At 60.8% G+C, this 118,682-nt stretch overlaps 5 protein-coding genes and 1 long non-coding RNA gene across 15 annotated transcripts; 4 read left to right on the top strand and 2 right to left on the bottom strand.

Moving 5' to 3' along the window:
* Positions 1 to 4,282: 4,282 nt before the first annotated feature.
* Positions 4,283 to 11,159, top strand: LOC130858414 (coiled-coil domain-containing protein 74A-like). Its single transcript, XM_057744808.1, has 10 exons — positions 4,283 to 4,481; positions 4,901 to 5,021; positions 6,757 to 7,202; positions 7,475 to 7,519; positions 8,399 to 8,455; positions 9,386 to 9,530; positions 10,277 to 10,466; positions 10,539 to 10,618; positions 10,697 to 10,771; positions 10,850 to 11,159. Exons 1-10 carry the CDS (start codon positions 4,283 to 4,285, stop codon positions 10,986 to 10,988), a joined length of 1,497 nt encoding a protein of 498 aa, XP_057600791.1. The 3' UTR covers positions 10,989 to 11,159.
* A 658-nt stretch (positions 11,160 to 11,817) lies between these two features.
* MED15 (mediator complex subunit 15) lies at positions 11,818 to 60,366 on the bottom strand. 7 transcript variants are annotated; one of them, XM_057745418.1, is made up of 17 exons: positions 60,189 to 60,366; positions 43,206 to 43,293; positions 31,332 to 31,383; positions 29,858 to 29,887; positions 28,340 to 28,552; positions 23,084 to 23,292; positions 22,231 to 22,548; positions 21,161 to 21,268; positions 15,944 to 16,080; positions 15,708 to 15,835; positions 15,476 to 15,610; positions 15,318 to 15,381; positions 14,453 to 14,519; positions 13,929 to 14,089; positions 13,681 to 13,847; positions 13,201 to 13,299; positions 11,818 to 12,751 (listed from the first exon to the last, which is right to left on the bottom strand). In XM_057745418.1, the coding sequence occupies exons 1-17, from the start codon at positions 60,254 to 60,256 to the stop codon at positions 12,615 to 12,617; spliced, it is 2,181 nt and encodes a 726-aa protein (XP_057601401.1). In that variant the 5' UTR covers positions 60,257 to 60,366; the 3' UTR covers positions 11,818 to 12,614. The 7 variants fall into 7 exon arrangements, with proteins under 7 accessions (XP_057601401.1, XP_057601399.1, XP_057601398.1 ...); XM_057745416.1 differs by adding an exon at positions 51,896 to 52,790 and having other exon boundaries at positions 13,681 to 14,089; positions 60,189 to 60,322; XM_057745415.1 differs by adding an exon at positions 51,905 to 52,790 and having other exon boundaries at positions 13,681 to 14,089; positions 60,189 to 60,322.
* A 103-nt stretch (positions 60,367 to 60,469) lies between these two features.
* Positions 60,470 to 62,708, top strand: LOC130858624 (uncharacterized). Its single transcript, XM_057745428.1, has 3 exons — positions 60,470 to 60,865; positions 61,745 to 61,887; positions 62,155 to 62,708. Exons 1-3 carry the CDS (start codon positions 60,480 to 60,482, stop codon positions 62,292 to 62,294), a joined length of 669 nt encoding a protein of 222 aa, XP_057601411.1. The 5' UTR covers positions 60,470 to 60,479; the 3' UTR covers positions 62,295 to 62,708.
* Positions 62,709 to 69,332: 6,624 nt separating this feature from the next.
* KLHL22 (kelch like family member 22) lies at positions 69,333 to 99,976 on the top strand. 3 transcript variants are annotated; one of them, XM_057746179.1, is made up of 7 exons: positions 69,333 to 69,361; positions 72,379 to 72,643; positions 77,733 to 77,898; positions 79,921 to 80,639; positions 90,240 to 90,432; positions 97,293 to 97,526; positions 99,493 to 99,976. In XM_057746179.1, the coding sequence occupies exons 2-7, from the start codon at positions 72,417 to 72,419 to the stop codon at positions 99,856 to 99,858; spliced, it is 1,905 nt and encodes a 634-aa protein (XP_057602162.1). In that variant the 5' UTR covers positions 69,333 to 69,361; positions 72,379 to 72,416; the 3' UTR covers positions 99,859 to 99,976. The 3 variants fall into 3 exon arrangements, with proteins under 3 accessions (XP_057602162.1, XP_057602164.1, XP_057602163.1); XM_057746181.1 differs by lacking the exon at positions 69,333 to 69,361 and adding an exon at positions 70,127 to 72,223; XM_057746180.1 differs by lacking the exon at positions 69,333 to 69,361 and adding an exon at positions 70,127 to 72,245.
* Positions 93,981 to 111,120, bottom strand: LOC130858984 (uncharacterized). Its single transcript, XR_009055149.1, has 3 exons — positions 111,044 to 111,120; positions 101,890 to 101,976; positions 93,981 to 96,210 (listed from the first exon to the last, which is right to left on the bottom strand). It is a non-coding gene; the product is annotated as an uncharacterized LOC130858984 (long non-coding RNA).
* On the top strand, positions 103,820 to 114,856 carry SCARF2 (scavenger receptor class F member 2). 2 transcript variants are annotated; one of them, XM_057746178.1, is made up of 11 exons: positions 103,820 to 103,995; positions 108,702 to 108,760; positions 108,857 to 108,958; positions 109,168 to 109,687; positions 109,801 to 110,019; positions 110,126 to 110,254; positions 110,862 to 110,965; positions 111,036 to 111,153; positions 111,367 to 111,482; positions 112,339 to 112,491; positions 113,225 to 114,856. In XM_057746178.1, the coding sequence occupies exons 1-11, from the start codon at positions 103,820 to 103,822 to the stop codon at positions 114,088 to 114,090; spliced, it is 2,562 nt and encodes an 853-aa protein (XP_057602161.1). In that variant the 3' UTR covers positions 114,091 to 114,856. The 2 variants fall into 2 exon arrangements, with proteins under 2 accessions (XP_057602161.1, XP_057602160.1); XM_057746177.1 differs by having other exon boundaries at positions 111,352 to 111,482.
* The last annotated feature ends 3,826 nt before the right edge of the window (positions 114,857 to 118,682 follow it).

Below are 118,682 nucleotides of genomic sequence, written 5' to 3'. Positions count from 1 at the left end.
CAGCAACGAAGACCCAACACAGGCAATACATTAAAAAACCAAATTCTGTGAAAATAGGAAGTAAGAGTTCTACAAGTTCACCAGGACAGCATACCGGCTTTTGTTGACAAACTGAGACGGTGGCCTGGTCTGCCGTCCACGGCACAGGTTCCTGAGGACACCTCTCTGCGGCTTCGCTGACGCACGTCTGCCTGCCTGTGACGGTGGGGACCCCCGCCCGCCCCCCCAGGGCTCTGCGTGCCCTGAAGCCTCGCTTCATCCATAGACCTGTGAACTGGAACAGCCACCTACTTTGTGCCACCCTCAGTTGTGCCGGGCCACGTCAGGGACCTCGTGGGGCAGAGTGCGGAAGTCAGAGGTCGAAGTGGGACCTCCCTGGCGGTCCAGTGGTTAAAACTTCGCTTTCCAAGGCAGGAGGTGCGCATTCGGTCCCTGGTCGGGGAGCTGAGATCCCACGTGCCTCACAGCCAAAAAAGCAAAACATGAAACAGAAGCGATATTGTAACAAATTCAATAAAAGACTTTAAAAAATTGTGCACAAAAAAAAACCCAAACCCTTGTGACCCGGCAATCCCGCTGCTGGGCATATACCCAGAGAACACCATAACCCAAAAAGACACATGCCCCCGTGTTCACTGCAGCACTATTTACAACAGCCAGGACATGGAAGCAACCTAAATGCCCATCAATGGATGAATGGATGGAGAAGACGGGGCACATATATACAATGGAATATTACTCAGCTGTAAAAAGGAATGAAATTGAGTTATTCGTAGTGAGGTGGATGGACCTAGAGTCTGTCATGCAGAGTGAAGTGAGCCAGAAAGAAGGACAAACACCATATATTGACACATATATATGGAATCTAAAAAAATACTGATGAACCCAGTGGCAGGGCAGGAATAAAGACGTGGACGTAGACAACAGACTTGAGGACGTGGGGAGAGGGGAGGCTGGGACGTGGGGAGAGAGTAGCACTGACACACACACACGACCAAATACGAAATAGATGGCTAGTGGGAAGCGGCTGCGTTAAAACAGATCAACTGGATGCTTGGTGACGACCTAGAGGGGGGGGACAGGGGGAGGGAGGCTCACGAGGGAGGGGATGTGGGGACATGACTGTATGTGTGGCTGAGCCACTTTGTTGTACAGCAGAAACTAACACAACATTGTAAAGCAATTATACTCCAATAAAGATGGTAAAAAAAAAAGGTCGAAGCAGATACTGAGGTCAAGGAGGGGCCAGGGTGCCAGTGGCCAGGCCTGGGGGGTTGTCCTGGGGAGGACGGGCCGGGGCCCATGGTGCTCAGCGGCTCGCGCCCAGGGAGCCAAGCGGGTGAGAGCGTGGGGGACCTTCCCGACGACCCCGTGTTCGCTTGCGGGGCTCTGGCTGCAGCGCTGAGAAGGGCCTGGACAGAGCAGAGGCAGACGTGTCACTGGGCCAGACGCCGAGGTCCACAGCAGAGAGAGGAGGCCCCCCCACACCCCCCCAAGTGCCAGGGCCGGGGGTGTTTACAGGATGCGGCTGAGGCGTCGGAGGTGGGGCGAGGGTGCTGCAAAGAAAACGGTGAGGCGGTCGTTCCGCGAGGGATGCGGGCCGTGAGGGGCAGCACCCGGCCCAACAGCACAGGTGGAAACCGCGTCCCTGACTCGTTTACACGTAAACCCTGGTTCCCCTCCGTCCCGGCCACACCGCTCCGTCTGGCCTGCCCCATCGGGCCGGGTGCCTGCACCACGGCTCCCAACGGGCACGTGTTTACGTGCCGTCCCGAGTCACCTTCCGGGGCACGAGGGCCTGTAGAGGTCACGGAGACACAGGCCCCCGTCACGGATGGTCGACGCGATGAACCCCGGCCCCTTCAGAAACCACTACCTCCGGGGCCACGCCGCGGTGGGTCCAGGCGTGCCCCCCACTCCCTTGCTCCACGCCCTGCCGACAGCACCCTTCCTTTGCTGCAAAGCCCACGTCAGAGGCTGGCTTTCTGCCCACGGGCACGCGAGCCCGCTGCTCGGTTTCAGCCCGAGGGCCGGCGGCCCTCACCACGCACAGCTCAGCTCGAACCGCACACGCCTGATGCCAAGTTCCTGAAGCAACAACTCTGGCAAACATCTTACTGTTTAGACGCTGCTGCTCGGAGGACACACCAGTTTTTATAAAAACAACTGAAGCGAGCTTGTGGGGAAAGGCAGGTCACAGCGGAGCGGGTCTAGCTCGGCGGTCCCCAGCGTTTTTGGCACCTGGGACCCAGTTTCCCGGAAGACAATTTTTCCACGGTGCGGGGGCGGGTGGGTAGGGATCAGGTGGTAGCGCCAGCGACGGGGAGCGAGGGGCGGCCGATGAAGTTCCACTCACTCGCCGTGCACCCCGTTCCTAACAGGCCGCCGGCCGTCCGGGGTCCGCGGCCCGGGGCTCGGGGGCCCCGATGTAGCTGCTGCCGGCCCTCGGGGGCCCTCGGTGTCAGAGCTGCAGCAGGGGCCGGTGCTGGGGGACGGGGCACCTCGAGGGGGAGACACCCCGGAGGAGAGGGTGCTGGCCCGGCTCCTGCACACGGGGCTGGAGCCGGGGGTTCTCTGCTGCGTCCCCCTCCCTCCCCACAGCCTCGCGCGGTGCAGGCCAGCGGCCCACCCCCTGACGTCACCGTCCGGCCACCACCCTAACCGCTGCCAAGGGGCCAGACCCGGCTGCCTCTCAGGGACCCCCGCCTCCTGGTGGCGCCTCCCAGCCCCGAGGCCCATGCTGGGGCTTCGCAAGTGACCTGTTTCCGAGGCGTCCAGTAACATCCAAGCATCTGTGTCCCACCGAATGTTCTCGGGAAAGGTCAGAGTTCGTAGACCTGAAACCTCCTCCAACAAGACCCAAGCTGGGGGCAGCTGCTCAAGTGGAGGCCGCCGGCTCCACGGGCGGAACTAACCGTCTGGAACTGGCCTCCTCCGCCCTCCCGTCTGGGAGCCCAGGGGCTTCTGCTGGGCTCTTGGGTGGTCTCTGAAGGTCTGCGCCCACTGCCTCCCCACCAGGGGACCTCCACCCCCCTCAGCCCTCCCGTCTCTCCACCTCCTGGGCTGGATGAAGGCCTCCTCTGGACGCACCCCCCTGGTCCACAAATAAAAGCAAACAGGGACTTCTTTTCACGTGCGTGGTACTGGGCACTTCAAGACGCTGAATGAATACTTGTGACTGACTCTCCGATGAGTATGTTTGCTCCCTGCGGACAAGTACTGCACTTTTTCTCTCCAGCACTGAGCAAGCACACAGGTACTGCCCAGTACATTTATGTGACAAGTGACTTACTGCCCCTGTTATACACACACCAGCTCCTCACATCTCAGGAATCAGGACGTGCACCACGGATAAGTGAACGTGTCCACGTGTGGGAAAGAATGAGGATAGGGACAGGGGCTCTTCAGTCCAGCTGGACAAAAATCACTGGGGAAACACGTGGTCACTGCGTTGGAGGGACCTGTCCAACATTCAGATCACAGACCAACACATAAGAAAGAGCTAAAACTAGAACCGCTAGGAGAAAACACGGGAGTGACTCTTCATGACCGTGCAGTTCTCAATGGTTCTTCAGACAGGACTCCAAAAGTGCAAGTGACAAAAGAAAAATTCAGAGAATTGAAAATATGCACAATATGTATGTTTCCCCATCAGATTACTTTTTTAAAAAACCCTTATTTTTCTGCACATTGCCTTTCCCTGTTCAGTACCCTGAATATGTAATAACACTCGCCTTGACCAGCTTATTTCAAGGATGAAACAACATAACGCACAGGACTCTAGGCTCTTATGTGACTGCAAGGGAGTGGGGGACAAGAAAGCAGCCTGCCTCCACGTTGCAGCCCTCAGCCCTCAGCCGCAGCTGAAACGATACTGATCGTTTCCCATTTGACATTCATTTACTTAAATCAGCAGGCGGGCTTCCCTGGTGGCGCAGTGGTTGAGAATCTGCCCGCCAATGCAGGGGACACGGGTTCGATCCCTGGTCCAGGAAGATCCCACATGCTGCAGAGCAACGAAGCCCGTGCACTACAACTACGGAGCCTGCACTCTAGAGCCCGCGAGCCACAACTATTGAGCCCACGCACTGCAACTACTGAAGCCCGTGTGCCTAGAGCCCGTGCTCCACAGCGAGAGAAGCCACTGCAATGAGAAGCCTGCGCACCGCAATGAAGAGTAGCCCCCACTCACCGTAACCAGAGAAAAGCCTGCACGCAGCAACAAAGGACCCCCCCGCCCCAAAAAAATCAGCTGGTAACTCCAGTTCTAAAAATAGTCCCCATGAGAGTCAACAGGACAATAAATCGAAGGAAAGTCCGCTTCCTTGGTTGGCCCTGTGAAAACGTTTTCTCCCCGCGGATCGAAGCTCATCTCACGGTGCTGACCCCTGACGTGGCAGCAGGAGCCTCCGCCTGGCTGGCACACACCCAGCCTTACTGCCACCGGAACAGCCAGCCTGTCCTTGACTTTGCCCAGGAGGGTTAGAATGGCCCAGGAGAGCAGAAGTAGGAAGAGCCCAGAGAACCCTGTGTAGCAATAAAAAAACAAAGGCGGGAACTCATGAACTGCCTGGAATGTTCCCTAAGGCCTGCTGTTAAAACATAAACCAAGTTGCAAAGCAATATGTCGGCCATGATCCCGTGACACAAAACCAGCTCAAAGCCACAGCAGACAAGTGAGCCCGCCCCTAAGTGTGTGAGTGTCGGTATGTAAACACGGAGGAGGCTCAGGTCATGTCCATGCCTCGCTCAAGACGGCGGGTGGGGCGGACTTGGATTTACCCATATTTGTGAATCCTGTCTACCGGAGAAGGAGGTACGTCTGTCCCGGCCGATGGGTCGATGCCTGGAAGCCTGACCGGGTGCCCTTGGCCCACCTGTGCCCATTCTTCTCTGGAAGAACCTGACAGGACGACTCGGGGCCCCTTAAGATTGGACACCCCCGTGAAGTTTTTAACTCTCCAACTTGTCCACACGGAGCCGGATTTCCCGCTCCGGGACTGGGTCCCGTGCAGCCTCTGGTACTGTGGTTCTTGGTACCAACCTGTCTCTCCAGTTTCGGGGGCTGCAGTTTGCCCTGTGACCTCGATGCTCTGATGGATCTAAGACGAGTTCGTGATTTTCAGCTCCTTCTGTGTTGGTGGGAACGATGACGTCCAAGTTCCTTGCGTCTGGACCAGGAAACCAGAAGTCCAGACATGGCTGTAGTTCTAGGATTTCCTTTTTAAAATATATATATTCTTTCCCAATTGTTTCTAAAATTCTCCGTGGTTTCCATCACCATAGCCATCTTTTCCTGCAGATTTTTAACGTAATTATTTTAAAGCACTTTTCTGTTAATTCTATTACGTAGAAGTATCTGTGAATCTGTTCTGTCGACTGAATCTGAAATTCTCCTCTTGACTCCATTGCATTTGCCTGTTTCTCTGCACGTCTGGTGTTTACTCGTGTAATTCAGACCTTGTGGGTGACGTGTCATTGAGACTCTGGGTTCTGTTATCATTCTCCAAAGTGTTGAATTTTGTTCTTTAGGCAGTTGAATTACTGGAAGATCGCCACGGACTTGTGGAGACTGGGCTTTAAATTTTATTAGGGCAAGTAAATGTATTTTGATTTTTTCTTTAGTCTTAGTGCAAACCCTTATTTCTAGAACACAGTCTTTAGTCTTGAGCTGTGGCCCTTCTGGGGTTTAAATGGAAAACTGAGGCGTTAACCAAGCTTCTCTGTCAGTTTCCGAACTCGGTCTCTCCTGGAGTTGGCTACTTTGGCCTCCAGCTCCGTCTTGCTCTGGGACCTTGGGAATCTTAGCCCCACGTGCGCATTTCAGGCCAGCCACGGACGTGAAGGGGGGTTATCACCCAAACTTCCCAGCACCCCTCAGTTTGCATTCTTCACCCTCTCCAGCCGGTGAGACTGTGGCTTCCTGTTCCTGTCTGGCTGATCAGAAGCCCTCAGGAGAAAACAATTCGCTTTTAAGAGCTGCCTTCCACCAGTTTCTGCCTGCTTTTTGTTCTTCTCCAGCGCCTTCAGACAGCTGTTTGATGTACTTTGTCCACATTTCACAAAGCATGAGGCTTCTGTGATTATTGGAAGTGGAAATTCTGCCTTTTGATTTTTGAATCAAAATCGTATCATCTATGTCATCCTGGGACTTCCCTGGTGGCGCCGTGGTTAAGACTCCGAGCTCCCAATTGCAGGTGCCTGGGTTTGATGATCTCACTTGCATGCCACAACTAAGAGTTTGCTTGCTGCAACGAAGGAGCCAGTGTGCCGCAACTATGACCCAGCACAACCAAATTAATAAATAAGCACTAAAAAAACGAAAAACAAAAACCCACAACCATAGAACAAAATGAAATATTAAGGGACTTCCCTATGGCACAGTGGTTAAGAATCCGCCTGCCAACTCAGGGGACACGGGTTCGAGCCCTGGTCCGGGAAGATCCCACGTGCCGTGGAGCAACGAAGCCTGTGCGCCACAACCACTGAGCCTTGAGAGCCACAACGACTGCAGCCTGTGCACCTAGAGCCCGTGCTCTGGAACAAGAGAAGCCACTGCAATGAGAACCCCCTGCTTGCCACAACTAGCGAAAGCCTGTGCACAGCAATGAAGACCCAATGCAGCTAAAAAAACACACAAACATACATACATTTCTTTAAAAAAAACACACAAAAAATCCCCCAAAACTAAACAGTGAGACCTGCGAAGGGGGCCGATTCTCCGCGGTTCAAGTCTGAGGACGACACCCCTTTCAGCCCGGCCCATCAGCAGGCCCCGCCCCGCCTCAGCCCCGCCCCCACGTGCCCGCCGCACACCAAGCCCCGCCCCGGACGCCCCGCCCGCGAGCGCCCGAGCCCCGCCCCGCCCCGCCCCGCCGCAGCCCGTTTCCACGGCGACGCGGTGCGCAGTGGCGGCAGCAGGGCCGCAGAGCTGGCGGGCAGCGGCGGCGGCGTGAGCACGGCGGGGGTGGCGGCCGGGCAGCGGCCCCCCAGCGCGGGGGTCTCGGGCCCCCGGGGCGCGTGGCGCGCGCGCCCGCACCCGCCCGCGGTGCCCCCGCACGCCGGCGCGGGGCCGGGGCTGGGCGAGGCGCAGAGGCGGGCGCTGGAGCTGGAGAAGAGCCTGCAGTTCCTGCAGCGGCAGCACTCGGAGACGCTGCTGCAGCTCCACGAGGAGGTGGAGCGCCTGAAGCGGGAGAACAAGGGTGAGGGCGCGGGCCGGCCTGCCCCCCGCACCCCCGCCGCACGCGTGCCGCCCTCGGCGCACACCCAGGCCGGGGCCCCGCGAGGCTCCCCGACACCCGGGCGTCCTGGCCCGCCCGTTCCCCCGCAGCCCAGGCCCCGCACACGCCCCGGGGGGATGGATGGGCTGGGGGGCCCTCACACGGGGCCTCTGGCAGCCCCGTCCCGAGGGCCCGGCAGGGAGCAGCGGGCGGGGGCGCCCCACGCTTCCCTCAGAGCCTGCGCTTGCTTTCAGATCTCCACTACAGGCTCATCATGAAGCAGGAGCCACAGAAGAAAGGTGAGACGGGCCCACAGGTGCCTGATGGGGAGCTACTGCCCTCAAAAGCGGCCCCCCGGACTGCCTGTGCCCCCGCCAGCCATCCCAGTGGGGAGGGGGCCCGGACAGACAGACCGCTCCCGGTCATGGTCTGCGTGACCTCATGCACCCGAGCACCGCAGCTGCCACCCCTGGGGACCCCAGAGCCTGAGGTCTGGGCAGCCCGGGCAGTGGACAGAGCAGCTGGGGGTTCCCAGGCCCCCCCCCCAGCACCCCCCGCCCCCGGCCTCACTCTCCTGGTGGGCTCTTTCACTGGGACTGCTACCTGCAGCCTCCCAGGTCCCTTGGGCTTTGGGGCAGGAAGCTCTGGGCGCAGTCCTTCCAGGGTCCTCCCCGTCGAGGCACAGCGACCACGGGGGCAGGTCCTCACCTGGGGCCCCTCACCTTGCCTGTCCCCAAGCCCAGCCCGGGGAAGCCCAGGGCGAGTCTTGGGCTCCCCTCCCCTCTTACTTTTGGGGCCAGGTCTGACATCGGGAGGTAGTCTGTGTGGTGAGTGGTGCCCGCCTGGCACGCCTGTCTGGGGTGTGCCCAGGCCCTCTTCCTGGGAGACAAGCAGAGGATGGGGCGGTGGGGGCCCTGGTCTGGCGGGGCGGCACAGCGCGAGGGCTGACGTGGGCGCGTCGTGCCGGGGTCCCCCAAGGGACCTCGGAAGAGGGCGTGCTCCCACTCAGGGCCCGCTGGTGCGTCTGTCCCCAGCCCCGTGGCCTTCGCTCCCTCTGGCCCTGGTGGGGTCTGGCGCCTGCAGGCGGGCACAGGTGGCAGCGTGCAGAGGCCCTGGGACCTGCAGGGGTGGGCGCCTCGCTGCCGCCACCTTGTGGTGACACTGTGTGGCCCTCACAGGCAGCATCTCCAGTTCCAGCTTTCAGTCCAAGTCCATCTCCAATACGACAGTTTCGGGTGAGCACGCCAGTACCTCTGTGCTCAGGGTTGGGGAAGAGCAGGTGCAGACCTCGGGGGGCCCTGGGCCTAAAACGGCGAGCGGGGTGCTGAGCCGAATGCTAAAAGCCCACAGTGGTCCTCTGGGGGCAGACCCGGGGGGGGGGTGCCTCTGCCAGGCCCCATGGACTTGGGGGTAAGGGGTAGCTGAGGGGACCAACGAGGGTCCCCAGGTGCCCTGTGAGCTGAAATCTCCAGGAGGGAGCTGAGACCAGGGGACCGGTCACTGGGCCAGCTGGAGGGAGGCCTGAGTCCAAGCCACAAAAGCAGGACAGGCCTGGCTACTGAGGCCAGTCGGTCAGTGCGGGGCAGAGTCAGGCAGAGCGCGTGACAGACGAGCCCCGAGGGGTCTCCGGTCCTGCTCCCCACGTCCCCAGCGCAGGCAGGACGCGGAGAGGCTGGCCCTGCCTACAGAGCCTGGGTTTTGGCCTCTTTGCTGAGTGAGGGGTGTCGAGAGCCTCCCTTCCCTACTCTGTCTCTGAGGCCCCAGGCGGCAAGGGGCTCGTCCCGGGAGAGCAGACCTGAGCAGGCTGGGCCCAGTCCTCCCCTTCCGTGTCATTTTGCCCGAAATGGGGTCCAGAGCCAGAGAGCAGCGGCAGCTGACCCCAGCCTGGCCTTTACCGGGGCCCGCGAGACCACCCCGCGGGGGGTGCGGGGCTCTCCCTGCTGCACCTGCTCGGGGAGCTGCCTCCACCACTCTGGCCGCTTTGGAACACACAGGCACCCCTGGGCTTCACCCCACTCCCGCGTCTGTGCCTCCCAGCAGCCGGCGGAGGGAGGCCGTTAACATCTCCCCTTTACAAGGAGGAAACGGATGCAGGGGCGCGGCCCCCTGGGTGCACTCGGCCAGCCGACGCTCGGTGACTGGCCCCGTCTGGGTCTGACCCGCAGCCAACTCTCAAGGCAAGGCCAGGCGCCAGGCCATCTCCTCTAAGAAGCAAGACTCGAAGGCGGACCTGGAGGAGAGGCCGTTGGCTGCTGCCCTGCTTCACGGCAGCAGGGTGGACAGAGCCCTGGGAGCGCAGGGGCTGCCCAAGTAAGGCTCCCCGTGGCCCGCGGGGCAGGGGTGGGTTCAGCAGGCTCCCGCCCGGAACCAGCCCACTGCTCTGCCCTCCCAGGCAGGTCGCTGGCAGGAAGCAAGCTCGTGAAAGCCAGGCTCACCCACGTGGGGGGGTCCTGGCGGGTCCCTGCACTGACCTGAGGCCGCACGTGGGGCTGGCAGCGGCCCCTCAAGCATTCTCTCAAAGAACAAAGTATCTTGGCCTCCACGTTAGCTTGCTTTTCACCAAGAGAACCCTGAGTCAGGTGTGGGCTCTGCCCTGGCAGCTGTGCTGGCCTCTGCAAGGCGCAGGGCCGGCCCCCGGTGACACCCGCGTTCCTGGGACTCCCTGGGAAGCAGTGAGCCTGGACTTTGCACCAGAAGAAGGGACGCTATTGTCCCCTGGGCAGTGCCACCAGCAGTCCAGGCGCCTGTCCTCTGCAGTCTTTAGGTCTCCTCCACCGGCTGCCCAGGCTGGGGGTCGGGGCCGAGGGCAGACAGGAGCTCAAACCACACCCGACTCCTCAGTGTACCCTGAGGGGAGAGGGAGGGACAGGCCCAGGTCACGGCCGGCCCGAAGACCACCCCCCCCCACCTGGTGCCTGGCGCACCCTGGTCAGCAGAAGGGAGCCAGGCCGTGGAGACGCCCCGCTTCCTCGCGCTGGAGCCGGTGCTGGCCCGAGAGGGGTGTGAGAGCCCACGCCCAGCAGGCCGCCTCTGGGCCGCTCTAACAACTGTTTCAGAGACGACAAAGTGGACAGCTCTCTTCCAGCGGCCCCCGCGGCGGCCGGCAGCCCGCACAGGAGCAAACAGGTGCCGGGGGCGCCCCCCTCGACCAACCTGCCCCCGCCGCCGCACAGGCCCACCACGCTCCAGCAGTGCGAAGTGCTCATCCGCCAGCTGTGGAACGCCAACCTCCTGCAGGCCCAAGAGGTGAGGCCCGGCCGCGGGGCGCCCCGGGCCCCCGCAGCCCCGTCCGCCACGCCTCCTCTCCCTGCCTTCCAGCTGCAGCACCTCAAGGCCCTCCTGGAAAGGAGCCAGAGGCCCAGGGCTGCCCCCGAGGAGGCCGGGCCCAGTTCTCCCAAGTAAGTGCCCCGCACGGCCCGCCAGGTCTCAGCAGGGCCTGCCCGTCAGGGGCTCACGGCGGACTCTTCCTTCCCCAGGGACCAGGAGGCGCCCCTGCTCCCAGGGCCCACGCAGCTCCCCAAGGTCACCACCAAGGGCGTTTCTAAGAAATGGTGAGTCCTAGTGGCACAGGAGGTGGGCGGCCTCCGGGCCTGGGGAGGACGCCTGCCGTGACCCCGCTCCGTCCCCAGCCTGGTGCTGAGCCCGGCGCCCGCGGCGGAGCGGGCCGTGCTGCCCGCGCTGAAGCAGAGCCTCAGGAGCAACCTGGCCGAGCGGCAGCGGCGGCTGCAGGCGGTGCAGAGCCAGCGGCTGCACCGCTCCGTGCCCTGAGAGCCAGGCCCCGACCGCTCACCCTCTAGGCAGCACTTCCCGAGCATCCTCATCCACGTGAGCCAAGCTACCTTCCAGATCCGCAGACCCAGGGCCGATAAAGCACGTGGCCGCGGCGGGAGCGGTGTGTTCTCCCGCTCGGTATTTTGCTCTCCTGCACGTACCTGCGCTGCGACGTAAGCACGAGCCTACCTGTCGGAGACTGGAAATAAAGCTCGCGTCTCCCGGTCGTGCGTCTTGTCCCTCACTGGCCATCAGGCCCCGCTGCCCAGAGCGCCCCGAGCTCTGCTCCCTGCCGCGGGCGCTCACCCTGCTTGCCAGGGCCTGGCGGCTGCCCTGGAAGAAAACAAGCTCCGGCACGGCCTGCACGCTCCTCCCGGCGCGCAGGGGGCTGTCTCCCCAGCACGTGGGCAAGGCACTGTCCTGCGTCCACCCACAACCACCGCTGGCGAGCAGCCCCCCCGGCCCGCCTTCCTCCATGGAGGGCCAGGGCCACGGCCACGGGAGGAGGTCCTGTCCAGGTCCCCGCCCTGCGATGGCCTCACGCCACCCCCTCAATTGCCAGAACGGCAGCGTCAACACAGACCCTCGCCTGGCAGGACAGTCCTCCCGGCCCCATGGGCCACGTCCTGAGCGCTGATCCCTGCTACTTCCTGCTCTGGGGAGCAGGGAACCTGGGGGTGACCCAGGACGAGGCACGTCTGGGCATCTTCGAGGTGGGGGCCTGCCTCAGCTCCAAGAGTGCCCCACACGGGACCAAGGGCCCCTGACTCGCGGCAGCAGGGGGAGGGTGGGGGGTGGGACGGGACACAGTGACAAATTCATGACAAACACAGGAATAATAAATTTATTATAAGAACCACAGAAGACACGGTAATGCACATACAAAAGGGGGAGCCTCTTGCAGCCGGAGGGCCGGCTGGCCGGCACCCCGTCAGGAGCCCTCAGCCCCTGGAGGGCTCTCGAGGCCCTGGGTCCCGAGGACGGCATCCTGACCTGAGTGGGCCTGGGTGCCTGACCCGCGGGCCCGGAGCCCCTGCCCCAGGGGCCCCGGTGCCGAGCAGCTCCAGGACTAGGAGGGGAAGGGTCATGAGGTATGCGGCCCAGGTGCTGGCCGGGGCCCCGCAGCCACAGGCCGACCCCCCCCCGTCGAGCTGCAGCCAGCGCCCCTGCCACGGGCCCCAATGTCAACGGTGCCACGACCGGAACCCAGAACCGTGATCAAGGAACCCTGCATGTGTGAAGGATTTCCTAGGTCCTGCAGGTTCCCCTGTGGAAACGGTAGCAAGGTTTCCTGGCGCGCACGCGAGAGGCTCACACAGGACCCTGCGTTCCCAAGGAAGGACACGGGCCCTGCAAAGGCTACGGGGACAGCAACCCGAGGAGTGCAGGGCCGGGGGCGTGTCCGGCTCCTGGAGGAAGCAGCCAGCCGCCTGTCCCAGTCCTGTCCAAGTGCAAGAAATGTTTGGTGGGTCCCCAAGGCAGAAGAGAAAAGCAGGAAAGCTAACCTAAGCCCAGGCTCTCTACGGAAGCCAGCATCTAGAAATGTCCGACATGGGGCCCCGTGAGGCTGCCGGCTGCCCCACGGGCCTGGAGCGCGGGCGGCCAGTGACGCGGCGGTGGCGGCTAGGCAGCCGAGAGGCAGGCCTGGTGGATGCTCTGGGCCCAGGTGTTGAGCAGGGCCGTGACCGAGTGCTTGTCGGGCAGCTGCAGCAGCCGGGAGGTCATGCACCGGCGCACCGACTGCAGGAAGGGGTTAGCGTCTGCAGCAGAGCGGCGGGCGTGAGCGCGGCACTCTCCGCTGGGGCCCTGGCCCGCCGCTCCCAGCCCGCACGCCAGCGGAGGGCTGGAAGGGAACGGTCTGGGGCCCGGGGCCCTCCCGCAGGGACCGCCTCGGGGCCCTGTCCCGGGCCTCTGCACGCCAGCCCTGAGCCTCAGGGGGACTGTCTCCCGTCAACGGGCTCTCTCTGGGCTTGTCACCCGGGTGGGTCCCCATGAGCCCAAGCTCCCATCTGGGCCCCAGGTCAGCCCTGAAGGGGCCCACAGGGGCCGCTGGGCCTGTTCCCCGCTCCGCCCCGGAGCTGCAGGGACACCATGGGGACAGAGACCCTCCTCTCTCCGTGGGACTGCGAGGCAACCTGGTCCCACCCACCACGGAGGAGAGGCAGGAGGCCACCTGAGCAGGGTGGGGCCCGTCCCCTCGGTCACCCACCGTACTGCCACTGCCGGTCGATCCACAGCGGGCTCTGGGCGGGGTAGTCCGCAGGCACGCTGAGCTCCAGCGGTGGCACGCTCGGGAGGTCCTTGTCATCTGCGGCACACGAGGCCTGGCCCGTCACCCGGCCTGCCCCCCTCACGGCCCTGCTCCCCCGCAGCGCCCTCCAGCTCTGGGGAGGTTGCCGCAGGGCCGAGGCCCCCGACTCCGGGGCCTCCCCGTCTCCCCAGGGCCTCAGGGAGCAGGGTCGCAGCTGGACAGGAGGGAGGGGCTTCCCTGCACGTGTGGGAGAGGCGAGAGGGCGGGCTCAGGGCCCAGCCCCCAGTACACGGCCGGGGCCGGGAGCGCGCGGGGACCAGGGAGGACAGCGGGCAGGCCCCGAGAGGGCGGGGGACGAGCAGGTGGTCTGGGCAGCGGCAGAGCCTGGGGCGGCAGGTCAGGACTCTCGCGCACGCCAGCTCCGCCCCCGGCACTCACCTAGCTTGCATATCAGGTGGACGGTGCCGTTGTTGCTGCAGTGAGAAGGGTCCAAGTTCACCAGGAACTTAGGATCCAACCGGGCCACCTCCCCCTGCAGCACGTTGGGGATGGTCTGCCGGTCGTCCTCTTCAAACCTACGCTTCCGGGCGCACACCGCCGGGGCCCTGGAAGAGGCCGCGTGCTGACCACCCCGGCCAGGCCCCGGCCCGGGCCCCGCCGCCCGCTGAGCCCTGGGCGGTACGCACGTGACGGGGGGGCCGTGGATGGCCGTCACGGCCGGCACGAACGTGCGGTACAGGGAGTGGTTGAAGACGGGGGAGCGGATGTTGGCCAGCACGGCATCCAGGAGCGGCTGGCACAGGTACTGCTGCTTGGTGGGCGGCACCGGGGGCGGCGGGGGCGTGGGCTGGCACAGGACCGCGAGGTCAGCAGGCCCTCCTGGGCAGGCCTTCCAGACCTCAGGCCCTCCGGCTCCCCGCCCCCCCCAGACAGCGGCGGCTCACCCCGCACAACTCTGCTCCCCGGGCTGGCCCTGGGCGTGGAGCCCCCACACCGCGGGCCCGCAGCCAGAGGCCGACCTCGCCCGCGCTCTCCCCCGGCCACACGGAAGCCCCGCCCCGGGACTCCTGGGCAGGGTCCCCAGGCTGAGCGGCACGGCCCCGGCCCACCTCTGACTGCAGGCTCCTCCCAACTCATGGTTCCGAGTCACCGTGGGGTGAGCCCTGGCCTCCCCAGAGATGCCCGAGACCGGGCTGCACACCCCACTCACCACCGCCATGTCGTTCTTGAGTTTCTCCAGGGCGATCTCACACTTCTGCAGCGTCTTCAGGGGGCACCTACGGGGGAGGAGACGCGGCTGACCCTCCACGTGGGAAGACGGGGGAGCCAGCGGCTCGCAACGTTCTCATCCCAACCACGGGCCACCTGGCCTCCTCTGGACGGAGCGAGCCCTGAGGCCTGGGCCACCGGAACCCTCCCCAGGACCCCAAGCCAGCGCTTCTGCCGTTCCCAGATCCAGAGTCTAAGGCAAGGTGGCTGCGTGCCCAGAGCTGCTGAGCCTGGGGGCAGAACAAGGCACACGCGTGATGGGTCAAGGGAAGGACGCAGGCCAGGCCCCCACCCCCGTGTCCCCAGTGAGGACGGCAGGGCTGCCCACCGCCAAGAGGCCCACGCCTCAGTGCCCAGCACTCTGCCCACACGGCCAGGACAAGGAGGACGTCCGGAAGGGCAGCCCGGCCTGAGCCAAGGTCTGGGGAGAGGGCAGGAACCCCAAGGCCCATCCACGTGCAGGCCGAGCCCCGGCGCTGAGCAGCCCCGTGACCAGCGGGCGCGGAGAAGGACGGGAGGGTGTGTCCCCCGCCTTCTGAGCGCCTCTCGGACGCCGTCCGGTCCCCTCCAGCGGCCAGCGCATGAGCGCTCAGCTGCCCCTTTTGCAGATAGGGTGACTGCAGCACAGTCTCCGCCCCAGGCCACGGGCGAGTCCGGGGCAGGGCTGAAGGCGAGACGGGGGCCCGTCCGGCCCAGCGAGGCAGGGCTGGGAGGGCCGTGGGGTGAGCCGGCCAGGCCCCCGGGGACCCTGTGTGCTGTGGGCGCAGGGCCACCCTCCCCACAACGGGCCTGGGATCAAAGCTCACCGCTTGGAAGGGTCTGTCAGAATGTCCAGAAGGCTCTTCATCTTACTCAGGTCCTTTTTTCTGTCTGGGGCAGAAGAGGACCCTCAGAGCAGGGCCCGGGGGCCCGGGTGTCCGCGGGCCCCGCCCCGCCCCGCCCCACCCCGCCCCCGCGGCCCCACCTTCGTTCTTGTCGATCTTGTTTATCATGCGGCGCAGGGGCTCGATGTACTTGGAGAGCTGCTTCAGCTTCTCCAGGTACTGCTGCTCCTCGGCCTGGCTGGAGCCCGCGGGGCTCATCACGGAGCTGGGGTTCACTGCGGGGCAGGCCCGGTGAGCGCAGCGCGGCGCGGCCCGGCCCGCCAGCCGCCCCCGCGCCGGGCCCCGGCTGTGCCCGCCCCCGGCCCGACTTACCGGGGGTGTTCAGGGGTCCTGGGGAGGGGACGCTGAAGTTCTGCGGGGTGCGCGCTGTCACCGGGCTCTGAGAGGGCTGCGGCGAGGGGCTGGGCAGGAAGCCGCCAGGCGACGGCGCGGGGCCGGAGCTGCACGCGGGACAGGGGGCTGTGAGCCGGGCCCGGGGCTGCGCGGGGCGCGCGGGGCTGTGAGCCGGGGCGGGCGCGCCCGCGGGGAGGGGCGCTGGCCGGGCCTACCTGACGTTGGAGTTGGGCTGCGAGCTGGGCGGGCCGGGCTGCGGGGACGGCTGGGGGGGCGGGGGCATCGACTGCGGGGTCTGCACTTGCTGGCCCGGCGACGGCGACGACAGCATGGGGAGGCCGCTCTGGCTGACCTGCAGGGGCAGGGGCGCCGCCTGCTCACCCGGCCCGCGCCTCCCCTGCCCCCCACTCACAAACCCCTTCTCCCTCACGGCCTCGCGGCACACCCTGGTCTCCCTCGGATGCCCCAGCTCTGAGACACAACAGGGGCAGGCACCCCCACCCGAGGGCGTGCGCACGCGCGCGCGCACACACACACACACACACACACACACACACACACACACACACGGCGACCAAGGTGCTCGCAGAAGGGCGGGGCCAGGTGGCCCTCTGCTCCTGGCGGGGGCATCTGGGCTGGGACAGGACACCCCCAGGTCCCTGCCTCCTGAGCATGGGAGCCTGTGGGCGGGGGAGGCCAGTGGGGACCGTGCTCTGTGACAGGTGGGACCGTCCTGCAAACCTCCACGAGGCCCCTCGGGCCACAGGTAGCCTCAGCGCTGACAGCACCGAAGTCAAGCCCCGCTGCAGGGCGGGGGGACCGCATCTTGCTCTGGTCCCACCGGGGACGGCCTGGCCGGCACACCTGGCCTGGAGCTGCCCCCGCAGGACCAGCACACCCACTGGGGGGGGGCGTGGCTCGGCGCCAGGCTCCTCCTCTGCAGGCCGGCTCACCCTGCTCCCTGTGTCAGCGTGGGTACAGGGGGGTACCCGCCCCACTGCCATCCCTGGGACAAGGCCATGTTCGTCCCTGTGAGGGAGGAAGGAGGGTGTGTGGAAATAACCACTCCCCACCCGAGAGGCAGGAGATGCTGGTTCCGGCAGTGAGGATGGCGCGGGGGCGGCTACCCACCAGCCCTGTGCCCAGCGGCCTCGCCCAGAGCCTCCGGATGGTGCACAGAGGCCTGGCCCCTTGCCACACAGGGACCCTCCCCACCAAGGCCCTGCCAGCTTCCCTCAGAGCTTCCCGCACCCCCAGGAACCCCTGGGGCCGGCTTCCTGGAGCCCAGCGTACGTCCCGCTCTCCAATCCCAGCCTGTCCACTTCTGCAGACACACTCTGGCCTGCCCCCGGCGCTCCGCACACCGAGGCTGGACACGGCGCTGCAGCAGGGCCTGCGTGCGCTCACAACCGTGAAGATGAAAATAAATGAAAGGGCTTCCCTGGTGGTGCAGTGGTTAAATCTGCCTGCCAATGCAGGGGACACGGGTTCAATCCCTGGTCCGAGAAGATCCCACATGCCGCGGAGCAACGAAGCCCGTGCGCCACAACGACTGAGCCCGCGGTGCGTGTAGAGCCTTTGCTTCACGAGAAGGCACCACAATGAAGAGCAGCCCGCGCGCAGCAACGAAGACCCAGCACAGCCAATAAATGAGTCAATAAATTAAAAAAAAAAACAAAACAACTACATGAAAACTACCCGCCAGGTTCCGAAAAGAGATGGGCTGATCCCGGGGAAACAGAGCATCTACCCCAGGAGGCTGAGCTGGTCCGTGAGGACAGGGCGGTGCCGACGGCCACGCAGTCCGCATGGCGAGGTGCCCCAGGGACAGGGCTCTGAAGCAGGAGGAAGGCCTGCGGGGAGACCTCTGGCATCACACCCACGTGCCACCCTCACCAAGGGGTGGCACGCAGGTGCCAGCATGAGCCTGGCCACTGCTGCGGGCACAGAGCTGGGGCTGGGCGTTCCCGCGGCCGCACCAGCACAAGGACGTTGCGGGCTGCGGGCCAGGAAGCCGTCCCGTGTCTGCCAAAACGCGAGTGCTGCCCCAGGAGCCCACCACCCACCCCACCAGGCGCCGGGGGGTGCAGCACGTGTTGCGTGGGGGTCCCCTGCCCGCCCCCGGGGCGAGGCCAGCGGCACCCAGAGGCCACGGCTGGCCGGTGCCGCCCTGCACGCGGGGGTCCCAGCCACAAGCCCAGGACAGCTCAACAGTGCAAGAGAGGCACGAAGCAGTCACGGGAGGGAGAGAGGCACCACGTCTTCCAGGAGAAACAAAGTCACCAGGAACAGAAAGCTTGACTCCGGTCTCTGCGGACAGGTCTTCTGGTCACAGAACTCTCGAGAGGGAAAGGTGGTTTACTCTTGACCACAGACCCTGACGAGACCCGCGGACGTCTACAGGATCCCGACACACCCCGGCCCCGACGGGCCCTGTGCGCCTGCAGGCTGCGGCCACAGGAGAGGGCCCGGTGGGGGGTGCGCTCAGCCCGTTCCACACAGCGCCCCACGTGCACGTCAGGGAGCGGGGTGCGCAACGTGAGCACGAACAGGAAGCGGGGCGACCAGAGCACGGGGGCCGCTGGGGGGCGGAGCTGCACCCCGTCCTGGTTCCCACCTGCCGTCCTGGGTGCAGCTCTGGGGCTGCGTCCTATTCCCCCCCCCCCGCGGTGACGGGGCACCTCTCTCACCTACACAAGCTCATGTCGGAGCCAGGCACACAGAGCAGGGTCCACTGATTTTTCTGAAACTCCCGAATCCCAAATTCCAGCCGGAACTGCGAGCCCTGCTGCCTGTCAGGCCCGGCCCTGCGGAGCGGACGACCCCACCCCCTGCGCTGAGGGCAGACCCGGGAGACCAGGCCTCACCCAACACCTCCTGCACACGTTACGACGCTGCCTGCCCCATCCTGAGATCAAACACGTGGGCCCCGCGTGGGGGCTCTAGCCTGTCTGTCATTGAGCGAGGGCCTCCACGTGCCCCTGAGAGTCACCCTGGGACGTGTCGGGAACGGCCCAGGACCCCCACGCACCACCGCTAACAGCGAAACACCGACGTCGCCTCAGGGTCTGAGAACAAGACGGCAGCAGGACACGTGCACGAGAGGAACAGCACAGCCACGTGAGGCGACACTGACCGAGGGACTGATTACAGGAGAACCTCTTACTTCTACTGTGACGTGAAAAGGAAAGAAGCCATACACACAATCCTAGAGAATCAGGGCACCCCCGCTTGAAACGCTCCCCTTGCTTATGTCATACTCCCCTCGATCTCCCCCTCCTGCAGCCACCAAGGTTGCAAAGAAAGGCTGTGGGGCTTCCTGACGGGGCAGGGGTTTAAGAATCCGCCTGCCAATGCACGAGCCCTGGTCCGCGAAGATTCCACGTGCCGCGGAGCAACGAAGCCCGTGCACCACAACTACCGAGCCTGCGCTCTAGAGCCCGTGGGCCACAACGAGAGAGGCCACCGCAATGAGGAGCCCGCGCACCGCAACGAAGAGCAGCCCCCGCTCCCCGCAACTAGAGAAAGCCCGCGCGCAGCAACGAAGACCCAACACAGCCGATAAGTTAATTTTTTTAAAAAAGGCTGTGAATGCAGATTCACAGGGGTCTCCCTCCTCGCACCCTGGGGACCCCACTGCTGCTAGAACCGCACAGCGAGGCAGCCAACCAGCCCCCAGGGACCCGCACGAGTGCCCCGCGCACGCCCTGCACCAGCCCTGGGAACCGCAGTGTGGCCGGCAGGCAGGGAGAGGCCTGGCCCCTACTCCGCCTGAGGCTGGTCTCTCACTCAGGGTGGACACCCCTCCCACCTGCAGGGAGAAGTGGTGTGCCCCGCCCCACCTGCAGAGAGGAGCCCACATCCGCCTCATGTGCCGGCCGGCCGCCCTCCACACCCCACGCGGGGACAGGAGGTTGCAAATCAAGGTCATCCTTGAGGTGACCGAGCCCACGGCCAAGCCCCACGCTGGCTGGACTGGGACCTCCAGCAGAAGCAAAGGCGGGGTGGCCGCCAGGAAGGGAAGCGCCGTGCTGGGCTTGGCGTGGGGCACGGAGCGCACCTGCCCGGCCACTGCAGGAGGGCGACGGGCGCCCAGGAAGCTGCAGGGAGTCTGCCTCCCCAGGCGAGCGAGAAGCCTGCAAACAAGCCAGCCGCTGGGCCGGGACCCGGGGAGACGGCCGCTCTCCTCTGGCTGCTCGCTCCCAACACCAAGAACTCGGCTGAAGAGGGAGGGAGGTTCTGCTGCAGGACGGAAGCTGCGAGGGCAGAGCCTTCCGCCGGCTGAGTGGTCACTCGATGCCGCCACCGTCCCGACTGACCACGCTCCCACGGGACCCCGAGAGCACAGAGCCCAAGAAGGCCCGGGGACACGGCTGGGACACACAGGGTGGCGGCGGAGGAGGACACCAGCACCGTCACACAGGGCTGCTAGCCTGCCCCAGCTACAGAAATGATGTCTGTGGCGTGTTTCACACGAGACCACATGTGGACAGGCTGGTGATGTGGTGCCGTGACCGAACGCCACCGGTCCCCGCAACGGTGCCTCCCACGGACTCCAGCCACGTGGCCGGGACCAGGCAGGACCATTTCTGAGCCTCCCGTCAATGCCAAGAGAACACACAGCATCCCAGCGGTGCTCGCCACGCAGCCCCGCGCCCCAGGGAGGGAGCTCAGCAGACGCGGGTGGTGAGCAGGACAGGAGCCGGCGGGGCCGCTCAGCACGGCAGCCCAGCACCAGGCACACCGGGTGGCCAGGCGCCCACTGGGGTCTCACCACGTCAAGCAGCACGTGCGCTCCGTCTAAAGCCAGCGCTCTCCTGAGCCAGACTATCGGTGCTGCCGCTGCCGGGCGGAGCCAGGAAGAACCACGGCCGGGGGCCAGACACGGGCAAGGGGGCTCTACGGAGAAGTCACGCGGCCCGGCCTCCCACCCCAGACACGAGGAGGCCGTGGCCTTCACCAGGCAAGGCCAGGAGGCCTCCTCCACCCCGCTGACGTCTGATCCACAGGAAGTGGGCGTGGCGGACCCGGGCCGCACGTGTCACACGGGGGTGAGCTCCGAAGCCGGCAGGGCCAGGGGCCGCGGCACAAGTCTGCGCTGGTGGTCCGGGCCAGAGGCCGCCACCCCCGTGCTGCTCCCAGCGTCTGGAGGACTGCCGTCCCCACCGGCCCCGCTCAGAGCTGAGGCAGGAAGAGACTGCCAGGCCCTCCTCTCCAGCGCACCCCCGGAGAAGAAGGGAGGAGGGAAGACGCGGGGCATCGGGGGAGGCGCGAACGGCACGTTCCCTGCACGGCCGGGGGACCAGACACGGCTGGGCGGGGCTGCCACCCGAGGACCCCAGGGACAGGCCCCGATCCAACCAGCACCCTCGCCGCAGCGCCGGGGACAGACACCGGCCGGTGCCTCCAGCGCCTCGGCTCTGGGCCCTCACCTGGACTCCGGGACCCACGACCTGGGAGGCCTGCGCCGTCGGCACTGCTGTCTGCGGCGGCACCTGGGGCTGCACCTGTGGCTGCTGCACCACCATCGGGGCCCGGACCTGAGGAGGAAGGGAGTAGGGACCTGGGACCACCGGGGCAGAGGGCAGAGACCCCCCGCGTCCGTCTGTGGGAGCCGGAGTCGCCCAGCTCTCCGAGAAGGGGCCGGGCTCGCCGCCACCTTCCTGGATGACGTCCCGCGACCAGCCGCCCCCCGTCCCCTGGCTCAGCAGACGTGTCCCCACCAGCCTGGCTCCAAGGCGAAACAGACGAGCCCCGCCTCCCCAACGCTGGAGAGACGTCTGCCCCGATGGGACGCTGCCCCACAGTCATCCCCACCCGCGCCCGTGGCAAGTCCCACTCAGAGCCCTGACTCCTCAAAGGAAACCAGGGCCAGCCGGCTCCCAGGTGACGGGCGCGACCGTCCTCACGGACCTCCCCAGCCCCCCGCCTGCACCTGAGGGGCCTCCGACTCAGCGGCCACTCGGTTCGGGCGTGGCCCCCGTCCCCACTACACCCAGGGAACGGCAGAGAGAAGAGGCCACGGAGCCAAGGAGGTGAGTTGAGAACACATCTAACACAGCTCCCCTGACTCAGTGAGACGTCTTGTCTTCTGTGTGAACGTCTCTGACCAGCTCCGCTGTTACACAGACGCGTACGACTGGAAGTGACATTCCTCTACGTGAACACCCCCTCAAAGATACAGTCGTGCTCTCTGCTCAGAAGTGCATGTGGTCGGCAGTGGCGGCGCACCCCAGCCAACAGGGTGAACACGGGTGCTGTCGTCCATCCGATCACCCACAATCCTGCAGCGCCTGAGGCCACCCCCCAAGCAGCCACCCGGCAGCAGGGGCGCCGCACACGGGACACGGCAGCTGAGGAACACGCGTCCTTGCCGAGCTGGACGTGGGGGCCGGCGGGGACCGGGGCCAGCCAGGTCCCGTGCCAGAGGAAGAGGACGTGCCACCGACGGCACAGGGGATGCCAGGGGAGCGGCCGCGGCCGCGCACACCCGGGTACTCACGAGCTTCAGCTGCGGCTGCGGGTACAGCATCTGCGCGGGCAGGGCCGGGGCCTGCGACCCCAACGGCTGCGTCTGCGTCTGCGGCGGGAGCTGCGGCGGTGGGTTCTGGGCCACGGGCGGCGGGGGCTGCGGCGGGGGCTGGTGGTGTGGCGGGTGGTGCAGCTGCTGCAGCTGCGGGGGCAGGGCCTGTGCGGGCGGGGGCTGCGGCTGCGGCATCGGGGGCTGGGCCTGCAGAGCCTGCTGCTGCTGCTGTTGCTGCTGCTGCTGGAGCTGCAGCTGCGCCATCCGCTGGAGCTGCTGCTGCTGCTGCTGCTGCATCTGGGGCGGAGCAAGCAGCACGCGTCACCTCGCCGGCCGGGGAGACCCCCAGCCCGGCCCCGGGGCCGAGGGACCCGCGGGCACCCGGCGTGCGCCTGCGCCCTGGCCACCCGGGCCTGAGGGGAGAAACGCAGGGTCCAGGGAAGGGTCTGGGGGGCTGGGTGAGGGGTCACACGTGGGCACGGCCCCGGAGGAGCTGGGCGACACGTGGCTGGCCGCAGACCTCGGGAGCCTCTCCGGGGACGCCCGTCTGGTCCCTACAGGGGTCCCAGGACCCGTCTCAGGACGGGGCGGAAAGAGCAGGGGGCCCCTCGGGGCGTCCCTCCCTCAACCCCGAACAGGCCCGACGCACGAGGCTTCGCCCGTCAGGACGCTGACCGCAGACCACGCGAGAGAGGAGATTTCCCGGTCCGCGGGCCGCGGCCAGACACCAGAACCCTCGGGGACAGGGAGGAGGCCTGCGTGCCCCCGGAGGACGCACGCCCACGGGAGCCCCCGGCCCACGGCGGGCCCGCTCCGCCCGGGCGCCCAGGACCTGCTGCTGGTTCTGGTGGTGCAGCTTGATCAGGTGCTGCTGCTGCTGCTGCTGCTGGAGCTGCTGCTGCTGCTGCACGGCGGCCTGGAACTGCTGCTGCATGGCGCTCTGCTGCGCCTGGAACTGCTGCTGCTGCTGCTGCAGCGCCGCCTGCTGCTGCGCCTGGAACTGCTGCTGCTGCAGCGCCACCTGCTGGAGCTGCAGCTGGGCTGCGGACAGACGGGCGGGCGCTCGCCAGGGGCCGTGGGTGGGGGCGGGGGCGAAGCGCACGGGCCACAGGGACAGGGGCCCGGCCCCGCGCCCCGGCCCCGCTCCCTGCCCTCCGCCCGCCTCTGCAAGCTCACCCGCGTGCTCCCCGCCCGCCCGTGGCTGAGTGCCACCCCACGGCACGGATTCCCCCCCGTCTCGTGTGAGCCGTCCGTCGGCCGGTGGACACCTGGGTTGTTCCCACTCTTTGGCGGTTATAAATGATGCTGACATAAACAATCACTCGGGGACGTCCCTGGCGGTCCGGCGGTTAAGACACCGCGCTTCCACGGCAGGGGGTGCGGGTGCCATCCCTGGTCGGGGAACTAAGATCCCACCGGCCACGCGGCATGGCCAAAACATTAAAAAAAAATACAATAATCATTCACGAGATGTTCAGTGATGCGGCCTCTTTCCAGGCGATAACCGTGTTTTGAAACTGGCGCCGTGGGCGCGCTGCCCACTGCCCTTCCGGCGGGCGGGCGCGGCACGTGGACGGTCTCTCGGCGAAGAGGAGGCGGAGGGGCACAGAGACACGGCACGCACAGCCCAGCTTTCCCCGATGGCAGCACTTTGTAAAATCACAACATCGTAACACAACCGCAAGGGTGTGCCTGTGCGCCCGAGCGGGGAGCGGGGAGCGTGAACTCCACACGACCCCTCACTGGCGAGACGCAGCCGCCATCGCGGTCGAGACCCGGCACAGCCCCTCAGCAGCCACCCAGGCAGCCTCCTTCCCGAATGCCTCTGCCGCTGTTAAACGCTGGGTAAACCACGCAGCAGGACTGGCGCCCTCCTCCAGCACCAGCTCTGAAAAGCGCCGGGGTGTGGACGACAGCCACGCAGGACCCCTGTGAGCACACGCCCCACCCACAGGCTTAGACGACACGCTCACTGCACCCTTCCACTCTCCCCTACGTGCATTCTTTTTGCCTGGTTAACTGTCAACCCCTGGAGGGGACACTGCCCGCGGCACCTTCACGTGCAAGTCTTTGGGCGCCTTCTCTTCAGGTGTGTCTCCTGCACGGACTGAAGGGCTGCACCCTTGCCTTTCATTTCCATTCAGTCTCAGCAGGAGAGCCTATCCCTTCACATTTACTGCGATGACTTACAGTTTCCAACTTATTTGTATGTGTATCTGTCTTTTTAAGTTTCTCTTCCTCCTTTAGTTTTTGTTTTTTTCAGTTTTACTGAAGTATGTAACTGGCATTCCACGCCCCCTCCTTCTTCTGAACTCTGTTTTGTTGGGGGGTCGGGTTGAATTTTGTATGTTGTTTGGATTTTTGTTTGTTTCCATCTCATTCCATTTTTTCCTATTGATTTGGAATGGACAAACTATTTCTATTGCTTTAGCAACAACGTTTACAATTTTATCATGCACATTTAATTTAACAAAGCATAAAGGTTATCCATATTTAAACCTCTTTCCCAAATATGAGGACCTTAGAATCCTCTCTAACCATTTTTTAAAGTCGGTTTTAGATGCACACGACAGACCTGCTACCCTCGATACACGCCCTTCCTGCCTCCATCTAGCTCGGTCCCTGTTTATCTCCTGCCCACACTGCAGACTTCTATTAAGAGGCAGGACAGAACACGGGCCGGGGGGTACAGCCTCGGACCCAGGCACCTGGCCTCAAGCCCAGCGCTGTCGCTGCCCTGTGCCTCAGTTTCCCCAGCTATAGCGCGCACCCCCACACCCGACTCGAGGGCTCGAAACGTGTGGGGGGCGCTCCAAGGATTATCGTACAGAGGCGACTTCCGTCCGCACCAAGGGTTCCCACCTCGCCCCCCCGACTCTGGGCCAATGCCGTGCTGCGGGGCTGGTCCTGTACACAGAGGGCACTCAGTGGCATCTCTAGCCTCTGCTGGCAGCACCCCCCTCACCAGCTGTGACAGCCCAACACCCCCCAGGGGCAAAACTGCGGAGGACGGCTGGCTTAGATTTGTGTGTGTTCACGCCCTTATACGGAAAACGTTTCCTCCCCATTCACACCTGGCATCTTGGGAAGGACAGTCTGAGAGGTAAGAGGAAACGGTGAAGGGGAAAAAAAGCACGTCCTGAAAACCTTCCAGTGAAGGTCTCCTCGACTTTGCTGACAGCGCTGTGCTCAGGTCTCTGACAAACGCCTACCGCCTCCCTGACTCCACCACCGAGCCTGCGGCGTCCGCGTCTCCCTCCCTGGCAGAAACACCTGCTTCCGACAGCCTCCTGGCCTCTGGTGTCCCGCTGCTTCACAGCAGGCGGGGCGGGGGCGCCTTGTTTAACCCGGGCGGTCCGCGGGCTGTGCTGGGCCTCGCCCCCTCGCTCCCCGTGCTTCACGCTCTGCACGCGGCCCTTCCCCCCGACGCCCGTCAGACGTCCGGACCTCATCCTCCACCGTCTCGCCCTCCTGCTCCTGAGGCCTCTCCTCTCGGCTACGTTCCACGGTGTCTCCACATGTAGTTTCTAGCTGACAGGCTCCTCCTTCACCGCGTCTGCTGTGTTCACTCATCCACACGCTCCTCTTTCAATAACTCTCCTTCTCGTATCCACGCATTCTTCCAGGTACGGTTCAAACCTGCTCGGTCACTCCCGACACAGGATCACAGCGCGCGCTCATCTGGAAGTCCAGCCTTCATCTTCCTGAGCGCCCCAAGGCCGCACCTGACCCCCCACTGCGCTCCTGGGCATCTCCACGGCGGGCTGCTAGTTCTGCGCCTCCCCGAGCCGTGTCCGCTTCCTTCCGCGCCTGCGGACTGCGTGCTCACGCCTGCCCCTGCCCCGCGGCTCCCACGGCCCACACGGGCGCGCGCTCCTCCGCCCCGCCCCGCCCCGGGCTCTGGGGGCGCTGGGGACCCCCCGGGGCCCCGGCACGGCCCTGGACGGAGGGCCCCAGGCCTGCCCCCCGCGCCCCCGCAGGGCGCGCCCCCCGCCTCCTGCCAGCCCAGCACTGCAAACGCAGAGGGCGCGCGGGAGGGTGGGCGGGAGGGCGGGCTCCTCAGCACCCAGTTTTTCCAACAGCCAGAAACACGGCTTCTTTCGGGAGCTGGTGCTACACTCACGATACAAACCCCATCGAGGAACAAAAACAGAGTCTAAAAGCAGCCTTCACCTCAGCGCCTCAGCCCCAGCCCCAGCCAGTGTGTGTGTTTCCTGGGACGAACCCAGGCCCCCCGGAGACGCGCCGCGGGCCGCCCTTCGAGCCCTCTGCCCCGCGACCTACGCTCGGGGGCGTGGAACGAAGGCCCGAAGCGGCCCTCCTCACGCTGCGGCGTGTGCAGCAGCTGTCAGACGGGGAGCGAGCGCCCACCGGCACTCCACCCGCTGCAGGCAGACCAGCCACCGGAGGCCACAGGCGGGGAGGCAGGGCCTCCGCAGAGGCGGCAGCGGGACGCGGGGGCAGAGCGCGCTCCAGCTTCCCCTGTGCCGCACAGGAGCCCAGGCCCCCCGGGAGCTGAAGACAGGATGCGGGCCCAGGTCGGCCCCGGGAGGGAAGAGGCAGCCCACCGAAGCTTCGCCGCTGGACTGACAGGCTCAGCCGTGAGACTGCACGACCTTCTAAACTCACAGAGCTTAAAACTACTTTTTGTTATAAAATCTAAGTTTGTGATAAGAAGAAATTCAACCAGCGCAGCAGAGTGTAATGCGAAAGGCAGGCGGAGCACCCTTCTGAAAGCCGCGCTGCCCGTGTGCGCGCCTGGGAGCCGGGTGCGCTGACAAGAGGGGACGCGGGAGCTCGAGACGAAGCACCGAGCAACCCGCCGAGCGTCAGGCGCAGAGACGTCGGGACGGGGGAGACACGAGGCTCAGGGAGGAGGGGTGGCTGGGGGCAGAGGTGCCCACGCAGGGCCGGGTGGGCCTAAGGTGGCCTCTGACACAGGGAGCCCGACAAAGGACGGGGTGCCCGCGGCCGCGGCTGCCCTCCTCACAGGGCTCCGGGGAGGAACGCGAGACAGGACACACGGGAACACCACGACCCGCACACCAGCACGCACAGCCGCTTCCGTGTAACAGCCCAAACCGAACCAACCCACGTGGCCTTCCAGGGTGAGCGGGGACGCGAACCGCGGCCCAGCCAGTCCAGGGAGCATCACTCGGCAGCGAACAGGAAGGAATTACCGACCCGACACGGAGGCTCCCAAGGGTATCGTGCCGTGTGAAAAAAGCCAGTCTCACAAAGTCAAATGCTGCACAATCCCACCGCTGGAACTGCACAACGACACAACCCCCGGGGCAGAGGACAGCTGAGGGGCTGCCAGGCTCTGGGCTGCAGGGAGGGTGACCGTCAGGTGGCACCAGGACGGCCCGCGGGTGGTGATGTTTCCGCGTGCTGACTCTGTTCCACACGTGATAAGACCTCACAGCACCACGCACGCGCAAGAGAGCACGTGAAGACGGGTCACATGTGAATCAAGTCTCCCTGAGTGGACAGCACTGCTGCAGTTTTGGTGACGTTCTAGGAGGTTATCGTTGGGGAAGCTGGGGGAAGGGCACGTGGGAACTCTGTGCTATTCTGCAACTTCCTGTGACTCAAACTATTTCAAAAATAAAAAGTTATATAAGGGGCAGAAAGTCCTGAAACACTTAACAGTCCTGGATAAACGTCTACGAGCACAAAAGTCCATCAGGAGGGCCCTGGAACAGAGAGGCAGTCGGCGCTGCAGCTCTGCTCTGGGCCCCTCCTGCAGGCAGGGACCCGGGCGGCGCGCCACAGCCCGGGTGGCCCGGGACCAGGCAGCCCTGGGAAGGAGGGCTGGGGCCTCGCGGCTGCAGACACCGAGACAGAGCCGTTTCTATCCTGACGACAAAGCACGGCCCCTTCGATGGGGCCCCAGACCACCCCACCCTCCTACCAGTCCTCCGTCCTCCCGGGCTGGGGGGCCTTGGTGTCCCCCGCCCTCCGGGAGGCAGAGTAGGCTGGACCTCCCCCTGCTCCTCACGCCCCCCCACCCCTCCACCCCCACCCAGGAAGGGAACACGCCACCTGCCCTGAGCACGGCAGGCTCTCCGAGAAGCGTGGTACTCACTCTGTGGAGTGGCCGTGGACACGACAGTCATGCCGTGGGGGGCCATCCCCGAGGGGCCGGGGGGCGGCTGCCCCGAGAGCGGCATCGGCTGCCCCATGGCCCCCAGGCCGCCCATCCCGCTCAGGGGCTGGCCCGGGCCCCGAGCAGGCAGGCCGATGCCGGCTGCTCCCGCGGCGGGCCCGCCAGTCAGGCTCTGCAGCGCGTTCATAGGGTCTGTGGGGCACAGGGCGCACCGTCTCAGGACAGCGCCCGCTGACCCAGGCCAGGCACGCGCCCCCTCCCACCTCCAGCCTCCATGCCCTCAGTGCCCCAAACGGTGAGCGGCCAGCGTCCCAGGAGCCCCCAAGCCCTGGCCCAGCTGCCCGCCACACCTCCTGGGCGGGGAGCACAGCTCACACCCTAGCCTGGCCTGTGCCAGGGCCTGCCTCTGAGGGAAGAGCGAGCCCTCGGGGCAGGCGGCAGTCCCGCCCCTCCCGGCCCCTCCCGCTGGGCGAGACCGCTGAGATTCCAGAGAAAACGAGGGTCAAGGGCCCTTCACAGTCAGCAGAGCTGGGGCCAGAGCACGGGGGGCAGCCCCTCTCCCCGGGCGGCTACAAGCCCCCTCGCACACCAGAAGCCCATCTCTGCTAAGCGTGGGCAGGACCCCACCGAGGAGCAGTTCTCGGGAGAGACCCCCGAGGAGGAGGGTGTGTGGAAGGGGTCCGCGGACGCTCGCCACTGGGGGAGCAACGCCAGGGCCCGGGGCGGGAGCCCGAGGCTCTCGTCACAGAGGGCCACCTGCAGGCAGGTGTGGCCCGGCCTGCGCACCGGCCACAGAACCGGGTGCCCAAGGCCCCTGCGTTGCCATGCCAAGAGCCCAGACATTTTCCTGGACAAGCGCTCTCGGTCCCGCCCCTCCCCGCGCCCCACCCTGGCTGGCCCACGGGCGATCACCACACCAGCCACGAGACCCCCGGCAGGTGCCGCCGGCTGGGCCAGGCAAGCGGGGCACCTGGCAGGTGCCGCCAGCATAGGACAGACGCCCCCAGGTCGGAGTTCAGTTGGCCGCTGGGACCTGCTAAACCCCTTCATTGGCGGCGCACTCCGTGAGACCTGGGCTAAATCAGCGGGGTTCCCATGGGATAAAACGTTGAGATTTAGAAATAAAAAATAATTCTTCACTTACAAAGAAACTCTGTAACTTAAGAAAGTGAATTCACAGCTCTTTCCTAAACACTACTACAGATTAGAACGCTGACTACAGCATCGTACCACACTAGTTCTCTCAGAGAGCTCAAGATTTTAGATAGTATCTCAATAACCGTGTGGGTCTTCATCTTTCTTGCCGGGAGGCAGGGGATGGGGCGGTAGCGTCCGAGTCCACCTCAGCAGGGAGGGGGACGGGTGGAAGGTCGGGAGCTGGCAGTTCTCAGGAATCTGAGAGGTCGTCTCTCCGGGAATTTTCACCCACCGTCCCACTGCTGCCACCCCACAGCCAAGACTGGGAAAAACTTTAACTCAAACAGGAGAAACTCTTACCACTCACAGAAGCTTGAGATTTCTTGTTATCTATATTAAAAAATAAAAAGAAACCAAAGTAAACAAAGATTTTATATAACCACATATTTCCATGCTAAGTCAGTGCTGAAAGCATTTGCCCAGAGGTCACTTGCTAACACTGAGCTGACCCTGCCTAGAAACTAGGGAAAACATCCCTCAGAGCTTCAGAGTGTGTGTGTGTGTGTCTGTGAACACGTGTGAATGCGTGTGTGTCCCACCCCCGGCAGCAGTGGCCACAGGAGGCCTCCGGCAAAGGGGTGCAGAGCCAGCCCGCAGGCACCCAGGCAGAGGCTGGGGCTGGGCCTTCCTGGCTCCTTCCTCCCCAGGCCCGGGCTCTCAGTGCAGGCCCCGAGCCACAGGCAAGGGCGCCTCAGGGATCCCAGGTGGGCCCACAACACTTCCGTTCTCAGCCCACACTGGTGAGGGAGGCAGCACCCCCATTTTCTGGATGAGGAGACTGAGTCTGTGCAAAGCCGGTTCGAAGCTGATCCAGCTGGCGCCAGGACGGGCAGGGAGATGCCACAACAGTTCCCCCCCTCCCAGAGGGGACGGGGTGGTGGGCGCCCCCGCCAAAGGGCCACGTGCACTGCCGTGCCGGGGCCAGCTCCCAAGTGGGCCGGCCAGCCCGACAGGCCGGGGCCCTGCCAGGACAGGCTGCTCACAGCCCAGGTTTCTTTCTGGTGGTGGCTCCTCTTATTTAAACACCATGGGACCTTCCCAGACATGGCAAATAAGTGAAATCCAGCGAGGTCTGTCCTGCTGACCAGTCTGGTAAGAAGCTAGTAGGGAAAGAAGCAATGGCCCTGCGAGAACTCTGGGGTCCCCAACGTCCCCCTCTGTCTGTGATGAGGGACACCGATGCCACGGCTGCCTCAACAGCCGCAGGGAGCAGCCGCCCCACGACAGGCTGCGTGGGGGGAGACGCCTCCTGCGTCCACACACTGCAGGCCGGCAGGGACCCCGTCCGGGAGGAGAGACCTGGGGTGCGGCGAGCTGGGCCCTCAACAGGGCAGGGAGCGCCGGGGGGGGGGGGGTGCTGAGAAAGCTGCTCCCAGAAGCTTCCAGCCTGATGGGAACCCAGTCAGGGCCAGCTCCGCGGGTCAAAAAAAACCAGGGATCAGGGAAGGAAGCATCTGCTCCAGGGTGGACGCTGCTTATTCAGGAACGGCCCAACGATCAGAGCAGCGGTCCTTCAGAAAGGGAGACTACGCGGACGGGCAAGGGGAGCCGCCGCGTGCGGACCCCTCGGACATCAACGTCTCTGTCAGGCCGCCATCAGCACGTCCCAGGCTGAGGCTCCGGGAGGACGGGAGACAGGGAATCCCTGTGCAGCCACGAAGGACTTCCCGGGAAGCGGGCGCCGTCCACAGACATCCTGCCTCAGGCACTGCGGCCGAGGCGGCCGGCCTCTCGCGGCGACCACAACCACCCAGCGATGGGACGTCTTACTTACGGATGTCTCGAAAATGGATGATGAGCCTGGCCACGAGAGAAAGGTACTCGTCCTAAAAGTAAAAACAGGAAGCAGTTTAATCCCAGACGCAAAAGTGAGGCCGAGTGACACCCCTTCCCGCCCTGGCCCTGCTGCGCTCCTCCCAAAGGAAGGCAGGGATGGCGGCCGTCCCTTCTGTCTGTCCCTGCCTCTCTGTCCCCAGCCAGCTTGGCTCGGCCTCCTCTGGAATCCATCCCTCCGGGAGAGGCCGGCAGAGCCCGGCTACTGCAGACCAACAAGAGGCACAAAGGAAAAGAAAACCAAGAAGGTACCAAGACACTAGAAGCCGCTGCTCGCCAGCCCTGCTATAAACCCTGGCGAGGGCCCCGGGGCGGGGGGGTGCTCTTTCTGCAGACGGGCCAAGGGGCGGGCCCGGGTCACACAGCATCTCGGAAATAGACACAGAAGGGCTGCTTTTGTCTCCGCTCTATTTGTCCCAAAGGGCTTTCACTTTTCATGCCGGCCTGCTGCTCTTCACCGCGGACGTCGTCTCTGCAGGCAAATCTGGCCGGGTGCCCCAGCCGTGCTTTCCCAGCTCCTGGGTGTTCCGGGGAAATCACTACTGTGAGTTTGCCCTGGGGTCGTAACTAAAATCTTATTTCAGAGAAGCCGGGCCATCCCTGGGGCGAGGCACGCAGGAAGGGCACAGCCTGCACCCCGCCTGCTCTCTCGACCCCTCCTCCGTCCACCCCACAGCCCAGGACGCACCACGGGGACAGCCCGTGAGCCCAGCACGGTGGACCCGCCGGCACGAGAACACCTCCAAGGGGAACACACGCAGGGGGTCTCAGACGGACGTAACAGCGTGAGCACACTCTCTAACCCCCATCAGCCCTCATCCATCACAAACGTCCCTGTCTTCTCAGCTGGCGAAGCCGCAGAGGAAAACACGCGGGAGAGGCCCAGGGAGGCCGCAGGCCAGGTACCAAACGACAGGACGCACGGGAGGCGTGCTCAACGCTCCCTCTCCCGACGGCCCCCACCGATGCCTAGGAGGAAAGGGGTCTGCCAGGTTACCCGACCAGGCTGGTCCTTGAAGGAAAGCAGGGTGGCGAGTGGGGCACAAAGAAAGTGGGGGCTAAAGGAAGCTCAGAAACGCAGCGGCCAAGGATGGGGAGCCTGCCAGGTCCAGCGCTGACGTCTCAGTGAGGCCCTGGCCGTCGTTTGGGTCGGAGAAACCTTAAAAGAATTTGTTGAGCTTTTCCCACTTCCATAAAAGGTGAAACAAGAGGAAGCAGGCTTAAAAAGCAACCAGATCATTAAAAATCCGCAAACAACAAATGCTGGAGAAGGTGTGGAGAAAGGGGAGCCCTCCTACACTGTTGCTGGGAATGTATATTGGTGCCACCACTATGGTAAACAGGATGGAAGTTCTTCAAAAAAAAAAAACAGAATTACCATATGATCCTGTAATCCCACTCCTAGTCATATATCCGGAGAAAACTCTAATTAAAAAAGATACATGCGGGACTTCCCTAGTGGCGGAGTGGTTAAGAATCTGCTTACCAATGCAGGGGACACGGGTTCGATCCCTGGTCCAGGATGCCAGGGAGCAACTAAGCCCGTGTGCCACAACTACTGAGGCCATGTGCCACAACTACTGAAACCCACGTGCCAAGAGCCTATGCTTCACAACAAACAGTAGCCCCCCCCTCACCGCAACTAGAAAAAAAAAGTCTATGTGCAGCAACGAAGACCCAATGCAGCCAAAAATAAGTACATAAATAAATAATAAATCTTTAAAAAAAAAAAAAAACATGCATCCCCAATGTTTACATCAGCACTATTTACAATAGCCAAGGTATGGAAACAACCTGTGTCCACTGAGAGATGAATGGAATACTACTCAAGCATAAAAGAAAAACCTGAAATAATGCCATTTGCAGCAACACGGATGGACGAGAGACTGTCATACTAAGCAAAGTCAGTCAGACAGATACCATATGGTATCACTTATATGTGGTATCTAAAATATGACAAATGAACTTATCTATGAAACAGAAACAGACTCATGGACATAGAGAACAGACGTGTGGTTGCCAAGGGGGGCAGCAGGGGAGGGAGGGACTGGGAGTTTGGGGTTAGCAGATGCAAACTGTTATATATATAGGATGGAGAGACAACAAAGTGTAGCACAGAGAACTGTATTCAATATAGTTGCTGCGATAAACTATAATGGAAAAGAGCATGAAAACGTATACACACACGTATAACTGGGTCCCTGTGCTGCACAGGAAAATCAGAGCCCTGGAAATCAACTATTCTTCAGTAGAAAACCAAAAAAAAGCAACCAGATATTTTACTCCAAGACAAGATACAGTGAACGTGGCTTAGAAGCACGTCCCCAAAGCCCTCGGCACAGAGCCAGGACGAAGAGCTCAGGGTCAGGTGAGCAGAAGCACCCCGGTCTGTGCTCCCGAGGCTGCCCACAGCCCGGTGCAGCGGAGGCTCTGGGGACCAGACCAGCCTGAGGAGGCTTGGGTGACGGAGGGGAGCCACCCGCCGACAGCAGAAGCTTGCACAGGGAGCAGCCACTCCGCGGCCGGGGGCGCCCCGTGGGTCAATACGCCACCCAGGTGGTCGAGGGTGGAGGCAGCAGGCCTGCCCATCAGACCCCCCGACCCCCAGGGCGGCTGCCTTACTCCCCACCTAGACGGGCTTCCGCAGGCGTGAGCGCTCCGGCCCCCGGGGCAGGCAGACAGGTTACGACTCCCCTCTTCTGCTCCAAGGCACCGCCCCCGCCCCAAGACAGCTCCAGAAAGGGGCTGAGGAGCACGTGCCTCCCTTACCCTCACTCCGTCCTCATCACCTCCCCCGGGGGGCCAGGCTGGGTCCGGCCAGGGCACAGCAGTGACGGCCCACGCGCCGCGCTGACGGCGGCCAGGCACGGCCGCCCACGCTTTACCGGCTTAACACGCTTGGCTCTCCCACCCGCCAGTGAGGCAGCACTACCGGCAGGTGAGCAGAGAGACGTGGGGAGCGCTTCCTGCAGCTCACGCACTCTGTCTGACCGGGACGGCGTGCACGAGGCCAGGGGCGCGGGACGCACCCCTCGTGGAAGCGGAGGGAGCGGCGGGAGGGAGCGCCACAGGCCACGCCCCCGAGGCTGCACCGTTATACCTTCTGTGCGAGACTCCGGGAATCGGAACACATATATTCCTCTCAAAAAAGCAAACACATTTCATTCATTTATTTATTTGTCTGTATTGGCTGCACTGGGTCTTCGTTGCCGCGAGCGGGCCTTCTCTGGTTGTGGCGAGTGGGGGCTCCTCTTCGCTGCGGTGCACGCGCTTCTCATGGCAGTGGCTTCTCTTGCTGCGAAGCACGGACCCTAGGCGCGCAGGCTTCAGTCGCTGTGGCATGCAGGCTCAATAGCTGTGGTTCATGGGCTCTAGAGCACAGGCTCGTAGTTGTGGTGCACAGGTTTAGTTGCTCCGCGGCATGTGGGATCCTCCCCGGCCCAGGGATCGAACCCATGTCCCCTGCATTGGCAGGCAGATTCTTAACCCCTGTGCCACCAGGGAAGCCCGCGTATATTTGCTTTATATGTGCAAATACAAATGCTGCAGAGTGACTATAAAATCCCCAGCGGTATCAGGGAACGGGCTGGAAATGAAACGTCCCACCTCGTGATACAGCTTTTCCACTGGAAATATGTAATCTTTTGCTGAATTGAAGATAAAAAGTCAAATGAAAAAAGTACAATTTCTAAAAACGCAAAAGCAACCGAACATAAGAGTAGATATCAAGTTGGTGTCAGAATCATAGGGAAAAGAGTTCTTTCGATCATTTAACAAAACAAACAGCAACAACACAAAAAAACCCCACATATCCTTAGTGGAAGAGGTATATTTTAAGTACACACAGAGCTGTAAAGAAATCTTAAACATCATTCCACATTTTGTTATTTGCTACTGATATTTGTGGTAATATTGGTTTGTTTATTCCTAAAGTATTTTAGAGTAAAGCAAGTAGTTATGCCAATGCCATTAGAAACCAAGATAGTCACATAAGAGAAGAGATATATGTTTAAAATGAAAGTAAAACCCTGTAATTGCAAATATCTATGTGAAATTATGGGGTTTTGAGGTTGTTTTTGTTTCAAAAATATATGACTCCTTAGCTCTGTTCACAAAAAAAAGCGCAGAAGCCGTGAGGAGCCCTGAGCCCACACTGCGAGCGCCAAGTACCATTTCACCCTCGAAAAGGAACCAGGGCTCCTTAGAGGAACAGCTGACTCTGGGTTGAGCTGCAGGCAAGCTACGCAAGACTAGGGGTCGTGACCAGGGCCCCACGGGACTGGGAGCGTGCCTGCGGCCGGCCACTGGGACACAGCAAAATGAACGGCTGCAAAGGCCTGAACTCGCCCGGCGCAGAGCCCCGCTCACAACGTCACGCGCCGGAAGAGAAGCAGCCTCACCCCCCCCCCCAGGCCCCGCGCTGGCCCCTGGGTACCAAGGGCAGCAATCCCACAGCAACGATTCCTGAGGGTCCTGAGCAGGCTGTGCCTCAAGCAGCCAAGGAGCCCTGGTGGGTGAGAGAAGGCCCTTCTGGGCAAGAAAACTCCACCTGATAAACGTGGAAGAAAAGCCAGAATTCAGGACAATTACCAGTTTGCACCGCCCAGTTACACGACACAACTGTCAGATGATGAGTGGATGGCAAACGTCACGAAAGAGTCAGGCTGTCACTCTCCCAACGCCTGACCAGCTGCGGCCCTGCGGGAAAAGCAAGACACCCAGAAACAAAATACACACAACACACACAGACACGAGGCGCCACCTCCGATGTGTTCTTGCTGAAGGGACCCCCGGGCCTGTGCTCGTTTGATCACACCTGGTCCACCAGAAATAAGAAGCGGGCAAGAGCGAGCCAGGCCGCAGGGGACACTGTTGGCCGCTGGCGGGAAACGATGGGAAGCGCTCTGCCACCGGGGTCTTGGAGCGAGCAAAGGAGCTGGTCAGAAAGCTCACGTCATCTCAGAGCACACAGATGGCATCAGAAGCAGTACGGGGAGAAAGGTGGCCGTTACAGGTGTCTGTGGTGAGGGCTCAGGGGAAAGCGGAACGTGTGATGCGAAACGAGAGGCAGGACAACCCTGGCCATCCAGTGGCCAGAAGTCTGGCTGGACTGTACCCTAGCTGAGCGCCAGGCAGACCGCAGAGACAATGACCTTGGGCGTCTGGCTGAGCAGACTTCCAAACAAAGTGTGGACGGTCTGGCCTGGCTGCTTTTTGCTGCTTACAGGGAAACGTGAGAGGAAAGAAAGAAACCGAGGGAAGAACTGCTCAGCATAAAGGAACCTGGACTTGGTTTGGGGAAATCCCAGGAGATTCAGATTACAAAAAAACACTGAAATTAGCAGATTCGCTGTAGGCATGCGTGCTCTGGAGAGAAGGCCGGGGGTGTGGCTGGACAGACTCCGGCTAGTGCCAGAGGTCAGGCATGTGCTCAGTCCTCTTGATCATCTCACAGATGCCAGGGAGAGGGGTGGGAGATCTATGGGGAAACCTCCTGTCCAGTGGTGTGACTGTCACATACATGAGGCCCGCGAGGTTTAGAGCGTCATACCTGCAGAAACACTGCCAGCCTGGACTGAAAGGGAGAGACCGGACGAAAGTTTAAAACGGTGTCAGACTCCCAAAGTCTACAGGCAGGAAACAGGCTGATAAAACTACTCGCTTCAAACATGACCACCAGGGGACAGCCCTGGGCCAAGAGGCCAAAGCCATGAGCCCAGAGACGGAGCCTCCGAGTCTGTGGGAATCTGTCCAGCAGCTACAGGAAACTAATACACTGTCTCTATAGATTGGCCTATTCCAGGCAGCTTATACAAACCCGTCATACAATACGTACTCCCTTGTGACCGTTTCACTACGCTTAGTGTGATGTTTCCAAGGTTCATCCGTGTTGCACCGTGTAGAGCACTTCACTCCATCACACAGACACACCCCCCCGTGCTCAAGCGCCCACCGGCTGACAGACATCCGGGTCTCCACTTGCCGGCTATCACGCGTGACGCTGTGACTGTCTGTGCACAGCCTCTGCGCACACGCGCTGACCCTGTGTGACTTCTGAGGAAGCGCCACGTGGTTTCCACAGCGGCCCCTCCACCGCGCAGCCCTTCCAACCTCTCAGCAGCACGTCTCCTCACCGTGTTCACTGCAGCCGGCATGCGTGTGGAGCTGCATCTCGCTGCGGTTTGGATGTGGTCCTCCCTGATGACCAGAGACGCTGAGCATCTGCTCCCGTGCCTCCTTGGCCCTCTGTATGTCTGCTCTGGGGAGGTGTCTATTCAAGGTCTTTGCGCATTTCTGAACTAGGTTGTTTGGTTTCTTTTGCTGTTGTTGAGCTGTAGCTCTGTATATACTCTGGATACCAGTCCCTTGTCAGGTATATGATTTGCAAATATTTTCTCCCATTCCACAGGCTGTCTTTTCACTCTCCTGATGGTATCCTTTGATGCACAATAGTTTTTAATTTTGATGAAGTCAAAGTAATCTATGTTTTCTTTTGTTGCTTATGTTTTTCGTGTCACATGTAAGAAATCATCGCCTAATCTGAGGTCACAAGGATGTATGCCTGCACTTTCTTCTAAGAGTTTTACAGTCTTAGGTCTCCGATTCACTTTCACGTTTGTATACGGTATGAGGCTGAGGTCCCACCTCAGCAACACACACGTGGTAACCCAGCTGTCCCAGCACCACGTGTTCTTTCCCAGGACTGATGTGGCTCTGCTGGGTCCTCTGAGCTTCCTTGGGCTCAGTCTGTCAGTTTCTACAAGGCGCGTCTGAAAGTTCTCCTCATATGTTGAAAACTGTATCAATTCCCCGAGCGGGCCCTCCAGAGCCAGGGTCCTCAGCAACAGGAGACTTTGTTTAAGTACTGTGTCGTGATTCACGTATTTTAACATTTTACCTTTATACATTATAACACATTTCAGACATAAACAAAAACTGAATAATAAACAAATGACGGTGGGCTCCTTATCCAGTTTAAATTAAAAAGAAGATCGAAAGAAAAAAGAAAGCAGGCTCCCTGCCCACGCTACCGCTGACCGGTGCACGCCTCGGGCTCTCTGCGGCGGAGCCGCAGAGCCACGGGCGCGAGACAGGGGGTCTGCGAAGCGCCCTTGGCTCCTCCGTACACGCCAGTGCCAACAGAGCAACTGAAGACCGAAGGATCAGAACGCCTGAGGAGGCCTCTGAGCAAGCACGCAGGGTGGTGAGGGGAGGCCTGGCTGTCACCCCGCAGACAGCAGAGGGCAGGACACGGGCCCGGCCGTCGAGAACCGGCCACACCCAGGCCTTTCCAGCAGGTCTCAGCCATTGTTTAGAAAATGCTTGTCTCTTCACGCGGTGTGCAGTTTTCAAGGTACACAACTGTGTCCTCCAATAACTGTCCCCGATGAAACAAAGATAGCAGGAGATGTATTCAGATTTAGTCAAAAGGCCGACGCTGGGCTCGTGAGGTCCGGCACGAAGGGCTGCAGGCAGGACCGTGTCTCCTCTGTCAGACGTGTCTCCTCCCCTCCCCAGGCTGCGCTCCTGCCCTTTCATTCCCGCTGCCTGTGCCCCTCAGGCCCTCCTCCAATCAGCCTCCAGGGCACTGCCCAGCTCTGAGGCTCTCGGCCTCCCTGGTCCCTGGGTTTCACCTTGGCCCCCACCGTGGGGACTCAGCTCTGCACGTCATCCCTGCAGACCAGAGACATGCGCTACTTCTGCATAATATTAATTCCACGTCACGTGCAAAACAGCTGGTGTGTGTTTAACACGTAAGCTTCACTCAAAAACAAGCAAGCGAGAAGCACACGGTCAGCAAGGCCCGCGGCCGTGACAGCGTCTCCGTGCGTTGCCACCGCGGGTGCCGCCCCAGAGGGCCCGGGACGCCGGCCGTGCGCTCAGCCGGCGCGGGCCACACCCTGCGGACCCGCAGGGCGCTCCGAGCCGCGGGGATCACGGCGCCCACCGGCCAGGCACAGGGGTTTCTGCTCCCCTCAGCCTCCCGGAGGCGAAAGCAGGCCCACCCGCAAGGATTCGGGTGTCAAGCACTGAAGCGGGTGCCGGGGCGTCTTCCGCTTCGTGAGTCGACGCGAAGGAGCGCCGGGCAGAGGCAGGCTCTGAGCCCAGCCCCCGGGGTGGGCGACCTCCTGGGCAGGTTCCCTGGTACCTGCGTGCCCGAGCCTCCCCGTCTGCAGCCTGGAAGAGCAGTGCTGCAGCTGCTTCTGGGGCCTTGCAAGCGGACACCACTTCAGAGGCAGCAACGGGGCCCGGCCGTTAGAGCCAGGGGCCAGCCCGGACAGAACGGGGCGGCTCTGACTCGGGGTGCTGACACCACGCTGGAAGCACGCGCCCTCCAGGCCGTCTGGATCTGGGGGGTCTTTCAGACAAGCGTGCTCAAGGTCTTCCCCACCCAGGCTGCGTACCCGGCGGCCTGAGGTGCCCACGAGTGCCCCGGTTTCCCTCAGGGTGGACCCCTCTGGACCCAGCTGCTCTCCAGGATTCCAAGGGAGGGTCAGCCCCTTCTCCATGACCTCCTCCACCTCCCGGCCCCTCCAGGAGTCTAAAAACAGAGAAATCACTCTTCCCGATCCTTTTCCTTGCTCTGGGTCCCACCTTTTACATTCTCTCACAGTCATTCTCACAGGGTTTCGGGCGGGAGGGGCAGGTACCCAGTGTGTCTGGCTGCTCCCTGACTGGAGAGTCCCAGGGCCTTGCCGCACGCAGGGGTCCAAGGCTCCAGGTGGGGCTCGAGCAGTACTAATAAGATGGACATCAGACGGCAGCGAAGCAGGACGTCCGTCTCTACAAATGACATAGGAGACGTCCCACATCTCTCCATAAATACCTCTCTTCCAAACAGTCAGGGCCTCCTCTTGAAGTAAGGGGTTGAGGACCAGCCTGACCAAAAGAAACGAGACTGAAGTCGCTAGGCTGTGGTGTGGGCTGCAGTACAGCAGAGGCGAGGACAGGCAGGGGGCTGTTGTGCTGCCGGCCGCCCCCTTGGCATGGAAGGCTTGTTCCCCAGCTGCTGGGAGCCTCTCCGTGGTGGCCAGTCTCCAAGATGGCGGCCAACAACCGCCAGCCTCCCCAGCACACAGGCCACAGCGCACAGAGAAGGTGGAGGCGCCTGCCTCCCCGGACTCCACGCTGGCCTCAGGACTTGCTGTGACCCAGCGGTGTTCTAGGACTTCAGGGGACTGACAGCTTCCGCGCCCCCCTCCTTGAAGCCAGCCGCCGTGCCGTAGTAAGTCCGGGCTGTGTGCTGGAGACCCTATCACGCAGGCACACGAGGGAGGCCCGCCAGCTGGGTGTGGCTGTGCGGAGGTCACCAGTGAGACCAGAAGAAGGGCTAGGTGGCAGTTCCAGTCCCCCCAGCCCTGATCCCCAGAATCAGGAGAGATATCAACTCACTGCTCTAGGCCACGACATTTTGGGGTAGTTCCTCACAAAGCAACAGACAACAAACAACACTGGACCAACGAGTTGTGCATTTCGAAAATTGAAATAATTCGATAAGTTCTCACCACGGTTCTCATCTCATCCCCTAAACATCTGCAAATTATGTATCTGATAAGACTTGTATCCAAAATTTATAAAGAGCTCTTATAATCTAACAATAAAAAGACCAACAACTCAATTTTAAAACTGGCAAAGGACCTGAATAAACATATCTCCAAAGAAAATATACAAATGACTGATAAACCCCGTAAGTCACTGGGAATGCAAGTGAAAACCAGACTGAGCTGGCACACCACGCTCATCACACCGGCAGCAACGCGCACAACAGCAAGCGCGGAGCAGGGACGGGGAGGTTGGAGCCCTGTGCACTCCTAGCGGGAACGCAAAGCGGTGCAGCTGCCTTGAAAACGGCCTAGCAGGTCCGCAAAAGGTGAAACACAGAGCTACCATCTGATTCAGCACTTCCTTCCCCACATACATACCAAGGAGACATGGAAACACAGTCCCCAGGGAAGCCTGAACACAAATGTTCACAGCAGCATCATTACAACAACCAAAAGGTGGAAACAGACCAGGTGTCCAACAACAGACGATGAATATATAAAATGTGGTACATCCACACAATGGAATCTTATTTGGCAATAAAAAGGAATAAAGGGACTTCCCTGGCGGCGCAGTGGTAAAGAATCCGCCTGCCAATGCAGGGGACACAGGTTCAATCCCTGTGCCGGGAAGATCCCACATGCCACGGAGCAACTAAGCCCATGCGCCACAACTACTGAAGCCCAGGTGCTGCAACTACTGAAGCCCACACGCCTAGAGCCCATGCTCCACAAGAAGCCACCGCGATGAGGAGCCCGCACACCACAATGAAGAGTAGCCCCAGCTCACCGCAACTAGAGAAAGCCCGCACACAGCAACGAAGACCCAATGCAGCCAATAAATAAATTTTTTTTAACAAAAGGAATAACGTACATGCTACAACATGGTTCATAGGTGAACACTGAAAATATGCTAGCTGCAAGAAGCCAGTCACAAAAACATACATTTTATGATTGCATTTATATGAGAAGTACATAATAGGCAAATCAATAGCAACAGAAAGCAGGTGAGTGGTTGCCCAGGGCTGAGGGCTGAGGGAAAATGAGGAGTGGTGGCTAATGGGTACAGAGTTTCTTTTAAAAAATGCTCTAGGGAGTTCCCTGGTGGCGTAGTGGTCAGGACTCCGTGCTTTCACTGCTATGGCCCATGATCAGTTCCTGGTTGGGGAATGGAGATCCCACAAGGCAAGTGGTGTGGCCAAAAAAAAAAAAAAAGATTAAGAAAAAAAGAAAAAGAAGCACGACAATGGACTGTGGTGATGGCTGCACAGCTCTGTGGCCACTGGCTCCTAGACTTTAAATGGGTGAACTGTACGAATTAGAGCTCAATAAACTTGTCACAAAACAGAAGGAAAATGCTTACCATTTTCTAAGCGCACAGCACGAACCCACCTGTCCTCCACCTACAGATGCTCACAAACACGCGCGTGTGCTCTGACCGCCAAGCCCAGGCTGCACACGTGGTTTCTGTTTCAGAAGCTGCGCTCTCCGGCCAGTCACCTCTACTTTTCCACTTCAGAAAATGTTTACCTCATCTAAACACTCAGACCAGGCTCAAGTTTCCCCAACAGACTCTGTCCATCTTGACAGTTGGTTTAGCTAAACCAGAATCTGACCACGGGCAGCATCTGCTTTTAATTCCCGACACGCGGCGGGTCCTAGAACTCCAGCACCGCCCTCGGGCACAGGTGCCCAGCAGAGCCGCTGCAGCAGACATGGCCCGCCTGCAGAGCTGGGGAGCCCAGAAGAGCCGCGCGCTTCTTTGTGCCTGCTCTGCCTCATTTCTACAAGCAGCTCCGTCCCACGGTGAGCACGCGGGTGGCAGGAGGTGGTCACGTGAAGCCCGTGGCAGCGCCCAGTTCACGTGAGCGCTGACACAGGAAACCCGGCCCAACCACCCCACCTGCGACATTCCCGTGCCTGGTCCTCACCAAGGCCTCACCCTCCACGGGCATCACCTGCATCATTTAGCCCCCGTGGGCCCACCTGTCTGGGTTCCGACCCCAGGAGGGCTGTGCCTGAAGACAGTGGTCCTCACTCAAGAGCGCTGTCCACAGGAGCCGTGCGCCCGACAGGGTTCACGGAGCTGCCCGTGAGTAGGGGCGCCAACAGGAAGGTCCGGGGTCGGAGGCTGGCCCTGTGTCCAGTCAGTCAGTCCGCCCACCCAGGCCCCGCCCACACCTGGACCACGGACACAGGGTCTTCCCGCAGAGCACCCCCCAACAGCTAGCAGCCGCCCCGCCCCCAAGCCGGCGCCACCCCCAGGGCCTTACCCGGGTCTTGGCCTTGAGGAACACGTGGCTCTCCATGTCCTTGCTGGATTTACTGTGGGCCACGCCAGCCTTCCTCATGGCGTCCTCGCTGCAACACAAACGAGGACAGATGTTGACACAGGCTCCCCAGCCCGCGGGTCCCCGGCCCAGAGCCCGCCAGCCTGGCGGAGGCCCAGGACGCACGGAGGGAGGGGCTCCCAGCACCGCAGTGAAAGGAGAGGCGGGCGGGGAAGGAAGGAGCAGGAAAGGCGGGCACCGTGAAACAAGGCAGCCACCCAGCCCGAGCGGGCAGGGGCGCCGGGCCCGGGGCTGCCCACAGCCAGCAGTCAGCAGCACGGTGACCAGCCGGCCGCCGTCTCCTGCCCTCGGCGTGACCGGAGGCCCCACCCAGCTCTGCGTCAAGAGCAGCGGGACCCCGGCCCCAGACGCCTCCTCTGTGGAACAGAGGGGCCACGCCGGTCACCTCTCAGTCCCTCCCAAGGCAGAGGCCCCTCTGTCGGACGCACAGGTCCTCCCCGTGGGACCAAGGAGATGAACCTGACCTCAAAAACTTCCGGCTGGGGCAGAAGACAGACTGCACTCACACCAACACACGCACAGCAAGACATGGAATCTAAGCCCAGGCTCTTGTCACGTGAGGCTCTGCGGCACACGGCTACGCCGGAGCTCCTCTGGGTGGCAGCACGCACCCCGGCCCCCACGAAGGCAAGGACAGGTGCACGTGTATTAGAGAGGCAGGGGCACGTCAGGCCCGCGTCCCCAGGCCTGGCCCCCCTGCTCACAGCCCGCCTTCTTCCCTACCTGCCTTCCCAGCGCTGGGCTCACTGATAAAGACACCTGGGAAGCCAACAAGCCCAGCCCAGCTGGTGCCAGAAGGCCTTCCGATGGCTCCAAACACACCCCCTGCCCCAGGAACTGAAAGGTGTGCACGTGGGCTGCAGGACCACATCTGTGATCCCGAAAGACATCCCAGAAAAGAGGCTAAATGCCGAGAGGCGGGTGAATCTGTACTAGTAAGAGGCCGCTGAGCCACCACACTGCAGACACCCACCCACCCACCCCCGCGGCCCCACCTCCCCGAGGCTGCACCGGGGCCGGGAGGCAGCCACGGGTTCCTGCTGGAGAAGCGTCCAGAGCAGAGCAGACGAACGCATGAAGGGACACGTGACCAGGGTCAAAGAGAGGCAAGAGGAAGGACGCAGGAGGACAGGGCGAGACCCTGGCAGGCCGGGGGACCTGGCACGCAGGGGCTGAGCCAATGGGGCAGGCACACCACGTGCGGCGACGCGCTCTGAGCCCCAGAGCTCCTCCGACAGAGGGGACTGAGCAAACCCATCTTCGGCGGGGGGGACCTCCCCTGTGACCCCATCCCTCCTCCGACAGCCGTGTGAGGCTACCCTGGCCACAGAGGCTTGCCCAGAACTGAGGGCCACAGAGCTGCAGACCAACGGGGGGACCCAGAGGACAGCGGTGGGCATGCGAGGGGGCCGTGACGGCGGGAGGCGGGCTGGGAGGGGCCCCAGGGAGAAGGTGGAGTCAGGAGCCAGGTGAAGCACGGCGCCCTGTGCCACAAGCAGCAGACCCGGGGCTCGGCCAGGTCCCTGGCTGGTGCCACGTGGTCCTCCAAGCTGCTGGCAGAAACTCCAAAGGGGTCAGGCTCGTCCCCCTGCATCTTGCCCACAGCAGAGACCTACAACAGGGCACCGGCAGCGTGGGAGGCCAGGAACGGGCCCCTGTGCGTAGGCAAGAACGGACTGCGCGCGGCAGGCGGTGGGACCGGGGTGACCGCCCCGCTCTGCCCGGCGGACTCGGTGGGCTCACGGGAAGGGGTCTGGCCGGCGGGGCCGGGGAAAGGCTCTGCCAGGCGCACCAGCCGCACCCCCACTGCGCCCGCAGCGCCGCCCCAACAGGAGAACCGACAGGCGCCCTGACCACTGTTTTCAGTTCTGCAAACCATACTGTTCAAAACGGTCTTGCTCTTGGGATCTCCCTGGTGGTCCCGTGGGTAAGACTCCGCGCTCTCGGTGCAGGGCCCCAGGTTCGAGCCCCGGTCAGGGAACAAGAACCGGCATGCATGCCACAACTGAGAGTCCACGAGCCACAACTACAGATCCCACATGCCGCAAATAAGACCTGGCACAGCCAAAACAAGTAAGAACTTTTTTGAAGTTCTTTCTAAAAAAAAAATTAAATAAAATGCAGGACTGTCGATAAACACGGGCAACGCAGCACGCCCGGAGAGGGAGCGCCACGGCGGCCCCGCGGGAAGGGGGCTCGTGGTCGCCCCACAGGCCGGCCCGGCCACAGGCCCGGCGCCGCGGCGGCCGGGGTCAGCACCGCGAGACACGGACGGGCGGTCTGGCGGCCGCAGCCCGGGCGGACCGGCCCCAGGAAGATGGGGCGGGGGTGAGGGGCCCTGCCCCTCTGCAGGCAGAGCTCCAGGGGGCTCTGGTCCAGACCTGACCGTGAGTCCCCCACCCGGAGCCCAGAACCCCACCCGCGGTGACGCATCAAGAAAACACCCTTCGGCCCACTGATCGCCCAGGCGGGGTGCCAGGGGGCCTCCTCCCGGCTTCCCGATTCTGACCTCCATTCCCCGCAGTTCAAGCCTCCCCCACGTCTCACCCCACCCACGCCATCCCTGCGGTGGCCTCGGTCTCCAGTCTCCAGTCCCCCCCTCCGCCAGCTCCCCAAGCCTCTGTCCGAGGCCTCGTCCCGCCCGCCTCAAGGGCCTCCCTCCTCACCAGCAAGGCAGGCAGCACGTCCAGCGAGGAGCCCCTCCCCTCCCACGCCCACTCTGTGCGCTCGCCCAGGGCGGCCCTCTCCCCAGCCCTGTCTGCTGGCCCTCCGACCCTGCGCCCACCTGGGCACCCCTACTCTCTGCCTCCCGGAAACCCTGTGGTCGCTGTGACCACGCCCGTGGTGCCTCCTGTGGGACGCGCTGGCTTCCTGTCTGTCCTACGAGCACCTGGGGAGCAGACCGTGGCGTCCACCTCTGCGTGCAGCGGGCGGTCTCCGTGGCAGTTACCTGCGATACAGGAGGTGGCGGGCTCAGGGAGAGCAAGCCTAGCGCAGGCACGGCCCAGCGGCAGAGACCGGGCCCGGGCGAAGGCCTGAGCCGGGCAGAAGGACCTGGCAGCAAGCAGAGAAGGGAGGGCCTGGGCTCCGAGCCCTCGGACGGAACACACAGACCGGGGCTCAAGTTCCGTGCTGGCCACTGGCCAGCTCCGGGTCCTGGAGGCACCCCCGTCCCCGGCACATCCTCTCCGTAAAGGATGCCCACACCTGCTCCTCCTCACCGCTGCTCTGTCTCCAGAGCGGGAAACTCCATTTGTCAACTGGAGTCCAGTCCGTGTCCCCGACACTGGAATCTGCAGGGGAAAGGCAGACACCCCGCCCCTGTGTGTCCCGGGGCAGGTGCACCTGGACGCAAGCCTGGCGTGTGCTCAGGCCCCCATCTGCCCTCGCTGCCCACCCTCCACCAGTGACCCCGAGGGAGGCGCCGCCTCGCGGTGCCTGCACGCCCTCTCCTGCAGAGGGAGGGAGGCGACGGCGCCACCTCCCAGGGTCGCTCGGAGGACCCCAGGGGTAACACCGTCAGGCGCGCCGGCACGGGAAGCACCAGGCTGCTAAGGAAATCAGTCAGAGACCAGTCTCGCCCGACCCTCTCACCCACGTTCCCGTCTCGCCCGACACCACCCCCCTCAACGCTGCTTCCCCGGGGCCGTCCGACCCCGGGCTCCTGGGATCCCGCGCGCCTCGGCTCTGTGCTGGTGTCCAAACTCCTCAGGCCTCAGGTGGACGGGGCGCCCTCCACCCACCCAAGGCTTTCATCTGCTCAGAGGAGCCTCCCCTGGTGTGAGAAGCATGATGCCCGTCAACCAACTGGCCAACCACCTGGCGTCACGGGTGGAAGCTTGTGCCCGTCCCGCCCCCCGGGGAAGCTTCCTGGTGACGTGCCGCCGGCGTGTGCAGCCTGTTCGCCCCCGGGACCGCAGCCTGCACCTGGCGTGTGCGACCCTCCAGCCAGCCTAGGACCCCGAATCGTGAACGGAGCCGAAGACGACAGCTACCCACGCAACGTCGGGGGCGGGAAGGCTTTCCTGAGCGCGTCACCCAGTGTACACACCACAAAGGTGAAAAGACCCCGCCCACACTTTCATCAGCCACCGACCAGGAAGATGAGGAAAAGGTCCCTGAACTAGGACAGCTGAAGCCCCGCCTGACGTCTGCGGAGGGGCGCTGAGGGCCTGTGTGTCTGGGACGCGCTCCCCGCACGGGTGGCACAGCCGAGGCCAGCACGGGAGAGAACCGCCCCGCCCTCCCTGAATGCAGCTGGGCCCCCGCACGCCACGCACGAGGCCCGCCCAGAGCACCCCGGGAGCCTGCCTCCCGACAGACAGGCGGTGAGGACAGGCCAGAGCAGAGCAGATCGCCACACCTACGGCGTTCGTATTTCCAAGTCAGAAAGGATCTCCCCCAAAATACTATACGCCCTTAGGCACCAAATTTTTAAAAATTAGGTAATTTATGTGGAAAGGAGGATGATAAGGGATCCATCCGAATAAAAAACGACAGGTTTCCATGTATGGTCTGGCTCTCTGAAAAGAGGAAAGCCACCCGCAGAACAGCGCGTATGATGGGTGAGGAGCTAGCTTACGTCATAATAAACACGTTCCCCTGCCGGGATGTCGCTTCAGAACTAAAGTTAAATGAGATGTGAACCCCCAGGTGGGAGAGCGGGACGGAACCTGCACGTCTAGCTTCCAGTCGCCTCCACAGGGCCCCGGCCGGAGAGCGAGCCGCCAACCAAGGGCTCCCAGACACCCAGCTCGGCAGATAGAAACCCTGCGAGAAACCTGGACGAAGAAAGTATCAGCAAACTATCTTTAGCATCCAAGTAGAGAACACATCGCATCCATTAACAAGAACAAGACGCTTATAAAACTGGAAAAGTCAGGTTACCAAAAAAAAAAAAGGTTCTTACAAATACAAGCATATTAGGATATTAGGGACTGCCCTGGGGGTGCGGTGGGTAAGACTCCATGCTGCCAGCGCAGAGGGCCCAGGTTCGATCCCTGGTCAGGGAACTAGATCCCGCATGCCGCAACTAAGACCGGGCACAGCCTAAATAAATAAATAAATAAATATTTTTTAAAAAAAGCATATTAGATGTTAGCAGTGAGAGGTCAGAGATAAAACTGAAGAAATCTCCCACACAGCAAAGCTACAAGACAGAGAGATGGAAAAAGGAGATAAAAGATAAAGAAAATAAGAAGAGGGTCAAAGCGCCAGCTTCAAAGACCTGGGGGGAGAACGCACACAGGGCGTGGAGGGAACGGGACTCCCCGGGAAATGACTGAAGGAACTTCCCCTGAAGCACCGCCTTGAGTTTTGGGAGCACTTGGGAGCACGGCAACTCTCCCTAAAGCTCACTGGGAGGAGAAACACCGGGCCAGCCCTGGAGACAAGAAAGCAGCAGGACAGGCTTCTCAAACCTTGAGGAAGCACCTCTGACCTAGAAGTCCACGTGCATCCAAACTGACACGGCCTCCTCCCTTCCGGGAGCCCCTTTCCTGGAAGCTGGTGGAACCAGGATACAGGGAGCAGGCACCCCAGCACCGGAGCCCTGCAGGAGACAAGCCCCTAGAGGGGCCTCACCCCCGAGGCTTCCAGAAGGGAGGTGGGAAAGGACTGCCAGCCCGGCTGAAGATGGGAAGACTCAGCTGCAGGCACACAGAACGCTAGGCACGTTGCTAAGAAGGCCATTTTCCCCAGGGAGTGACAACCAGCAGAGTCTGTCACTGCACGCGGCTGAGGATGTCACCCGCGTGGCCTGAACATTCGCGCCCTTCACCCACCTACCGGACGCGGAAACACTGCAGACGAGGACGAGGCAGAGACAGCAGCTGTGTCCCAGAGAAAGTCAACAGATAATCACACACTCACCGCCGTGAGGACCCGTGCACGTGCCTGAGAACCACGGGTGCCGCCAGGAAAGCACCCAGAGTCGAGGGGCGGGCACGCCGAGTCGGCACCACCATGGTCTCCTGCAAGTGGTATTAGTCCTTGACTTTTAACATTTATGCGCAAGTAGTAGCTTGATAAAAATCAAATGACAAAATGCACCTAAAGCACGTGCCCCCCACTCTGCCACAGAGAAACAGTCACGGCGCGCCAGCTGTGAGGAGGCCGCCCCGCCGCAGTGCGCTCCGCCCGCGGGGAGAGCAAGACCCTCTCCGTCACAATCCCCCCTGCAACGCTCTGCGCTTCTCCCAGGGCCCCGCGGCACCCCCAAGAGCGGCCATCGCACAGCGCCCCCACGGGACAGGGCTGCCGGCGGCGGCAGGGCAGCGGCCGCCCCGGGCTCGCAAAGCCGCTGGGCGGGCTTCTCTGGAGCCGGCCCCAGCGCCCGGGTGGCTTCTGCTCGGAGGCGGGAAAGGATGAGACACACGTGGCTCAGCGGCCAGCTGCAACCAGAGCAAACTACCTGGCCTCTACGCAGGGACCTGCTCGCCCGCACCGCAGCGGGACGCGTGTTTGCCAAACTACCTCCCGGACAGCCACCCCTTCGTGTTCTCTTTCTCTTCACTTTCCTATCGGCTTAGTTAAGCTCTCCCATTTCTGCTCACAAGATTTCTCAACCCCTGATGAACTAGACCAATGAAAGAATCACACCTAAAGAAGCCACCACTGTCAAGAGCGGACTTGAAGGCAGCCAGGCCAGTCAGGGAGGACACTGTGAGGGTAACAGACATGGAGCAGGTATTGTAGCCACTGCAGGGGTGGTGCCAGGAGGCCTGACACAAGGGCACTGGATGGAGAATTTCAGAGCCAGCCACTGAGAAAAACATAGAGCAGGGGTGGGCAAGGGAGAATGGGACAGTGACCGAAGTTAACTGCGGTGGATGCGACATTTTAAAGAAGCTATAATCAAGTCTCTATCTAAAAGCTTTGATCATGCAATACGTAGATTTTAAAACATACATATTCTGGTATATAAAAAAAGTATATGCCGTATGTTCCCAACTGTACAAAATAAATAAAAATGTTTCAAAGACCAAAAGAAAAGGTCAGCGAAAAAAGAAGCTACCACTGCTCTTAGAAGGGTATGTCGTTATTTGAGCTACAGAAGGTACACAAGCGTCATCATTTTCTCCACCCTGAGGGTTTGACCACAACAGAACCAGGATGCTGGAGAGGCCTCTCAACCCATCCAGGGGCTGGCCTCCGGGCTCTAGGCCTTGGAGCACTGTGGCTCCCCCAGTTCCAGCCCTGAGCGCATCCACTTACCACCACATGGTAAGGACCGTCTCTGCCAACCCAAGAGCTTATTAAAATGCTTATCTCCAATATGACTCCGCTGTAAAAAGCAACGAAACTGGGACATCTGTAGAGACATGGATGGACCTAGAGACTGTCATACAGAGTGAAGTGAGTCAGAAAGAGAAACACAAATACCGTATATTAACACATATATGTGGACTATAGAAAAATGGTACAAATCAACCTGTTTGCAAGTTAGAAATAGAAACACACATGTAGAGAACAAACATATGAACGCCAAGTGAGGAAAGCGGGGAGGGTTGGGGAGGAATGAATTGGGAGATTGGGATACCAAATTGTACACTCTAAATACATGCACTTTATTGAAAAAAAAATGCTTATCGCACATGACTTTGTAAAATATCTAGGAGGAGGAAAGCCCTCTCTTCCAGAGGCCTGCACTCAGGTCCTGGTAGAGAAAATCATACGGTATCTGGCATGTAACTGAAAAGAGTCCAGGAGCAGGTAGAAAGCGATGGGTGAAACATGGGCCATTTGACGTTAACTCTCCAAATTATCCCTACTTCTGCGAATGTTTAGCAAAATCCATAATGGAACTTTAACAAGATAGGAAATAAAAAGGGTCACCTCAAGTACACAGGGTGACTGTGCAGAGATGCCCAAAGGAGACTCACTCTCAAGAGTGCTCTGCAGTGGGGCCCTCTGGGCCATCACCTGAGGCGCAACCATGGGCTCTGAGCTGGGTCCCCCTCCGCCCAGAGCCTGGGCCTCTGGGAACTGGGAACTGACAAGTCTCAGAAAACCTGCTCCCGTTAACCAAAGGTCGGTCCAGTCCCTCCCCACCCCAACGGCGCCGGACTACGTGGGAGAGTCCCATCGGCCAGAAGACTCAAGGTGTCCAGCCTTGTCTGAACCTCAGCGGTGAGAAAGCCACCCTTCAAACTGAACTCAGAGTCTAGCTCCACTTAAAACACACGCGCCTGTGTGTACTGGCATATTTAAAATACATACTCATCAAGTCACGGACCTGAAGAAACGGGACTGGAGATCAAAATGTCACCAACAGCCAGATACCCTCCTGTTCTGAAACCGTCTGCAACGTCATCTGAAGGGAATGAAGTACTGCGCCCACCAGCCCTGAACACAGTGACCGAAAGGGGAGGTGGAGATGGGCTTCCCGCCCCGCGCCCACATCCGCTCCCTCGGCTCCACCCACGTGCCCTCGGGCCGCAGCGAGGTGCTCCCGCAGCGAGGTGCTCCCCGGCGGCCACTCTTCCAGGTCTGCTCTCTGCTGCTCCCACGGGCGGCTGGACTTCTCCCCTTGGGACGGCGGACACCTCACACACCCGGCACGTCGCCACCCTGCACCCAGCCCTCCCAACCAGCCCAGGACCAGGACTCGCCTCCCTCACACGGTCACCCCCATCCTGCAGCTTCCTTCTCTTCCGACAGCTCTCTCCCTCCTGAGCCAGCCGCTCCACTCCCACTGTCGCTGCACCTGGTGGGTCTCAACGTGAGTCCGGCTTCCTGGACGACCCTCGGTGCTGTCAAAGATGTCCAACAAGGGCAGCTCCCCCGCGTGGCTGGTGGGAATGTCCACGAGTACCACCGGGGAAGACCATTTTCCAGAGGGTGCGGAAGGCACCAGCGCTGGGGGCAGAGCCCAGAGCGAGTGCCGGCCCCACAGGAGACAGGGCCCGAAGCGCCCCGGCGCAGGGTTCACTCCGCCGAGACTGGAACTCACCCCAACGCCCGTCAAGCACACGACAGCAAAGTCCAGGGGGTGGGGGTGGGGTGTGACGCCGTGAAATAACGGCGTCAATAAGAACCTGTCGCTGAGGACGTCACACACGTGGTGCTGAACCAAGAGCGCGACCCAGGGTTGCACAGCGCAGGATTCCAACAACAGGAAGTTCTAGAACAAACGTCTCCACGGCCAGCAAGCCAGGAGAGTGGGGCAGGGGCTGCACCCGCTGAAGCACAGGGCCTGTTCGGCATGCAGTCTGGGTGGCTGGCAGGCATTTTCACAGCAATGCGTGTCCTCTGGCCGCTCGCTGCAGTGGGTGGGCTTTACTCAAGAAACACTACGGGAGCCTGGTGAGGGCCCCTGAGCCCGGCCCCACCCTCGGGTGGACCCGAATGGCCTGGTGCCTGAATTCCAACCGCGAGCACCCGGCAGGAGTTCCCACAGCAGCCCGATGGGGGTGAAGGGCCCACGGTGGCCCCCAGGGCAAAGCCAGGCGTTCTGTCTACTTTACATCAGGGGCTCCAGCCCACACACCGCACCTCTGATGAGGACTGAAAAGAAGAGGGAAGAGAAAAGGAGACAGTGGGGAGCGAGTGAGCATCCCGTCCTCTTAAGCAACAAGCACTGCCCCCCCCCCCCCCCCCCCGCCCCAGCTTCACAGGAAGCGGCAAGGGGTGCGCAGTCTGCGGAGGGCAGGCGCCCCCAGGCCGGCCTTCGGCTCCTCCCCACCTTGCCGTCCCTCTCCTGGACTGGATGCCAAGTGGCTGAGCACAAAGGCTGACCTCGGCCCTGGAACCTCCCCGCCCCCCCCAGGGCGTGGAGGGAGCCAGACAGCACCCAGCGGCTCCTCGCCCAGCCGGAAGGGAGGGAGGGCGGGCACGCCCCAGCGCTCTGCTCCGTCCCCACCCGCAGGTCTGTGTGTCTGGGACAGTCTCAGGGAAAAGAAGCTCCGCGTAAGGCCAAACGCCTCCTCCAAGGACTCCCTGCCCCAAGTAAGTTACTCCACCTCAGTACTTAACGCATTCAATCAGGAACTATTATTCCACGAATAACAGGCCCCGCCTAGGGTAGCAAGAGACTCCTTTTTTTCCTTTTTTGGCCGACGGGCAGCTTGCAGGATCCTAGCTCCCCGACAGTGAAAGCAAGGAGTCCTAACCACTGGACCACCAGGGACGTCCCAAGAGAGTCCTTATTAAAGTGGAAGGGCGCGTGCCCCGCCCTCCCGGGGCTGTGGTTTCGAGATGATGACTCTTGGGCTTCCCAATGCATGCTCCTCCGTCTCCGGGATCAGGTATGCATTTTCTCATCTGTTAAACAAAACCATCTAGTAACAGCCTGGCCTCCACTCTGTCTTCAGGTAAATGTATCAAAAAAAAAAAAAAAACAGGCTCGGTGCTGCTTTCCACAAGCCTCCCTCCCATCACCCCGCGTCCTCACCTAAGACAAGGCCCTGTGCCAGGAGCTCTCTGGGGCGCAGAGGTGTACCACCAGGGCTTGCACCTAACAGACCTGTAACACTGCTGGAAAGGCAAAAAAGGAGCGTTGACCACAAAAACAGCAAAAGAGTTCATCTGTTCCGTTCACTCCAGGATGCACCCAACGAGGGCTCTACAAACTCACGCCGAAGTGGGGACCCGCGTGGGCTGAACCATCAGGGATCATGAGGGGGGATGAGGCCAAGGCCAGTCGTCCAACAGGGAAGAGGAAGAAGGAGAGCCGGGCAAGCCGGCCGTGCCTGCAGCCAGAGGGCCTGGCGTGGCGCAGGAGGGTCTGGTGGGGCTCTCCCACCAGCACAGAGGGAGGGTCAGCTGGAAAGGCACTTTCAGATGGAAAGCGGAATGCTTCTTAGCGCGGGCGGAAAGGACGGCTGGGCTGGCGCCTGGCCCGGGTGAGGGAGGACACCACCCTGACGCAGACCACAGGGCAACTTCCAACCTTACGCAGCTGCCTGTGACCACGGCTCACCACCTCCTCACCTGCAGACAGGGTCTACCTCCCCTACAAAAGGTTTCTAATGACAAAAGAATATATGTTTACTATGAACAAACTACACACATACACACATGTACTAAGAATTAGAGAAAATTAAAATCACTCCGATAACTAGCCAAAGATGTCTACTTAAAAAACGCAGCCTGTACCCCATGTCCCGTGGCCTGTGAAGAGGCCGGTGCGCCTGCATCCCCGCACGCACGCTGCGGTGAGCGCCCATCAGCTTAGCGCCGTCACCCTGGGAGAGGCAGGAATCAATCCTGATGCACAAATGCTCGCGGTATTCCTGCCGCGAGGGGTTCAGAACGGGGGAAACAGGTGTTCAAACAACCCAGATGCAAACCGGTAAGAGAGCATGGGTAGAGAGGGGCATGGCGGGCGCGGGTGTCCTGGGAGGGCGACTGGGTCGGGACCGCAGCGCTCAGCCACGGGAAGGACAGGGGCGGGGGGCTAAGAGCAGGGCACCCGTGAGGATCCAGGGCCGCCCGGCACGGTGGGGGTGGAGGCGGCAGAGACCCTAGAGGAGGGACCCCCAGCGCAGAGCTGGATCCACGGGCCGCCCCCAAACGTTCCGGCATCAATGTGACGGGACAGAGTGCAGAGTCCGTGAAGCGGGAGCCGGCCACCTGCAGCCGAGCGTGAACACGCAGGTGCCGGGGGCTTTTCACGACACGGCTCCGTCCTGTGACCCACTTCCACCAGAATTCCTTTAACAATCGACTCTCTGGCTGCGTCACCAAGATCACTGCCCTGGGGACTGCTTCTCAGGGGCAGGTACCCCTTGCCCTTCAGGACCACGGCAGGAAGATAATCACGCGGTCTGGTCCTCCCCACCGCGAATGCCCCCCATGGTCCTGGACCCGCCATGGCCACCAACTCAGGAATGGACGTCAGGGCTGCAGCTGGTAGGGGGTGGGGTCACCTATGAAAGGATGCTAGTGGGGCCAGGGGCTGGCTGCAGCCTCTGCAGAGGGCAAAGATCAGCGGGGGACTGCAGTGCTGTGCCACCAGTGTTGTGCCAACCACGGCAGAGGGGCCTGCCACCCTCTAGGGCCCAGTGACCCTCGGGGAGTTGCTAAAACTGCCAACAGGATGCCTACCAGCAGCAGCTCCTCCAAAGGGCTCTCTCGGCGCACCTGGCTTGGGTTAACCTCCAGGGCTGTCTCCCCACTTCCCCAAAAGAGGTGTGACCACTCTTTCAGGTGAAAAGGCGGTTTGCCTCCCCAGCCCGCTCTGGTCTGGCAGGCACTCCTCCGAGGCGTGCACCCACGCCTCAGCCTGCCCGGGAGGAACGAGTGCGCCCACCCACTCTCGGGGTGGGTGAGCCACACGCCAACTCCTGCAGCGGGCGCACAGCACGGCCCACGTTTCAGCTGCTGTTGAAAAATCCCTGGATGAGGGAGGGCTCCTGTCCCCTCAGGCCACGGTCACGCCTGGCCTAGGGGCAGTGGAGCCAAGGGTCAGGACTCTGAAGTCAGTGTCTCGCCCGTCACTTTCCAGGTGCTTGGCTGGGACTTGCGGTGACTGCACAGGGCCCCTGGCCCCGGACACTCTGGCGGTGAGCGGCACACAGCCAGCATCCCAGTCACACGGACGACAACGGGGCCTACGAGGGAAGCGCTGGGCTCAGCAGCCCCCCCGCGGCCGCGCAGCGGCCAAGAGTCACACCAGGGAGGCACAGGCTGCCGGGAGGTGCGGGTGGGCGAAGCCACAGAAAAGGGTCGCCCAAGGCACACGGGCTTCTGCCCGGGGGCGGGGGGGGGGGCGGTCCACAAGCCACAGGCAGCAGCCGGAACATGCATGTTTCAGGACCTCCCCGTCCTCCTGAAGAGCGCGCCAGACCCTTGGAAGTTGCTGTCTGGTTGGTTGTTCTCGTCTGCTTTTTTGTTTTATTTTGTTTCTGGCTAAAGAGCACTCACCTTTCTCCTTGCGGCCTAGCCTGAAATCTCCGCACCTCCCAGGTCCCCGACCTGGAGCTCACACCTCCCTTGGGGGCTCTGGCAGAAGAGGCGGCTGACCTGTCCGCCCGGCTCCGCCCCAAGCTCCCTCAGCCCCCCGTGGCCCCTGACTGACCGAGGCAGCCCTTCCCCAGGGCCTCCTCCCTCTGCGATCTGCCAGCCGGGCAGACATTTCTTTACTCCACGCCTAAAGGTACGACCGGCTGCCCTGAGGTGGCAGAGGGACAGGAGCCTCAAGACTAAGACAGGAAGAGATGATCAAGGTGGTCCTTTCGCGCACTCAGCGCTCGCCGACCCTGTGGCAGGTGCGGCGCCGCTCACTTCTCACACAGGCCCTCCAGGAGCCGAGAGACCAGGCACGTGTGCTCCACGCTAACCCAACAACCCCAGGAGGCAGGCCCGAGGCCCCCAGCGACCAGCTCGGGGCTGCTCCTGTGGTCCTGCAGGGAAAGTGCATGTTCCACCAAGAGCCCACCTGAACCCGCCAAGAGCATCACAACCACCCTCCCCAGAGGCTCCTGTGCCTACGTCCCCCAACCAGGCTCAGAGGCTCCACCTTCGCTCCACAAGGCTCCTGCTTCTCCAGGGCCCGGGGAGGGGGCGTCAGGGGACGAGTCCCAAGCCAGCTGCTAGGGCGCGCGTGGAGGTCTCCTCCTTTTCCCTCCCCCCACCCCCGTCACGCAGACCAGAGTCCCGCCTCCGCATGGATGAGGGGATGACCCAGAAAGGCGCCGTCTCCAAGCTCACTTGGCCAACAAGTGGAGAAGGTGGGCGTCCGCCAGCGCCCCAGTGGACGCCGGCGCAGGTAAAGAAGGCCACTGTCGCTGAGAGGGTGGCACCCCCCCCCGGAAAATACCTACTCTTGCACTCTGCAGCAGGCGTTTCACACGCCAGGTGCCATGCTTCATAGGATCGGGGTCTCATGGGAAAATCAAAGGGGCTGAGATACAACATCAGGGGTGACCCACTTTCGGCAGGGTGGGCAGAAGAGGATCTTGAGTACTTGGTACGTAAGCAGACATCTCAACAGAGAAACGGAGCGAGTCGTGAATACAGGAGGGGACATCTCCCCGCTGCGGAATACCTTAAAACTCGGGAATACACTGTTTAAAGGGAGGGAACAGAGAAAGCAGGAGGAGCAGGGAGGCTGGAGCAGCGCGGGTGTGCACCGCCGCAGGGGTGGGGCACCGGCAGCTCTGTTTGGATGCTGAGGAGTCACGGACCGTTGTCAGCAGGGCCGCGGAAAGCGAGGGGAGGCAGGAGCCTGGGGACCAGGGGGAGGCCAGGAGGAGGCCGAGGCAGTGCTGGGCTAAGAAGAGGCTGCACTGGAGTCTCTCCGAGGGCCCTCCTAAGTAGCCCCAGTTCCTCAGTGGGAGCCGGGAGATGCTTATCCAGCCTGTCCTCTCCGGAGCGACTCAAAAGCCAGGTGAGGACAGGCTCTCAGACACTTCCCCTCCCACGCAGACTTCCCAGTTCTTCACTTGCCCTCATTCAACCATAAATTACTTGGGTTCAGAACATTTCTCAAGGAACTTGCCTGGCGGTCCAGTGGTTAAGACGACCAGCTTCCAATGCAGGGGGCACGGGTTTCATCCCTGGTCTAGGAACTAAAACTCCCGCATGCCGTGTGGTGTGGCCAAAAAAATAAAAAACCAAACCCATTTCCCCAGACAGCCAACTGTAAGCAATAGCATCAACATGGAAGGAGGTCAGAATGAAGAATACGTCAGGTGTCCTGACCTTCAACGCTGTGAACACAGTAAAGCAAGGCACCACACGGTGCCTTAAATCAATGAGGAATCACGGCTTTCAGAGTGAAACCTGAAGAGAAAACAGACAGATCTGAGAACACCCACGTGGTGTTGGGCAGACAGACTCTGGCACTGCTGGAGGGTTCCCCAGAGTGCCTGGGCCCTAAACCCTGGGGAACACGCCCACAGTAGATGCAGAAGGGCCTTTCCAGATGTGATCACGGTTATAGACAGCAGCCTGGATTATCCAAGGGGGCTCACTCTAAGCTGAGCCTTTAGTACAGAATTACTTTTTCTAGCTGCAGCCAGAGAGCCCACCCTTGCTGGGGGGCCACGCAGAAACTGAGAGAGGGAATGAAGGCAGCCCTGGGAACAGACTGACCCAGGAAAGGAACAGACTAAACAGCCAGTCACGATTCCACCTCAGTCCTCCAGCTGCACGGAACTGAACTTAGCCAACAACCTGAGTGAGCGTGAAAGCAAATTCTACCCCAGAGCCTCCAGGAAGAAATGCACCTGCCAATATCTGATTTCGGTCCTGTAAGACCCTGAGAAGACTCAGCTGAGCCCACTTAGACCTCTGTGCTGTAGAAACTGTCAGACAATACACCCGTGTTTTTTTAAGCAACACATTTCACTGGCAGCAGCAGAAAAGTAATTCCCAAGCAGCAATCTAGCAAAAAAAAAAAAAAACCAGTTTCTCTAGAAGCAGAAGGAGGCTGAATCAAGAAGTACTCCGTCGGCCCTCTCCAGTGGCCCCCTGTCCCGGGACACTCCCCCACCTGCCGCGCTATCTCCTTTGGTGGCAACTCATTGTTCCTCTCCTTAAATTCGGGCTTCCTCACTGAGGACTCTCTGCTTTGGGGCCTTTCCTAAAGGAGCCCTGAGGTGGGCCACTCCTCAAGATTTCATCCATCGGTCACTCCAACAGTCACTGATTCTGCAGTATCGGCATAACCGTCCCCAGGCGATTCCACCGCAGGGCCCAGAGCCCAGCTCTCCAGTCCCCACTGCCTGCACTGCACTGAGAGCTTTCCTGCCTTCTGCCCCACTTCCTTCCTTCCACCCTGCTGCACCCCACCCCCTCCATCCAGTTAGTCATCAAGGACCAGCTGCGCTCGCTCTCCCCTTTCTCTGGAATCCTCTTCCTCTTTCAGTTTCCACCGCTGCCGAGCGCAGGCCTTCCCAATCTCTTGCCTGACTCGGTCATTCCACGACCACCTCATGAAGCGACGTGACAGCACTCTAGCACGGGGAGTCCAGGCATGAAAAAGGACAGGTCCCCTGACCCCAAGAGCTCAAGACTCTCATGACGGCCTCCCTGGTCTCTCTCTTCTGTTCTTGATCCATCTCCAGGGACTCGGGGACCTTCCCAACTCCGACATCTCACCACCCCCAAGCAGGCTCCGTGCCAAACAGAAGCTCACCTCCCCAGCGCAGCACTCCCCGTGCGAACGGGTCCGCCCCCCTCGCCCCTCCCTGCACGACCACGTCCCCAGACCCCAGGACGCTCAGCCCGGCACGAGGCCCTCCACGCGGCGGGCGCTCACGCTCCCCGCCCCTCAGCCCGCAGGGACGGGCCTCCGCACCCCTACTTGTCTCTCAGCGACTCCGTTCGCTGGTCGCCTGCCGCCCAGGGCCGCTGCGGGCCGGCTCAAGCAAACCGTCAGCCCCGGCGGGGGAAAGCCTGCCCCGTGACCGCGCCTCGGCGGCGGCAGGCGCTGACCCCCGCCCGCACGGCCCGCCGGTCCGGCAGGCCCAGGAGGGGACTGCCCACCGGCCAGCAGCCGGGGCGGAGGAGCGGGGGCTCCGCGGCGGGGAGCGGGGGACAGGCTCCGAGCCCAGCTCTTCTCTCCCACTCGCGGCCGAGGGCCGCTCGCCGCCAGCCTCCTCCCTCCAGCCTCCGACGAGGCGCCCCGCGGGGCGGGGGTCACGCGCGGGTTCCCGCCGCCCCCGCCCCGAGCCGCTTCTCCGAGGGGCCTGCTCCGTGCGCGGCGGGGCGCAGGGCGGGCAGAGGCGGCGCCCCCAGCGCGCAGGCGGCGGACCAGAGAGCTCGGGCCGATGACTCAGGGGCCGGGGCTCGCCCGCGGCCCGCGTTCGGCCGGGAAGCGCTCCCCCGCGGCCGCGGCGCCGACAGCGGAGGGAACAGTGGGGAGGGCCGCGCCCGGGGCCCCGCCGCGAGGAGGGCCGTCGGGAGGGCCGGGGGTCGCGCCGCCGCCCCGCCCCGGCCCGCCCCGCCCCGACTCACATTTGGCTGACCAGCTTCTGCCGGAAGGCGGCGCTCCGCCAGTCGGTCTCCTGCCCCGAGACGTCCATGCCGGTGGCCCCGCTCCCGCCGCCCGCGCGCCGCTCGGCCGCCGCCGCCGCCGCCGCCGCCGCCGCCTCGACCGCAGCGCCAGGCCCAAACCCGGAAGCCGTCGGCGGCGTCCCGGCCGCGCCGGAAGCGCAGCGGGGATTGTGGGAGCCTGGGCGCGCGCGGGCCTCTGGGAAATGGAGTCCGCGGGCGCCCGGCAGCCCCGCCCCCGTGGGTCCCCGGCGGATGCCCGCCGCCCGGCTGCGCGCTGGCACCGCGAGGCCGGTGGGCGCGCCCCTGGGGGAGGTGTACAGCGTGCTCGTCAGAGGCTGGTCGTCCCCTGCCGTGCCCCCGCCGTCCGGGCCCAGCTTGCCGGAGGCGGCCTCGCAGCGCCGCACGCCCCCCGCCCCCGGCAGACGACGCCTGGGATCTCACAGCCCGCCGATGGCTGCGTTTTGTAGCGGTTGCGTTTGCGAGGACCCCGAGCCACACTGTTCATGTTTAAACACAGGCTTCCCTGCGGGTCCGTGGGGAGCACGGTCCAGGTGCTCGCGGACGGCGCCCGAGCGTGCTGAGTGGAGGAGGCAGGCGGGCATAGACCGGGGCTTCAGCCCGAGGATGCGACCAGGAGGGTAAAAGCTCTGCCAGACGGTACCTACGGGGCCTTGTCTGTGCCCCTGCGGAGGGAAGGCAGGTGACAAAACTCCTGAGCCCAAGGGGTCCACAAGTGCTCAATGGGCCATCTCCAAGAGGAGCCGCGCAGAATGGGAACGGGCGCCTACTGATGCCTAATAAGTGCCCGACCCAGGAAGGGGCTGTGTCCACCCCGTGTCCCTGAGCCCCAGCAGGCGTGGGGGGTGGGGGGGAGGGATTGGGAGAGGAGGGAGTGAGCAGCTTCCTCAAACGGGCCCCTCTTGCCCTAAGGTTTCAGGTCTTGCCTTGGAAGGAGAGCTGTTCGCATCGTCAAACTTTTTTGCTTCCGTTCTTTAGAAAATAATTTTAAGAAATTCTGTCCTGGGAGTTCCGTGGAGGTCCAGTGGTTGGGACTCCACGCGTTCACTGCCAGGGCCTGATGCTGCTTCTAGCGACCCCTGATCGGGGGAACTAGGATCTCACAAGCGGAGTGGCAAAAAAAAAAAAAAAAAATTCTGTTCCTAGGGTGATCAACTTGTCCTGGTTTGCCCAGGACTCTCCTGGTTTTAGCTCCAAAAGTCTGTCTTGGCAACCCCCAGGCTGACCAGAAAGGTTCATCACCCTATCCCTATCCCTCTTGCACATTTAATAAAACTGAGATCTAATGCACATACCATGTAATTCACCGTTTCAAAATGTACAATGCAGTGTTTTTTCTATATTCACATATTGATGAGGTTGTGCAGCCATCAGCACTGTCATGAACGTTTTTAAACTGACCTGCAAATGTTTCTCTGTGAATCGCTGGAAAGGTGTAACTGCGATGTATCCTATTTTGTATTCGGGCTTCAGATGCATTTTGTTATTTAAATCCTCAGCCCTGCAGATTCCATTTACCAAGTTATGGAAAACTTTGGTCTCATATCTCCATTGGCAAAGCCAGTCCTCACTGTCAAATCCTCCAGCTACTTAGACCCCTGGGGCTTTTGGAAGAAAAGGATGGACGTCACATCCAACTCAAGTGAGCTTGTTAACGGGGACCCCAGGACATCTCTCCCTCTTCTGGGCTCTGGTTCTAGGAAGGCCGAGAGCACAGCACATAGATTCACAGACAGACTGACAGACAGATGCCCTGCTAGGATGTGATTTCTTTTATGTTATGATTCCTACTTATCGTGTATGAAACATAGGATTTAAGGTATATTAAACTACGTTTAATAGTTCAAAATGGGGTCACAGCGGACTTCCCTGCTGGTCCAGTGATTAAGACTCTGTGCTTCCAATGCAGGGGACCCAGGTTCGATCCCTGGTCAGGGAACTAGATCCTGCATGTGGCAAGGAAGATCCTGCACGCTGCAACGAAATCCCACATGCGACAACGAAGATCCTGTGTGCTGCAACGAAATCCTGGCGCACCCAAATAAATAAACAAATATTTAAAACAAACAAAAAAATGGAGTCACAGTGGCCAACGTGAATTTCCGTATTAGTTGTTTTGAAACATCCTGCAGACTGGGATTGTCTTTGATAAACTGAGAGTGTTACTTTAGATAAGGGATTTGTTGGGCAATGTATGTCACTGGAACAGAAGGAGCAACGGACAGAGGCGAGATCCCCTCCCCTGGGCATAACCGTTGCTCCTTAAAAAGAGACCACTGAGCTGAGGAACTCAGAGTGTTCCAGATGGAGGCTGCTGGAGGGTCACTTCCACTCTGCTATCCAGAGACCCGTTACTGGACTGGAGACCCTGCTCATGCAGAGACGCCTCCTCCCTGACTTCTCCTCGGAGTGGTTTGTGACCCTCTTCTCCCGACTTCAGCTAACCTGTGTCGTGTGCTAATCGTGTGCAATAAACCAAGTGATTTGTGAATTAAATATTGGCCGTGTATGTCGTATATCTCCAATCCGGTGGTTCTTTCCTGTCCTTACTGCTGGGCTCTGCGACAGACAGGCCCAGAACGTTGTCAAGAATTTGTCATTGGGACAAAATTAAGTGCTACCCCCTTTCGTGTTTGCTCCAGACTTCTATTTCTACTTATCCCGTCATCTGGGCCCAGAAGTGGTGACACCTTGCTTAGAGCCTGGATGGTAACTAGAGAAAGAGAGGTAGGGACAGCCACAGACCTCCTGGCCTCGGGGAAGAAGGAGGCCACAGGAAGGCCCATCCTGAATGGCCCCTGGGGAGGAAACGATGGACGAAGCTGAAGCTGGCCAAAGGCGTGACCACATCCCACACCACTCGAGGTGGGCCCCTGGCTGGGCCAATTCTCTGCTCTGCTGGTTCCTGAGGCTACCTTTCTATAGCTGGACCCTGTCACTGGCCACACATTTAGTGGATACCATCCTGGGCCCTGCATGAGGCAGAAGCTGGAAGCTCCCAGGGGGGTGGGGGAGATCTTCCCCCTAGAGAGCCTTGCACACCCTCTTGGAGGCTCTGGCTCTCTCCTTCCAGCCTCACGTGGGGACCCCTCTGATCCCCCTCCTCACTTTGGTGCTCAGTCCCTGGAAGGTGCTGACCAGCTCCTCCTGAAACCGCACATCCCAGATGGGATTTGAATCCAGCCAAAACTCAGACTGGGACTCAAACCCACTGTCTTTTAATTGATATCACACATCTGGTCTCAGGACTTAACAAAGCTCAGGTTCTTTATGACCCAGCACAGAAGGAATTCAGCGAGAGGCAAAGTGATAGGTGAGAAGTGGATTTATTTAGAGAGAAACACAGTCCATAGGTAGAATGCGGCCTGTCTCAAGAGGCGAGAGTAGCCCTATAACATGCGGTGGTTAGTTTTTACCAGCTGGCTAATTTCACAGGCAATTTATTCCAGCTATCTTGGAGAAGGGGCAGGGATTTCCAGAAACTGGGCCACCACCCACTTTTTGGCCTTTTATGCTGGGCCTGGGAACTGTCACGGTGCCTGTGGGTGTGTCATTTAGATGCTAATGTATTACAATGAGCATATAATCAGGCTCAAGGTCCACTGGAAGTCGAATCTTCCACCATCTTGAACCTCGTTGGTTCTAACCAGTTTTTGTCCTGTCCTCAAGGGCTATGTCACTTTTGTTTTTGTTTGCTTATTTTTAATCTTTTGGCCGCACCACATGGCATTTGAGATCTTAGTTTCCCAACCAGGGATCGAACCCCCGCCCCTTGCACTGGAAGCACGGAGTCTTAACCACTGGACCACCAGGGAAGTCCCTATGCTATTTTTTTTAAAGGTTGTGCTCTGTTCCCTTCCCTCCTGTTTCCTTCCATCCCAGCACCTGCCAGATGTAACCCCTCCTCTGTGTTTGCTCTGGAGCCTGCAATCACTCATGAGTGTGAAGATGGGGGCAGTTATTGCTTTGAAAAGCAACACACAGTAGAAATTTTAGTGGACAGTTTAGTAGAAAGGACCAAACATTGTAAATATTACTGAGGCAGCCAATGTTCATATTTAGGTAAATTTCCCTACCCCACTCCCTGTTAGTTTAAAAAATAAAACATGTCACGAGGTAGATGCCATATGGATCCTGTATTTAAACCTACATCATGGCAGAAGCATTGTCTCAAGTACTAACAACTCCTTATTAACCAGAATTTTAATTATTATTTAGATTATAGAACTACATCATGAGCAAATCTATATACAAACAACTGTCATAGGTGTAACGTACACAGAATTTAACGGCAAGATCATATGCCAGTCTGAAACAGGAGGGAAGAGGGCAGGGCACAACCTTTACGAGAATGACATAGCCACTGAGGATACGACATAAACTGGTTAGAATTGATGAGGTCCAAGAGGGTGGAAGATTTCCCTTCCAGTGGACCTTGAGCCTCTTTATGCGCTCATTGCAATACATTAGCCTCTAAATGACACACCCACAGGCGCCATGATGGTTCTAAGACCCACCATCAAAGGCCAATAAGTGGGCGGTGGCCCAGTTCCTGGAAATCCCTGCCCCTTCTTCAAGATAGTTGGTATAATCCTCCCACTCACTAGCCTATGCAATTGCCTCGCCCATAAAAATTAACCACGACCCCCCCCCACACCACCCCCCAAAAAAGAGTCATTGCCACATCACAGCCCCTAGATTACCTGCTTCAGCCTGGTTGATTTAGGGACAGATGTTGCAGGAGAAGGGGGTGTGAGAGGAGGTTCATGTCCCAGGAATCAGGTGGGTTCCTGGGATGGGGCCGCCAATTGAGGGTCCCTGGCTTCACGCAGTAAAGAATTCCAGAGTGAGCCACAGTAAAGTGAAAGCGAGTTTATTTAGAGGCATACACATTTCATAGGCAGAATGTGAGAGTGGCCCCGGCCTGTGGGGGTGGTAATTTCAAAGGCTAAGTGGGAGGAATCTCTCAACTCTTTTGGGGAAGGGGCGGGGATTTCCAGGAATTAGACCACTGCCCTCTTTTTGGCCTTTTATGGTCGGCCTGGGAACTGTCCTGGCCCCGCGGCGGTGTCAAGTTAGCTAAGTGTTATACTGAGCACATAACAAGACTGGAGGTCCACTGCAAGAGAAACCTTCAGCTATCTTGGACCTGGTTGGTTCTAACCAGTTTATACCCTCGATGGCTGTGCCACTCTTTTAATGGTTGTGCCTTGCCCCCTTCCCTCCTGTCTCACATCCACTTTGGTTCTGCTTTTTCACAATTGAAAATACGCCACCGTGAACACCCTCCACAACACTATCTCGCTTCCATCTGCGGCCCTTCTGCAATACAGATACTCAGAAACGGCATTGCTGGTTTGCAGAGAGCACTGCACATTTATTTAAATCTTGATGGCTGCTACCAGTTGTTCTAGGTTTCAGTTATCTAATGCTGTTGCATAAGAAATTACACCACGGCCAAGTAGCTTAAAACAACAACAACAAAAATGCATATCTTCCATCCTTCCTGTGGGTCAGGAATTGAGGAGAGGTTGGGCCAGGTTCTGGCTCAGTCTCTCTGAGGTTCCAGGCACATGCTGGACTCCTTCCAAGGACCACAGTGCTCTGATAGCCTGGCTGGGCTGGAGGATCTGCTCGCGAGGCAGCTGGCCCCTGGCTGGCAGGTTGGTGCCAGTTTTGAGAGGCCTCAGGTCCACGCAGGCCTCTCCTCAGGGCTGCTCTAGTGTCTTCATGCCGTGCCGGCCCACGGCCCGCAGGCAGAGCCAGACACAAGGCACAGTGGCTTTTAGGGTCCTGCACTTTTCCATCTCATTCTGTCCCTTGGAACCAGTCACCAAGGCCAGCCCAGGGGCTTCCGCAGTGGTCCAGTGGCTAAGGATCCGCCTTCCAATGCAGGGGACGCGGGTTCAAGCCCTAGTCGGGGAGCTAAGATCCCACATGCCATGTGGCAACAAAGCCCACACACTCCAGAGCCCCCACGCCACAACTAGAGAGAACCCCGCATGCTGCAACTAAGACCCAATGCAGCCAAAAAAAAAAAAGATCCAGCCCACATTCTTTTTTTTTTTTTTTTTTTGCTGCACAGTGGGGCATGTGGGATCTTAGCTCCCCAACCAGGGATCGAACCCACATCCCTTGCGTTGGAAGTGCGGACTCTTAACCATCAGACGGCCAGGGAAGTCCCATGGGCTTTACCTTTTGAAAGGAGGAGAGTCAAAGATTTTGCGGGTATTTTTGTTTGTTCTTATTTTTATTTATTTATTTGGCTGCAGCTGGTCTTCGTTGAGGCACGCGGGGTCTAGTGTTCCCCCCACCGCCCACCCCCAGGGATGGAATCTGGCTGCCCTGCAGTGGAAGCACGGAGTCCTACCCACCGCACCACCAGGGAAGCCCTTCACGTTAGTAATTTGACATCCAACAACCCCCTCAGTCGGCTCCTTTGCTTTAGGTCCCCAGCTATCTTTGCTGTACTCAGAGCTGAGCCTGCGCTCTCCCCTACGGACCACCCCCGACTGCATTAGTCTTCCTGAATAGCCTTTCTTACTGTTTTAACAAGTGTCAGAATAATATTTTCTTTAACAGTGTGGGAAAATGTGGTTGTGCATTTGCATTTCCTGAGTATTAATGTGATTGAACTCTACTTCCTTTGTTTACACCCACTGGGACTTCCTCTTCTGTGAGTTTGCAGTAAACATCCTTTACCATTTTTCTGGTTGGTTGACTTTCTAATTATTGATTTTCAAAAATTCCTTATTTAAGAAAAAGTCCCTTATATTTTCTGAATAAAAATCTTCTGTGGGTTATGTTACAAATACATTCACTGGTATATGTTGTCATTTGCGTTTGTTTACTTTCACTGATATTGGTGATTCTCTCAAGTATTAAGTTGTGTGTTTGCCCCCTGCCTTTTTTTGTGGCTGTGCCCCACGTTATGGGGGATCTTATTTCCCCAACCAGGGATCCAGTCCGGGCCCCCTGCATTGGAAGCCTGCAGTCTTAACCACTGGACCGCCAGGGAATTCCCTGTATGCATTTTTCATATACTATTTGCCCCGTGCCGCCAATTGCGTTGCCAGTTTCCTCAATTGTTTTCTGTTTGTTTAGGATGGTTGTGATCAAACTGTTCCATAGCAAATGCAATGGTCCTTTCCTTTAAGATGTTTTCCGTTGTGTTGAGACTTCAAATCTTCCATGATCTATACCAGCCCTTTAACCAGCCTCTGCTTCTGATTTCTCTCTACTCCAATTTCCTCAACTGTGTTTACTTAGCACCTATTGAGTGCCACCCCTGTTCTCAGAGCAGGAATACAGCCAGGAAGGAGCAGATAAAGCTTGTACCCTTATGCAACGGAAGCGAACGCATCCCTGGAGGAGACCAGGCTATCCTGCACACCCCACTTCTGAGGCCTCCCCCTAGCTTGCTGCTCCTCTCCTTGTGAGACCTGCCGTGGGGGAACCACTGACTTGATCCGGGTGGATTTTGAGATGATGGTCCCTCAGCTCAGAGAAGGCTCGGGCATGCCCTCTCCTCCAAGTCCTGGCCAGTGCCCCGCCCCCTGCTCCTGGCTTCCTCCCCTCCATCACTGATCCTCAGCCTCCCCACCCGCCAGCTCTTCTCTCCTACCCTGGAAGAGTTCTCCTCTCTCTCTCCCCTCACACTGTGGTCCCATCTGTCCTCCTCTAAGAGGCGGGGCCTGTGGGGCCTAACTTTGTTGTCCTCACCTCCTTCTGCCACCCCGAGGAAAGGCCTCCCCTCCCCCGGCCCCTCTGGGCACCCTTGGAACACCAGTGTGCTCTGGGCTCAGCCCACCCTCCTTTTCCCCATACCTGTTCTGTCTCAGTGTACCACCTCCAGAAGTGCATGACTCCTCCAGAAAGGCCCTCAGCTGGACATCTGCAGCCTCCCTACCCTCCTGGCGCCATGGTGGGCCTTGTCTTTCCCTAAACCTGCTGTTGCTCCAGCCTCCTTGTGACAAAAGTAGCCCCACTGTTCACCACCATGTCTTGGGCTCACCCCTCCTCACCCACCACTCCCCAGTACTGGGGAACCTGCCTCGTTCCCAAGGTTTCCAGCCAGCACTGCCCTCTGACCTCACTCCCTGCCCACCTGAGGCCACAGCTTCCCTGTTGCCCCCTCCAGTCTCGTCTCCCCAACAGGCGCTGGCACCTGCCCGCCTGCCCGGGCTGAAGGCTGCCTTCAGGGCCACATCCATCTCCGGAGGGCCAGGGCTGGTCTCCAGCCTTCCCTTCAGGCTCGGGAGCCCCCGGCAGCCCGCCGGCCACTCCACCCGCTTCGCTGCATCTGCCCTCCACGCTTGTGCTAACACGGTCCCCGTCCAGGAGTGCCTTCCCCGCTCCCTCATCTGTTACGCATCGGGGGTCACCACCTCCAGGAGGCCCTCCCGGATGGCCTCTCCCTCGGGGAACCTCCGCTCCCGGGCCGGCCCTGCCCCCTCGTCCCGTGTGGAGCCTCACGCAGGGGACAGCGCTTCTCTCTCACGCGCTTTCTCCCTCCTCCGTGCTCGCCCACCGTTCTCCTAGCCTCGGGCCAGCCGCGGCCACGTCCTTCCCCACAGGCCGCCGCGCGCGGGCCTCGGAGGATGCGTCCTCTGGGGGTGAGGCGGAGAAAAGCCAGCGGGGGAGCCGCGGGTCGGAGGGCTGGGGCCCGGCCGCAGGCAGGGCGCGGGGTCACGGCAGAAGCGCGGGCACCGGGAAAACAGCTGCTCACACGGCCGCCCTTCGCGTCCCCGCCGGCGCCCAGCAGGGGGCGGGCAACTCGGGGCACCGCGAGGCAGGGCCCGACCCGGAGGAAGGAGGAAACAGGTTTCCAGGGCGCCACCGCCGCCGGAACGCATCCCTTCGCGGACGTCCTCCTGCTTCCGGGGCGCGGGGGCCCGGAACCGCTCGGAGACCCTGCAGCCGGCGGGGGGCGGTCCTGCCTGCGCCTGGGCCCCGCCCCGCCCCGCCCCGCCCCCGCCCGGGCTCCGCCCCCGCCCGCCCCGCCCGGCGCCTGCGCGCTAAGACCACGTGACGCGCAGCTGCCCCTCCCCGCCCCGCCGCCCCGCCCCGTCCCGCCCCGCCCCCGCGAGTGCGGCCTCGGCTTGCGGCGGCGCCAGGTGAGCGGCGAGCGCGGGCCGGCGGGGATCTCCGCGCGGGGCCGGGGCCGGGGCGCGCGGGGCGGGCGCGCGAGGCGCGGGCGCGGGCGCACGCGGGCGGAGGTCCTGGCCCGGCGCAGATGGGGTCGGGGGCGCGGTGGGGGCGGCGGCCTGAGGAGAGCCCGCGGCCTGACGTGGCGGGGGCGGCGGGCGGGACCCCCGGGCGCGGCGGGGACGCCGGCGTCCGGGCCTGGGGCGGGCCTGTCGCCTTCGCGGGGCCGCGCGCGTCCTTCGGGGCCGCGGCGCCGCAACAGGCGGCCGGTCGCGCGCCGTTCCCCCCGGCGCGACCTTGGACCCCGGCCCCCGCTTGCCACACGGACGGACCTGGCCGGGCCCCGGCGGCCCCGGAGGCCGCGCTGTCAGGGCCACGCCGCGGCCCGAGCGCCGGCCGCCGGCCCGCCAGCTCCCACCCCGGCCGCGCTGCGGCCCCCGCGCCGCCGTGCCCCGGAGCGCGCCCCGGCCGCGGGGAAGGGGGGCCCCCCGGCCCTCTGTTGGGAAGCTTGCTTCGTGCCGTCAGGGACCGGGCTTCGTGGAGGGCAGGCACTGTTTGTTTGGGGCCCTGCAGAGGACTGAGGGTGCCTACTCAGTGAATGGTGTCGAGTTGAACGTTGTCCGGAGATGCCTCCGACTCTGTCATCCGAGTTCATGGAAGCTCGCTTTACGTCATTCAGTTTGTATCTCCTTGCGACGTATAGCCTCCTGCCTGCTCCCTCCAAAGCTCTGAACGGAACAGCGCTGGACGCGGGGCCTTGCTTGGGATGCCTAGGATCGGGACGTTGCGGGGCGGAGGGTCCTTAATCCAGGGAAGGGCTTTATCATAGGTGAACTCCGGTAGAATGAATAGGAGGTCGACGGTGCCAGAGAATGAGCTCCCAAGAACATTTTTTATTTCAGAAAAACAGGCGTGGGAAAGGAATCACAAAGGATGTGCAGCGTTCCACATAATTCTTTATCTTTTAAAGTTTTGTCTGTTACCAAAACGAAGTTACACTGTGAAGTGCTGTTTTTCATCTGTCAGCAAAGATTAAAAAAGAAGAAACAATGCTCTTAGTGTGCTACACAGTGGTTGGAATCTGGTTATCATACTTTGCTGGTGGGAGAATAAATTGGTACAACTTATGTGCAAGGTAGTTTGGCAGTATCTGTTGAAGTGTCAACTATGCATTCAAATGAAGATGATCCAGCAGTTCTATATCTAGTAAATGTTCCTCATTTAAGTGCCGCATATATGGCAGATCTCAGCAACTTTCAGTGCAGAACTGTTGGCAACAGCAAACAATTGAAAGAAACCCAAATATCTCTCTGAAATGGATGAGTTAAATGAAATGTGGTCACCCATGCAATGAACTGTGGGAGGGATATGAGGTTACCATGTGTCAAAGCTAATAAAAGGGGAGAAATTTCATTTTACAGCTTTGCCTGCAAATGTGTAGATGCTACCTGGAAAGGTGATGGGGAAGTAGAATAGTTTCCTCTGGGAGAGGATCTGGTTAGGGGCATAAATGGAAGGGAAGTTTAAGCTTCATAATACAGTATAACTTTCTATTTCATAGTAGAACATATTTTTCATTTTTTCTTTTTATCTATTTTTAATTTTATTTGTTTATTTTTGGCTGCTCCGAGTCTTAGTTGCGGCATGCAGGATCTTTGTTGCGGCATGCGGGCTCTTTTGTTGTGGCGTGCGAGCGTCTCTCTAGCTGTGGAGCACAGGCTCCAGGGTGCATGGGTTTTGTAGTTTGCGACACACAGGCTCTCGAGTTGAGGTGCACGGGCTCAGCAGTTGCAGCACGCAAGCTTAGTTGCCCTGCGGCACATGGGATCTTAGTTCCCTGACCAGGAATCGAACCCGCGTCCCCTGCATTGCAGGACGAATTCTTTACCGTGGGACCACCAGGGAAGTCCCTCATTTTTTCTTTCAAGGGTCCAGTAGGGGATTGAAGAAGCACATCAGGGGGAGGGGATAGTGGAGGGGAAGGAAACGTGAGGTGGGGAAGGCAGATGTTCATGGCCTGTGGCCTGGAGAGGGCACAGCTCGGCCCCACAGCTTGGTGCAGGACTGGCCGCCCCCGATCCGGAGCAGCCAGCTGTCCAGTCACTTCTGGTCGGCTTGGATCGCTTGGCCAAAATGTGTTTGCAATAGTTTCTTTATGGGTGGGGTTTCTGAGGCTCCTGTTCAAATCAGTGTGCATTTTCTGAACATACAGACTCAGAAGGTAACCTTGAATTTAAAAGACGATGCAGACCATCTCGAATGTACCAAATTTAGTTGAAATTACAGCGGTTGACTCTTAAAATGTCAGTAAAAGAAGGTTGGGCTGGTACCCTCCCCTGAGCCACCACCTAGGCCTGTTGTCTTTTTTTTTATGCATCCATCCCTGTGGGGGGAACGCAGTGTTGTTTCCCATTGGGAGAGAGGAAGAGCCCTTGAGAACCTGGTCTGTGCTGGTATTTTGTGTTTGTCCTTTAGGAATTTTATTTTATTTTATTTTATTTTTTAATATGTATTTGGTTGTGCTATGTCTTGGTTGCAACATGCGGGATCTTCGTTGCTGCATGTGGGATCTAGTTCCCTGACCAGGGATTGAACCCGGGCCCCTGTATTGGGAGCGCGGAGTCTTAGCCCCTGGACCAGCAGGGAAGTGGGAGTTTTAGAACACCCCAAGGGGCCCCTTTTCTCAGGGGCCTGACACAGGTTCACCACACTGAGTCCACCGGGGGGCTGGGTTCCCACCTGGGTCGTTCTGGCTCTAGAACCCTTCCGTTCCGCAGTGACGCAGGAGCAGATAACATGGAAAGGAGAATCTTGGCAATGAAGGGACACAGGTCAGGAGGACGAAGACACCAGGTTTGGACAGTGGGGGCAGGGGAGAGGGAATCAGAGGTTTGAGACCACGGAGAAAGCACCTGTGAGCGGCCAGCCAGCCCTGTCCAGCTGGTGCTGCCTCCCGGGCTCATTCCTTGCCCCCGTGTCTTGGCAGCTGACAGCCGCGGTGCTGAGGTCGGAGCGGTGGTCAGGATGGCGGAGGAGCAGGAGTTTGCCCAGCTCTGCAAGTTGCCCACGCAGCCCTCCCACCCGCACGGCGTCAGCAACACCTACCGGAGCGCGCAGCACTCTCAGGCGCTGCTCCGGGGGCTGCTGGCTCTGCGGGACAGCGGCATCCTCTTCGACGTGGTCCTTGTGGTGGAGGGGAGGCACATCGAGGCCCATCGCATCCTGCTGGCTGCGTCCTGCGATTACTTCAGGTGAGTCTGTGCAGCGAGGTAGCAGGGATACCGCTCCGCCAGCTGGGCTTCTCCCGCTACTCGCTCTGCAGGCACAGGGGGCTCAGGGTCTGTTTTCTCTCAGCTGCCCCATCTCTGGGGCATGTTCTCTCTCTTTAAAAAAAAAAAAAAATTTATTTATTATTTATGTATTGGCTGCGTGGGGTCTTCATTGCTGCTCGCGGGCTTTCTTGAGTTGCGGTGAGTGGGGGCTACTCTTCATTGTGGTGCGCGGGCTCCTCATTGCGGTGGCTTCCCTTGTTGCAGAGCACGGGTGCTAGGCACGCGGGCTTCAGTAGTTGTGGCTCACAGGCTTCGTTGCTCCGTGGCATGTGGGATCTTCCCAGAGCAGAGCTCGAACCTGTGTCCCCTGCATTGGCAGGCGGATTCTTAACCACAGCGTCACCAAGGAAGCCCCTCTCTTTTCTTTTAAAAGGGCTTGGCTTTACTTATAATATTGTATTTTCTGCTATAAGTACAGTGTGTTGGTGTGAAACAGATTTTCTTTCTACTTTACTCTGGCTACCCGTCATTTTGAACCTATAGAAATGTTGAAAAGAACAGTATCACAAACACCTGGACACCAGTTGTTACCATTATACCACGTTTGCTTTTGCTGCCTTGGTAACACATGCCTTTTTAAAGACGTTATGAGGCTTTATGCCTTAGATTTTTCAGCCCCAACCAGTGTTCTGATGATCCTCACCGGCAGGAAGCCCACGCGGGCCCTGGCACCTCCGGGCAGCTCTGTGGGGGCCGAGGCGGGTGCTCAGTACAGCGTGCACGTTGTCCACACAGCTGCGTGAGGTGGAGGCACCCTGCCCGCACCCTCACCCGGCACCCAGCTCCTGCTCACGCCGCCTTGGCCCTCGGGCCCTGGCCTCCGACCCTCCCTGTGGGTGCTGTGGCCCCTGAGTTTCTCACGGCCTCCTGCATGACGCCAGCCCAGTACCGGGCACACGGGTAGAGCGGGCGCCACGAGCCTTGCTCGCACAGCGCGGTGAGGCTCAGGAGCGAGCCCCGCCGTGCCCGCCGCGGGGGCGAAGGGGGCAGTCTCGCCTGAGACCCTCTGTGCCAGCTCCTGTTCTGTTTGGTTCTTCTGTCTTCGAGGTTCGGTTGTAGTCTTCATGTTTTAATTTTAGGAACTACTGAGTGAAATCTTTCTTTACGGTTTGAGTGCTTCCTGTTCTCCAGAAGGAGTTTGTGAAGAGGGTGACCCAGTGGTCAGTGGTGCCTTGGGACAGATGTGTCCAGGAACACCAGTGTCCCTCCAGTGTGTGGGGGTTCAGCCTTTACAAGCTCTGAGATGACAGGGCAGCAGTGGAGACAGGGTTGCTGGGAGCCCCCGTGGGGAGGCCTCAGGGCCCGGAAGGCCCAGCCCTGGGGTCCTCCCGGCTCGGGGCCTCCTGGATGCACCCTCGAAGCCCTTCAGGTGGAGCTCCCCTCCCCACGCAGGCCAGCCTATCACGGTCACAGACATGCCCTCTTCCTAAAGGACAGTATGGGCGCCGCCTCTCCCTCCTTGGTGGAAACCTCCTGTGTCTGCCCACATCTTGCAGGAGCAATTGGCAGGCCTGTCCTAGGAGGTGTTCCCCTCTCGGCCCGGTCGCTGCACCGGCTGCCACCCCCTCCCACCGAGACCAGGGAGAAACCAGACTCATCTCTGGTACACGCGTATGACATGATTCCCAAGCTTTAGCGCCTTCATCTCCTTAAGGGCCAGTGGCTGGGCCTGCAGGGGACGGCCTGTGGGGGTCTGTGAGGCGCTGGGCGGCACGGTGCGGGGTGGGGCCGAGGCCCTCCTGCTGTGCGCTGCCGTGTCCAGCCAGCACCCGGAGAGCTGCGGTTCCTTGTGAATCAGAGGGTGAATCAGAGGGTGTGACGTCTCCAGTGAGACCTGGGCACGCAGAGCAGTGGGCCCTGCCTGCGGGCCCTGCTCGTGGAGGGACAGCTGGCTCCACGTTAGGGAACCTGTCTTCCGGTGCAGGCACTCATCAGACCAAGGCGACCTGGCCTGGGCTGTCTGTGGACAGGTCCGTGGGGCGTGTGGCCACTTGAAACGCTGTTTGAGTAGGAAAAGGAAAGCACCACTTTCCCCTGGCCCTCCCCCCTCCCCCCGTGGTAGCCGTTTTAAATGTGCCTCACTGTGTCCTCTTGCAAATCCTAGTTTCTGATTCTCAAACCTCAAAGCTCTGATCCTCAAGAGTTCTTTTGTTTTGACCCAGTGGGTTGCTAACACTTGCCAGGTGTCCTCTGCAGGTCTCCCGGAGCTGTTTGGTTTGTGGATAGCTGTCCAGTCTGTCCAGTGGTTGATCTCTGGGGGGAGGAGGGGGAACTTAGACTCTCCTACATCGCCAGTTTTTTAAAAATCTAAGTTTGGCACACGTTTATTAAGTCACAAAACCCACCCTGAACTGATGTGAGGCTACTTTTATTTTTATCCTACTTCATGTGGATCTTTATCCTTTTGGGTTTTGAAATGTTGAGGGGTTTGGATTTGAGGTCCTGATTCAGACCCCATTGTGGGGGGGGTGGCATGACATCCTGCGTGGCACAGATGGTGGTTTCTCCAGGTGACACGTTCTGAATTCCAACATACACCAGGCCTTGAGGGTCTGGAGGAGGGCTTGGGGGCGAGAACAAGCTGGCACAGGAAACCTTCTCCCCACCTCACCCCTGAGATAGCTCACTTGCACCTTAGACGTCTGGTTGGGACACCCTGGCAGGCGCGCTGCCGCGTGGCCCACATTCCCCTCGTGGTCTGTACTGTGTGTGCCCTCCACTGAGCGGGTCGTTCCCCGGCTGCTGAGTTCTTGGTGAACATCCCTTTTTTTTTCTTTTTTCTTTTAATTGTGATGTTTAAAAACCTATAAAATTTACCATGTTAACCGTGTTTAAGTAAGTGTACAGCTCAGTAGTGTTAATTATATTCCCATTGCTGTGCAGCCAACCTCCAGAACTGTTTCATCTTGTGAAGCTAAAATTGTACCCGTTAAACAACTCCCAGCCCCTCCTCCCAGCCCGGCAGCCACCGTTACTTCTGTGTCTGTGGACCCCACTGCTCCAGGGACCTCATGTCCGTGGACTTGTGCGGCATTTGTCCTCTGGAGACTGGCTGCTTTCGCTGAGCATCACGTCCTCAGCTGTCAGAACGTCCGTGCTGCTTAAGGCGGAGCAGCGCGCCCTGTTCGTTGCATGACATTTAGCGCATCCCTTCATCGCCGATGGACACTGCTGGCCCCACCTCCGGGCTGTTGTGAGCAGTGCTGCTGCGAACGTGGGATGCAGATAGCCCTTCGAGACCCTGCTTTCGGCTCTTTTGAGTCTGTACTTAGACATGGAATTGCTGGATCACTTTCTGTGATTCCGTTTTTCGTTTTTTGAGGACCCCCGTACCGTTTTCCACAGTAGCTGCACTCATTTACGTTCCCACCAGCCACGCACAGAGGTTCCAGTTTCTTTGAATTGGCAAGACAGAGTGACAGAAAACGGGCAAAGCATCTGGACTGTTTGTGAAACCTGTGAAGAGGGCCTCTGTCTCGTTGGTGACAAGGTTTCTCCTTCGCCTCCCGGCAGCTGGAGCTGTCATCTTCCTCTGGTTCTGAGGGTGTAGGGGGCAGGCTCCCCGCCCCGCTGGGGGGGCTGTGTGACGGGCCGTGGGCAGTGCCATCCAAGTGTGAATGTGTGAAACCTTCCGACCCAGCCGTTGCTCTCCTGAAATTAATCCTGGCGTTCACGTGAGCACCAGCTCGTGGGGCAGAGCCACCTGTCGGCTGAAATAACGGGAGATTAGAAGTAACCCAGGTGGACCCCGAGGGAGCAGGTACATCAGTTGTGATCCCATGCACAGAGAGGGCAGCCCTGTGTGTACCGATAATCAGGGGCCATTTCCAAGGTGTCCGGTGACGTCGAAACCAGGTGCGGATTGAGGCGTGGGCACTGCCTCTGGGGGTGGTACCGCCCTGGGAGGGGGCCTGGTGGCCAGAGTAGGGGACGCAGGGAGACTTTCACCCTTTCGTGTATTTTGGGTCTCGTATTGTGGGGGGGCGGGGGGGAGAGTGAGTGTGTGAGTGTGTGTGTGTGTGTGTTATAAAATGTAACCATAGCCACTCTGTCATCTCCGTGTTGCTGTCACATTTCAGGCCAGATTCCTTCCCTGACCGCCAGCCTCTTCCCTCCAGACACCGCGCTGCTGCCCCCGCTGGGAGGCCCCGGGGCGCCCGCACTGTTGGGGCCACAAGGGGACTCCCGAGGGGACTCCCACTGCCGTCTCTCACCCTGGTGCCCCCTCCACCCCCAGGTCCCCGCCCGCCCAGCCGGGTTCCTCTTGTGCTCGGCCAGGCGCCTCCATCGCGTGCTCTCTCCGCTCGGCCCTAGGACGGTCTCCTCTCCACTCCCAGCCGTGTGGCCTCCTGGCCACGCAGGAGCCTCCCCGCCTCCGCTCCACGGTGGCCAAGGCGCACGGGGCTCAGGGCCTGTAGCCTGCTTGACAGCACCTTGTTTGTCTTGGTTTCAGTGCAGACCCTGCCCCGCCCCGATGGTCCGCAGCACCTGGCCCAGGCTCACCTGCTGCTGCTTCCTCCTGCCCGCGAGCTCGACCCGGGCGCCCGCCGCCCTCTCCACCCGCTCCCCTCCCGTGCTGGGCGCTCCTCTCCTCAGCTGCGATTCTGCCACCGGGTGCCCTGTGTCTCCGTGCCTGTCCCCTGGCGTTAACTCTGCACGTGGGGGCCTTGCCACGTCCCTTCTCTGCGGCCGTGTGGGCTCTGCACAGTTCCTGAGTTTAGTCGCTGCTGGGGACGCAGGTGCCGATGGGAGGACTTTTACTGTTTGTCTCCCGGTCACGCGTCCTTTCACCGCATGCCCTGGGCCGTGGCTGTGGATGCAGCAGAAAACCCGCCGGATGTGGTCCTGCCCCCAGAGGCCCACGTGTGGCTCCTGGGGCACGTGACACAGACGTTTCCAGAACAGCCACCGAGCTTGGTCGGGAGCTGTGGGCACCTCCGCTGCCCCCTCGGCGGCCTGGGCCGGTGTCCCGATGGTGTGACCACGCGTCCCCATCCTCCCTTTGCAGGGGCATGTTTGCCGGGGGGCTGAAGGAGATGGAGCAGGAAGAGGTCCTGATCCACGGCGTGTCCTACAACGCCATGTGCCAGATCCTGCACTTCATATACACGTCCGAGCTGGAGCTCAGCCTGAGCAACGTCCAGGAGACGCTGGTCGCTGCCTGCCAGTTGCAGGTGAGGCTCCCGGGCAAGGCAGGTAGGCCCAGGCCCGGGCGGGTCGCCGGTGCCCGCGGGGCAGCGGTGTGAGGGTGGCGGCGAGGCCTTGGTGCTGAGGAGTGTCCTCGGCGGGCTCCTCGTGGGGCCTGAGAGACAGCTTTTCCGTCGTGTCTTGAAACGGAGCGACGTCTGACGCGGAGTTCCTTTTACTGACCTTTCTCAGGTCAGAGCACATCTGGGCAGTCGGAAAAGACTCAAGCGGTAGGAAAGGTGGCCTGTTTGGGGGTGTCTGGAGGCCCCCGCGTGGTGGGGCCCCGGCAGTGCCTGTGCCGCTAACCTCAGCCGTGGGTGTGCAGGTGGAGCTGAGGCGGGCGCCTTCACGCAGGAGAAGTGCCCTCTTTATTCAGAGAGCGCCTCTGTCCCCACGTCCCGTCCCTGCATCGTCCTGTCCCCGCATGGCTGCTCTGGGAACCACACTTACCCTCAGTAGCCAGCCGCCCCCAGAACCTCTCCCCCGCACACTGCACGCCGCCTCGCTCCCCGGGCCCTGTGCCCCACGGCCACCTGCCGGCACCTGGCTCTCCTCCGTGTCCACCTTTGTCCTCTGCCTCCACGTCTGGAAGGGTCGTCCTTGTGGATGAGACTGTGTTCTCTGTTTCCCTGTTCTCACCTCCGTCCTGGCCTCCTCCTCTCCGTTTCTTCCCCCCATTTGGGCTGTGCCTTCTGCTGCGTCTGTCACACACACCAACCCTAAACCACCTCCCCAAAGCCACCCCTCTCCCTCTGCCACCCGCCAGCTCGGGACCTGCCGCCTCCCCTCAGAGCTCAGGGCAGAGCCGTGGCCGGTGCTCGGGGCAGCCTGGCTTTGTTTTCTTCTCTTTTTTAGCATACCGGGCTTCTGCACAGTGTTGTTTTTAAAGCACGTTTTCCTTGGCACAGCACTTCCAAGTCCACAGGCCCCCCAGGTCGTGTTTGTTCACGTAGCCTGTGGCTGTTGGTGGCTTGTCCCCCACGTGCTGTGCCCTTGGTGGTGTCCCCAGGGACATGGGTCTGAATGTCGGTGAGACCGTCCCCACGGGGTCACCCTGAGCAATGAGTTCCTTTCCCTGGGCCTCTTGTGGGGCTCCCGCATCGGGCAGGCTGGGCGATGCCTGGGTGGGGCTCCCCGGCAGGTCCTGGCGCTGTGGGGAGGGCGGGCAGGAGCCGGCGAGGCAGCCCCGTCTCGAGAGAGCGGCTGCTCCTCAGGCCCTCTCAGGGCTGGCGGCCCTCACCTTCCGCCCGGAGCCTGGTGCCCAGCTCCTGGCCCTCGAGAGGTCAGAGGTAGGATTCTAGGCGGAAGAGGCCAAGCAGAAGCGGCTGCTCGGGGGGAAGCGGATGGTCAAGTGAAGACCCTCAGGACCTAAGGACGCAGCCCGATGGGGACGCTCCCGGGGGGCAGACACACGCCTGGCGCTTTGCAGGCTTCCATTCAGCCCTCAGCAGGTCACCAGGCAAGCAGCAAATGTCTAGGACCAGAGAAAATAAAGACTTTAGACATTTATTAATAAGCTTTGAATTCCAGCAGAATTGCTGTACGCGCAATGATCAGCGCGTTGATGGTGCTGGCTGAGAGAGAATTTCCATGTTGAGGAATCGTGACGTCCGGTCTTCCTGAAGAGCCTGCGGCCCCGGCAGCCTTCCCCGGGCGCTGGCCTCGCCTGCTGCGTCCCTTGGTTGCCTGACCGCGGGCGTCCTCTGCCCGCAGCCTAGAGGCTCTCCTGCTGCTTCCGCTCCTCTGGGGGTCCCAGGCTGCTGACGGGAAAGGCAGCCGGCGTGTATCGGGGTCCGCCCTGTGCCCGGTGGCTCTTTGCCGCGTCATCCCTGTTTTACAGACGGGGGGAGCTGGGATTCAGAGACCACCTCCAAACCCGGACTTAAGCCCCGCTGTGTCGTGAGCCCTGGGTGTGGCCGGTGTGGCCGGGAGGGGCCGGCAGGGCCTCCGTGCTGGTCCCGCCCCCCCGGACGCCTTGCCTGGGCCTGACGGGTCTGTCCTGTTCCCAGATCCCGGAGATCATCCACTTCTGCTGTGACTTCCTCACGCCCTGGGTGGACGAGGACAACATCCTCGACGTCTACCGGCTGGCTGAGCTCTTCGACCTGAGCCGCCTGACCGAGCAGCTGGACGCCTACATCCTCAAGAACTTCGTGGCCTTCTCGCGGACTGACAAGTACCGCCAGCTGCCCCTGGAGAAGGTCTATGCGCTCCTGAGCAGCAACCGCCTGGAGGTGTCCTGCGAGACGGAGGTGTACGAGGGCGCGCTGCTCTACCACTACCCGCCCGAGCAGGTGCAGGCCGAGCGGCTCCCGCTGCGCGAGCCGCCCAAGCTGCTGGAGACCGTGCGCTTCCCCCTCATGGAAGCCGAGGTCCTGCAGCGGCTGCACGACAAGCTGGACCCCAGCCCGCTGAGGGACACGGTGGCCGAAGCCCTCATGTACCACCGGAACGAGAGCCTGCAGCCCAGCCTGCAGGGCCCGCAGACCGAGCTGCGCTCAGACTTCCAGTGTGTCGTGGGCTTCGGGGGCATCCACTCCACGCCGTCCACCGTGCTCAGCGACCAGGCCAAGTACCTGAACCCGCTGCTGGGGGAGTGGAAGCACTTCACCGCCTCCCTGGCGCCCCGCATGTCTAACCAGGGCATCGCCGTGCTCAACAACTTCGTGTACCTCGTCGGTGGGGACAACAACGTGCAGGGCTTCCGCGCCGAGTCCCGCTGCTGGAGGTAGGGCCTCGCCGGGCGGCTGCCCAGAGCCTGGCTTCTGCCGGGCACGTGCCCCGGCCGGCGCCTCACCCTCTCGAACAGGTCTGCGCCCGCTCTGCGGGGTGAGGTCCAGGTTGACGGGCAGAGCGTGGACACGGTGAGGTGAGGAAGGGGCCGCCATGCCTCCTCCCCCTCCCGTCGCCTCTCCTCAGAGATGCGCTCACCCCGCGGCACACCCCACCCCGCCACCTCGTGGGCGAGGGGCTAGGAGGGGGCGCCGCGGCAGGAAGGAGGGGACCGGCCCGGGAGCACAGCCGCCTTGCCTCCCGCTGCCCTCATACCCCTGGTCCCAGCGTCCCCTCGCCTGTCCGCTGAGCTCTGCTCTCGTAACTGCGTGGGCTCCTGGTGGAGGGTGGCTTCCTGTCACCGGGCTCCCCTGAACGCACAGCCCTCAGCCCAGGGGCAGGAAAGACCCACCGGCAGTGCCGAGCCGCAGGCCAGTTCCGCCACCCCAACCCCCAGGCTCTGTCATCCGCCGGGTGCTGGGCGCCAGGCCCTGGAGGAGGCCGTGGTCTGTCAGGCTGCGAGGCTGGGATCCCACAAACCCATTTCTTTGGCCAGAGCAGGGGAAGTGGGGCAAGTCCCCACGCCTCTGCTTCCAGGAGGCTCCCGGGTCCCCTCTGCTGTACTTTGGTTTGACGCCTTGGGAAGTTTCCGCCCCCCACGAGCTAAACGATGGCACGGCAGAGAGAGGGGGGTTGCTCGCGGCTTCCGGCAGTGGTGAGCGGGTGCCAGCTGCCTTCCTGTTCCTGCTCTGTCTTGGGGGTGGGGTCTGGCCTGGCTGTGCGCCTCGGATGGGAGCCTGGGGGCCCTGAGCCGGGAGGAGGTGGCCGTCCCTCTGCATCCTCTGCTCTCCCTGCCCCAGGAAGTGATCCTTTTTCTCAAACTGGCGAGACCCAGAGCCTGGTGGCACTTTGTGGTCAAATGGGAGGGGTCATTTCAGGGGGCAGGAAACCACACCTTCATCAGCTCCTCAACCTGATGCTTCCTGGTGGGTGTGGTGGCCCCAGGTTCAGGCCTGCCTCCCTCCAGGCCTCGAGGGACTGCCGCCTCCCGGCTGGAGGGCCAAGCCCAGGCCTGCAAAGGGGACTGTCCAGAGTCTATCCTGTGCTGTGAGACCCACCAGAACTCTGGAAGGTGCTGGTGTCAGCCTCCGTGATTGACAGCCACAGCCTCAGACTCCACTTGGAGGTTGGGTCACTGTGGCAGGCGGGGTCGGGGAGGCGTGCCAGGCAGGCTGGGGTGTGGAGCGGCTGCCAGGGGGTGGGGAGACCCCAGGGTCTCATCCACAGAGTGAAGGTTTCGTTCGTCTCCTGGTGGACTCTTCACACTGCCGGGTAGGTCTTAATTTGAACCAAGAGTCTGGTTCTCTGCCCTTCCCTCTCTCACAGTGTATCGCTGTTAGATTCTACAGGCTGTCAGAGTATGAGAAAACAAGGTTTTGCAGTAAATTAGCATTTGCATTTTGAGGAGTTAGGGACCTAGCAGGTTGTAGTGTGTGAAGAGGTAGCTCTTTCGGAGCACGTGGCCTCCGAGCTAGGACACCTCTCTTCTCTTTTCTCCATGGAGTCTGTGTCGCCACGTGCTGGGCACCTCCCCAAAGCTGTGGCTCTGCACCCCTGCCCCGGGGCGGCCGGTCCGTGGCGCTGCGTGCCCCGACCTTCCGTACAGGGGGAGCTTGTTTTTGTCCTTAGGCATTTTCATGACTATTAATCTTTTAGAGTATATTTCAAAAAGTGTTTTTAATTGTAACGGACTTCATCCGCAGTCACGGGAAGGCTTACGTCACGGAAACACACAAGTTGAATAAGGAGCTCAGAACGTTCTCGTGCCGACTCTAGACTTTGCCTCTGAGTCTGCAGTGGGGTGGTCCAGAGTCAGCATTAGAGCATCCTCATATGCAGTCGTTTAGCTTATTTTTTTTGTTTTATAAATTTATTTATTTATTTATTTATTGGCTGCATTGGGTCTTCGTTGCTGCACGCAGGCTTTCTCTAGTTGCTGCACGCAGGCTTTCTCTAGTTACAGCAGGTGGGGGCTACACTTCATTGTGGTGCACGGGCTTCTTAGTGCAGTGGTTTCTCTTGTTGTGGCGCACGGACTCTAGGCACGTGGGCTTCAGTAGTTGCGGCACATGGGCTCAATAGTTGCGGCTCACAGGCTTAGTTGCTCCACGGCATGTGGGATCTCACTGGGGCAGGGATTGAACCCATGTCTCCTGCATTGGCAGGCGGATTCTCAACCACTGAGCCACCAGAGAAGTCCTAGCTTATTTTTATCAGAAAAAAAATATTACTTGAGGACTTATTCTGACAAAGTGGAAAATTAAACCAGTAGAGAGGAGAATGTGGGATTCAGAGCACGGTGGAGAGAGAAGTCAGCAAGACTGCGGTTACGTCTCAGTTGTTGGTGTGTGGTGTCTGTGCGTGTGTGTTTGTGCACGTGTGCGTTTCCTTACGTCTGACACTGCAGATCCAGGAGAACCCAGCCCAGCGAGCTGTGAGGGCAGGAGGCCGGAGGACGCCTCTGGAGGGCCTGGTCTCCCCTGTGAAAACGGGCAGAGGGGGCGCTGTGCACGCGCCTTCCACCCTGCGCCGCCCGGCCGCCCACCTGGCAGGGCCTGTCACTCGTTTGCAGACCCGCCTTCTCCCTGCGGCCCTGCTCGCTCCAGCCCCCTCGTCCCTGTCCCCAGCTCCCGCCCCGCGTGAAGGCTCACCCTGCTCCGTGTGGCCTGCTTAGCCTGCAGGGGGAAGGGGGACCTGGTGCCAGCACCGAGAGCCATGGCCACTCTACGCTGGGGCCCAGGGACAGTTGTCGAGTGAATGACTGGTTCCACCGCAGGTGACCTCACCCCTGCTTCCCGTCCCTGAGGGGACGGTGCGTGATCGGTCCCCAGCAGGCGCGCCACCAGGTGTGGGAACACAGACGCGGACCGTGGTCCTTTAAGGAGGCCTTGTCTCGTGCTCTCACCCTCGTGACCCCTCATGGTGCTTTCCTAGGCAGGCGGCCTCACCGCGCTGGCGCACAGCTGAGTGAGGCCCAGATGTGCACAGACCTGGGTCTGCGTGGCCCGGCTGGCAGGGGGCAGCTGCGGCGGCCGTGTGCATTTAACTTGGGTTTGGGGTGAAGGCTGGAATGGGGGCGTCTGGCACAGGCCAAAGAAAACTGTCCTTTTCGAAGCCGGTCTTACGGTGGAGAAATAAACATTTACCAGAAAGAGGCAGTAAGTGTGTATGCAGGGCCATCGAGCGAGGGGGCTCCGGGGTGGGGGCTCAGCTGCCGCCACGGGGGCCACAGGGGAAGGGTGGACGCAGTTGGGGAGGCGTGCGCTTGGGGCCTTGGGCTCATGGAGGTCTGTGGTCCTGGCCCTGGAGGTCTGTGGTCACCTGTGTCCACCCAGACAGTACACGGGCCTCACGCCCAGCAGAGCACCGGGCCTGGGGCCAGAGAGGCAGGGCAGGAGGCCAGCCTGGGGCAGGGGCTGGGCCTGGGCTTTGAAGGGCCTCAGCTGCCGGGCTCAGGCGTGAAGCTTCTGGTGTGAGCAGGGGCTTGGCTGGTGAGCACGGGGTGGAGGGGGTGTCCACAGGAGACCAGTGAGCAGCCAGCTGGAGATGGCAGCGGGCGTTAGCAGTGTGAGACAAGAACATGGGACATCCCGGGGTGGCTGAGGTGACCGGGCTGAGAAGCGAAGCTGTTGGGGGGTGGGGGCACTGAAGGAAGCCGCCACAGGAATTAGACTGTTTTATGAAGGTTGGTGGGGAAAGGAGAACGCAGGGCTGTGACCTGGGGACAGCTGTGTCCCCTTGAAAGGGGCGTGGAGGTGGCTTGCTGTCAGGAGAGCGAGCTTCAGGGGTGGTGCTGGGCTTGGCAGAGGTGGGCCTCTCTCCCCTTCCCGCCTCCCGGGCCTCTTGCCTGGGAGGGTTGAAACTGCACACTGGACATGGTGGGTGAGGGGGGGTGTTCTCTGGGCAATTTTTTTGGTTTTAAGAATTTTATTGAGATATGAGGGTGAGTCAAAAATTATCCGCACTCTGGTTATATTAAAACTTCTGTTGGCTGCACTGTCTTATCAGCACTTTCCGTTCAAGGCTACTGTCTCCCCAGTCACTGCTGTGCAGGTGTGAATGTGCTACATCAGTTCCCTTGTAAGTGCGAAGCGAGTGAAAGTGGATGCCCCACTTGTGATTTGCATGAAAGAAGAGCAGTGTGCAGTCATTCGTTTTTTGTGGTCTGAGGATGTGCACATCCACACACTTCTGCCCACACTGTCAACACTCTGCAAAAACTTCATTTTGAGGAGTTAAAGCATCCCCCCCTAAGGTCCTAATCTTAGTCCATCAGACTTTCACCTGTTTGGTCCCCTGAAAGCAGCCCTACGAGGGCAAAAATTCTCTTCTGATGAATTGAAGACAGCAGTGCATTTGTGGCTCGCAGCTCAGCCTAAAACGTTTTTTAATGAGGGAAAATGAAAACTTGTTGACAGATGGACAAAGTGTATTGAAAAGCAAGGAGATTATGTTGAAAAATGATGTATTTGTTTTTTTTCAAAGTTAATTAAAATAAATTCTACAGCCAGAGTGCAGATAATTTTTGACTCACCCTCATATAATTGACATACAATAAACTGCATATATTTAAAGTGTACAATTTGATATTTTGTTTGTAATGTATATGTGGCAATCCCAATCTCCCGATTCATCCCACCCCAAATGCACCCCCCCCCCCCGCCAGCCCTGCGCTTTCCCCACTTGGTGACCATAAGTTTGTTCTCTACATCTGTGTCTCTGTTCTTGCCTTGCAAACTGGTTGATCTGTACCATTTTTCTAGATTCCGCACATATGCGTTAATATACAATATTTGTTTTTCTCTTTCTGACTCACTTCACTCTGTATGACAGTCTCTAGGTCCATCCATGTCTCTACAAATGACCCAATTTTATTCCTTCTTTATCCATTCATCTGTTGATGGACATTTAGTTTGCTTTCATGTCCTGGCTATTATAAATAATGCTGCAATGAATATTGGAGTGCATGTGTCTTTTTAAATTAATTAATTAATTAATTTATTGGCTGTGTTGGGTCTTTGCTGCTGCACACAGGCTCTCTCTAGTAGTGATGCACGGGGACTACTCTGTTGTGGTGCGCGGGCTCCTCATTGCCATGGCTTCTCTTGTTGCGGAGCATAGGCTCTAGACACGTGGGCTTCAGTAGTTGCAGCACAGGGGCTCAATAGTTGTGGCTCACGAACTCTAAAGCGCAGGCTCAGTAGTTGTGGCGCATGGGCTTAGTTGCTCCGTGGCATGTAGGATGTTCCTGCAGCAGGGCTCAAATCTGTGTCCCCTGCGTTGGCAGGCAGATTCTTAACCACTGCACCACCTAGGAAGCCCACATGTGTCTTTTTGAATTATGGTTTTCTCTGGGTATATGCCCAGCAGTGGGATTGCTGGGTCATATGGTAATTCCATTTTTAGTTTTTTAAGGAAACTCCATACTGTTCTCCATGGTGGCTGTATCAATTTACATTCCCACCAGTAGTGCAAGAGTGTTCTCTTTTCTCCACACCCGCTCCAGCATTTACGGTTTGTAGATTTTCTGCTGTTGGCCATTCTAACCCGTGTGAGGTGATACCTCATTGTCGTTTTGATTTGCATTTCTCTGATGATTAGTGATGTTGAGCGGCTTTTCATGTACCTTTTGGCCATCTGTATGTCTTCTTTGGAGAAATGCTTATTTAGGTCTTCTGCCCATTTTTTGATTGGGTTGTTTGTTCTTTTGATATTGAGCTCCATGAGCTGTTTGTATATTTTGGAGATTAATCCTTTGTCTATTGAATGGTTTGCAAATATTTTCTCCCATTCTGAGGGTGGTCTTTTCATCTTGCTTATAGTTTCCTTTGCTGTGCAGAAGCTTTTACGTTTCATTAGGTCCCATTGGTTTATTTTTGTTTTTATTTCCATTACTCTGGGAGGTGGGTCAAAAGAGATCTTGCTGTGATTTATGTTAAAGAGTGTTTTCCCTATGTTTTCCTCTAGGAGTTTTATAGTGTCTGGCCTTACATTTAGGTCTTTAATCCATTTTGAGCTTATTTCTGTGTATGGTGTTAGGGAGTGTTCTAATTTCATTCTTTTGTATGTAGCTGTCCAGTTTTCCCAGCACCACTTATTGAAGAGGCTGCCTTTTCTCCATTGTATATCTTTGCTTCCTTTGTCATAGATTAGTTAACCATAGTTTATCTCTGGGCTTTCTATCCTGCTGCATTGATCTATATTTCTGTTTGTGCCGGTACCATACTGTCTTGATTACTGTAGCCTTGTGGTATAGTCTGAAGTCAGGAAGTCTGATTCCTCCAGCTCCATTTTTTCCCTCAAGATTGATTTGGCTGTTCGGGGTCTTTTGTGTCTCTATACAGATTTTAGGATTTTTTTTTCTAGTTCTGTAAAAATGCCATTGGTAATTTGATGGAGATTGCATTGAATCTGTAGATTGCTTTGGGTAGTATAGTCATTTTCACAATGTTGATTCTCCCAATCCAAGAACATGGTATATCTCTCCGTTTGTGTAGTCTTTGATTTCTTTCATTAGTGTCTTATAGTTTTCTGAACACAGGTCTTTTACCTCCTTAGTTAGGTTTATTCCTAGGTATTTTATTCTTTTTGTTGCAATGGTAAATGGGATTGTTTCCTTAGTTTCTCTTTCTGATCTTTCATTGTTAGTGTATAGGATGCAAGAGATTTCTGTGTGTTAATGTTGTATCCTGCAACTTTACCAAATTCATTGATTTGTTCTAGTAGTTTCTGGTAGCATCTTTAGGACTTTCTGTGTATAGTATCATGTCATCTGCAAACAGTGACAGTTGTACTTCTTTTCCAATTTGGATTCCTTTTATTTCTTTTTCTTCTCTGATTGCGGTGGCAGGGACTTCCAAAACTGTGTTGAGTAGTAGTGGGGAGAGTGGACATCCTTGTCTTGTTCCTGATCTTAGTGGAAATGCTTTCAGTTTTTCAGCATTGAGAATGATGTTTGCTGTGGGTTTGTCACATATGGCCTTTATTATTTGAGCTGGGTTCCCTCTCTGCCCACCTTCTGGAGAGTTTTTATTGTAAATGGATGTTGAATTTTGTCAAAAGCTTTTTCTGCATCTATTGAGATGATCATATGGTTTTTATTCTTCAGTTTGTTAATGTGGTGTATCACATTGATTGATATGCGTATATTAAAGAATCCTTGCATCCCAAGGATAAACCCCACTTGATCATGGTGTTTGATCCTTTCAATGTGTTGTTGGATTCTGTTGGCTAGTATTTTGTTGAGGATTTTTGCATCTATATTCATCAGTGATGTTGGTCTGTAATTTTCTTTTTTTGTATTATCTTTGTATGGTTTTGGTATCAGGGTGATGGTGGCCTTATAGAATGAATTTGGGAGTGTTCCTTCCTCTGCAATTTTTTGGAAGAGTTTGAGAAGAATGGGTGTCAGCTCTTCTCTAAATGTTTGATAGAATTCACCTGTGAAGCCATCTGGCCCTGGACTTTTGGTTTTTGGAAGATTTTTAATTACAGTTTCAATTTCATTACTTGTGATTGGTCTGTTCACATTTTCTGTTTCTTCCCGATTCAGTCTTGGAAGGTTATACCTTTCTAAGAATTTGTCCATTTCTTTGAGGTTGTCCATTTTATTGGCATATAGTTGCTTGTAGTAGTTTCTTATGGTGCTTTTTATTGTGGTGTTTGTTGTAACTTCTCCTGTTTCAGTTCTAATTTTATTGATTTGAGTCCTCTCCCTGTTTTTCTTGATGTCTTGCTAAAGATTTATCAATTTTATCTTCTCAGAGAACCAGCTTTTAGTTTTATTGATCTTTGCTGTTGTTTTCTTTGCTTCTGTTTCATTTATTTCTGCTCTGATCTTTATGATTTCTCTCTGTCTACTAACTTTGGGTTTTGTTTGCTCTTCTTTCTCTAGTTTCTTTCGGTGTAAGGTTAGATTATTTAGGATTTTTCTTGTTTCTTGAGGTAGGACTCTATTGCTATAAACTTCCCTCTTAGAACTGCTTTTGCTGCATCCCATAGGTTTTGGATCGTTGTGCTTTTGTTGTCATTTGTCTCTAGGTATTTTTTAATTTCCTCTTTGATTTCTTCAGTGATCTCTTGGTTATTTAGTAGCGTATTGTTTAGCCTCCACGTGTTTGTGTTTTTTACAGTCTTTTTCCTGTAATTAATTTCTAATCTCATAGCGTTGTGGTTGGAAAAGATGTTTGATATGATTTCAATTTTCTTAAATTTACTGAGGCTTGATTTGTGACCCAAGATGTGATCTATCCTGGAGAATGTTCTAACTGTGTGCACTTGAGAAGAACGTGTGATCTGCTGTTTTTGGATCTAATGTTCTATAGATATCTATTAAATCAACCTGGTCTATCGTGTCATTTAAAGCTTTTGTTTCCTTATTAATTTTCTGTCTGGATGATCTGTCCACTGGTGTAAGTGGGGTGTTAAAGTCCCCCACTATGATTGTGTTACTGTCGATTTCCTCTTTCATAGTTGTTAGCATTTGCCTTATGTATTGAGGGGCTCCTATATTGGGTGCATATATATTTATAATTATCTTCTCTTCTTGGATGGATCCCTTGATCATTATGTAGTGTCCTTCCTTGTCTCTTGCAACATTCTTTATATTAAAGTCTATTTTATCTGATATGAGTATCACTACTCCAGCTTTCCTTTGACGTCCGTTTGTGTGGAATATCTTTTTCCATCCCCTCACTTTCAGTCTGCATGTGTCCCTAGGTCTGAAGTGGGTCTCTCATAGACAACATATATAAGGGTCTTGTTTTTATATCCATTCAGCTAGTCTGTGTCTTTTGGTTGGAGCATTTAATCCATTTACAGTCAAGGTAATTATCAATACGTATTGTTCCTATTACCATTTTCTTAATTGTTTTGAGTTTGTTTTTGTAGGTCCTTTTCTTCTCTTGTGTTTCCCACTTAGAGAAATTCTTTTAGCATTTGTTGTGGAGCTGGTTTGGTGGTGCTGAATTCTCTTAGCTTTTGCTTGTCTGTAAAGTTTTTGATTTCTCTGTTGACTCTGAATGAGATCCTTGCTGGGTAGAGTATTCTTGGTTGTAGATTATTCCCTTTCATCATGTTAAATATATCCTGCCACTCCCTTCTGGCCTGGAGAGTTCCCTTGGAGAGGGCGGTGGGGGAGGGGCAGGGGTCAGGCAGGCTGTGCCCAGAGCCTGGCCACCAGCCCAAGGGAGTGCTGGCTGGAGGCCTGGAGGCTGTTGTGCTCAGTCATCCAGTTGAGAGGCCATAATTGGGGCATTCCTGGTTGAGGGTGGAGCCCTGGGCCTTGAGGTGAGACAGGTGAGAACCAGGAGGCCGTAGGAGCAGCCACTGGGCAGCTTGGGTGGGCAGTAGAGGGTCGAGGAGCCACCGCGAGGTCACATCCGGAGGGCCTGGCGCTGTGGGTGGAAACCCAGGAGGCTCCTGGCCCTGCCCGCTAGGCTATGGGGGGCATGCGCGGGAGGGGCCTGCTGGGTGACACTGCCCCCTGTCCCCACAGGTACGACCCGAGGCACAACCGCTGGTTCCAGATCCAGTCGCTGCAGCAGGAGCACGCCGACCTGTGCGTGTGTGTTGTGGGCAAGTACATCTACGCCGTGGCCGGCCGCGACTACCACCACGACCTGAGTGCCGTGGAGCGCTACGACCCCGCCACCAACTCCTGGGCCTATGTGGCCCCACTCAAGAGGGAGGTGAGGAAGCCCCCCCACCCCCGCCCCGGGCCTTCCCCAGCTGCGTTCCTTCCTGGGCCGTGCCTGGTGGGGGGGGGGGCCTGGCCAGGGAGCCAAGCCCAGTGATTGGAGTCCTCTTCCCTCCACAGACTGTGCCCTGAGGTTGGCATGGGGGACTCCCAGGACTGAGCCAGCTGCCCAGGAGGGGCCCCCTTCCCCAGAATTCTACCCCCATCTGGGTCTCACCACCTTGTCCCTGGGCAGCTGCTTTAACCCTGCGGTCACATGTGGACAGACGCCTTCCCCTCCTCTGTCGCTCAGCACAGCTGAGATGAGCTGGGACAGGTCCAGAGGTGTTAAACCTGAGGAATGCAAGAGGCAGGGCCTGGTGGCCTCAGACCTCCCCCACAGGACCCTCCACCCCGAGGGCGGGGTCTTCAAGAAGCCAGTAATACTTTAGAAGTTACCTTTTTCGTGTTTTTTTTTTAAATCATGTGTATCCTACACAGTACTTTGGCTTGTTCCAGCTCGAAGATGTTAAAAATATGTCCATTGTTCAAAAGTGATACTTGAAAGGGGCACTTCTCTCACCTTATGGACTTGGGGTCCTGAGACCCTGGCACCCAAACCAGACACTGAGACCCCAGGGCAAGAGGGGGCCTTGGTGGTCCCCGCTGCATCCCGGGTCCCCTGTCTGTGAGTACCGCTGGGCACCTCGAGTGGAGCTGAGCAGAGGGGGCTCTGCTCCTGGTCCCCCCATGCGGGCCCTGGGGCTTTGGCAGGAGCTCCGGCCTCCCTGACCCTCTTTCCCCGCCTTTCCTCCTTACCTCTCACTCTTCCCTGAGCCTCAGGGCCTTAGACTCCGACCTCGGGAGCCCAGGGGTCTCCCTGAGGGGCCCCGCTCCTCTCCATGGCCCATGCTGCTCCAAGGAAGGCCAGGGTCTCCCGCTGCGGTGCCTCGCAGGCAGGGAAAGCCGGCTTGGCCCCTGTTCTTTGGCCTCTTTGGGGAGGAGGCCTCTCTGGAGGGCACTCCCTACCTGTTCAGGAGAAGAGGGCAGGTTTTGCCTGCAAAAGACCAGGGGTCCTTGAGATGAGGTGGAACGGGGCCGGCCCTGAGCGTTGTCCCGGGAGGGGGTGGGGGAGGGGGTGGGGGAGGGGCTCCAGGGGTTCTTTGTCTGGACAGCAGGGAGGCTGCGCTTCTCAGCGTGGCCACATAGGGGCAGCCTCGGCCTTCAACCAGCTTCTCCCAGGTGTCCAGGTTCCTAACTTCTTTCATCTGTTTGTTCCTTCAGTGGCTATTTATTAAGCACCTTCTGGATACCAAGTCCTAGGGATCCAGTGGTGAATAAAAAGTGACCAAGGTCCCCCTATGGAGTTTGCAGCCTTGCGGGGAAGACCCTCAACCACTAAAGGGCCTCGAGGGCTGAGCTGAGCGGCGGTCAGGGAGGGGCTCCGGCAGGTCGGACCTCGCTGGACTGTTTGAGGAGGGTCCGTCTGAGGAGGTGTCAGTGAGACCAGGTCCACGGAAGCCAGGCAGCCATTGGGAGAGGCAGGAAGGACCTTCCAGGCCAGGAGGAAGGGGGACGCGTGGGGAGTGAGTGTGAAGAGAGGGGTGTGAGGGGAGCAGGGCCGGGTCCTTGGGTGGTTCGGGCAAAGGCGAGGGGCGTGGCTGCAGTGGAGGCTGTGAGGAGGATGGAGACGGGCAGGTTCCACGTGTCGTTCGGTGCGCAGTGGAGCAGACTTGCTGCTGGGTTAGGGATGAAAGGCCGCTGGGCTGGTGTGAGCAGCTGGGTGGTGCTAGGCCACTCCCCCAGAGCACGCAGGGCTCAGAAGTGGACAGGAACCTTGCCGTGTGGAAAGTGACCAGCATGAGGTGCTGGGACACCTGGCCCAGGGAGGGCAGCCCAGAGACGAAGATGTGTCCGCGCAGGGTGGTGCTAGGCGCAGGGAGGGGTGGGGAGGCGGGGCCACAGGGCTGGGGGTGTGGGTGTGCAGCCTCCGGGGCCCCTGGCGGGGCGGGCCCAGCCTGCCAGCTCAGCACCCACGCTCCCTCCCGCCTGTGTCTCAGGGCCCCACCTGCGGGGCACACTTAGGAGCTGGTCCCTGAGGTGCCCCTCCGCGGACTGAGAGCTCCCCGCCCCAGCCGTGGGCAGTCCTGCCGTCAGTGGCCCTCCTCGGCACGGCCTGGAGCTGAGCGCTGCCTTCCCCTGCTTCCGGAGGAGAGGGAGGAGGTCTGTGCGGGAACCCTTCTCTGCTCACTTAAAGCCCCCCTGGAGAACTTGCACCTCCAAGAAGGTAGAGTAGGTGTGTCCTTGCCAGCTCCTCCTGCTCAGTACAACCCGAAACTGCGGACGTTATGTAAAACAAATGCAGACGACGTAAAAGGTTGAGAGGAGACGGCAGACCAGCTGAGGATCTGGGGGCCTGAGGGTACCGTTATCTGAATGAAAATGAAAAGACAGCATGTCAGATTTTGTGGCACCCCAGCTAGAGCTGTGCTGAGAGGGAAATTTGTAGCACTAAAAGCACACATTAGGGAAGGAAAAAACTCTTACATCAGCAGTCTAAGCGTCTCCCTCGAGAATCTAGAAAAAGAAAAAAAAAGAGCAAAATGAACCCAAAGCAAGCAGAAGAAAATAAATAATAAATACCAAAGCAGAAGTTGATGAAGTTAAAAGCAGAAAAGCAACAGAGAAAATCAGTGAAACAACAGGCCTTTCACAAGATCAATAAAATTGACAAACTTCTAGGAAGTCTGACAAGAAAGAGGAGACAATTTAAAATATCAGAGGACTTCCCTGGTGGCACAGTGGTTAAGAATCTGCCTGCTAATGCAGGGAACACAGGTTCGATCCCTGGTCCAAGAAGATCCCACATGCTGCAAAGCAGCTAAGCCCGTGTACCACAGCTACTGAGCCCATGCGCTGCAACTACTGAGCCCATGCGCTGCAACTGCTGAGCCCATGCGCTGCAACTACTGAAGCCTGCGTGCCTAGAGCCTGTGCCCAGCAACAAGAGAAACCACTGCAATGAGAAGCCCACGCAGCACAACAAAGTGTAGTCCCTGCTCACCACAACCAGAGAAATCCCGCGCACGGCAACAAAGACCCAGCGCAGCGGGGAAAAAAAAAAAATCAAGAACAAGGGACTTCCCTGGTGGCGCAGTGGTTAAGACTCTGCACTCCCTATGCCGGTGGCCCGGGTTCGAACCCTGGTCAGGGAACTAGATCCCACAAGCATGCTACAATTAAGAGTTCGCATGCTGCAACTAAGGAGTGGGTGATCTGCAACTAAGATCCGGTGCAACCAAATAAATTTAAAAAATATCTTTTAAAATAAGATAAAATATCAAGGATGAAATGGGGGCATTACTGCAAACCCTGCTGCCGTGAAAAGGACACTAAGAGGATACTGTGAACAGCTCTGCGTGTGTAAATGTGACAACTTAGAGGAAATGGACCCGTTCCTCAGAAACGCAACCTACTACAACTCAGGCAAGACTAAGTAGGTAATTTGAATAGCCCTGCACTTGTCAAAGAAATGCTGTTCAGGCCTAGATAGTGTAACTGGAGAATTTTATCCAACATTTAAAGAAAAGTTAATCAAAACCGATTCTGCATGATTTTTTTCCCAGAAAATGGAAGAGGCTGGAATACTTCCCAGTTCATCTTATGAAGTTAATGTTACCCTGATACCAAAACCAAAGACAGTACCCTCCCCCCCAAAAAAGAACACATATATATGAATATTCTTAACTGAATATTAGCAGATAGAATCTCCTCTCCCCACAGAAGTTGATGACCAAAGGCTCGTTCCACATTTGAAATTCAGTCTGTGTCATTCACCATGTTAAACCCACATGGTCACATCAGAGCAGGAAAAGGACCTGGTAATATTTTGCATCCACTCATGACCAAATTCTCAAAAAGTAAGAGGGAGGAGAAGCACCGCGACGTGATGGAGCGCATCTGCACACTCCCAGCACCAGCATCGTGCGCGGTGGCGCGGGCTGCACGGAGCGCCGTCTCCTCAGGTGAGGAGCAGGGCAGGGGTATCTCATCTCAGCGCTCTCATCACAGTCCTGGAGGTGTAGCCAGTGAGATACGGCAAGAAAAGAAAAGAAAGCACGCACATTGAAAAGGGAGAAATACGACTGACCCTGCAGATGACAAAGTTGTCCAAAATCTAAATGTACCCCTCAAAATTCTAGCATTAATAAGTGAGTTTAGCGAGATTGCAGGATACCATATAAATGTACAAAAATCAACTGTATTTTTGTAGACTAGTAATGAAGACATTGACACAACTACAATTACACAATTACAGTTACAGTTGCTCAGAAATGAAATGCTTAGGTATACGTCTAACAAAACATTTATAGGATTTATATGCTTAAAATTATAAGGTGCTGATGAGAGGAATAAAAGAAGTTGTAAATAAATGGAGAAACATAACCCTGTTTATGGATTGCAAGGCTCAGAAATGTTGGTTCTTCCCAAATTGATAAATAGTACATAACTCAATTCCTGTGTAAATGCCAGCAAGCGTTTTTGTAGATGTACACGAGATTCTGGAGTTTATACGGAGAGGCAGAGGGTCTAGAATACTTCAAGAAATTCTGAAGAAGGATAAAGTGGGCAGACTCCATCTACCTGGTTTTAAGACTTACTACTGTATTATTTTTTTTAATTTTGGCTGCGTTGGGTCTTTGTTGCTGCACACGGGTTTTTCTCTCTAGTTGGGGCGAGTAGAGGCTCCTCTTTGCTGTGGTGCACGGGCTTCTCATTGTGGTGGCTTTTCTTGTTGCGGAGCACGGGCTCTAGGTGCGCAGGTTCAGTAGCTGTGGCGCACGGGCTTAGTTGCTCTGCGGCACGTGGGATCTTCCCGGACCAGGGATTGAACCCCTGTCCCCTGCATTGGCAGGCGGACTCCTAACCACTGCGCCACCAGGGAAGTCCCAAATTACCTTTCAACAAATGGTACTTGGAGCAACTGGACGTCTGTAGGTAGGAAAATGGACATCAACCCGTCTCACACCTTATACAAAAATTGACTCAGAATGCTGTACGGACTTACGTAAAATAGGCATAGCATTTAGAGGAAAAGTAAGAGAAAATACTCAGGGTCTGGAGCTAGGCAATGAGTACTTGGACTTGACCCCCAGAGCATGTGCCGTAAAGAGAAAAAATTATGGACTGGGCTTCATCAAAGCTGCAGGCCTGTGCTCTGCAGGAGGCCCTGTTACGAGGAGGAGAGGCGGCTGCCGCGCGGGAGAGGATGTTTGCAAACCAGTGCCTGGCAGAGGACTAGACTCTAATATGCGTAAAGAACCCTCAGATGCACCAGGAGACACAGGCCGAGGGACCCAGGGGAAAGAAGGCAGACGAGGAGGCGACGCCTCCGTGGGGCAGATGTGGACGTGAGGCGTCACCGGCCGCCGGGGGTGCAGACGAGACACCACGGCGAGGCGCCCGCCTGTCGAGTGGCAGAGACAACAAACGTCACAGCACCAGGGCCGTTAACGTCCAGCTGCCCTTGGCCCCAGCGGTCACCCTCCTGGGCACGAACCCCAGAGAAACAAAAGCTTCCCTGGACACAGATGCTTACAGCAGATTTACGGGTAACAGCCAGAAACCGGAGACCAGTCAGATGTCCCTCCACGGGTGACAGGCTCACCAAACAGGCAGGTACACAGCACAGAGCATCACTGGGACTTGGAGGGGAACTCTGCATCCACACATCCGCGGGGACGGCCCGTCTCGGAGGGGGCGCACCGCATGGTTCCGTGCAAGGCACACCCTGGAAACGACCACGTGGGGAACGGTTGGTGGTGGTAGGGGGCCGGGGGGGCGGGCAGTGGGTGTGACTATAAACGGGCACCACAGGGACGGACAGGGAGACGGGAACGTCTCGTGTCTTGACTGCGCCGAGGTCGGCACCCCGGCTGTGGTGTGTGCTGAGCCCACAGGTGCTGCCCCCAGCAGTCAGGGTGAAGGACGTGGGGGTGTTGTATTTCTTGCAACTACATGTGAATCTACACTTACCTCCAGGTGGAAACTTTAGTTAAAAAAACCGTGTCCCCAGATGCCCACCACTGATGGGGGAAGACCCAGCCCCATGGTGGGTGTCCTACCCACTGCTGTGTCCCCCACCCTCTGCCCCACCCACCTCTCCAGCCCATCTCTGCTACCCACAGCCTGGGTGTCAGTGACTGGCCATGTAACACAGGCCCTGGGGCCTCCCTGCCCTGCCTGGCCCCTCTCCCCTCTCCCAAAGCACACAGACACAGCAGGAGGGCCTTGCAGGCCATGAGAGGGGGTCTGGAAACGGTGGGGCGGGCTGGGCAGCGAGGGGGTGCCCCGGTGCAGTGGAAAGCGGGGTGAGGTTGAGGACCAAAATCCAAAGCGGGGTGAGTTTTTTCCCATAACTAAACACTGTCGTTTGATTTTGCATCTCGCTTTTGTGCTCAGCAAATCTATCATCTGTTATTTGCAAACGAGCAGAGGTTGAAATCGGGGTCCACTGGCCACCAGGAGTGGAGGAGAGGTGGAGGCAACCGAGGGCCTTCCTAAAGATGAGGCTTTGATTTCCTTTGGGTCCCCGTGCAGATGTCTCCTTTAGGGGCAGGGGAAAGACTGATCTTGTCCTTCCCCTCGTGGAAGCCCAGCGTCCCCTCTGGGTCCTAGAATCATCTTCCACTGGGAAGAGGTATGGTGGGGACTGACTGGCGCGTCCAGTCAGACCGTGAGGACGCTGGCAGGGCTGGGCTGCGCAGCGAGGGGCGCCTGCGGTGGGGACGGCCTCGGCAGGCTCCCGGCTGCCGCCCCCCGGCTCACGCACGCGTGCACACGCGCACACAGCCCGGCCCTCCCACCCTGCAGGTGTACGCCCACGCGGGCGCCACGCTGGGCGGGAGGATGTACATCACGTGCGGCCGCCGAGGGGAGGACTACCTGAAGGAGACGCACTGCTACGACCCGGCCAGCGACACCTGGCGCGCGCTGGCCGACGGGCCGGTGCGGCGGGCCTGGCACGGCGTGGCCGCCCTCCTGGACAAGCTGTACGTGATCGGGGGCAGCAACAGCGACGCGGGCTACAGGAGGGACGTGCACCAGGTGAGCCCTTCCGCGTGCCACCCGTGGTTCCCGGGGCGGGGGGTCCCTTCCAACAGGCTTTATTTTTTAGAGCGGTTGTAGGCTCACAGCCACGTCGAGCAGGAAGGACAGAAATCTCCCGTGTCCCCCCAGCCCCCACACGCCACGGCGGCCCCGGCTCAGCGTCCACCAGAGGGTGTCATCGTTGCACCTGCTGGCCCTGCGCCGGCCGGGGCCGCTCTCGGTGGGGCGCCTGCTGGGTCTGGACAGATGGCAGGTGTTCACCGTTAGAGTGTCACCCAGGAGAGTTTCTCTTGTCATTATTAGTAAAGACTTCAGTCATAAAGGTAACGTAACCACCGGGCAGACGTCTGAGGACACGGAGAAGGGTGAAGGGAGCGCCCACGAACACCGCGTGCCACCCGCGGCCGTCCTCCTGCCGCACAGGGTGCTGTGGCCCAGGGGCAGCGCCCACTGGCTCCCTGCTCAGGGGTGCGGTGGGCGTGTCTTCTAGTGAACCCCGCCCCGCCCCGCCCCGCCGCGCGCTGTGCAGAATTCCATCACCCTGGTGACTGGGGGTGGGCAGCTTGAGGCTCCTCCAGGTAACATTTCAAGTGCTCGCTTCTAGACCTTTTTGGGTTTGGGGGTATTTCCTGAGGGGACAGCAGTGGTTCTCCAGGTGTGGTCCCTGGGCCAGCAGCACCCCCATCGCGTGAGAACTCATTAGAAATGCAGATTCTCCGGCCCCCTGAGACCCCACCGCGTGGGAGGTTCCCGGGTGGGACCCTGCAGTGTTGAGAACCACTGGGCTCTAGCGTTTCCTTCTGCTGCAGCCGGGATAAATCACCACACCCCAGCAGCTTAAACCAACACGAGCCCTCCCCAGACCCTGTCCAGGGGCCCTTCCACTGCGCAGCCCAGGGAGGGGCCACGCCCTGCTCGCCTAGGCGAGGTGCGGGTGCCGGTGTCGCGGGCAGGGTGCAGCTCCTTGCAGCTGTAGGACTCGGGTCCTGATTCCTTGCCGGCTGTGGGCTGAAGCCCTTCTTGGCTTCCAGAAGCCTCCGTGTCCCTGGCTCAGGCCCCCTCCTCTTCTAAGCCAGCAGCGGAAGCTTCCCCTCACTTTGGCCCCCATCAGACCTTCCTTTCTGCTTCCAAGGGCTCATGTGGTTAGGTGGGCCCCCTGAAAACCCAGGGTAACCTCCTATCTCAGTGTCCCCACCCTGGTGAGCCCGCAGGGTCCTCTTGTCAGGTGAAGTCACACAGGACCCAGAGATCTGGGTACCCGCTCCTTTGGAGACCATTCCTCCTCCTGCAGCTGGAGAACTGGGTGGGGGAGGGGGGGAATGATCGTTGAGTCAGAGGGTAGCGTCCACATGGCTTTGATAATTGTGCACGTTGATGTCCTGGCTGGTCAGACAGGTGCACAGCAGGACGGATTCCCCACTCCGTCACCGGCCCCGGGCTTGTGGCTGCTGGCCAACAGCTGACAGTGTGTCCCTGACGTTTTATTTTGCATTTCTCGGATTACTAGTAGGCTGAGCGTTTTGCCCCGTATTTGTTTATTGTTTGGAGTAATCTTGAAGACAAAAGGTTAGGTTTTGTTTTGCTTTGTTTTGTTTTTGGCTGCGCTGCACGGCTTGTGGGATCTTGGTTCCCTGACGAAGGCCCCAGCAGTGGAAGTGCCGACTCCTAACTCCTGGGGCGCCTGGGCTCCCAAGAATGTGTGGATGGTCCCCTGGAGTCGGCAGGCACCGGTTTTCTTATATTATCTGCACATCTCCCAGTGCTGGGTGTGTGTGGGGTCCGAGTCTTCAGTTTCCGTGGTGGAGGGGAGTGAGTCAGCACCCCCAGGCCACCTGGGAGGCAGCCACGCGCCTGGGGCCACGGAGCTTGAGGGGCCGGGAGGGGCGCAGAGCATCGGCCTAGCCTGAGCCCTGCCTCCGGGGGCCGCGTTTGCCTCGTGTGAGTCCGGGGCCGTGCCTTGCAGGTGGCCTGCTACAGCTGTGCGTCCGGGCAGTGGTCGTCCGTCTGCCCGCTCCCGGCGGGGCACGGTGAGCCCGGCATTGCCGTGCTGGACAACAGGATCTACGTGCTGGGCGGCCGCTCGCACAACCGGGGCAGCCGCACGGGCTACGTGCACATCTACGACGTGGAGAAGGACTGCTGGGAGGAAGGTCCGCAGCTGGACAGTTCCATCTCGGGCCTGGCGGCCTGCGTGCTCACCCTGCCGCGCGCCCTGCTCCTCGAGCCTCCCCGCGGCACCCCTGACCGCAGCCAGGCGGACCCGGACTTCGCCTCCGAGGTGATGAGTGTGTCCGACTGGGAGGAGTTCGACAACTCCAGCGAGGACTAGGGTCCCGGGCTGTGTCGGGGTGGGGAGTGGTGGCAGCTCCCAGGCCCCCCAACCCCCCAGCATTTGGCCCTGGAGCACTTGACCCCAGGGCGGCGGCGGCCCTCCCTCCCGCCACCTCCTGCCGGCAGGTGTCTTAGGGGCCCTGCAGGCCCGCGGCCGCGGATCGCCCCCTGGGGGTAACCTTCGGCCGGCTGGGCCGCCTGGACCTCACCGGGCCCTCTCCTCCTCTGCGCGGACGGGCCGTGCCACCACCAGCTGTCCTGGCCTTCCTGCTCCCTGGTCCTGGTCCCTGCTGGGCTGAGACGGCGCCCTCCTCCCAAAGGACCTGGGGACTGGCCCCCAGCGAGCGGGCGGGGGCACACCTGGCCCCTCCATGGGCAGGGAGGGGTGGGCTGAGCCCATCGCCTGCCCAGCAGCCCGGGGACCCGAGAGGGGGCAGAGACCCGTCAGGTTGCCGGAAGCTGGTTCTGCGGTCAGAGGTCCCGCAGCGGGGCTTTTCCCACCGTGTGTTGTTGACACATGAAATAAACTGTCTCACACAAGTGTGCGTTGCTCTCCTCTGGCCACGGCCTCACTCCTCTCTCAGCCTGTCCGAGGCTGCATCCCTGGAAGCTTGGTTTCTGGGGTCAGAGCTGCTGGGGGCAGTGGGAGGCCGAGAGCCCACCCCAGGCTAGAAGGGTGTCACCAGGATGCCCGTCCCAGTCTGGTGACAGCTGGTTGCCTGCCTGCCTGAGCATCTTCCCTGGTGAGGACGTCTTCTCTGAACTTCGGTCCAGCCCCAGGTGGCCACCTCAGCCCCACGTGAAGCCGGGCACCTGGGGAGGGAGGGAGAGCTGCCTGGGCCTGCCCACTGCTGCGTGTGAGCATGTGGCAGGGCGGGGGCTCTGCATGTCCTCCAGGTTAGCCCCAAGGCCCAGGCTCCTGCAGCGGGTGGCACTGTGGGTGGGTGGGTGGGCTGGGCATCCAGTGCCCACCTCGTCTCTGCACAGCCCGGCCTCCGCCTGAACACCCTCGCCCCCTACGGGTCCTCCTGCTGCGCCCCCTGCAGACCCCCGAGGCCCGGGCCGGATCAGGATGAGCCCCCAGCGCTCTGTTTTCTCTCAGCCGCCTGGGTCTGTGTGCCTATGCCTTGCCCAGAGCCTGCAGCGCGGTCCCGTCATGGAGGAGGGGCAGAGGAGCTGTGTGCGCTCCTTGGTGGGAGGAAGGGCATGGGGGGTGCAGGCAGCCAGCTGCTCTGGACTCCTTTGGGGGTACCCTGAAGACTCGGGTGTGGGGGCGAGGCAGCTGCTGTGTGTGTGACTCTGCCGTCTCGGGGCCCAGGTACCCCTAAGGAAACATGCCCTGCTCCCTCACCCCGTGTGACATCGCGCACGTACATGTCAGGGGGCAAGCCCAGGGGTGACCCTGGTGGTCGCCTCCAGTGGGACAGGATGGCCCCTTCTCCACTGTCCTCCTCTTGCTCCCAAGGGTGAGGTGCTGGAACGCGAGCTCGGAGTAGGAACCCAGCCCTTCTGTCCCTGCCACCACCCGCAGGCCCTAGAGGGTCCAGGGAGGGAGGAGGGCCAGCACATCCGCCCCCAGCGTGTGCAAGCTTGGAAGCGCTATCTCCCCACCCTGTCACCAAAGCACAGCTTTTGCAAGAGATCTCTGGTCTGCAGGGGAGGGGGAAGGGCTGTGAGCCCCCACAGGGCATGGGGTGAGGTAGACATGAGCCCTGGGAGGGGTCCTGAGAGCTGGGCAGCAGCCTGGCCCTGCCAGTCTCCAGCCTAGCATTTGCCCACCGCCAGCAGCCCAGCGGCTCCTGCCCCTGGGCCCAGGCAGCCGGCTCACCAGCTTGGCAGGCTCTCAGGCCCTGCTTTCAAGCCTTCGCTCCACGTGGGGCTCATCCCTGTCTGCAAAATCATCACCCTTCAAGGTTGGCCTCCCCTGGGACGCCATCCCGGCCAGGACCGGTCGGCCCAGGCTCCTGGCTCCCACTGTCTGCGTGCTGGTCCGTCATGGGTGCCCCAGCTTCCTCAGACTGCTATTCACCTGGCACAGGCTGGGCAGACGGATGAGCGTCCACTCCACCGCACTCAGCCTCCTCAACACCTGAACTTGCCATCAAGCGCAAGGCATCTGCAACAGGACACAGGCAGGGGGCTGTGGGTCTGAGATGAGGCTGGGGGCGGTCTCAGCCTGCAGGCAGCAGACACGGGTGGCACGTGGAGATATGGGTAGAGGTTTGTGGGTAGAGATTTGCGACTTTCAGGCAGCCCTGGTGATACCCCCGTAGCGGTGAGGATGTGGGGCAGGAGGCAGCTCCGAGGGAAGGGGGAGGTGATGGACTTGGAGGTGCTTGTTCGTGAACCCTGTCCAGCTGGGGCGAAGCTTCCAAAGCCCAGAGCTGGGCAGACAGGGCAGCCACAGGGACCTCTGCTGGCCTCCGTTGGGGCAGCCAACTGGGGTCCCACGGGAGGGGCCCCAGCACTGGGAAGGACTGCTGAGGTCAGGGCCATGGCCAGGCAGAGCTGCCCAGAAGTGGTTGGCCTGTTTACGGGCTCCAGATAGGTGCGCTCATGACCACCGGCGTGCGGCTCCCCTGCCCCCTTCCCCACTGTGCCTCCATCCTGCACCAGCGTGGCTCAAGGAGGGGCCCGGACCTCCGAAGCTCCCTCCCGTCCCACCTGCGGCCAGCCTGGTGATGCCCACAGCCTTGAGCCTTTCAGTGGCCCTTAACCCGGGCCTCTCCTGCAGCCCCAGCCTCCCTGAGGGGGCCCCCGCATAACTGAGCAGGACGCCACCTCCCCGCCTCAGGGAGTCTGCACACAGCCCACTCCCCACGAGAGTAGCTGCCTCCTCCCTGCCCAGGCCCTTCTGCCGCCTCTCAGGCCCTCAAGAGCCCAGCTCATCTTTGCTGGGACCCAACTGACCCCCCTTTTGTCCATCCGCAGGCCTGCCTGCCCTCCCCGCTCCACGGGCCTGGGGTTGGGTCTGACCCCTCTGCTTCCTGGGCCCAGGGGTCCTCTTCCTCCAGGTCCCCCAGGCCCTGCTCACCCCCTTTCTCTGCTGCCAGTGCTCTCCTCCGTGCTGCCGCCCCACCCCTCCCCATGCAGGGGCTCCCAGGACTCCAGTCCTGACTCCACCATCTGGACGTTGTCCTTGGTGACCAGCGGCCTCCAGCCCATCGTCACACCTTGACCAGGACCGCAGGGTCTCCGTCCGAGAGCTGTCCCCCCACCCCCACCGCACCACCCCGCCTCCCCCACCTGCCTTTACCTCCACATTCTCCTGGAGCCCGCGCGGGGCCATTCTACTCCCGGCATCTCTCCCGTCTGTCCCTACAGGGGCCCCCTCTGCCCAGGCCTCTGGTCCAGACCGCGTCTACCCACAGGCCTCAAGCATCCGGCTGCGCCATCCCTGCAGGCTTTGACTGTGACCAGCGCGGGAGGTGCTGACCACACGGCCGGGCATAGGAGGGCCCAGCGGGGTGGGGCGGGGGAACAGAGGCCGGATGGCGACCTTGACCTGGAAGCTCCTGGGCGCTGCTGGCCAGGGGGCTTTGGTGCCTCGCGCCCGGTCCCCACTCGCTTCCCGCCCCGGGCCTGGCCTCGCGGGGAGGGCGCAGGGGCCGCTTCCCGGGCGGGTGTCTGGGGAAGGGAGGGAAAGGCGCCGCGACCGCTGGGGGGACTCCTCGGGCGGGCCCCTTCCAGGTTCGCCCCGAAGTTTGCGCGCCGCCGCGTGGAGGCGGGGGCCGCGCGGAGGGGCGGCGGCGCGGCCGGAGGGTGGGGTCTGGCGCGCGGGGCGGGCGCTGCCGCCTGGCCGGCCGCGGCTGGCCCGGGATCAGGGAGCCGATGTGGAATTTCCTGCCCGGCCCGGCGCCCCTCCTGCCGCCCCCCGCCCGGCCGCGCACTCCGCTTCCGGCCGCTCTCGCTGCGGCCGCACCCGCGCCCGCGCCCGCCCCGCGCCTGCCCCGCGCCGCATGGAGGGCGCAGGGCCCCGGGGGGCCGGGCCGGCGCGGCGCCGGGGAGCCGGGGGGCCGCCGCCGCCGCCGCCGCCGCCGCTGCCGCCGCTGCTGCTGCTGCTCTGGCTGCTGCCCGGCGCCGCGGGGCCGCAGGAGCTGAGCCCGCGCGGCCGCAACGTGTGCCGCGCGCCCGGGTAGGAGCCGGCCGGGCGGGGGGAGGGGCCGCAGGGGGCGCCCGGAGCCGGGGGTGGGGGGGCGCCCTGGACCTCCCTGCGCTGATCGCGCGGCCCCCTCGGGCCGCCCGCGCCCACGCCGGCTCCGCTCCAGGCCGGGCCCGGGCGCCGGGCCACGACGGTGCGTCCGAGCATACCCCGGGCGAGAAGCGGGCCAGGGGAGAGCGGAGGGCAGCGGGCGCCCGCAGGGCTGACACGCGGGCTCCGAGATTTCAGACCCAGGAAAAGGGACCCTTGGGCCGGGTTGTGAAGGTCGTAAGAGCAGGGGAAGCGCGTTCCAAGCTGACGGCATGGCAAGTGCCAGGGCCCAGGCACACGAGTGTGGCTCGAGCCGGGATGGAGGGAGGGTGAGCGGCCAGGGGAGATGGAGCGGGGCTCCTGAGGGGAGGGAACCGGGGACGTCTTGAGGCAGGCGAGTCAGAAGGACGGATTTGCGTCTTAGAAAGGGTGGGTGCGGGTGAGAAGAGGGTGATAATGGAGGTGGGCGTCGAGGAGCCTGCGCTCAGAGTGGACCAGAAGCGGGAACAGAAAGGATAGTGATGTGCGCCGGCATCGGGAGGATGTGGAGCTCCGCGGTGGGGATACGGGGTGCGGTGGGAGGTGGGACGGCGCAGAGGTGAGCGCCACGGGGAGCCGTCTGGGGAAGCCAGTGTGGGACAGGAAGGGACAGGCCCTGCCCCAGGGCGCCGGGCCCAGGACCTTGCGCGGAGGGCCAAGAGCGCAGGCCAGGACCCAGGAGCGGGCACAGAGGCCGGAGGACCTGGTCGGCCTGTCAGAGGCCACTGCGAGGTCAAGGGCATCTCCGCGCGGGGGGCGAGGAGCCGGCGTGTGGGGGTGCCTTGATGCGGGCGGGAAGCTGGAGAGGCATCACGGGCTCCTGGGGGGTGCGGTGGGGGCGCCCTGGGCCGCAGGGCCCAAGGAGGCCGCGTCCGGGGGCAGGCGGTCGCCGCAGACAAGGGGCTGTGAGGGGCCGCGCGGGGTTTCCGAGCTCGGATCCCGAGGCGCGCAGACCCCTCCCCGCTGCGAGCCCCGCCTCCGGGGCGGGGGCTGGCCTGGCCCGCCATCTGCTTCACATCGACGCCGCTGCTGCCTCCCGGGCCTCCCGGGCCTCCCCGGCCCCAGGAATGCAGCGGCGGTGGCGGGCGGGGCCGCCTGGAGAGGGGGAGGGCGCGATCGCCGCCGGCCCTGTCCCTCTGCCTGAGCCCTCCTTCCCTGTGGGGGTCCGTGCCAGGGGATCGATAGTAGCAGGCCAGAGCTCTCCGCTCCACTCCCCCTGGCCCATCAAGCGGCCTGTTCCAGGAGCCAAGAGCCTGGGTTGGGTTTCAGATCGTGGTGCCACCTCTCCCCATCTGAGTGGCCTCGGGCACAACGCTTAACCTCTCTGGGGCGGTCCCTGCTCCTGTCAAATAGGGTTGGTGGTGGTAGCCACCTCGTGGAGGGGAGGGGGCATGACGGTGATCCTACGTGGAGCTGGTTAATGGGTAGGACGGCACTCCCCCCATCCCCCCCAGGGTCTGGACCATCTCTTTCATTGCCTTCCCAAGGCTGGGCCCTGCCAGGCTTCCACTAGCAGAGGCAGGAGCACCAGGGCAGGGAGCAGCTCTCAGTCAGTAGCATCCCATGCACTGACCCTGTGCAGGCCTGCTGTCGGTGCAGGGATACAGCTGTCCTGTGTGGAGGAGACTTGCAGCAAGTCATCTGACATCTGGCAAGGGCTGGGGAGGAGGTGTCCAGTGGGGGAGACCCAGTGGGAGGTGATGAGTGAGAGAGGCCCATGGGAGAGGAGGCAGAGCCCGGCGGTGTCTGGGGCAGGGAGGGCCCTGAGTGCAGAGGGCCTGCTGGAAGCACAGAAAGGAGTCCCTAGGGGCTGGGACAGGGATGGAGGAGGAGAGGCCACTGGGCCATGAGAACCCCCAGGGGCTTTGCACAGAGGAGGGGCAGGACAGACCAGGGTTGGCTGCCAGGTGGCAGGTGGGCAGAAGGTGGGAGAGAACCAGGGAGAGGTGAGAGTGGCTCTCACCAGGCGGGCAGGGCGGGGGACAAGTGGCCTGTCCCATCCTAGATCCAGTGTGACAGGTAGAGCCAGCATGTTCCTCAGTGGATCCTCCCAGCCTGGAGGGACAGGCCTTACCTGAGATGGAGAAGAATGGGGGGGGCTCGTGGGGAGGAGGGCCCCCTCAAGGACTCCGAGGCATGGGCAGTGTCTTGATGGGACCTGGGGAGCTTCCCAAGGGAGCTAGAGTGGACAGAGCAGTGGAGGGAGCCCAAGTGGGTGGGCAGAAACTGGGGAGGGGTCCCCGGGGGGGCAGAAGGAGAGCGGGGCAGGCACGGAGTCCCAGAGGTGTGGCGGCAGAGGAGCCTCCCGGCTGGACTGGGGAGAGAACAGGACAGATGCTGGCACAGTGAGCGGGCAGTACTCTTGGGGAGCTTTGCCGAGGTGGCTTGGGCACGTTCAAGATCAAGGTTTAAATCACTGCAGCTTCATTTGCAATCACAGTGCTCTATGGAGGGGGCAGCCTGCAGCACAGCCTGCTTGCTGAGGGGCCTGGATTGACACCCCAGGGTCCCACCCGAGTGTAGGAGCTACCCCTGCACCGTGCCATCTTTCTTGTCTCACTTTCCTAAGATCTGGGAGAATGGGCTTGCCAACCTAGCCCGACCTTTTCTGCCAGCCCGTCCCGGAAGGAAAGGCCCCACAGACTCGTCCTCCACATGGGCTCTGTCCTGCAGGGGGGCAGGGTTGTGAGCTCTGATGGGTGGGTCCTGGGTGGCACCCATGCTGGGGGGACCGGGTGAACTCAGGGGCTTCCCAGAGCCTCCTCAGCGTGGGCTGGAGTGCACAGGACGGCCTCAGCTGAGCTCTTAGTTTGTGCCAAACACTGGACACATCTCGACTCTCTGAATCCTCCTGCCAAACCAATTGGCCCCATTTTACAGATACAGCAACTGGAGCTCAGAGAGGTTAAGTTCTGTGCCCAAGGTCACACAGCAAGTGGCAGACCCAGACATCCAGTCCAACTTAGTGTGGCCCTAAAACCAGGCTCCCAACCTGATTACAGACTCATGCAGCCAGGCCGTCCAGGATGGAAGGTGGTCAGTGGTCCCAGGGCCATCCCAGCAGGCCGTCTGATGAGGCCGCCTGCAAGAGGACCCTCTGCAGATGCTCTCCATCCAGAGCCCTGGGTTCAGACTGGCGGAAGAGGCAGGAGGGTGACCTTGGACCTGGGTCTCCCTACAGATGGCCACCTCGGAGCCCCAGGGCAGGGCTGGGGGGGTGGGGACAGTAGGGACCAGGAAAAGCCAGGCCTGCTTCATGTTCCTGTCTCTGGTTTCCAGTTTTATTTGTGGAAAATAATCTGGCCCATTCCTTGAAGTCTGGGGTTTTATGGGTCCTGTTCCCCAGGTGCCATACCTTTGGCCCAAAGGAGAATCTGGCCCTTTCTGGGAGGGGGGCTCCCTTGGGGTCCAGGGGGCCCCATTCAGGGTGTGTGATCACCTCGAGCTGGGCCGGTTGTGGAGCATCTTCTGAGGGGCGTGTCATGGGGCAGCTGCAGCCTTTCCCTTCCTGGTCCTGCCATCCCTGCAGGGTCCTCAGGCCCCTCCCACCTCCTCCCACCACCGCATCCCAGGTCCAGATTCACAAGCTTCCCAGAAGGCCCTCTCCTTTTCTCTGAAGTGTGAATGGCGGCTGTGTGCCTTTAGCATTTGGCTGAAGTTCTAGGTCTGATGGGACCCTGCAGCCTGAGCGTCTGTTCCTTCCCAGCCTCCTTCGCCCTGCAGTGCGGACACACCCCACCTCAGCCCTCGCGGGCCTCGCCAGTGGCCGCAGCTTCACTCGGGCAGAGCCTCCAAACCTTTGTGCCTGCACACCCCATCAACCCAAGGCTTGGGAGGCTGCCCCACCCCGACACGGGACACAGATTTTTTGCCTTCTACTGTACCTTGTAAAGCCAAATAAAATTAAACGAGATTTTATGAAATTGCACGGAGAGGACATTCTAATGTTGCCTTTCTCCAGCCCAAGTCTTGCCCTGGGGCTCTGCAGCCCTCACTTTTACTTTCCTTACTCGGATGGAGGACTCTCTGGGTGTCCCCTGCCCCTCCCCAAGTGGACACCTCGCTGTGTCCACCTTGCTCAAAGGCTGCCCATCTGCCTTGGTGCTTAGCCCCAGTTGGGCATCCAGATGTGCCCACCTGGCCCAGCCAGTCCTGGTGCTGTCCAGGCCATGTCACATCTGATCCCTGACACCCATTTGGCCAGACCCTCACCCCCAGGGATGCCCTAGACCTCCATGCCTGCGCAGTTCCTGGAGGCCCAGGGACCCTTGCCCCACGCCACCTCACTGCTGCCCCTGCTGGGACACATGGGGTCTCTTCTCAGGCCTAGTGGATGTGGGGAAGAGGGCACAGATCAGGAGGAGTGGCGAGACTCATGTAGAGGCAACTGGGAAGTTCTTGGAGGTGGTCTGCCTTCTGCCACCTCCCAGAGTCCCGTCTAGAGGGCTGGAATTTGTGTCTTATTCGCTTCGAGTCCCGGAACCTACAGCAGTGCCCAGCACGCAGCAGGGCTTTGATAACCACCTCCCTAGGGCAGGGTGGAGGTTGCTGGGGGCCCAGAGAGGACTAGGAGTAGGGCTGGAGCTGAGGCACCTTCTCTCTGCCTGCAGCTCCCAGGAGCTCACGTGCTGCGCCGGCTGGAGGCAACAGGGGGATGAGTGCGGGATCGGTGAGTAGGGTAGCCTGGCACCTGGGCAGGGGGCATGGAGAGGAGGGGACAGTGTGGGGGCTGGACTCGCCACAACTCGGCCCGTTTCGTCCGCAGCTGTGTGCGAAGGCAACTCCACGTGCTCGGAGAACGAGGTGTGCGTGCGGCCGGGCGAGTGCCGCTGCCGCCATGGCTACTTCGGTGCCAACTGCGACACCAGTGAGTGCGGACCCCGGCGGGCGCAGGGCAGTGGGGCAGGATCCCAGAGATGGGCGGGGCCCGGTCAGGGGGCGGGGCCTGCAAGTGGGCGTGGCCCGGTTCAGGAGCAGGTCCCCCGGGGCGGGGGGCGGGGCGCGGGCAGATTCCGGCCGCGTCCGAGCCCCTCTCGCTAGCGCCCGGGCCTCCCACCCTCTCCGCTCGCCCCGCAGAGTGCCCGCGCCAGTTCTGGGGTCCCGACTGCAAGGAGCTGTGTGTCTGCCACCCGCACGGGCAGTGCGAGGACGTGACGGGCCAGTGCACGTGTCACGCGCGGCGCTGGGGCGCACGTTGCGAGCATGCGTGCCAGTGCCAGCACGGCGCGTGCCACCCGCGGAGCGGCGCGTGTCGCTGCGAACCCGGCTGGTGGGGCCCACAGTGCGCCAGCGCGTGCTACTGCAGTGCCACGTCGCGCTGCGACCCACAGACGGGCGCGTGCCTGTGCCACGCAGGCTGGTGGGGCCGCAGCTGCAACAACCAGTGCGCCTGCAACACGTCGCCGTGCGAGCAGCAGAGCGGCCGCTGCCAGTGCCGCGAGCGCACGTTCGGCGCGCGCTGCGAGCGCTACTGCCAGTGCTTCCGCGGCCGCTGCCACCCGGTGGACGGCACGTGCGCGTGCGAGCCCGGCTACCGGGGCAAGTACTGCCGCGAGCCGTGCCCTGCCGGCTTCTACGGCCTGGGCTGCCGCCGCCGGTAAGCGCCAGCCCGGCCGGGGCGGGGGGGGGGGGGGGGGGGGAGGGGCAGGCCGCCGAGGGGGTGGGGATGAGGCGGCCCGGGCCCCGCCTAGCCTCCCGCCCCTCCCCCAGATGCGGCCAGTGCAAGGGCCAGCAGCCGTGCACGGTGGCCGAGGGCCGCTGCCTGACGTGCGAGCCCGGCTGGAACGGTACCAAGTGCGACCAGCCCTGTACCGCCGGCTTCTACGGCGAGGGCTGCGGCCACCGCTGCCCGCCGTGTCGCGACGGGCATGCCTGCAACCACGTCACCGGCAAGTGCACGCGCTGCAACGCGGGCTGGATCGGGGACAGGTGAGCAACCCCCGTCCGCCCAGACACGCAGCCCCCCGCTGGGCTCCCCAGATGGCCCTCCGCGGCGGGCCCTGCGGGCCGACGGTTCGTTCGCCCTGTTTCCGAGGTGTGAGACCAAGTGCAGCAATGGCACCTACGGCGAGGACTGTGCGTTCGTGTGCGCCGACTGCGGCAGCGGCCACTGCGACTTCCAGTCGGGACGCTGCCTGTGCAGCCCCGGCGTCCACGGGCCGCAGTGAGTGCCCGGGGACCCAAGAGCCTTGAGGGGTCGGTATCTGGCACGGGGCTCCCGCCAGACCCCGGGTGCTGCTGCCTTGGCCGACCAGGCGGGACCCAGGCTTGGCTCCTCGGCCTTGGCCCCCATCCTTCAGCTGGGCAGCGACAACAGGCTCTTTGAGGCAGTTTCCTGCCCTGGCCTGGAGCCGGCGCTCCAGCGGGATCTGGCGACCAGGTCAGCCTGTGCTCAGTGGCTCCTGGGGACTGCAGGGCTGAGGCGACCCGGAGCTGGTGTGGAACGAGCAGGGACCTCCCACCTACAGCCAAGGGTCTAGTCTGGCAGCCCCTCTTTCCCCCCCCCCCAAGAGTCAGCCCCAGCAATGGGTACTGGCGGGCACTGACCACGGCCCCTCCCCCAGCCTCCCTCCCGCGGGCCTGCACCCGTTCGTTTCGAAAACACTGATCGCTCCGGGTGTGCTGGCGGTGGGGGTGGGCTGCAGTCCCCAGGGAATGGAGAACCCGGGGCCCGGGCTGGCCGGCCGCGGGGGCGAGGGCGGGGGGCGTCCCCGAGGGGCCGCCGGGCGCTCCCTGACCCCGCGCCCCTCCCTGACCTGGCGCCCCCGCAGCTGTAACCTGACGTGCCCGCCCGGGCTCCACGGCGTGGACTGCGCCCAGGCCTGCAGCTGCCACGAGGACTCGTGCGACCCGGTCACCGGTGCCTGCCGCCTGGGTGAGTGGGGGGCCGACCCGGCGGGGGCGCGGGGGCTGCCGGCAGCGCGCTGACCCCGTGCCACCCGCAGAGACCAACCAGCGCAAGGGCGTGATGGGCGCGGGCGCGCTGCTCGCGCTGCTCCTCGGCCTGCTGCTCTCGCTGCTCGGCTGCTGCTGCGCCTGCCGCGGCAAGGACCCGGCGCGCGGGTGAGGCTTCGCGGTCCCGCTTCCCCGGGTTCCGGCCGCGCGGGGCGTGCGGCGCGGCGCGCCCTTCCCGCTCCCGCCCCGCCGGAGGTTCGGCTCCCGCCCTCGTGGGTGGGCTCCCGCGGGCTCGCCCCGCCCCTCCGCTCAGGCCCCGCCCTCCCCGGGGTGGGCTCCCAGGGCTCGCCCCGCCCCTCCGCTCAGGCCCCGCCCCCGCAGGGAACTCTCGCTTGGGAGGAAGAAGGCGCCGCAGCGCCTGTGCGGGCGCTTCAGCCGCATCAGCATGAAGCTGCCCCGGATCCCGCTCCGCAGGCAGAAACTGCCCAAGGTCGTAGGTAAGGCGGGCGCAGGCGAGGCGGGCGCAGGCGAGGCGTCTCCGGGGAGCTCCCCGACAGAGGAGGCTGCTGGGAAATGCGTGGGACGGGGTCCGTGTAGGCGCCGCGGGGCCTTGGGTGTCGGCGTGGGGCGTGGGGAGGTGCGGCCGGGGGGAAAGGGGCGCGGGCGCAGGGCAGCCTGGGGAGGAGGCGGGGGTCCTAGGGGCGCGGGCAGGGGTGGGCCTGCCTCGGTGGCTGTGAGCGACTGCACGTGCGGCGCGGCGGGGCTGTGCGGACCCGTGCGAGGGGGTGTCCTGCCACAGGAAGGCCCGGCCCCGGCAGCGCCCTGGGTGTTTCCTGGGAAGTGGGCAGGCAGGCGGGTCCCTCGGCGCGCCCCATACCTCAGGACCGGGCTGGGTGCGCGGGCGGGCCGGGGGGTGCCGCTTCTCTCCCTCTGTCTGCACTGACGCACACCGGGGTGGACTCTCTCTGCGTCTTTCTCACTGGTTTCCAAAGATGAGGGGGATGGGGAGATGAGGTCTCCTAGGAGGTAAAGATGCAGACAGCTGAGAGGGGCTGAGCCAAAGGGTGGCCTCACCACTGCACATGTGCACGCAAGGACTGCTGCAAGACAGGGTCTGAAGAGGCCCCGATGGCCTCTCCCAGCCAGGTGCGCTCTCGCTTCCCGGCTTTCTGCCTGACCTCAGTCGGCTCCCTGGCCGCACACGCTAACCAGCCTGTTGAGTCGCCTGTCCCACCCACGATCTTGGGGTGGGGCTGGTTTGGGTCGCTCCATCATTTGTGGCAGGAGGGCTGGCCAGGGCACTGGGGGGGGCAGGGCAGGGCCCCTGGCAACTGTGCCTTCCTCCTTCCCCAGTGGCCCATCACGACCTGGATAACACGCTCAACTGCAGCTTCCTGGAGCCGCCCTCGGGGCTGGAACAGCCCTCGCCATCCTGGTCCTCCCGGGCCTCCTTCTCCTCCTTCGACACCACAGATGAAGGCCCCGTGTACTGCGTACCGCACGAGGGTGAGTACGCCTCTGCCTGGGGGGAGGCCCTCTCTCACTCCGACCCAGTGAAAGGCTCCCGCTGAAGGAATGTCTGTGCTCCGGGGGACGCGCAGCGTGGGGGAGGAAGGGCTGGTGGTGCCCTCCACCGGCGGGGAGGACACACAGCTGAGGTGCACCGCGGGCCTCTGTGCTGCCCAGCACCAGACTGCGGTGGGGTCTGGGGAGGTGGCCACCGCCCAGGCTCACTTCTGGGGAGACCAGGCAGAGAGAAAGTTCCGTGCCTGGGGAGGAGGTGGCAGAGGAGACGGGACATGGGGTCTTCAGGAGATGGGGCACGCTTTCACCTGGAGCCTTGGTCACACACACCTGGCCATCCCCGTGAGTGGCCTTGGGCAGGTGCCTAACCTTTGAGCCTTAGAAGACCTTTCTCTTAAAGAAGGGTAATGAGTTGAGGTCACTGGTGGCCTGGGATGGTGGCCCCAGGCTGGGGAGGTGGTGGGGGAGGGGTGCGAGGCCAGGCTGAGGTGCGGCTGCAGCCAGGAATGAGTCCCTCTTCCCCAGCTTTCCGCCCCAGGGCTCTGAGCTAAGTTTGTGGTCAGTGCGGTGACTGTGCGGGCGCGTCCGGATGCCAGGGCGGCGGAGCGCCAGCTGGGGCGGGGAGGGGGCGCGGCAAAGGTTTGCGCCTGGAGGCTGGAGGCTGGAGGCCGAGCCCTCCTCGGAGGCGGTGACCTGCCGGCTCTTCCCTTGTCAGAGGCGGCGACCGAGAGCCGGGACGCGGAGGCCCCCCCCGCCCCCGCCCCTGCCGAGGCGCCGGCGCCGTGCCCCGCGCCGGGGACCACTCCCGCGGAGGAGGCCACGCCCCTCCCCGCGTCCTCCGACAGCGAGCGGTCGGCGTCGAGCGGGGACGGGCCCGGTGGGGCGCTGTATGCGCGCGTGGCCCGGCGCGAGGCCCGGCCGGCCCGGGGCCGGGGCGAGGCTCGAGGCCTGTCGCTTTCGCCATCGCCCGAGCGCAGGAAGCCACCGCCACCCGACCCCTCCACCAAGCCCAAGGTGTCCTGGATCCACGGCAGGCACAGCGCCGCCGCCGCCGCCGCCCGTGCGCCCTCGCCACCCCCCGCGGGCCCCGAGGCCGCTCCCAGCCCCAGCAAGAGGGAACGGACGCCCAGCGACACGTCGGCGCGGCCTCCGGGGCAGGCCGAGGAGGGGCCGGGCCTTGCCGCCCCCTCGCCGCCCCGGGCTCGGGCGCGGGGCCGCGGCCCGGGCCTCCCAGAGCCCACGGACGCTGGCGGTCCCCCGCGCAACGCGCCCGAGGCCGCCTCCATGCTGGCGGCCGAGCTGCGTGACAAGACTCGCAGCCTGGGCCGCGCCGAGGGGGCCCTGGGCACGCAGGGCTTCCGAGAGAAGCCGGCACCGCCGCAGAAGGCGAAGCGCTCCGTGCTTCCTGCCTCGCCGGCCCGCGCGCCCCCGGGGCCCGAGAGCCCAGGGCCCGAGAAGGCAGCAGCGGGCGCGCCCGGATCCGACACCCCTCGAAAGAAGACCCCCATCCAGAAGCCGCCTCGCAAGAAGAGCCGGGAGGTGGCGGGGGAGCCGCGCCGGGTAGGGGCGCCCACCCTGTAGCTGGGAGGCCGGGCCATGCCTGCAGCTTCCTGGGCTTAGCAGCGCTGCTTTGCCGCCCCGCGTCCCGCGCGCGCCCGGGGCCTCCCGCCGGGGGGCCCAGCCGCGGGCAGCCCCGTGGGAGGCTGCGTCTCACGGGCTCAGGCCCAGCGGCCCTCCTAGATGGGGCCCTCTCGCAGTGGCCAAGGCCCGAAAGACGCTTTGCTGGCCCCTCCCTTGCCACGGCCTCGCTGTGGAGGGCTCCCACCGCCCGGGTCTCAGAGGCCGAGGGCAGGAGGGCTCTGCCTCGAGAACACCTCTCACTGGCCAAGAGAGCCTTGGCTGGGCCCACCTTCGCACTGGCCGAGGCCAGAAGCACTTCCGCCCCGGCAGCCGCTCTCTGGCCAGGGCCTGGCGCCTCTGGCTGGAGGTTCCCTTCCGTGACCCTAGCCAGAGGCTCCTTCCACTGGCTGAGCCCCAGGGCATCTGGTTGACCGGAGCCTGGGGAGGAGGGCTGGTCTCTGCTCCTCAGGGGGCTTGCCCGCTCCCCGCCCCCACCCACGCTCTCCCAGCCCCAGCCTCTGCGGCCCTGGCCCCTCCGCTGTCGAGCTGGTTTTGATGGCCTCCCGCCCCCCCACGTGCCTGGGAACCTGAGGGGCGACGCCAGTGGCCTGAGGAGATGTATTTATAGGCCGCCAGGGGGGCTGCTCCCACCCCATCTGGGTGCCCCAGGATGGGCTCCTCCCGGCAGGGGCTTGGCCAAAGCTTTCTTAATAAAGTGCCTCTTCTCCCCCTGTGCTCTGACTGCTTCCTATCTACTGGGCCTCTGACAAGGACGTCCCCCCAGAAGCCCAGGTGTGGGTCTCGCAGGACCACGTCCGTCATCTGTGTGGCAGGGTTCTTGGGCGCCCCCCTTGGCGTGCGCCACCCGGCACTGGCGGTCTGGACGAAGGGCGGCAGGAACGGAGGGAGCGGCGCCCTTGGCCGTGGTAGGAGCCGGCGCGTGGGGCTGCCTCTGCCCCGCGCCTTCCCCACGGGCCACTGCTGCCACACCTGGGGCCCCGAGCTGCTTGGTGCGGCTGAGGCGGGTCAGAGGCCGGGGCCAGGGGGCCGCGGGCCACAGGCACCGCCTCCAGCCAGGCCGCCTCTGGCACCAACAAGACAGTCTGGCAGCGCACAGAGCCCCGCTGTCCGTCTCAATGGGCTCCCTGTCCTCAGCCGGAAGCTCTCTGCCGCCCACCCCGCCCGGTGGCGGGGGAAGCACGCCTGGCCCAGCGCCCTGGCTGCTCCTGCAGGCAGCCCCCGCTGCCCAGCCGCGGCTGGCCCCCGCTCCGGCCTGGCCTTCTGTCTGTGGCCGTGTGTCCCAGCGTTTTCACTGCGTCTGGTCTTCAGGGCGGCCTCGCGCGTGACCTTCCTGACCTCCAGAGGTCACCTTTCTACAGCGTCTGCCGTCCCTCGCCCGTCTGGGCTCCTCCCATCTCCCTGCCTCAGCCTGGCGGGCCTCTTCCTCGCCTTGTGCTGTCAGCTTTTTCCATCGGGAGATTCTGCCAAGATTCTCCAGTCATCTCCCCACCCCCGCCCTGCAGGCCCTGCACGACTGACCGGAGTCTGACCAGTGCTGGCAGCTCAGGGATCTCACCTGGCAAGTCTCTTGCCCTCTGGCCGGATGCCGCCTGGAGGTCAACTTCAGTGACCCATACAGGGGCTGAGCCACTGGAGTGGACATGGCCTCATGGCATGGGCAAGACATCTGGTGTGGCTCTCATGGCCATAGTCCCTGCACCTGGCCTGGTTGGGCAGCACGTGGAAGGCAGGCTCCCAGTCCCTGGGGCACGCAGCTTCCCTTGAACCAGCCGGGCACCCTCCCAGCCATGGCCCTGCGCCTGGGCAGCCTCATCCCTTCCGGCATCAGGCCATGCTGGCTGCCGTGGCTGAGAACACAGGCTTAACGTCAGCCAGGAGGGGCAGATGCCCGGCTGGGCCCGGCCATGGCAGGGCAGTGGCTGAGGAAGGTGGTGGAGGGCAGTGTGGTGGTTCAGGCCACAGTCTTGCCAGGCACCCCCACCCACCATGCGCCACCCTGCTGGTCTCTGACCCCCAACCCCTGCTATAGCTCACCCACTCCCTGGCCTGGATCAGCACAGTGTGGGGAGACCAGAGCCCCACACATCAGCCAGGCCTTTCCTGGGGCCTCTCCGCTCCTGCCCTGGGAACCTCCAGGCATCCAAGACCCTGAGCTTCCAAAGCCCTGTGGGTCCCTCACGGAGCAGGGGCACCTCCTGCGCTTCCGGCAGCCAGCCCTGCGGCCCTGGGGGCCAGGCAGGATCCGGGCCAAGAAACCCCCCAGGATCATCTGGGTACCGCCTGGGGAGGGAGCTGCTGGGACCCCCCCGCCCACCCCCATGGGCCTGCAGCAGTGCCAGCTTCTAGGGCAGGCGCCACAAAAGGGAACCGCGGCTGCTGGAACCTCCGTTGCCATGGGGACGGGGACCACAGGACCCACATCTGGTAGCGATTGAGGAGGAAAAATTATGAGTCGTGGAAAACGCAAATATTTTTTGTAGCACAGAGCACAAAGGAGCGGGAGGAATGTGGGACTGGGGAAGGCCTGAGCCCTGCCAGGTTTCAGGCAGGGACGGAGCACACATCGCACAGGCAGAGTGACTTGTACACACACACGGACACACACAGGCACACAGACGCACAGTCAGACACACACACTGAAAGATACCCACACCTACAGCCAGACCCAAAGGAAAACAGATAGATACTCACCACCAGTACACCCCCCACCCCACCCCACCCCATGCCACCCCTGGACGGAAACGGACAGTCCCGCCAACACAAACATACAGAAACGCTGAGACAGAAGCCCTGCCACACCGCACACACGCCCCAGAAGAACCAGTGAAACACCGGGAGAGACGCACACGCTGAAGTGAACATGTGTACAGGGAAGCACACTCACCCTGCGAGAGACACACAGAACAGAGAAGACTCATCAGGGACTGCCTGGCGGCCCAGTGGTTAAGACTCTGAGCTCCTGCTGCAGGGGGCACAGAAAGATACCACCAAACGCAGGGCACGGAGACGGACACAACCTGCCACGCAAAACAGCCCCCCCCAACTTACAGAAGCACTGGGAGAGACACAGACCCTGTACCACACACACACACACACACACACACACACACACGGACACAACCTGCCACGCAAAACAGCCCCCCCCAACTTACAGAAGCACTGGGAGAGACACAGACCCTGTACCACACACACACACCCCCCGCTGGACACACAGCAGCACCAAGAGCACTCACGCATCCACCACACGCAGGAGCAGCAAGACAGGAGGATGATACCGAATCTATCTGAGCCCCGAGATCGCACCCCGCTGCGCTGTGAGCCCAGAACCGGCCAACCCTGAAAGGCCACGTTGCCCTCAAAGAGGCCAGACACCCTTATGCTTCCTTGTGGCTCCCTTGCCCACCTGCCTCTAGAAAACCCCAGCCTCTGTCTCTCCTTGTTGATGTTCCTTGTCAGCGAGCCTTCCTCCTGTTGCCAAAGCCAGAATAAAATCATCCCCCAATTGTCTGGTGCACCTCCCGCCGCGGTTCTGCCACCCGAGCCTTGTCTTTGGGTCCCGGGCACCCGCTCCAGGTAGCACCCTCCTGACGTGACCTGGCTCCCAGAAGCCCCCCCACGTCCTGTGCTCCAGACTCTTGTCTGTTGGGAGCGTGGTAAGAATTTGAGTTTGATCCTTTTTCAGGACTCATTGATTTCTGGTGCCAGATTCTTTTGGTTTCATGGCCTGACCATTTGGTCTTGCGTCTGTTTGTCACTTTTTCTGTTTTGAGCTTAAATCAATTAAGAGTTAGTACCCACTGGAAAGATGGTTTGAGGTGGTGATAGGTGGTCACAAAGGTTTCCTTAGGCCACCAGAGAGGCTGTGATAGGAACAGGGGCACCCGTGACACACCCACAGTTGGTACCTTGGGGGAGGTGCCCCCACCACCAGAGGTCAGTGTGCACAGGGTGAGGTTAGGACAGCAGAGGTCTGGCAGCAGGGAGCGAGTGTCCAAAAACAGGTGAGAATGTCTACAGAGGTTGGGGCCCCCTCAGAGGACAAGGAGGACGGCGAGTAGGAGAGTGAGAGGGAGCCTGGGTGGAGGAGACATCGGACGGGCTCCAGTGGGGCAGGCACCGTGCGTCCTCATCGGGGACAGTCGTGTTGAGTGAGGTCATCGTTGGATGCGTCCAACTACAGGGCCGAGGTCACCAGGCTCATCAAGAAGTGAGTTGGTTTCACAATAGCAAAGATGGGGAAGCCACCCGTGTCCGCCGACAGAGGAGTGGATGAACAAAATGTGGTCCATTCATACGATGGGATATTATCCAGCCTGGAAAAGGAAGGGAATCCTGACACGTGCGACAGCAAGGATGACCCTGGAGGACACGATGCCAAAGAAATCAGCTCATCACGAAGGAACAAACACTGTGTGCTTCCACCAACACGACGTATTTATTTATTTATTTATTTAAAAGTATTTTTAAAATTTTATATATGTATTTATTTGGCTGCGGTGGGTCTTTGTCGCTGCGGGTGGGCTTTCTCTCTA

The sequence above is a fragment of the Hippopotamus amphibius genome, chromosome 8, assembly GCF_030028045.1.
Source record: "Hippopotamus amphibius kiboko isolate mHipAmp2 chromosome 8, mHipAmp2.hap2, whole genome shotgun sequence".
In the NCBI taxonomy this organism is placed as follows: domain Eukaryota; kingdom Metazoa; phylum Chordata; class Mammalia; order Artiodactyla; family Hippopotamidae; genus Hippopotamus; species Hippopotamus amphibius.
This window is presented reverse-complemented; position numbering and strand designations above follow the sequence as displayed.

What these genes read in the sequence shown, in the direction of transcription:
- LOC130858414 (XM_057744808.1), top strand. Translation starts at nt 4,283, where the DNA reads ATGAGAGTCAACAGGACAATAAATCGAAGGAAAGTCCGCTTCCTTGGT. An exon ending in CCTGAAGCGGGAGAACAAGG is followed by an intron (nt 7,203 to 7,474) that starts GTGAGGGCGCGG and finishes GCTTGCTTTCAG; the next exon opens with ATCTCCACTACAGGCTCATC. An exon ending in ACCTCCTGCAGGCCCAAGAG is followed by an intron (nt 10,467 to 10,538) that starts GTGAGGCCCGGC and finishes CCTGCCTTCCAG; the next exon opens with CTGCAGCACCTCAAGGCCCT.
- KLHL22 (XM_057746179.1), top strand. Translation starts at nt 72,417, where the DNA reads ATGGCGGAGGAGCAGGAGTTTGCCCAGCTCTGCAAGTTGCCCACGCAG. An exon ending in TCGCTGCCTGCCAGTTGCAG is followed by an intron (nt 77,899 to 79,920) that starts GTGAGGCTCCCG and finishes TCCTGTTCCCAG; the next exon opens with ATCCCGGAGATCATCCACTT. An exon ending in TGGCCCCACTCAAGAGGGAG is followed by an intron (nt 90,433 to 97,292) that starts GTGAGGAAGCCC and finishes CCCACCCTGCAG; the next exon opens with GTGTACGCCCACGCGGGCGC.
- SCARF2 (XM_057746177.1), top strand. Translation starts at nt 103,820, where the DNA reads ATGGAGGGCGCAGGGCCCCGGGGGGCCGGGCCGGCGCGGCGCCGGGGA. An exon ending in CGGTGCCAACTGCGACACCA is followed by an intron (nt 108,959 to 109,167) that starts GTGAGTGCGGAC and finishes CTCGCCCCGCAG; the next exon opens with AGTGCCCGCGCCAGTTCTGG. An exon ending in GGCCTGGGCTGCCGCCGCCG is followed by an intron (nt 109,688 to 109,800) that starts GTAAGCGCCAGC and finishes CCCCTCCCCCAG; the next exon opens with ATGCGGCCAGTGCAAGGGCC.
- MED15 (XM_057745414.1), bottom strand. Translation starts at nt 60,256, where the DNA reads ATGGACGTCTCGGGGCAGGAGACCGACTGGCGGAGCGCCGCCTTCCGG. An exon ending in AGGACCCCTGAACACCCCCG is followed by an intron (nt 15,611 to 15,707) that starts GTAAGTCGGGCC and finishes CCTGCCCCGCAG; the next exon opens with TGAACCCCAGCTCCGTGATG. An exon ending in CCACCTGATATGCAAGCTAG is followed by an intron (nt 13,300 to 13,680) that starts GTGAGTGCCGGG and finishes CGTGTGCCGCAG; the next exon opens with ATGACAAGGACCTCCCGAGC.
- LOC130858624 (XM_057745428.1), top strand. Translation starts at nt 60,480, where the DNA reads ATGCCCGCCGCCCGGCTGCGCGCTGGCACCGCGAGGCCGGTGGGCGCG. An exon ending in CCGAGGATGCGACCAGGAGG is followed by an intron (nt 60,866 to 61,744) that starts GTAAAAGCTCTG and finishes TTAAATCCTCAG; the next exon opens with CCCTGCAGATTCCATTTACC. An exon ending in GGACGTCACATCCAACTCAA is followed by an intron (nt 61,888 to 62,154) that starts GTGAGCTTGTTA and finishes CTTCCAATGCAG; the next exon opens with GGGACCCAGGTTCGATCCCT.